This window comes from Phymastichus coffea, unplaced genomic scaffold (genome assembly GCF_024137745.1).
Source record: "Phymastichus coffea isolate CEN01 unplaced genomic scaffold, Cenicafe_Pcof_1.1 PCOF00050, whole genome shotgun sequence".
Taxonomy (NCBI): Eukaryota; Metazoa; Arthropoda; class Insecta; order Hymenoptera; family Eulophidae; genus Phymastichus; species Phymastichus coffea.
This window is the reverse complement of record NW_026706861.1, coordinates 168,881-300,867: the sequence shown is the minus strand read 5'-3', so window position 1 is coordinate 300,867 and position 131,987 is coordinate 168,881. Positions and strand designations below refer to the sequence as shown.

Below are 131,987 nucleotides of genomic sequence, written 5' to 3'. Positions count from 1 at the left end.
ATTTTGTGTGTGAGATCAGCGCTGTTGCATCGTAAATATCCTCCTACCCGCGCGACGACGCTCGCGAATACATTATTTCGAGCGCATTATTGTCTAGGTAAGATAACCGCCAGGTGGAGAAATTTCGAGTTTGTTGATTTTTGTTTTTATTCGTGGAGAATGAAATGACGAGAATCGTGTGAAAGTTGAGGAATTTGGCTAGGATCGTTTGTAAGCTTGTGCAATGGGCGCGAATGATAAATCGCGGTGATTAAAATGAAGCTGCAAGCAACTTTGTGCACCGATGGTTGCTAGTTTAATGGGTCGATGAAAAAAGAGAGCGTTTGGGTTATCGCAGCTCTGGTATTAAATGAGAATCGTTCTGCTAGAGTAAACCGCAGCGGACTGAGCGATGTAGTTCCATTTGCGATATTCAAAAATGGCGTTATGGTAAATCTTGAACTGTATTTCTACAAGTAGATCTGCTATAATGAAAATGGTTCGTGTAGATTACTGATTAGGCCAGTACAACAACTCAAATTAATTCAATTTGTGGCAATATATCACTCTCAGCTAAACAGAATTAAGAAATCGTTTGAGGCACAAGTTCTGCAAAATGAAATAAACAGGCCATAAATTGATCGGGAACATATTTCCAATCGACAAGCGTCCGAAAACAATCAACGTTTCAATGGACCCCACAAATAAATCCGCTTAATAAAGTTATGATCTAATCGCGACAGGCTGCGGCGATAGAGTAATTTGACTTTAAGCCGAATCACAGCTACGGCGCGTACGTATCTATATGTACACGTTTACGAGTGCATAAAATCGTCCACTATTTCGCAAGTGCGCGCGCCAGTCGTTATTCTTGAAAACAACACAGGCAGCGCCGTGCGTGTGTCTAACAGAAAAACGGTAGGCAATAAAACAAACATTTATCTTTGCCTCGGCGGTGATTTACCGGAAACTTTTGCCCACTTTGCATTGCGCCGAGGCGGCCGCGGAGCGTACACCGGTTTTATTCACGAGATGCACTTTCGCGCGCGCGCGCGCGCACACACACACACACACACACACACACACACACACACACACACACACACACACACACACTCAACCACCGGCGAATGAAATTATTTCACTCGAGTCGGACGTAGTGGGAGTGACGAGGTTGCCCAGAGAACTGACAATTTATTATTCTAGATCATGCCACGGTCCCAGCTGCATAGCCTGTAATCTCACTTTTACAATAAGACTTTTTTCATTCGTTCTACGCAACTTACTGCACGAACGATTCTTGAAGTAAGGACAATTTATTTCGCAGACGGGACGTGTACGCAGCACAAGTATTAAGCGTACTGAAATTAACAAGCCTAAAAATTTTCCAAAAATAAGTGACAAACTGCCTTACGAACGAAAAACATAAGATTTTCTTATAATGAATGAGAAATACAGTTTGATATATTTAGTCAAAGTTTTTTTTTTGTTTTGAGAAGGTTTACGTTCAATTTGTACTAAATGTGAGCAAGAGCTTCTCAATTATATTGTAATCAGGTATGTATTTGTTGAAACCAATTTTTTAAGAATTTTGGTTACTTCAGAATGTTTACTTATTTATTTCTTAAGTGAAAAGTATCAACGATTAAGAATGCAACGCAAAAGTAAGAAATTTTTCTTTTTATGTCGATGGATCAAAATTTTGAAGAAAAAATCGATCTCCAGAGACGGGAAAATTAATAGTGCAACTGTAAAGAAAAACCCTCACGTAAAGAAGTATAGTCAGGTAAAAAAATAAATAAATAAGAAAACGGCAAACTAGAGAAGATAACCAAGGAAGCGATTAGGTAGTCTCCCCTCGTATGGCGACACACACAGCAAGCGGCCAGCGCGATAAATCTTTGCTGGAGAAAGAGAGAGAGAGAGAGAGTCAGGTGGACGACGACGATGGTCATCAGGCTGCTGCGACTCTTTCTCTCTTATCTGCAGTAAGCAGGAGCAGTGCACAACGTGACACGACCTATAGAGTCGACCTCGCGCATACGTTGTGGCTCGTGACCTGTGGGCAGCATGCACGCAATGGCTCTTTTTCGATGCTAGCCGTGGAGTCGTGCCGCGATAACGAGAATCGAGTTAGGCGGTAGCCGATTGCCCTTTTTTTGTGGATCCTCCGATTTTATCTGATACTTTTACCCGGACGATTCTATTGTTATGAACATTGTACCATCTATCGATGAATAGTTATTGGATGAGATTGGGAAAGCAAGACGGAATTGACGAAGGCAACATGAGGTTATTCCAGTTTTTCAAAGTAACACATCCTCGAGCAAATTACATTACTGTAACTTGGAAGAGCGCACATCAGTGGCGGGCTTATTAAAAATTTCACGATCGATTAACTAGATAAAGAAAAAAAATTACACGGATGCTGGGTAAAGGCAGTTTTGGCGTAAATTATATCACGGGTGGTCCAGAAATGATCTCGAAACTCGTTAGTTGAACGAGTCGCAGTTTTTTGCGTAATTACACGCATCGTTTCTCGCTTAAAATCGTGAGCTTTGATTCGAAAAGTAGAGGCTATTTCTAAGTTGAGCATAGAGTATCATACGCGAGTGCGGCAGGCTTCTCGTCTAACAGAAGCGCTTTCTTATGTGCACGACACTACATTCCCACTGATACGGCACCGCGTGCTGCCAGTCGTCAGCGTGAAAGTAGTATTTTCCTGCGTATCTCTCGACTCTGGCTACACCGTGAGAAGATCGTAATGGTCCTGGTTTAGCAAAAGAATTTAGTCGATCGAGTGCTCTCCAAGCGTTTGCGAACAAAATAGTCATTCGGAAAGTCGGTCCCCCGCCGGAAAGAGTGCTCGATTGCCAGCGACACTTGAGACGGCCTTCAAGCAAGCAATCTCTCGCCCAAACGTTCTTCGCCGAGCAAATGCCCGTCCAATATTTGCGCGCGACAATATGTCGCGTGGGCGCGCGCAGAGAGCAAAGATAGCTGAGGCACTCGCGTAAATCGGTGGGCGTCTTCAATGACGCCGGGGTGAGCGACGCTAGCGTTTATTCGACATTGTCGTCCCCTCGAAAACGGCCACGCGGCGTCGCGACGTCACGAGCGAAGACGTCGAGCGGTCGAAAAAAAAAAAAAAAAGGCGCGCGCCTCGATTTATGGCTTCATTTTGCGCGCATATAGCGCGCGTCGCTGTTAGCCGCGCGAGAGTTGCGCAAAAGCCGTATACGCGCGCCTGTGTAATACTCGATAACGACCAGTTGCCAATAGGCCATCGCGTTCGCGCGCTCTTGATATTTATTTTTGCCATTACCAAATAGCCGGCCTTTGATATTTCATTAGCATTCTTCGCGGTACGTGGTCATATGCGTAGCGAGATGTAATAATGTCAACCGCCAGATTTCGCGTGTACGCGGCAGCTCTTTTTTCACAGCGAATTTCGCGCGAATAAACTTTCGATTAACAAACTCGCTGGCCGTGCTTTTTTTTTGCGTATTCGATATATTTTCAATGTATTTTGGTTAAGCCTGACCGCATTCGCATTTTTCTACTGATATAACCTATCGGATGCTTTCTACACCCAAACTATCTCCAAATTCAGTCGTCTTTTCCTTGTCAATGTGCACGTCCATTTTCTTTCTCGTTTCTAATTCGTACAGCGCACGCGGTAGCGCGAGAAACTCTCTTATCTCGCCAAAGAGAGAAAGAGAGTATTTACGAGCCGAATCGGGAAACCATCGCGATTAAAGCCCTGTTTCTTGCTGGACCGCACAAGACAAAATTAAGACTCACGCTGTATGTGGAAAGCTGCGTTTTGTTTGCGAGGGAAAGTTTTTCCTTCCTTTTACTAAGTCTTTAAATAATTTATCGCGGCGACGACACACGCATCAATGTTATCTTCAGTTTCCATTAATCTAACATTTATATTTTTCAACAACACGCCAAGTCGTTTATAAAAAGTGACAGTTACCTGTTTAACCATTGAAATTCGCGGCGTATCTTTGGCCAAATGTATTATGCAAATCGCGGGGGGGAAAAAAAATTGCACCTAATTTTTCTCGAGTGCCGGCGCGCACCTGCAGAAGCCCTCGTCGGAACGATAAATAAGCGCTAATACGGAGTCAAGCGCGAGCGCGTCGCTTTGCAAAACGGAGAGGAGGGAAGGAGAACAAATGACGCGTTAATTGTTGCAAATCGCCGTAAGGAGTTTTTCAGTCGACAATGGAGCCCACAAACCGATTTATGGGCGCAATCTTCTTTCTCTCTTGAGAAAGATTTCTTCCCCCTCCCCCCTCCCGCCCTTCTTGACATTAGCGCGTGGGCAGCAGTAGGTAGCGACAGAGTCCATTGTCCGCGGCAACTTTGTGTATTATTCGTAGCTAAAAGTCAAAATGCCCTTGCGCGCGTTGCAGGACAATGGGCATTGATGTCGCGTTAGCCGCGGTTACTGCTGCTGGCCGCTGCCCGATACCATTGTTGTGTCAACTAGTCAGAGCTGCATTTTGAGAAGTCGTAAGGAGGAAAAGAGAGTTTTCACTTGCTATTGGATAATTAAGCCTTGCGATTAATTTCGATGAAAGGAACGCTTTCCATTTTTACAACGATATAATTGTGATTGCAATTGGCTTGAGAAGACCATATCTGATTGTTAATTGACATTTCGCCAAGTAAAGCGCGCAGCTATTGCAATTTTGAACAATTAAATTGGACAGAATAAATGATTTCAATCGGCCATTGTCATTCCAACAAATAGCACTCAACGATAACTAAGCCAATAGAGCGCGACAATATCGCGCATAGCGTCAGTTTAAATCAAAATCAGCCATTCCCAATAGCAAACTTTCCTCGCGACGATTTTGCAATCGGCGCTGCACGCGACGTTGGCGTTCGTCGCTTTAAATCAAGCGACACCCACGCGCCCTTGATAAAGATATAGTAAAAGCTCGCACTCTTGTAATCGTGGCGAGTGGGGAAAGAAAAAAAACATGGCATCGAGTAACGACCTACACGAGAACAATGCCAGATAATGCGCGCACTCATAGCCAGATTAGCGGGCTCGCGGCACGCACTTTTGCTCTCGTCGTCGTCGTCGTCGTCGTCGTGGGCTTTGCTTTACGAGCTCGCGAGCGAGTTCCCAGTCAGGATTTCGACTCTTCGAACATTATTTTTATAGTGTTGAAGGCGGAATTGGTTTTTTTTTGTCATCAGAACATTTTTATTAAATCCATTTTGGACGCCACTGCTTTATGCTGACTTTATTAATTTTTAGGCTAATAAAATGTCTTTTGCAGAGACGAAAATTTTATTTTTATTTTTACGAATTTTCTGTAGCTTAAAGGAACATTGTCGATGTTACGACAATTTAGGTTATAGTTGTCTACCGAAATCTTCGTAAATCATAAATGTTTATTAATAAACCCTATAAAATAATTGTTTTTAAAGGATATAAAAAAATAAATAATTGATTATAAGCAATACATTCAGCGGAAAGTTCAAGCGTGAACATATGATAATTCCAAGTTTATAATTATTTTTTTCTAGTGTCTTTGATGAGTTACAGCTTAGTTAACAGAACAAAATCACAAGCTAAAATAATACCACATTTGAGATGTTTACGCATAATTCTACAGTGAAATATTAGGAGAAAAAATGAGCGAGAGAGAGAGAGCCTCACGTCGCCTAACTGTTATCTGCCGTCAGCAAGATCCGTGGATTTGATACGAGGTTGCGGACGCGCGAAATATGGTTATTGTTGCGAGGGAGAAAGAACGCGATAAGACATTCTCTTTTTTTTCGTTTCGTGAGAGTCAAGTGCGAAATGTGACGCGTGAACCTTTGCTAGTATGCTTGATAAAAGGTTTGAGGGAGATGAAAATGCGATGCGCTCGGGAGCTGCTGAAACCTTTAGTTTGTTATTTTGAGTTATTTTTTTTCGCTATCAAAATATCAATAAGTCTAGTGGCTTTTTTCATACTAAAGTCTCAATTATTTTAAATCAATATTTTGATTAACCAATAACATGGCAAAGAGACAAATTGGTATTGGCTCAGTGTAAGTTCTTCAAACTATCGCCGTTTCTTCGATACTTTCCTTACAGAGCCAGCTAACGTGAAGCCAAAAGCCAAAAAAAAAGAGAAGAACTCCGCAATACGCGTGAGCCGAAATACACTTTCGCATGCGAGTCGCGCAGTGTCCAAACGCAATACGCGTCGCTTAATCATCCTTAATTGCAGGCGGCAGTATAGCGGCTACAATCGATGACTAATTGATTTCCAACACGCCATCCAACCTGGCGGCTCGGATAAAAGTCGAACGATTCAATGCTCTCTCCCTCTCTCTCTCTCTCTCTCACTCTCTCGCGGCGTCTTTCTTCTCTCTTCTTTTATTTCGATTGAAATTGCAAAGGTGGAGCGAGTGTAAACAAGATGGAATGCTGAAAATTGATTTTGATCGCGTCGCACTTTTTAAAATACTTTCTAAAGCGTGATTGATTTTGAATTAAAAAATTAATATTTTGAAGTTAAATGAAAAACTATAATGGTAAATTCAACTGTGTATTATTTTTTTATATTTTACTTATTCATTAATTTATTTAGGCTTTTTGAATAATGATAGTGATGTTTTTATTGTATGGTGAGCTTAAATTTCGGTAATTGTTTTTCAACGAAAATTTTTTATAAGAACGAATAGTTTCCGTTAGTTATTTTTCACTAATTGATAAAAAATAGTTTTTTTTTCTCTAATCTTCGATTAAAACGTAATGGATAGCGCGTTCGTTCTATTTTTCAAAATATCGCAATAGTAACTAGATCTGGATAGTAATACACGCAATTCGAATGGTAAAGTAAAATCTATGAAATTCATAAATTTTCTGAGAATGACTTTCATACGAAATGAAATCGAAGAAATATGCGAAAGGCGTGGGTGTGCGATCAAATGTAAAAATACAATCGTGGCTGTCGTAGAATCGTCGAAACTGATGCCAGTGCGCGGCCTTCCGCGAAAAGAATCGCCATAGAGTGTGGGAACGGCGGAACAATGCACTTTCTTACAGAGCGGCTGTGGTGGCGGCGTCGGCCGTCCTCTCAGCGGCATTGGAAAGAATGCGCGCGTGCGGACACTGGAGATGCTGAAATTACAGCTATAGGCTTTCGAGAACCAAGCTGGTGTATGTGTCGCAGGTGGCGATTTTAGGGAGACGACACGACATTTAGCTCCGGTTCACTTGTTACGGAATTACCAGTCTGCGGTTGAACGACCCTTTGATCACATTCCGCAAACTTTGTACAGACTTCCATAAAGTTTGAGATTGTTTCCCAACACTTATTATGGATTAAAAAATGGCTAAGGTAATGAATAATAAAAATTTTCAAGTTATTTTATTATATATTTCCCTTGAAAATAATAAGAGAAACTGCAAAATAATAAAGTTAAAGACACTTGACGAAGGATTCATAAAAAAACATAAAAATCTAAGATTTTTATATGATTATATAGTATCTTAATACGAGAGTTAGGATGTTCCTTTCATTTAAAGTCAGTAGTATTTAATTTAGAAAAAGTCAATTTATAAATCGAGAAGTTAATGCATTCAATGCTTGACTTATTATCGTTCAAATATGGCGCATACTGTTGGAATGCTAAATGTTAAATAAATTTAATTCAGAAGCGGATTAAAAAATGTTATAAATGCATCACAATGTCTTAAATACTCCAGTGACCCCAATTAAAAAATGTTTGCCGTAAATAAAACATTAACCAGTAGAAGTCAAATATATGTTTCTACCAAAATTTATCAGAAATTTAGCAGCGGTATAAAAGATCTGAAAAATTACAATTAATAAAAAGAAAAAACCAAATTGTCAAAAGCTGGATAAAAAAATACACATAATCTACTGGAAATGAATGTACTCAACATCACAGAGCCACAAATACTGGCATAAATTTAGTTATTATACATTGTTATTTTTGAATCTCATTTACTTATTTGGTTTTAGTTTTATTTTCTTTTATACCTATTTACATATAGGTACATGCGTGTACCTCTGCAAGACTTTATAATATACTTGTAGCAAAGTTGGTTAATAACTGAAAATAGATCAAAATTCTTCTCAACTAGTTTAAATTCTAAATGATTTGCTACTTAAAGATTAATTAAGTAAATAAAATTAAAAAATGTATAACAAATAACATCTTTTTTGAAGTTTTTCCTTTTATTATGATTGAAGCACAAGCTGAAAAGTATTTTAAACGTAATGAAATTGAAGAAAGAAGCGTGGATGTGCAATCAAATGTAAAAATATCCTTTGACAATGTCTATGTATAATTGCTATCGATACTTGGTATTAGACAATTCGACAACAAGTAGCTCGCATTATAATATGCCTAAGAAATGTTTGTGCCTATGTGTACCGTAAGGATCCGTGCAAAGTAGCCTGCCCAAGGTATATCCAATTATAATCTTGCGGGGCAATTAGACGAAAACGCCCGCGAATCTCAAGACTTTCATTAAGCTTCCAGGTTGCGTATGTGCCTCTTATTAACAGTCCAATGTCCAGGTGTATGTACGCGAAAGAGTCTTCTAATTAAAGCCTCAGTCAGCTATTCTACTGAAAAGATTAGGTGGCGCGATTCACACGATCGTAGCCCGGACGACGACACGTCTGCATTCCACTTTTCTACCTGTCCTCCTTCGAGTCTTTTACTTTGTTTTTACTTTCGAAAGCTCCATTGCGTGCTGACAGTTGCAGAACGCTTTTCGTTTCATTGTTGTTTTATAACTACTTCTAGCTCACCGTTTTAGCTAATTGGTTTCTGCTTCATCAATCATTCTTTTACTCCAACTTACAGTAGCATAGTGCACTGGCTAACAAATTTGCTTTTCTCATCTTTAATATTATTCATTCTTTTATGCAGCAAATACAAGTTTTCGGATAACTATAAGATATTAATTACAGGTAATATATCGCATTCATAAATTATTATATCGCTCGATATTGATCGAAAAAAATTATAATTTTCATCTTTAACTCTTTTACAGTTTCAATTGTTCAATGTCAATACTAAATTTATATTATCAACATGTCGCAGTTTCGTAATTTCTACTTGACCGACATCATTTAATCCTTTAAGACTTCAAATTTTTACTTCAAAAATTAGCACGAAAGGTCCGTGTCCGAAGTATCACGTTGAAGAACAAATCTCTCTACGCCACCCATGAAGCCAACAAAATCTAAAATCATGATATCAAAGTGAACTCAACAAAAAATTTGCTGCTGCAGCATGGTGTCAACCGTGAGTTCTCACGTGAAGAGAGAAAAGGGAATGGGAAGATAATGCTGGCGATATCATTAAGGAGGATTTATGTCGCGCGAGCAAGCATGGAAAAAAGGTTGCGCGATTTTTTTGAATATGCCGTACTTACGATTGGACTTTCGGTTTTATATCTATCGATGATACTTTGTCGAACAAATTGGCCGCGCATGTTGTACGCTCTGAATGTTTTGAGAGATAGACATATGACACCAACCTTAATCTTTAGTTTTGTTTCTGTTTAGTTGGTTACATTTTTATTATTGCGATTGCGGAGTTTTAATGCCCAAATCGACTCGGTTATATAAGAGGACACGAACGAACTTATCAGAAGAGCAGCTTTTTCTCTAATCCAGTTTCTCGAATATTCAATTTAACAATAAAATAATGAAAGCAATCGCGCCCATTACGAAAGTCGCAGTGTCAGAGCAGCAGCAACAGCAACAGCAGCAGCAGCAGCAGCAGCAGCAGCAGCAGCAGCAGCAGCAGCAGTAATCCAGCGGAAAACTCTCACGCCGCAATAAGAGCACCCGGAGAGAAGAAAGAAAAAACATCGGTTCTCTTTTGCATACTTTTGATAACGCGGACATTACAGCAAGCTCACCGTTATCCGGCAAAGTGTGTGCGACGCGGTCGGCGCACTCGTCGCGTCAAGATATACCAAACACTTTTGCTCGTCGTCTTTTGATTGTCTTTTCCTTGTTTCTTCTTTCTTTTCGTCGCTCTCGCGGAGAGCGATAATCGCGCGCTCAATTACTTAATTAAACGAACGAGCCCTGGTTATTTTTAAACGACCTACCTTCCTCGCGATACTTGCAATCCTGTTCGCGTGTTCAAACTTATCGCTCTATTCGATGTGAATTACAGTCTCGAATCGAGAGAAACCAACGATTTATACATCAGATCTATTTTTATTAGCGCGGGCAAAATAAAACTAGAGCGACATTTATCACTGTACTTCTCAGGCGAAGAGTGTGCAGCATCGCGATCATTAAATTTAATCGTTTTGCGCGTGCGGAAGCTTGCCGCTGTCAAAAGACCCGAACGATCGACACAGCAGAGAGAAAAAGAGAGAAAGCAAAGACGAGACCGTTATTATTATTAATATCAAAACACATTCGATGCATTTAATGGGCCTTGAATTTCGCGGTCGACATCGACGTGCACTTTTGCGGTTGAGGGTAGTTTTACTTTATTATAAGAAGTCATTTTCTAATTGGTGATCATGTGATCGTCAAGGAAATTGTTGAATACTACAAGGGGAGATAACGCATTTTTAAGTGATTACATGGATAAGTTAGTACCGAATTATTTGTTGACACTTCGAATTACTCTTGACAGTTCATAAGCTCTTGCAATTTAATAAAAGATGTATCATATTTGAAATATTTATTAATAGTGACAAAAACTAGTTGGAGTTGCCGCGATGTTTGCATATTGAAAATGCTGATAAATAATAGATTCAAGCAGACACATTTAAAACGAGTACAGAAAATTTATTAAGAGCATCGATAAGACTATCCCAAAAATTTTATCAGCCCCGCCAGACGAAAGTAAAAGAAAGCACACGTACAAATTTGCTCGAAAAGAAATCCAAAAGACGGGTAGATAGGCTGACAGCAATAACAACGTTATAGTAGCCCCGGACTTGAAGACATTTTGATGAATCACAATTCGTCATCCAGCTCGTCGCTATCGACCAGACTTTGACTCCTCGACCTTGCGCCACCGTCGTTCCTGCCGCGACTGTTGCTTCGGCTGCGCGTTGGCGCTTTGCTAGTCTCGGAATTAATGTGCTGCTGTGGTGTCATGGCATCGCCAATCTCCTCGTCTTCGTCGTCGTTGGCAGCCATGTTCGGACTGCCTTCGCGACTTGCCGGCAGATTGACCGGCTCAGCACCACAATCGCCGCGACGCCCACGAGCCGCGCACATGCCGCAGGGATTCTTCTTCTTGCGGCGACGAGGGCACGAGCTGCGCTTGCGCTTCTTAGGGCACGATCGCTTCTTCGGTACGCAACCACGACGCTTCGGCTTGCAGCTGCGTTCTGATGGGCGAATGATTTTCTTGGTTAGCGAGTGGAACATTTTGAAAACTTGAAAACATTTTTTTTGTTTGTTTTTTTTAATTGTAAATCTGCAAAATTCATTTGCAATTCAATATTAATAGCAAACAAGCGTCAAGGTTAACCAACCGTTCGAGAGACGAAGAATACGTTAATGTTTAATTGAATCGCTAAAAGCTGTTAAAATTTTAGCATGAAATAAAAATAAGGAAAAACTCACTTTTTCGTTTGCCGCAAGCATCCATTTGAGCTAAATCGAACGGCCCGATGACTTCAGCATCGGTGTTGAGGCTATAACCGGCGGTTGTCTTTTTCAGAATTCCGTATTCAACACCGCGCTTCAGGGCTGTTTTCAGCTGCAAATGGAAAAATTTTTTTATCAATGGAATGCATATAAATATGTATATTATTTGAAGTCGGAAATGAAAATTATTTCATGAATCTTAATTGATAAACGTGATATATTGTGACAGAAAAGACAGCTTGAAAATAAAAGCTTCGAAAGATAAAATCATCTTCGTATATTTGCGTGCCAAAATGAAGCAAATAATTGTACAGGACTCAAATTTGTTATCGCTGACCTGGCGTTGAACGACAGCTTCGGAGGCATTGTATTCGGCCATGATGTACTTCATGATCTCTTTGGCTGTGGAACCATGTGCAGCGCGGAGGTTCCTAAGAGCCGCGACGACCAATCCGGACATTTTCGGAGACGTTTTCTTGACCTTCATCCTGAGCTCAACTTTTTTCCTTATTCAGTCCACTGATGTTTGTCGATGACGATTACTGCTAATTTATCATGTTTCGCCCGGCGAGACTTAAATTTGAGCAACCGAAAAATGTAAAGGAAGGAAAAGGGTTTGTTAACGATGATTATGACGACGATGTTATTACGTCGGCGGAGCTTGCGCGACTGACGCTCGTTGCTTAGTTGCTAGTATACAGCGACAACGCCGTTGTCATGGCAGAATTAAGTTGGCGTTTTCTTGTTTTTCATTCGGCAAAATTCGAAGTTACGAGGATTTGTTTATTTTTTTTTCCTTCGAAATGTTCAAACTAGGACACTTGATCAAAAATATTTATATCGACACTTATGCACATGACATAGCTATCTTAACGTTCCACTCAAGTGTAACAATGGCTTCTTATATTACGTAGAAATATCTAAATAAAATACTATTTTGGCTTAAAAATGGGGAATAATAATTAATGAAACCAAGTCAATCCAAGTAACTTAGATCTTAAAAAAAGATACTTGACCTTCAGTACACATAAGCAATTCACCAATTCCATAAAGATTCCAAAGTAAAGCCTTAAGATCCATTATAAATGCACCGTGGTGTGTTAGTGTATAATACGATTTTCTTATTATTGTTAGACAGATTGTAAATGTAGTTGAAAACACTGCACATCAGACTATTTAAGTGGAAAACGTACAATTATTGTTTTAATCAACTAAAAAAAATGAATCTAATCACATGGTAGCAGCGTACAATAGAATCAAGTAGCGTAAGCACGAAAAATCCTCGTAGCAGATATCAAAGAGACGTCAAGCAGCGCGGAGGAGTAATCAGGAGGGCCTCGGATAAAACGTGCAAGAAGAAAGGTTGGACAATGGTTAAGGACTCGGCGATGATTGAGCCTTGGCTCCTCGCAGGTATAAAAGGAATACAAAGGCTGGCGCGCGAAGGTCGTGTAAGATTTTTATCGAAGCCTCGTAATAACAGCAGCCGCTGATGAGGCTCATTTTTTAACAATGTACGCGCCACAATGTGCGCAACGCGATAACAAACGATCCCGTCCGCTCGCCGTAGGAATATAGGTATCATTTTTTTTTGCTCAAATGCAACGCCTACCTGTCTTTTTGCCACTGCGCCACGCCGCCAGTATAGGAGGCTTTGTGTTGTCTTCTCAATCGCTAAGTGTCAACGTAATTGACTTTCTCTCGCAGGTGCGCATAACTTTTTCACTATTTTTAAAGTTTCTTGTGAAATTTCATTCAATGCATAACGGTGCTGATGCATATATATTTAATTGTGCTTTATATATTTATTATAGTTATTATAGAAGCCACTTTTTTTTATCGATTTCATCGCTAAATTTTTACCTTGACTTTATCGAATAAATAAAAAGATGAAAACAGTAGTTATTATTGCAGTTATAGATGAAGAAATATAGTGTTCAGTGATCCCAATCCCTTAACATTAGCATCGCTAGTATTTTTGAAAACGATTTGGTCAAAAGCTAACAATCTGAGTTTCATTGGAATTTTCTTTATGGCAATAGTCACATTGATATTATTAATCTTACTGATATTGAGTGTCGCAAACCTGGCGTCTGTTTTTGGTATAGTTATATTTCTATACTTATCGAATATTATAGCGTTCATTTATATATATCTTCCAACATCTAAAATATTTTCTAGTATAAAATTGTAGAATGGAAAGCTATTTAGACGAGAGAACTAACAAATCTGGTGTAGAGTTGCACGAGCATCTGATGTGGAATATTCGTGAGGGTGTCGTCGATGTGGGCACATTCTAACCGAAGCATGCGATGATTGTCACGCGAAAGAACACTTCGTTCGCAAGTGGTATCGACATATCCTTCGGCAGGACTGTCTTCCAAAAGGTATTGACTTCGGATGAAGTCTACGAAATTTTGAAAAACACTCAACATACAGTGGCCCAGCCATACCGAACCTGATAATCACACCGTTAATGAGGAGGATAATGTATCAGCTTAGGTTAAATAAATTAAATTTATTTAATTCTCTATGATCTATATATTTTTTTACGTTGCATTTTATTTAGATCTGGTTCAATACTGGAAACAATATTGTACTCGTATTAATTTCAAACTTGCTGTAGGGTGAATGGTAATTTTGACAGACGCATTTTCCGCACACACCACACACATCGACGAAAAAATTATGTCAGGTAATAACGAGGTTTATTTTGTTGCGTAAACTTTATTCATATGACAACTTCTTTCCAGATACATCATTAAATTTATATTTTTAAGCAAATATTTTTCAAGCTTTCCTATGCATTTTCTTAAACAACTTACTTCGATTTCAAAATATTCGATGTATATAGTATATCTATTGTAGATCTAAAGAAAAATGCCATGTAAAGATATTTGATTTATATTATATCTAAAAGAAGACTTTTATATATTATTTGAGTTGCATTATTTTTGCAATAATTTCAATAGTTACTATTAAAATAATTATCGAAATTTTTCCTTATAGAAAGTGGCATTTACGATTAAATCAACATCAATTTTTCAGCAAATGGATAACAATAATAAGCAAGTAATTTCCAGTAAAATCTTTCTATTCTTAGTTATTGTATAACCGGTCTCAATCAGCGATGACAATCAAGCCGGTCCCAGAGAAGCAGAGAATCTTAAATTAACTTTTTATAATATAATTATTGAAAACAATTTATGATTATTGAATGTAAATTCCCGACCAATTTTTCTTGTCAATAATGATGCTTGGAAATGAATTACATCTTGCGAAAATGTTTCAACATCTACACTCGAGCACAATTAATAACACGCTTACATCGCCGACCACCTGTAAAATAATGCCAATATAACATCAATCAAACTTTCAATATCTTATCAACTCATAAAATACCTATACACTTGAAACGTGTACATCTTGCTTGTCAAAATATTTGCACAAGACCTGCTGCATACAGCGCAGGAGCGAGGCTTTCGAAAGTAACGAGTCTTTCCGCGTGCGAAGCCGAAGCGATGAATTGCGAGGCAGAAAAGCCTGGCGTGGGCGGTGCATAGTGTGTAGTCGCGAGAATTCCAAGAGATCGCCGGGGGTGGATCGCAAATCTCGACGAGTGCATGGATTAGGAGGCGTAATCTCCGAGTTATGAAGACATTCGAGGAGGCGATTTTCAATGCGTGTGGATTTTTGCAACTGCAAAGAGGTTACGAAGATGATAAATTCAATATGGTATTTTCTGAAGAGGTGTAGATTATTTTCTTGTAATCTACATTGTACACTAACCATTTAAGGAAAACGGTGGGTGGTCATTTAATTATTTGATTTTATAAAACCCAATCTAATGTGCAATGCTGCAATTACATGAATAAATGAAAAATTCAATCTGACCTATTGGGTATGTAGGTGAAGATTAGAATTACAAATACATTAAAAAACGATGTTTCGAATATACGTATAACAGAAATTTTTATTTCTAAGGTAGTATAGCGAAGTATATCAATTTCTTCGACTCTTATAATCATAGAATCAATCAATATGAAATCCAAACAAGGATTAGCAAAATATTATGAACTTCTCAACGAATATCTTGGCATTATTCAGCGCCAACTCTCACTACATACGCTGTAACTCCGCGTACCGAACAAAACAAAACAATAAGGCTCCCATCAATATACCTTCCGATTGGCAAATGATTGACGAAAACAAAAAATCTCATTGAGGTAGAAAAAAAAATGAAAACATGGGCATTTCAATGCCCGCATGGTCTATGTAAGTTACGTTTGGATGGGCGATCAATCCGCGTCGTAAACAGCATAGCTTGCGTCCCGAGAAATGCTCGATCCCCGTCCCTTGCTATAGAGATTGTTTTAAGTGAGATGACAGATGAGCACGCAGACTCATTAAATGATCGCATTTAGGCGGAGAGTTGACGCCCGCGAGATTAATTGCTGCATCGCTGCCATTATGTCTTCACTATAAATGTACGCCTGAAATCACGCAACCTAAACATCTACCTACTGAATGTAAAAGAGCAAACAGCCTATTTTTTTTTGTCCCGAGTTGGCTGATTTTGTATCTTTAAATCTTCACGTATTTACGTTTTTAGTGGTAGAAAATTAGTGTTATTTATGCACAGAGAAAAATAAACTAACAATCAATATTAAATGTAAAAAGGTATGAAGCATTGATGGTATAATGGTCGTCTGAATCACGGAGTATTTCATCGAAAGAGCCGAGCACACGTAAAATTATAGCACATCGAAGGAAAAAAAACAATAGACCACGAATTATAGTTGGTGTGCGTGGATCTACGCGAGTGTGTGTGTGTGTGTGTGTGTGTAGATGAGGCGCGTCAGTGATTTAGCGCAACACAACTCTCTACTCCCGTTAAGCTCGCTTGGCGCGCTCTGCTTTATTATTAGAATAGTAAATAACAAATTTAGAATCGGTTTTAGCCCGAAGGAATCCCCCTCTCGCTCTGCGGAAATTCGCGCGAAACTTGATGCGGTGAGCGCTAGTAAGCCTATATACACGGGGGAATGCGATGAAATCGTGGGCGCGCGCGCGAGCGAAAGAGAGAACGACATCGCGCCAGGTGGACTGAGACTGACAGCTATCACGAATGCTCTATTGGGGCACGCGAGGTTAAGGCGCGCTTGGACGACGAGAGTAGCTTGTATGTGTTGCCGGTAGTGCATTGCTCGTTATATGCGCGAGTGCTCGGTTTCTTTTATTTGCGTTCGCACTTTTCGGAAGTTCGTTAGATGAAATTGATGTTAAGCGGGCTATCGACAAAGTTTACTCGACAAAGTTATCGGCTAAAATTGATCGGGGAATATTTCTAAATTAAATTTTTCTCAACATATATGTTGTAAAGATTATCACAAATGAATTTTCTTCTACGAATTGCATGTAATTTTCCCACTGAGAGGAAATACATAAATGGGGCCGAATATTCAATTCCAATTGACCCTTTTTAATAAAGTACACAAAAATGCATGAAGTAGATATTTCGTAATTTTGGAAGGCCAATTGTATCAACGAATATTTACTCGCGTGAAAATAATTGCAGCAGTAATGATCTCTCACGCAAGCATGCTCGCAGCAGCTATGAATAGTAGATAAATAAAGAGCTTACCAGAAATCTACCAGAGCGCATAAGTAACGAAGTAACCACCCGCATTCAGAACACGAAAAAAAGAGATGAAGATAGACGAGAAAGCGCTACGTAGGCACCGCGTCAAATGTTTATAAATAGTGCATCAACGAAATGCAACGTCCACTGTAAGTTGAACGACGAGATTGAGATTCGCGAATGAAGAGAAGACATCAAGCATAGAATGCTATTCACGCGAGGTGAATGAGGTGAGCTCAGTTCCATTAATACCGAAATATTGCGCGAACTTTTCAATTTAAAGTTTTAGTTTTACAAGATTTTAGTACAGTCCAATATAATACTTTTCTCTTGGTAATTGAATCCGTAAGATTAAGATTTTTTTGTTTCGCCACTTCCGATAAAATCCGAATGCAATACTAAAAATATTGCTGTAATTGTATCCGCGATTTTGATGGTTGTTGTTCAAAGCTGACGAATTGTAAAGAAAATCTCTGAAGCATGGAAGAGTTTGATATTTTAGAAATAGAGCGATAAAAAGCACACGAGTCCTTCACTACTGCACGAAATTTTTCAAACGAAAGCAATCCCCTACTGAAAAATAGTTTCGGTTTACGGATTTTGAGGAATATTCTAGAAGGAACGAGCGATAGCTTACCAGTTGTGTTTAAACATTCATAAATGTGTACGGACTATGAATACGTTGCTCGATATTTTAATCGTATAGTTCATTATAAGTGCTTGGCTACTTTCATTGCACTGGAAATTTAATTTATTTCCGGCAAATCCTTTCGGCCAGTTCGTAGTATCAAACCGGAAAAGCTTACAAATTCCAAAAGCGCAGCACACTCAATCATGCCTATGCGAAAATGAAGCATGATAGAGTCGCAGCTTGTTCCTCCTAGAAATTCATAACGTACATCCGCGTTGAGGAGGATGTGTTCGCTGCAGTATGTACACGGGTATGATGATGGCGAGGGCGGACAGGCAACGTAAATAATCTTGCGACAGCTTTCGGAAATGCCGAGTTATCAAACTAACAAAACTATTGCTCGCCAATTTACATTGCACGGCAAATTATTATTTATTAGCAAACGGTAATCATTGCGGACCATTTCTCAATAGCTGTCAAAAATACTCCTTACAATCTTTTACGAATATCTTTAAATTGCAATTCTACGTTCAATCTCACTTAACAATGACGCGAGTACACAAACGGTTGCTTCGTAAATAAAAAAAAAATATCCAAGTTTTTCTACGTGTTCTCGCAAAGCGAGTGTACCGAAGCTTCGCATAGGATTTTTTTTTCGTCTGAACACGAGTGATTAACGGCGCGCCACTTTCGGCACATCCTCCCGAAAAAGAAATATACGCACGCGCGTGTGTGTGCACTTTATCTCGTATCGTCGTCGGCACTGCACACGCATGCACACATCTCTCTGAATCACTCGCGTCAGTACGCTAAGAATTCGCAAATGCCTCTCCCACGCCCTTTCCAACGGAGCTTGATGCACTCGCTGCTGCATCCGTTCCTCCTTTTTCTTCTCTTGCTCTCCCTCTCGAACAGCGCCCGCACTTTTTAGGCGTCTTTTGGCCAACTGCTTTTTGTTGTCTACAGTTGCGCCAAGTAATTTTACCGAGTTAAAAATAAATTAAACTGCCATTGTTACACAGTTGACCGATAAAGATTTTCAGTTTGTTTTTTAGAAAAATAAATGTCGATTTTTAACGGACGCTTGTAAAATAAATATGTGACTTGACCAAATAAAAAAAAAATGTATGAATCGATTTTAAAACCTTCATCCTTAAACAGAGAAAAAATAGTTATTGCAAATTCTCAATTTCAATGCTAATCTAAAATGTAAGAAATCCGTTTAACTGAAAGTGCAAAGAAAAAAATGGAGGGACAAAGTAATTCGTTACGCTCAGCACCTCTCAAAAATGATACACAGGCGAAAGCGCTCTCGCGGGGCAGCGTCGAGCCGACTGTAGCAATTCATTATTCACGCAAGCGCGCGTCACTGGTATAAGCAAAAACGCAAACAGGCGCCTCGCTGAAAACGCAAGAAAAAAGAAGCACGCATACGCGATCGTCCTCCACGCGGCAGAAGAGGCGTCATGTAGTTTAACCTCGGCGATTTTCCGCGTCCGACTTAATTGCTTCTCTGTCTACTGCCTGGGTAGGGCAGCAAACACACAACAACGCCGCGGCCACGATACAAGGGCCAGTGCTGTTTGGAAATAGCCTCATTAATGGGCTAAAGAGAAACCGCAACGACGAAACGGGATGCACGCGTCGGTAATAATAATTTTGCACACGAGAATAGCCGAAAACGTAGCGCGCGCGCAAACTAACAATGCGCGAAGTCAGATATATGCGTGGATTTAGTGAATGTAGCTTCTCTTCACTCTAAAGCGTGTAGCTTTATTTATGAAGAAAGGCAGTGTCACGACTACTCTCGGTCACTGAGAAGAGCTTGCAGCCGAGCTTGCGTTGATTCATGATTCTGCGAGCTGCTCTTCATTGATTATACGGTCAACATTACCATTGCTTTTACTATTTTTATAGAGTTTTTTCGTCTCTATAAACGTTTTTTCTGATTTTTTATAAGTCGAGCTTGAGAAATCGTCATTCACAATTGAAAAGGAACTTCTCCGAAGCCGAATTCCTTCATTCATTTATGAAAATTTCTGCTTCGGAAATTCATGTTGTAATAAAAATATCAATTTTTATTAATATCAATTTATGTACTCTTCCTTTGTAATTGAATCGGATACACTTATTAAAATCGATTAACTTGAATTAACCATTGGATTACAATATAATTGATCGGTATATTTCGTTCGATTGGAAAAAAAATTGCTCACTGCTGTGAAGCACACGGTGATACATTCGAACCTTTCGAGTACAGCAACTGTCGGCCAAAAGTGAAAGACCCTAAAAACCCATGTCTCGCAACCGGAAAACATTCTGGCAATTTTCATTCATCAGCTTGACGAACAAGCAGCGACTCTCGCAAAATTTCGACAAAAACACGACTATGAGCTGCTTGCGCTGCTCGGTGCGCGCGTGCTCTGCGATGGGTATACTATTTATTTATAAACAGAGTCGAGCAACTCGCTGTATAACTGGTGAAAAAGGAACAATGTTTCGCAGAGAGTGATTATAACGATGCTGCAGCTTACGAGGATTGTCGCGATTATTCATAGAGAAGTGTGAGTTTTGCGAAGAATGGCCCTCTTGTGTGACCGCGAGAGAGAGAGAGAGAGAGAGAGAGAGAGAGATGCGCGGCTGAGGCGGTGGGTGTGTGACGAATTGGAAAATGCATGCATGCGTGGCAAGCTCGCTGCACTATTTTCGCAGACTACTACTCTGGCCGAGATGAGCTTTCTCTCTCGGGCGAGCGTGTTAGTTGGGATTCTTGGCAATTTTTCGAACATTCTCGTGAAAATTAATTCGCTCACTTTTTCGGTTCGAAAATACAAAGTCTGGATTGTTGCTTTTCATTTTGATTTCTCCAATATTTTCAGGTGTGCAATAAAACAAGCCAACGAGTGAGCCAAGAAAGACACGTCTATGTGAGTTTGAAAAGGTTTGATTATCACAAGCACAGATTTACATAGATGAAGTTGTTAGCCACGTCGTCACTGGGCTTCTACTGTTACAACGTCGTGAGAAGTTGCGCTGTGATGTTGAATAGTCGGGGGACGTTAATACCCCGCATTTCTTCGATTTATCATTCTTTAGCCAGCGCTCTGACAATTATTCGCACTTTGTGCCGATCATTTGTCAATAGCCAAGACATGCGTATGTGCGCGGCGTGGGATCCTCATTGTGCTGCTCCCGAGAAACGTATCAATTGTCTGTAGAGCGCGCGCAGTAGTAGCTCTCGAGCGCGTCGAAAATTTTACCTCCGAACCGCCGTCAATTCTGTCGCGCGGCCAGTCAAACGAATAATTCTCGAAATTTATTTCCCGTATTTGATTGCACTCATCTACGCTTCAAACAAACATATAAATATACTAGCAAATTGATGGAGTGTATTTGTCACGTAGCAATAAAAGCTGCAGAAGAAAGCAAAACAAGCAGATATACCAATTAGCGTGACCGTGTTAAGACGTAGTACAGCGTGCGTGTCGCATAAATTAATCATCGCCGCAATTTTCCGCTTTACACCCTCGCCTTCGTCCTCTTTATCTCTGCCAGCTAAGAAGTATATTCGCGAAACAAGGGCACTCCGGTCGAGATTCTGGCAAGCGAGCCACCCGCGCCGCATCGCACTTCCGAAAGCGCTTCTCGTTTGCCTTTCGCGCGCGCGCCGAGTGGGTGTCTCTCGAGGCGCGCAACGAGCCGTTAATGTTCAGCCTCGGCCAGCGTGGCTCGCTCTCGCGATCGTAATTTTGCGAAATGAGTCGGCGCTTCTTCCTCGCGCGGCACTTTTATTTAATGCGAGTCCCTTTCGATGACATCGCTTGAACGTCGCTTTGCGCGCTCAACGTGGTGATGGCTTTTTTAATTCTTCTGCTGCGCCTGGTAATGAGAGGCAGATTAATTTGGGCACTTAGCTGTTGAACGCTCGCTGATAACCGGCTGCCAACCACTTTTAATGTCGATGCACTCAATCTGTGAAAGTGAAATATTTGAATTGTAAAGCGTGGCGATAAAAAAAAATTCATTATTCAGTGAAGTAATAACTACTTTTACTATAAAAGGCTTGTGCGGTACAATCACGGCAACAATCAGCTCTGCAGGCTTTTTAACGTTCATCCAAGCCGATAATCCGAATAGAAAATAACGTTGTTGACTGTTACTTTCTTCTTGTATAATTGGTGCTACATCATTGTCATTTGGCTCTGATGTGAATCTCTGATCGTAATGCTAAATTGTAAAATACAAATGCACTGCAAGCAATGCGATATGAAAAAAGTCTGGATATAAATCTAGGTAGTTAGTATCATCTATTGCGCAACGTCTACATTCCAGGCGTCATCTACTCGACGAGTCGCTGTCACCCGTAAATATCCGAGAGAAAATCGTACTACACGAGGAAATATGCCTGAGCTTTTGATTTTTGAGTGACAGCCTCTTCGTGTTTGTACCTTAGCAGTCATTTGAATTTTGCATGCAATTGCTGTCAATGCTATAAATTACATTGACTACGGTCACCGATGCGTTTTTAATGAAGCTGTAATATCTCGGTCGCGCACAGCAGACGATCTTCGTATAGCGTGTTCGCGATAAGAGAGGAGAATCGCCGAAGCAAGTCCCAAACTAAAAATTAACGAGCGCCCCGCGCAAAACTTATTTAGCCGCGCTGTCAACGAAAAAGCTTGAAGAAGAGCGTCTAGACTGGGTTGACCTTGGAGCCGTCGGCGTCGCTCGGGGGCGGAACCGCGCGGGCGCTCGCACGCTAAAGTATACGGGCGAGCGCAACGACACACCGCGCAGCTTTTACGCGTGCAAACCAACAAAGCCAGACAGACGCAATAAATAAGGGCCTTCCGTCTTCCTCGCCTTTTGACAGCTCTCGCGGCGGCGACGCCGACGACTCCCCCGCGCACGCCTGCTGTATGCGCCGCTCTCGCTTTATCTCAGCCACGGCTGAGACTTTCTTTGAGCCGCTTTGTTTTCCGTTGCTACTTCCTCCGCTCTTATATGCACCGCTGGCATTCGCTACCTTTTTTTCGCAGTTTCCTTGTGGTTTTGGCTCGATGGAAATGATTGCCGAAATTAAGCCTTTCTCAAGATTTTCGGCGTGCCGCGTATTTTTAAATATGCACCCGGTCTTGCTACGAAAATCATGCAGCTGACATTCCCACTGTAATATTTCAAATTTCTTCTTTATTTCATGAAAATCATAATATTTTGACATGTGCCGTGAGCAATGCAGAAGCAAACAATATAAAAATAAACATAATGTGAATGGTTTCCAAGCAAAAATTTTAGAATGAAATTACGCACAAAAAGATAATAGTGAATATCTAAAATGTACGCGGGTACCTATATTTGAAATTGTCTCAATTCGCATATTGTCTGAAACATTTGTCTCTTCTTATTTTCGCAGAGCGTCGCCGCCTTAGAAGTCGGTCCTTTACCCCGAGCGCACTGCGAAGTGGCTAAAATGTTTAGTCTGTGTTGCGTAGGACTTGGTATCTCGGTGACGCCGAATCTTAGAAAATCACTCTTTCAACGCCAACACGAAGGAGAAAGCATTCTTCACTCGTCTCGGTAAAGTTGCTATTCATTTTCGAATGTACGTCAGTGTCACGGGTGCGTGCAATGCGAGCACGCGAGATATTATAATGTTGTTGCTAATCGTTTTGTCGTTTTACCTTTTGTCGTATTTATATAGCTAGATATTAGAAAGGTAAAGTTTACATAAAGTTTAACCATCATTCTTTCATTCTCATTTTTAGATTTGACAATTTCAAATTGCTTCCTGCTTTACTTTAAATATTAGATTTTGTATATGTTCTATTACAAATATGTAGATTTTTGAGATAGCCTCGATGCAAGATAAAACTTTTCTCGTGTTGGAGTTCCTTGATTTTGATAAAAAATTAAGCCTCATTTTATTAATTACTTTTAATTTATTTTACAACAATAATTGATTTATATATTCCCAACGCGAAACCTATAATCAATACGAGTACAAATACAGTTGCTTAATAAATTTATAGTCAATAATAAATAGATAGAGAACATAGAATCTATGATATGAATTTCGCTGTAGATATAATTTAAATGTAGCTACAGACCTGCTTATTCCAATTTCGGAAAGGATTTTTTATTGTATTTGCATAATGATGTGGATGATTCGTGTGATGAAATGAAATAAAGCCAAGATTTAATAATTATTATAATTTTCAATAGATATATTTAAAGAACAAATATTGCAACATAAAGTCAAATTCAATGAAGAATTAAATTATTTTATTAAATCGTCATCGGTAAAGCATTTAGTATGGATATCTACTTTTTTGAAGTAATACAAATCAACTGCTCCCAGAGACAATTGTGCTCTAGTAAGACAATAAAATTGATCATTTTCATAGAATGATAAATCTTCAAGTACACCAGGAAGTGGCAAGCTCAAGCTAATCGACCCAACTTCCTTTCCATTGGCGTTGATTTTTTTTATTAAATATTTATTCTCATCGTCGCTGCAATGATAACGATCACATTCACTAGCAACTAGGTAAACACCACGATTGGGTGCATTGAGAATTCTGGCTGTACGAACGAAATAACCGTATTCTATAGCAGTTTGGAATTGTAAATGTCCTTCTAAACTAAACTGCATAACAACCAAACTTGTAAAGTTCATTCTGTAAGCAATGCTTATGAAATTGTGAGATGTTGATATATCTGGAGTTAAGTCTCTATTGCCTGTGGGTAAATGTGATTCTGGACCTATTTCCGTCAGAACATTCAACACTGAAAACATAATGATAATTTGAAGATAGGCGAGAAAAATAGCTTTTTAATTGAAATATTATTATTTAAATCATAGCCGTGGTCTCAAACAAATAATATTAAAAAGCATTATCATATACACTATAAAATATCTATAATGAAAATATAGTTACTTACTGTTATCTTTAACTAGATTAACAATCTTTCTTTTCTTCATCGTTGTAACTGCTACATGACTGCTCGACCGTAGATCAGCTCCAACGGGCTGAACAAGTAGAACGTCTGAAGGAAACGTAGCAAACGGTATTGAGAGTAAATTTCCTTGGAAATCGTAACTTCTCCTGCAATATTTGTTGTCACAAAGGGATGAATCTTTGAAATAAATGTCAAAGCTGTCACTGTATCTTGTAATTTTCAAATCAGTCAATTCTCTCTTGGTCGGTATTTCAATTTTGCTTTTTTGACACGAAGAAAGATTAACTATTTGAATTTTCACTTGATAACCTGACATAGGCCTGTGCCCAAAAATCAATAATAAAATGTTTTCTTGGTTCAATGGTATAATACGAAAATCATTGTGAAAGGTAACATTTTTATCCATTTCCAATTTGCTAGAGCCGCATGAGTTAGAATCACTGATGAGGTAGTAATCAATTTCTGTTTTATTTTCATTCACCTCATATAAGGCATGAACAAAATTCGTATGATTAAGAGTGCCTTGAATTATGCGCGCATCCAAAGGGTATCTGTAGTCTACTGAGTGTTGTTTGATTGCAAAAACATGTGCAATACAAATTGCAAATAATGTTATAATTGCTCTCTTCATTGTGCTATTTCGGACTATTGTATAGAATTGTGCCTAAAAAATATATATAAAAAAATGACAAATCTTACTCTGTATAAAAAGAACTAAGCATACTCGTAAAATACTATGACAATTCGAGTCATTCAATTTTATACTTACGTACACTTAAGGATCCACGTTCCAATTTGCGTACTTACTGAATCTGAACTGATTTAATTTTACGAATTCACTTGTATTTATACTGCTAGCGCAACAATAAAACTATCAGTGAGTTGAATTATCCCAAAAGTCGTTTCTTAGTCTTCGTGATTGATAAAACAAGCCTACAAATGAAGAAGACAAATTTTGTATTTGATCTACTGACACGTGTTTCATGAATGTTTGATTTTCGATTGTTAGATAAAGAGAGGAGAGTTATTATTAATTTTAATGCTCATCGTACACGTATATCAATCGTTTAAGATAATAATGTCTTGTACCACGAGTGATTTTACATAAACATCTTATACCGACGAAAAAAATTCCTAAATCAATTTTACAGTAATATATAAACATTAATTATATGAATATGATTTGAGTTTTCTGAAAATTTTTTTTATTCAACACGTTACTTTTTCAACCCCTATAATTCATAAACAGTTGAAAATCTTATCAAGATTTTCATCGAACTCAATCAAGTTCGAAAATATGTATTTAATAGGTCAAAGCCCCTAAAATTTTAAAAGGAGTATTCAACTGATCAAATTTGCACGTGACTGAACAAATAAAAATTTCAAAAATTAAAAATCTTTACTGATTATGGAGGATTTACGAAACTGAGTAAATTTATATATACCCTGCTATAAATTAATAGATGTTAATGAACATACTTAAGTAATAAGCATGTGCGCACACATTAGTAGTTTTTGAGTATATCCACTGATTAAATATGTTGGAAATTTTTGATTTAATGTATTTAAATGTCATTATCAATAAATTTACAGACTCAAAGATATATATATCTGTTTTCTGTAGTATAGTTATTTACGTAATCACCATCCCACGCTGTTATTATTAATGAAAGGAGATTGTATGTACAACATTAAGTTATTAAAAAGCAGTCTCTGAAAATAGCATTCCCGTCCTAATACAAATAAATTACAAATTATTGATTTGATTTGATTTATTTTTTCTACGTGATTTATTAAATCGAAGAATCGATGATTCTTTAGGCAAGATACATGAAAAATATTGATTTTGTAATGCTAATCTCGTAAGTCAAGGATTATGAGAACTGTCTATATTCGTCGGTATTTGAGAGAAACGAGACTGATAATCTTATAATTTATGAAGTAGTATCCTCATACTAATAAAGTTTCCTAAAAAAATCGATAAAAAAATATGTGACATGTATCATGTAGTAAATTGTAGCAAATTAGCCATTCAGTTCCAGCCCACTTCATAGTACTTCTAAGGAAATATCGTCATTAATAAAGCGCATCACTTAGCTCGAAGACAAATGCACTGAGGGTTTGCCAGCAGCACGCGCTACAACAAAAAGGCAATCAGTCATAAATCTCGGACAACACGAAAACACAAGCGTTAGACTTTGAAAATTAACACGGTCTTTGTCGATAGAATGAGGAAGCATAATCATCATTTCAACGCTTAACTGACGACGAACACGTGTCCCATTGTACGTCCACCCGCGTGTTTCATCTTCAAGCGGATTAAAAGCATCCAGAAAACGAGGATTTTCACGCGGGACATATATCATCGGCGCTATTATTACGCCACCCGCACGCAAGACGATTTTCGCGCGACAGAAAGCCTTCGCTCTCTCGCTGTTTCTGTTTAGCGGCGTCTTTGTTTTCACACTGGAACGTATGCGCTTAATTTTGAGGCATGGAATTGCTTGTTTTTGACTTTACCTACTGTTGATGACTGTAATAATTTTGTGCCACTTGGCTGCTACGCTTATGAGCTATTCACACGTTGTAACTCATCTCACTTGTTTCACTCGTGAGTTACTTATTAATTTCGACTAATGGTCTTCCTAACCGAAGCTATGTTATATAGCTTTCATCTTAGCAGATTAGGCAGTTGAGAAAACCCGAATTCAGAGGAACGTTGATTATTGCCATCGTTATAGTACCACCCGCACGCGATAGTCTCACGAGTTGTTTCCATTTAATGTCGCAATTATATTGAAGCATAATTCTGGTCCGGGACCTACTTGTTATCAGTTTGTTTTGTGATTATAAAAATTTAGTACCATTTTGTGGCAGTTTCCATCTGTTTTTTCTCATTACTCACCATGTTATACATTTTTATTTCAGTTTTTTAATTTTAGAATAATTAATAATTATTGTAATAGATTTTGAAAAAAGATATTTCATAGAATTTCCCATGTTTCCAATATGAAATTTTACTTATATAAAAAAGATTAAATCAGTGCGTAAACTATGATTATCAAATAAGTTTTTTGAATCCGAGCTATTCAATGGAAAAGTTTATTACAAAAATCCTTATTTGTACATTTATTTACTGAAAATAGGACTAACTTAATTTTATTTATGAATTCTTATATAGTATATCGTTGTAGTACGGTTGGTATACAAAACTGGCTTATTCAAAATAAATTTGACAAAACAGTCACTTTATCTGACCATAAAAACTCAACATTCGCAACTTACTGTCAAAATATAAATTTGGATTAACCCATTAATAGGCAGTTCCATAATAATGCTATTCTAGGTCAACGATAAAAATTTATCTTCTGAGAATAATATTTGTGATCCTAGCGTGATCGTCTGATTTTTTGAAAGTCTTCGGACTTTCCGAATATTGCATAATAATGATTTATAACTAAACACTCTTATCAATTTTGAAAGTCTTCGGACTTTCCGACTATGGCATAATAATGATTTTTAATTAAACATACTTATCAATTTTGATAGCAGTAATTGAAAGCATATATTATTTACAGACTGTCTGCAATAGACCGACCAGTGCTACTTCGAATGACGTTACATTTGTACATTTTATAATTGAAATGTCAATAAAGATCATCATGGTAAAAGTAACTGATACACTAATATCCGTTCTTTTTATAGCGACCTTCATGAACGAGAAAAATTCAGAATATTATCGGTTAACTAAAAATAGTGGAAAAAAATTTGTAGTATCTTTGGTTAATAACAAAAATGTGAGTTTTGTAATTTACCATAACAGTAGTAATTATACAAGCACATACTAGTCAATCGCTAATCCACGACGTAGTTGTGGACCTTCTAAAAAAAATATGATATTTTAAAAGGTAACAATAGTTACTTTGTTAATATCGTACCGCTCTTCGCAGATAAAATGTTAGTAACACCAATTAGCCTCACTAAGCATGGAAATCAAATATTTATTAACGATATTGAAATAGTTGATCTTTCTTCTTGTATAGCATCTTAAGTATTATTATCAAACAAAGCGAGCAAACCAATCTTTGAGAAAGTAAGAGTAACAGTATGTGCTAATAGCTTCGATATTTACTTTGAAGATTCAGAATTATGTGAAAGTAGCATTTGAAAACAAAGTTGTGATTTCCAAGGCAAGAAAATATCGACTCCAACCATTGAATACAGTCCTTTCACCACAATCCCACGAGTCTATGCCATTGGATCTCAGTCACACTCAAATAGGAAAATAGCAATACGACAAATTCACGGATAAGTTACCGGGATAAGTTACCGATTTTTTGATAAAAGATGGTAAGTCAATGAAACTTCATTTTTTTGTATGTTCTCCATCTAGTGTAACTAAAATCTCTCATTTTTAAGTGGTTTCTTTTTTAAATCGGAAAATTTTGTTAAATTCAACGCTTTTAAATGTTATATTATTAATGAACTTATTGCTTCTAGCTTTCAAAAGATTGTACAAATCTAAAAAAAATAGTAAGAAGTCTTTCTAATAGTAGCAACAAAAAATAATTTAATTACTTTCATTGATCTGCTACACAATCAAATACCTATGAATGTTACCCAATATGACTTGGACGGACAATTGAAATTTGAAACTATTGTAAACTTTGATAGTTCAATTGCAAAATCACATTTACACAACGCACCAAATGGTTATGTATATATCGTGGCTATCCAATATAATAATGAAGCGTATAACAAGAACTCGCATTCTGATCATAATGTCCGTGCGTTATTACAACAGAGTGAGAAAAGTTGACGCGAATGGAAAGGTTGTCAGATGGCTTATCATGAAATTATCAGTATCTGCGAATATTATAGAATCCAAATTCTACCACAACGCAGAATCTTATGGTTTTCAATATTAGAATATTCCGAAGAAATCTTCACAGAGTTTCAAAAAATTAACAAGTATTTTAATGACTCCGACTTCTCATAAATGAATCTTCATTTTAACAATTATCATTGGTTAATCTATTATAAATGTATATAATATATATTTTTTATTGGTTATTACAATACATATTTTTAATGATAATAAATATTGATTTTATATGATTGTATAAATCATTTGTAGAATAATCGAATACATATCACTGATATTAATATTATTAACATAAACAAACCTATATACTCTTTATAAACATATTATTTATACAATTTTTATCATTTTTTAACACTTAATTACGTTGTTTAGAAAAACTAAACCATTTGTTAATAATTATTTTCCCAAAAGCAATTATAGTTTTTCCAATTAAATTTTATCCAAGTAAATTACCATCACTAGTTTCCAATATTCTTATGTACCACACAACTTATTATCAGCTTATCAGCGCAAGATTACTGAAGCATATGTTGATATTGTTTCCGGGAAACAGCTCATAAATGCGTAATATAAGCGATTGTTTATTAAAATAATATTGTAATTTAACTGAATAATTTTATTGAAGCAACCGCTGAATGAAAAAATTCATAATGTTTTCATTTACTCTCACATACATATATTGATATTGCCATGTAGGTAGTTATAAAGGTGTCCACATTTAATTTGATCACAACTAAAATACTTAAAAATAAATATACCAATATAAAAACTATAAAAATCTAATTTACTTCACTTTGATGAAATTATCATTGTATAAGTTGTAGTAACAAGTCTCAATCCTCTTAAGTCTCATCTACCCCTAACTTTACGCAAGATTGCATCACACGCACCCCCGCACTTGCCGAGACAATTAAAGCAGTTTGCGTCAGAAGTGACTTGTATTTCTACATATATAGTACACGTATAAGTTCCCTTTGGCGGTTTTCCAAAATTATTCTAAAATAAACAAAATCGTAAGGCTTCGCGTTATATGCTTATATTACTTCAGTACGTATTTGTGATCGCCGACATTTCTAAATATTAAAATTTGTGATGTATAAAGCAAATGCGTCATTACATATTGAAAACAACATAAGATACAAAAGTTAAATATTCTTGTAATTTTCACATTAAGCTTTCAAAATTGATCATATGGCAAAGTAAACTTTCTAAAACAAAATGTTTGTATTTTAGCACTTTCTGAACGTTAATTTCTGTTGTTCATTCTGTTATTCAGTAACCATCGCAAATGCAACAAAGCAAAATAGAATACCAGAAAACAAAAAAAACAAGTCAAAGCGAAATAAAAAAGAAATAAGCCTAACGACGTCAGAAGCGCAAGCGCAACAACGTCACGCGGGGGTGCAAACGCATAGTTCGTTTTTCTCCATCTAATATTAGGTGTATACGACCCCATAGATAGCCTTTGATCTGACGTCCAGCGTTTGACGAGTGTCCACTTTCAAAAGCTCTGTGTACGAGAGAAGCGTCGTGCACGCACATCTGATTCGATTTTTACGACAGAATAGACATTCTACAGCGTCTATACGTCGTGCAATGGCGCTTGATTAACGTCCACTCGACATAATCATTGTCGACGATGAATCTATGGTAAATTCAAACTTTTCACGAACAAATTTTTGATTTCGCTAATCACTTAGTAACAGTTTTATACATTTTTTTTAACAAAATGAAGGAAACTGATAATAGAATTAAAATTTATGACTGAAACTGCTAATTCAAAAATTATAAAAGATCACCTTCATATCCCGCTGAAGATCTGATTCATCTCTGAAATATGACTCCATTAAAGAGATGCATCAGTTTAATAAACTCGCCAATGTCTGGCTGTTCGTTGGCAATTACGTATATTCATCGACGAGCAGAAGTAGACTTGATCGAACGACATTTTCCTTGCACGTATTTAGTGATCGACTGGGAAGATTTTAAATTAAAACCATCTTCAACGATATTAATGAAACCTCTTAATACAAGCGCGTCTCTCGTGTCGCTCTTGACGACGCTTTTCCAACACGTGGAATGCCATCACAGCCGGAAGTCCAGCACTTTGGGTGCGTGCGCTTTATCGATCGATCGATCCCGGCTACGGAAGCCAGTTTTCTCACCGACGACTAACAGTTAGATGATGTTAGTCAATTATTTTTTTCTGTTTCTGCATACCACAGACCAGTTTAGTGGGAGTTATCGACAAATAACTTTACGCATGTGGTGGTATTTTAATGAACGTATTTGAGGGATCGCTCTAGATATATAGAGTCGAACTGGAGAGGAAAATTTAATACTTTTTTCGACATTAGTAAACCTCGTAATCATTCCTTCCTGCAAAAAGTCGATTTTTGTAAAACACATAGTTTGATCGACGTTTAATCAGAGATAGAAAGAGAGAGAGAGAGAGAGAGAGCTGACAAGTCGCCACCGCGCGCAGTACATATACATCACGAACAAACCGTAACACACATAAGAAAATTGGCGATCGATCACGACAGGTTTCGCGAGTTCGACGAAATGATCGAGGCCCGACTCCACTCTCGTCAAGCGATTAATAACACTGTGTATACAAGCCGAGTGCAAAACTCGCGCGTTACAGAAGCTATTAATCTATTTCAAGAAGCGAATACCTCGGGTGTATCTATGTGTTTGTGCGCGCGTGTGTGACCGCAGCACACACCACTTGCTTCGGGTATTATTATTAGCAGTCACGATGCAGTGGATCGCGCGCGCGCCAATTGCGTCAGCAGCGTTGTAACGAGATTCATAATGATTCGCTATACAACATATGCCGTTTCGCTGCTTGTCGCTAGACCATGGCAGTGCGCGGCCCGCTGGTGAAGCGTTCGATAACGGAGCGTTTAGTCATGCGCGGTTTATATTTTTCACGGCAACTTTGTTGATCTGGACGATTGCCAATAGATGAATGTGTTTTGTGACATAAGAATTCTTGATACATTTAATAATAAAATATATTGATTATTAAAACGATAAAGTTCTATACGGTTATCTAGAAAAAAACCAAAGCACAATTGGAATATGCAATTTTCAATTAAAATCGAAAGCCTACAATAACCGGATTTTATTCGCTTTTAATGATGAAACGTATGCGTCTTAGAAGCTCGTAACAAAATTCAAAGAAAATCAAGCCAAGCACGAAAATTACAACGGCATAGTGCAGATTATCCTACTAATCCCCCGGCTCCTCGACTCTCCTTCTTAATTTACTCTTACGACCACCTTCGCATTTTTTTTTCTTAAGGCTTAATCAAAAGCTTCACCTGCGCGCGCGCTCATCTCTATCTCGAGGAGAAGAGAAGAAGAATGTCGTAAACCCGAACTTTTATAGCGGCATTTCCGAGGCCGATTACGGGGAATCGAAAATCATATAAACGAAAGGAGAATAAAACTAACGATGCTCCCGCGGGTGGTGTGTCGGCATACTGAACGGACAGATGGATAAAACGGAATATACGAGATATCGTGTAGGAGGTTATATAATGAGCTGCGAGATAAGTATTTATTGAGACATTTATCGTCTGCTCATACTATTACCAAAATACTATCAGAAAGAAGATTCAAGATAAAAGGTCGGGAAAGATTTTTTCCCCTAGAAGTCATAGCTTTAATTAAAAAACAAAATAAGGACAAAAGAAAAAAGGATAGAAGAGAAATTAAGTATTAATTGATTAGAGAACGGAGGTGACGATAGAAAAAGGAATGATAAATCATTATATTTTAGCAGATTTACAAACCTAAATGATAAAATAAGAGCTCTCTTTATCACAATCTCGCGTGTACATACACTTCTCAACAATGCGCGAACCATAAATAACACGAATCTTTCTCTCGGCGGCAATCCATCTAGAATCAATTTTTTTTCCCTTGCCGATCGAAAACCGATCAATATCCCAGAAAGCTCCGCAATTACGTATGGCGCTGATCGTCGCTTTTTAAAATTCCGCAAAAGCAGAGCACGTGCGCGCTTATCGAATCTCTGCCTCTCTCCGGCGGAAAAATTACGGCACGCGAAATCAATCGCGCTCTAATTAACGAGTTCTCGAGGCGAACATAAAGGCAGGCTTCTTCTTTTTGTCGTCGCACCTCGCGCGCGGCCGTCACAATTGTCACGCGCGATAAACGCGGAGAGATTTTAATTAATGATTCTGCAGTGGCGGCGCACCACCAGTGTAAGAAGGGGAGCGGCTTATTAAGCAGCCGGAGATAAATTAGCGAGTCTCGGGCCCTAATTTTTTACCACGCGCCGCGCACTTTGAAGCAAAAGCCCCATTCGTCTTGGTTTTTTCGGGCACAGCCCCTTTCGACAACGCTGGATTATCTGTTGGGTAATTACCTGCGAATCGTGTAGGCGTTTATTAACGGCGTGATTAGCCGTACGCGGCTAGCCTTAAATTCTTGAATATGAATTTTCATGGAAAATATACTAATTTATTGCAAACGATGCTTTTTCAATTTTTTTCCAATGATATAATTGTAAGAGAATTTCTTAGATACTTTGAATTTTTTCTTCCATTTTCCAATCAAATTCAATTAGCAACGAACTTGTTGAATTCAATTTCTTCAATCTAATTGGATGAAAAATTGTGAATAATATCCGCTTCTTGGTATAACCGTTTAAATTCATAATACTATAAAAGCAATATTCGGGTTATGAGATCATTAAAATTTATAGTATTAAAATCAATCGGAATCAAATAACGATTTATTCAGTTGACAACCTGCACAACTATTTGCTAAAATAATAATAATAATAATAATAATAATAATAATAATAATAATAATAATAATAATAATAATAAATATCACAGAAAAAAGAGGAAGTCGGTCTATTTCAATCACCTCGGCCACTCCATTATAATCCTCATTCGGAGCCAACTCCCACAATTCGGTGCGCGCGCAGGCTTTCACGATGACGCGCGATAAAAAAATCTTATTTTCGCGTAGCACCTTGCGTTCGCGTCTGCGTAGCCACGCCCGCGCCGAATCGTGTTTTTCATCTCCACGCCCACTCTCTGACAAGTGACCCTTTTTTTCTCTCCTTTACAATAGCTAATAAATCACACACATATTTCTTGTAACGCCATTGGCTTTCGAATTTTCACGTGTGGAGTTTGTTTAGGCTTGATAATTGATGGGCATAATATTATGGATATTATAATGAGATATTGCTAATTAAACGACGGTAATTCAAGTGCAAAATCGAGGAAATCAGTCATTTTAATTTACGTGGAAGTTTTCTCGTAAAATAATGTTAAACGCAAAATATCGAATATCGGATATTTGTCAAGTAAACTATTTATGAGATACCTATCGACAGTAAATAATTATCTTAATAAATTATTCAAACGTATAATGAAATATCATATTTCTTAATGGAGATTAAATGCACGCATCGATTAAAATGCGTCAAACATTTGCAAACGGTGATGAGAGGAAATACTTTTTATCAAAAAATGTTTTAAAATAAATGAAACACTCATCGTGTAATGATCGTGAACTACGACACGTATCACACTACGCGCGGGTAAATACACTTACCCATTGTTCAATTTGGTTAAAAGCATTATGTCGGCCATTATTCTTAATTACTCGTTGCAGATAATAAATACCGTATACTGCTCATGCCTGACGCTTCCCTCTGCTTGTTATTTCATTAATGGGTGAAGTCCAGCGACTTATTTATAGAAATCGTAGATTCACTTGCTCGCACTTAAATCGCTATACATGTCAGGAGAAAAATATTGCATTCCTCGCGAATTCAGTGAAAATATTTTGCAATAAAATATATTATTTACTCGTTGGCGGAGCCTTGTTTTGACGACAATCGTGCAAATAACAATATCAAAAAGCGAAATAACGCTCGACGATAGCAAACATTCAGCATTTCAGTGTTTTGGCCTAGCAAAAACGATGTCACATCTCAATAGAAAACAATATACAATTCTTTTTGATCTTCGATGAATTACTTTGTCAATGCTATTGGCAGCGTTCTTTCACCGATTATGCGGCATAACGCCGAAGCTTCGCGTGTCTACATCGTCTGCCCGTAGGACAGCAGACAGCTTTTACAACTCGTCTTCCTGCTCCAGTCTACTCTTGGCGTTGTTGTTTGCCTTTTGGCTGCATCTTTTTATGTTAGCTGCATCCTCGCCAACAAATATTTTTCTTGATTATACTTCGCAGAAGCTTCTACTCTCGCTGCTTTGGGGCTGGAAATTTAACGGACGAAAGCTATTGTCTCACGACGTACTCGCCGGACTGCAGTGAGTTACTTTTAATTATTTTAGTACGCGAGCATAATGCCCTCTTTAATTTTATTTCTTGTTTCAAAGTACTTTAGTTTTATCCTGTTACTGTTACGGGTGATGATGTTTTATTGTCAGCGTTATCGGTTCAATTTGTAATCAATAAATGAGGCGCAATAAAGAAAAATGGGGACCAAGACCAGATTTTTTCCATTTTGTTGATTTTTTGCGAAGTTAATTGGAAAAACGTATTTGTAATTTCACCTACCGCCGATCCACAAAAACATAGCAAGCTCATCCATTATGATTCATCGCAGCAGCTACCCTTCGTCTTCTTTTGTCTACCCGACTTGCTCCTTGCTCCTCCTTTTTTCCAAAATCAAAAGAGCAGTTATTGACAACAGAGCCGCCGGCAGTGCACGCGTATATGCAAATGTCTTGGCAGCACGGCTATGGTGGATATTTGCGCTGTCCACTCGAAAATTTGGCAGCGCACGCGCGTTTCTCTCTGTCTCGAAGCCTTCGGCCATGCTAATGCTTTTATGAACACGCGGAAATTAGCGTTGTTTGCGGCGAAAAATCCTCAGAGCCGCGAGATATCTACTTCCCGTGTTTTTTTTAATCGCGCGGTCCTTTATTGCTTATTATAAAATCAGGCTTATTTGCACGTACTGCGATTTGAGCAGTTGGAATGGTGTCGCAAAATATTCAAATCGTGCCAGAGAGTGAATAATGATATCACACACGCGTCAGTGTTTTCGAAACGAGCTGAAAAAGTTAAACTATGCCTTGCGGGATTTGCAAAAGTCGAATGAAACTCTCCATCGCTCTCGTTACGAAAACGATATTCTTCGTAGAATTAGGACGCAATCAAAACAATTGTAACTATTATAATACATGGAATATTATACGTGATATACAAGATCCAATTCATACGTCCATGATTAATGTCCGCGCCAGCGATCAGCACTTACACTCCAAAAGGAGGAGATATAGGCCCCGCCAACGTATCATTGGAGAATCCCCCGCCTGATAATGGTAATCGCGGTGGGAGCTTTAGCCGCTACATGTTTCACGCGCACGCTATCATTAAAAGGAGCGTGTGCAGCGGCAGCGCAGAATACAAGTGCGCGGCGCGACGCCGATGTATAGATGGACGGCGTCGACCTCGTTTTCTCGAAAAAGCCCGAGAAAATGTAGGATGGGTGTGGCAGTAGCCGATTCAGATGCGCCAATTCGCCCTTGGTGCCTTGCACGCCTTGCTGCAGATCAGCCGCGGTGCGCGCTGCGTGTCGCGCGTCCGCACCTGCGGCTTTTTCAAAAGCTCCTTTGTTGCGTGCTGCGCCGGATAAAGTGCACGATTTTTGCGAAATGCTCGTTTTCTTCTCCCTCGCGTTCGTAGCGTTGGATTATTGCAGGTAGCCAATGCGACGATAATACTCCGAGGTTGTTTGAGAATGTCGATCAACGACTTTTTTCAATTCTATGTAGTCCATTTTCGTGAAAAAACACAGAGCAACGTTTATGTTATTTATTAATGTTACTGCCATGAAATTAATTATCACGGCTAACAGTACTTGCGATTAGAACTTATTGAAGCTTATACAGAACATAAACTAGTTAAAATATGAACGAGAAGTGAATTAGTTTTAAAATCAATATTATACCGCCAGCCATCTGGCGGCTTTACGTCACATCGCACAGTCTGTATTACGAAAGGTGTACTAGAAATCATACATGCTTAACACACATGATAAAGATCCATTCGATTGTCATCTTCGAATGTTTACTGGTAATGCAAAGGCATCTTAAAAGCAAAAATGGCAATTAATGATCCCAGGAGAAATCGAAGCTTAACCGAGCATACGCGAAACGAAAATCGCTATACGTACCGAGACTTAAAAACCTTGACGAACCGAACGCCTTCGCCGAAGCTATTACGCCTCGCGCGCAAGCGAGAGGGAGCAATACACAGCCTTAAGTGTTATCCTCGAGGCGCAGCCTCTTTCTTTCTTACTCTCTTTTTATATACGTTCGTTCTTTGGGAGCAGCTCCTTGTAATCTGCCTTTACCCCCGCGGGGCCTATGTGATTACCGCGTTTGAGGGTGGAATTCATTACCGAAGCCGAGCAGGATGACGCGAGGGAGGTAAAAGACTTGCCATATACGCTCGCCAAGATGATAGCGTCTGCAATTCACTATAAAAGTGAATGCTCCGACGGTAGGTGCATACCGGTACACCCACAAAGTGTTGTTTTTCAGTTGCGAAAGCTTCATACATCTCTGGTGGACGTTTACGATTATTTCACAATGGCGACATTTTTAGAAACGAATAATTTATCCCGAAATGATTTTGTTTTTTCAATTTTCGGTATGAATTAGCGTTCACTTGTTACGTCGAGTATTTATTAAATCATTCAATGAATTCCCTTAGAATGGATTACCAATCCTATTTTTTACTGTGTTATATACATTTACGATTTTCAAGCTACCGCTTGAATTATATATTGCACTTAGTATCGCGTACAGCCACCATTATAAGGAAAAGTTATTCACGAACGTGTAGAAAAGCTTCTACAATTTAACATAATTCTAATCTGATGGTAAATATAGCCATTCATGTATTATGTTCAAGACATGAAAGGTTCTTCCTTCACCAACAAAGTTAGACACTAAGCGTCTATCATGGTTGCTTTATGAACATCATTATAACTACACATACCAACAGTATATCTTATAATTTACATTCAAATTAAACCATAATAAAGACATATATATAAAACCAAATAAAATCCTTACAGTCCATCCATCCATCATCGTCGCAAAAGAACCGTTCTCGGCAGATCACGAACGCGCGAGCGCAAGCTGCCACATTTAAAAAAAAAACTCGCGCAACTCCCTCGAGACTTTATCAGGGCTCCTCTCTGCAGCTGCGCGCACGCGTAGCACTCTTTTTGCTTTTGTCGTCGCACGTGACAACGATAATCGGCCACTTAAGTGCGGCTTAATTTCCGTGTGTGGCGCGGGCGAACGAGAACCGCACATTTATCCAGGTGCACATACTCTGCACTCTCTCTCTCTCTCTCTCGCTCTCATGTATGTATGGAAAGTCTTGAAGGGTAGTGGATTAAGAAAATAAATTAAAAAATGACTTTTACGGAATATACTTGATATCTGTATATTTTATGAATAATATAGCATTATAGCATTGCTATGTTTGGAATATTTCAGAATAGGAGGAAAGGTTTCAAATTTTTCTTATCGTTAAATAAATAACAAATTTTTGTTTCAAGCTAAAATTTTTAGTATTCTAGTTTTTCGGAATTGCTGAAGCACATTTATAATGGAATTTACAGTTGTAATTTTATGAAGTGTTTACAAATTTTAACTTACAAAGCTCAAAAAGCTTTTATAATGAAAATTAAAATATAAGAAACGAGCAACACATGAAATTAAGAAACAATAAAACTCAAATGACCATCGTAAAGACAAAAATAAAAGCAATTCAAACGAGTATGTCTCGTGTGGTCCACCTGCATGTAACTTGTACTCACATCATGTGCAGGCAACCTGCTCTTTGTCGGGGACGCGCCCGTGCCACCTGTAATTGGGCGTCCAATCGAGTCCTCAATTACTCGACGATTATCAAGGACATTCCCTCGAGGCTTGACGAACGTCGGTGTGGGCGAGAAAATAGTTTTGATGGCTTTTTCAAGTTAATGGTCAATTTGAAATTATCTTTAAAATAACGAAAAACACTTTAATAGGGAAACATATTTTGAAAGATCGACTTTATGAAATCATACAAATGATAAAAATATAAGATAGAAAATGGTCTCATTTGATCTGAACGCTGAAGTTATACCTTAAACAAAATTGTATCTTATACTTACAGTAGTAAGTAAATTTTTCTTGGTCTGATTGGTTTTTTTTACAACACAATGAAGTTATAACGTTTTTCTAAATCAACTATAGTAGTAATACGTAGTAGACCTACTGGTAAACAACTTTCTGGAGGTTTCCGTTTATCATGACTAATGCACGATAACAAATCATTTACATAAGTGCATGCAATAAAAGTGGTAGTTAATTTTTTTCCCAGTAGTTTTAACCTTATTCAAGCGCAATTACATAGCGTCTAAAAAGAAGGATTAACAAATTATCTTAATTGGTACAGATGGCGATAAAGATTTTTTTGTGCATGATAATCAGGTAGCATAAAAATGAGTTTATCGCTCCATGTACTGTTATCGTTGATATTTCTTCGCTAGAAAATTTTTAGCTTGAAATGAATCTTGTAATCTTACTGATTGGACTAATATTTGTCGCTTCAGAAACGGTATGTAAAAAAAACCTAATCAGAATGAATTCAAAATACTAATGACTAATGCCAACTCCATCGAGCAAAATTTTTAGATACAAGTTCCATTAGAAACATAGATTTATCGAAATTGTCCTAGAAAATCTTGGAAATTTCCGAATCAAACAATTTGATTATTCAAACGAAAGTAAAGTGCTAATTTTTTACCGTTATATTAGAGTTTATTCCTAACACTTCGCGTTAGGAAAATATCACATTTTAGAATCAATTAAAGAAATATGGATGAAAAGGTACGCTGCGAAAAATTGCCAAGCACTTTTCAACGCAAACGATTTTTCAGTAATAGATAAGCTTTATGTACAAATAAATGATTTTATAACTGCTTACTTAACTGCGATTATTGAGGGTTTTCTGAAAATTATAGATATTGTAAGTTGGTTGATAAGTAAAAAATTAATTGATAAATATTCAATTTATTGACGTAATATTTTTAAAAACTTGATGAACTGACAAAGCAAATCCAGAACTGGGACTAAACGTCACCTGAAGATAAAGATAAAATCATCAAGGGAATAAATCAAATTTCCATAATTGTTGACGGTTGTAAAGGCAGTGAATTTATATTGATTCATTATACACTTAAGAATATTGAAAAAAATTTATTGCCAAATGTATCGTAAGAAAAACGTCTGCAGGCGAATTACTGAGTGCTTATGGAAAATCAAAAGTCAGCAAAACTATTTGACTGGAAACTGAATTAGCAAATAAAACTACGTTATTTTATCAGCTATAAATTGATGTTTCAGGAATAAAAATCTTTTAGCTATATTTTATTTTGAATATTTTATGTAATTTTTTATAATAACAAAATTCCTACTGATAAGTATTGAATACGTATTAAATATACAGGAGAGAATTTACATTTCGTTGGACAGTTATGTATTTTCCTTTATATCTATGTAACAGCAAAGACTTGTAAATAAAACATTTACGGATAACTGCTCCGAAACCGTGAGGACGTGACTAAAATTAACTTGGATGGAGCGTAGGTTTGATAGGCTGTTGACAAGTTGTGGGAGCCAGAGCTCGCGTCATTTTCTCCGCAGTCCCGATAGATTTGAGGCATTTTATAGGTAGGCGAGGCCATATTTGACGATTTACCAGGATACTTCGCTTCTTGCTCGCATGAAATGTACTCACGTGCTGACAGTCTTCCGTAAAGACCGAAGATCGTGAGAGAATGCACAGTGTGCAGTCTAAAGCTCGCGTTTTTTTCCTCATTATACCAAGGTGACGTATATCTGACGGTACAGTTACTTATAATCGAATGATTCTTTACATGAAAATAAGCGTTGTCCTTATTGGAAAAAACGGTTGCAAGTGTTCGAATACTCGCGGAAAGCAACGTTGAAATCAGCGTCGTTCAATCTAGTCGTCCGACGGCTAGGAGCTTTATGTATGTATACATACAGCCGAATCCAAAAAGTCTACCGGTACTAAATTTTCATTAAGCTTTATTTCTATATCAGCAGAGGCGCTTGCATTTCCCACGTTCGAAGTTGCGCGAGCGGTCTCCCCGTGCAAGTACACGTGTGTATATATATCTCGCAGCACATTGAAGATTCTAATGAAGCCTGTGTTCGACTTTGTGCAGGCGCGCGCATTAAGTCTTATGTCGCGAAGAGGGGCTTTTGCCTATGGTGTACCGGCACAAATCTACACAGCCACTTGATAAGATCCCACTGTATACAGAGCTGAAAAGCAATAGATTGAACGCCAGGGTGATCAATTTTTTTGAATGCAAGAAGATACCACTGCAGCTCTCGCTGTTGTCTCTGCTGTGAGAAAGATAAAAATGCCATTCTTTTTTCTAACATTAATTTCAATATTTTTAATGTTATAGTAGTAAGTATTTGTTTGGAGTATTAATTCAAATAATTGTATTTCACGCACAAAAATGACTGATAACTACTATATTTGTTATTTAAAAAAATGAGTTTTTATTGCACCTCTTGTGGGTTATTATTTGAAAAAAATAATGTATTTTTGTAAATAAAAAGTAAATAAATTTATGATTACTTTCTGTGAAAGAAAATGAGAAAGAAGACTCGAAAATTCTATGCCTAATATGTTGACGAGAAAAATTGAAAATTTAATCAAAATACCACCGTTAATGGCTATAAGCACTGCTGACACTTTATAAACACTTTATACCTCGTTATGCAGATGGCGTATTAATTTATGCTTGAGATTAGTACAAGATATTGACATAATATACCAATAAATCGCCATAGAAATTAACAAGCAAGAATTAAGCTTTGACAATAGCTACTTTTTGCTATGTGTGACAAAAAGCGCTTAATTACTGACTGAAATTTGTACCACGTAAAATATCTTGCATAAATACTCGAAATGTCAACGGTATTGTGAAACAAACAATTGAAGTAAAAAATAAAAAATGGAAAGCTGTCGAATCTAGAATCTAATTATAATTCCTAACGTATAGTATATTGTATGATTCGTTCGCCGATCAGAAATGTCGAAAGTGCTCGTCTATTGTTCTTTCCGTTGTCGAAGAGGCGCCATTACGCGGACGGCCCCCTTATCTAGATCGCATTGTCCAGCTGTCCGGATCTATCACCTCCCACAATGGAAAGATATGTATTTCGAGGGGAAAAAACGCGAAAGAGAAATGTAGTTGCAGGAGCAAAGAAAAAAGTTGCAAGGAGTAACGAGAACGGTGAACAGGTGAAGCGGTTTCGAATTATACGAGCATTCAATTCAATTTTAAAAGGTAAGCTTTGTGATCCGATGTACATTTTTTTCACCGGTAATATAGCAAATAAACCTTTCCACAATTTATCGCAAGATTTTTCACTCTGTAGCTCCTCGAATATTTTATTCGCGAAAAGTACTTTGATATTTACTGGCAAAGTTAGTGCCAACTCAGGCGTATAAACGCTTTCAAAATTACCGTGATCTTTCAAACTCGACTTTACGAAAATAAAATCATAGAATTTTCATGAAAACAAAAAACGTAGTTGACGTAACCATACGTTGAACTTTTTCACACTGAGAAAATCAGTTTAAAGTCGCGCTCGCGCGTAATATCAAGCGTTTATCTTATAAATGCATCTAACGAACGCCGCTGTATGGCATAGGCGTAATTATAAATGAAAACACGAGCATATTTCCAAAGTCGGCGATCAAGAAATATCTCATTTACTTGTAATGATAAAAGTGAGAAGGGAAAAAAAGGCAGCGGACGTTAATGTCACCTCTACATCCATCAAGTAGCATTAAAAAGTTAATAAACTGCAAAAGGAAAAAATGAAGAAGCCATTACAACTGGATTTTCCAAGCTGCTCGGGCAAATTAGTTACTTCATAAACAATTTCAAAATGTCGTCTATACCTCATTACTCACGCGCAGCAATATGCATAGACCGAGGCGAAGTCGCTCGATTGTTTTGCTCGTCGTTAGGCGCTTGCATGTAAAGCGTTCTCGCTTGCCGGAAAAAAAAGAACAAAAAGTCACGATATCGCGAATAAAGAAAGAAAATCGAAGGATTAGGCGACATTATCTAAATTACTGATACGTTGTTGCTCGTGCACGAAGCGACGTATATCTAATGGAAAATCTAATGACACTCGTGTTGGCTTTCCGCAGTTAGGTACGCGGCTGCGACAGATTTACTGCTATTAGTTTACCGCAGTTAATTGCCAGGATACAATGCTTTCTCGGTTCGGAATATTACTTGAGGTATTTACGACGCGACGATGGCACCTCGATGTTGACAAAATAATTGGATAATTCCGAAGATGATGCCTTTACGATCGACTTTCTCATCGACAGCAATCGACAGTCAAAATATGCTGGCTCTTGATAAATCCGCAAAAGTCCGGAGGTGTCGTTTCGCACGAGTTAACTTTCAGCTGAAAGATACGAGAAAGCGAGCGAGTGTATAGCTGACCTGTTGGACTACCGCGTGCTTTATCTGGCCACGAGATCGAGCTGCATTCTCGCACTGCGGCTAAAGGGCGACAAGTTTACGGCAGGTGCTTGCGTATACGCCGTGCGAGCGGCCCAACAGCACAATGACATCGGTAACGAGAAGGCCCGCGCAGGCGTAGCCGTACAGAGCGGCCGCTAAGGGCTGAGCCTTTTAGAGGGTCATTGACTACGCGAGTTCGCTCTTTTCACCGAGAGTGTCAGCGCTCCGACGGGCGCGATCCGCCAAATAGTACTGAAAGTCTACGAGAAATACGACAGCGAGTCCGAGATTAGTTCGCGAGCGGACGAAAAAACCAAGAGCTCAGGTCTAATCAACACCTGCGTAGCAAAAACGATTTCTGGAAATATCACTCCTCGTTATAGACGAAACGCGCTCGTTAATTCAGGTGTAACAGTGGAGAAAGAAAGAGAGCTAGAGCTCATTAGGGTGAACTCCCACAAAACGAGAGGAGAAGTAGGAGGAGGAGGAGGAGGAGGAGAGATGAAGGAAAGGCGAAGGAGCACTGTGCAGTTAATATTGTCTCCCGAGGGCATATTTTACCCGTTAGCCAGATACCATCGCGCGGCTGCCATGCTTAAAAGCTACACGTGTTTATCAGCTTCCTTTGGCCGCTCGCAGCTTTCTGCCTTTGCTACCGTCGCGTCGTTTCTGCGCTCTCTCCTTGAAAGCATGAGATTACGGGAAGAGCGTTTTTTTCTCATCTTCGTTGTTGTAATTAGGAAGCGAACGGGTTTTGCCAGCCGAGTTTTCTTATTTTTGCGCGGTTCGCACTGCTGCGCTCTAGTTTCCAATCGGTGGCTTTTGCTGTTTCTCACCGATTCGTAATTCCTCTGCCGATGCCATTATGTATTTCGACTCCGAGATCAAAAATAAGCTTATGGCGAAAAACAAGCAGCGGAGATTTCGCTTCTTTAAAGAATCCTAAGGAATTCACTCAAGTTCAGAGCAAGCGAGCAAAAGAAAAAAACATATATACACCCAACCGAGCCGATCACCCACGTCGCAGAGCGATGCAAATGACGCGTGGGTGAGCAACATGCCAGTTTTAAAAGGATCCCTCGGCGTCGGATGCGCGCCTCTAAGCCGCGCCGGCCGTTCTTAATTGATTCCTAAAATGACGGGATAGCGATCTCTCTCTCTCTCTCTCCCTCTGCCTCGATTTAATGCTCGGCAATCTTAATCTTCTTTTCGCACACTTGTTGCTCCCTGCATTCGGACGTTGGCGCTGATCGGCGCGCCAATTGCGCGTTCGGGAAATGCTCGCGCGCGCAACAAGTACAGACATTAAGCTGGCGGCCGCGATAAATCAGCCGCGGCGATAATAAAGCAACGACGCGTTGGGCGCGCGCGTGCCAGCCGCCCACGCGGCGCGCGAGCGCTCGACATTGCAAGGACACCCGGGCAAAAATCTAGGAATGCGGCGCTATTCGCAGCCGGGCCCGCGCGCGAGCTCGATCTCGCGGCGAATTTATAAGCGCGTGCAGGCATTAGTGCTCTCGATAAGGCGGCCTGGCCGTTTTTATTGTGCTCGTAATGCTGCGCGCCGCTTGGCTTGGCTCCCTGCTCCACGACGACGCCGAGGGGCCGTTGCCGCCGCGCCTCGGCCTGCTTTCCAGCCTTCTTTCTTTCGCGCCGCGCGCAAAGCAGCCGAGCATTTCGAAAAGTTGCACGGCGCGGTCGCGGCTCGTTAAAAGGACGATCGCGAGTGCGAGCGAGAGAGGAAGTCAAGAAAAAAACGACAATTACGCAATCGGGCGCAACTTCAACGGAATTGGAAATGCCAAATGCATCCATTGCCAACTAGGTGTGAAATGCGCAGGAAACCTAAAACATGAAAGCTGCTAACGACCCGCATACGTCCACCAGCAAGGGGAAACGCATTAATAATTTATCCATATCTGTCTCGTGCCGTGAAGCCTTTGAAGCGACCGGATCGGAGCCTAGCGTGAGAAAAAGTCGCGCGGCGGCTAAGGCGACGACGAAATCGCGATGGATTGGGAGAAAACTTGGCCGACTGAATGGGACTTGCGCTTGAATGGGTTTTCGGCGAGAGCCGCACGGATACAGCTACATAAATCGAGTACAGGGCATATGCGGACGCGTCGTGCTATTTCGCGCGAGCTTGTTTGACTTGGAGTGTTTTCGGCAGCGCCGGCATTGTCCCGTTGGGCCGCGCAATTCATTCGATCCAATTTATAAATAGGTGTCTTCATTCAAGCCAAAGGCCGACTACGTGTGACGTATAATGAGATTAATTGCGGCGTAAGAAAAACGTCAGCGGAAAGAGAGAACGATCCATTAAAACGCTTCTATTCCCGTATTGATACTCCGATTCGATAAACGCCGAGTCAGAAAAAAATTATTGTTTTCGTAAATTACAGTCTTGCTTGCATAATAATAACAATTCCATGACGTCAGATCTTGTTTTATGCTCAAAGAACGCTCGAATACTTTTTTCAGTTTTACCAACGGCAGCCTGGCATTTTGAGATTTTTCGAAAATAAATATACTTCTCTCTCCGCGTTCTCTGTCATTTGGTGTCCGCCCGCGCTCGGCGCGGAAAGCAACGAGGAGAATACACCCTCCGGCAAGTCATACACGCCGAATTAATGCCTGCACCGCTAGCTCTCTCGCGAAAAAACACCGGAGTTTTACATACTTTTTAGCGCGGCGAAGACAGATTATTCGTTGTGAAGAGGTGGTTCCTTCGGTGAACGTTTATTTGCCTTCTTTTTTTTTGTTGCAGATTCGATGAGATGAGAAAAGTGTTACTCTGACAATGCGAACGACGATTTTTCATATCACATACCGCCTGAATAATAGAAAACGGAAAGAATAAAAACGATCGACGACGCGTGAACAAACTGAAAATATTTTATTGCTTTATTCTCGAAACAAGCGCGCGATAAGCAGATAAATAACCGAAAAAATATAATTAAACGGGACATGCACCATCTTCACGCGTGAAATTCCGTATATACTTAGTATGTTACTTTCGATGGCGCTCGGTGCCAAAATTAACCGGACGCGCGCGCGAATCGTTCAAAGAAGGTTACGCAAATGAGGTGGCATTAATCAGCTGATAATCACTCGAGCGCGTGCGAGCAGATTTGTTTTCGTTCGTTTTGTACTTTTTACAAAAAAAATTAGCGTATAGCAACCGCAGCTCGTTTACTCCTTGACAAATGGCCTTCAACGTACACCGATTTCTTATATATACTGGGGTGGTATAAAAATCCATTCTTATCCTGTTCTTCCTTTCGAGTGCTCGCGAGAAGAAATCCGTTGGAAAATCCGTGTGGGTTATCATTGTGCTGGATACTCGCGCGATGAAAATTTGCTTTTAAATCCTTCGGCAACATTATAAGATAATCAAGCTACAAAGCACGTCGATGGTCTTTTCACCGAATCTGGAGTGTCATCAAGGTAATCGACGTGCTTTCGAGGAAAAAATATTGATTGTTCACAATTTTAATGCGGAATGTAAGGTTTTGATATTTTGTCAATGATTTCGGTTGATTAAAAAAGATGAAATTAAAATCCATTTTTTCCACTGTCCATTAAGAGCTCATCGAGCGATAATTACGTGATAAGTATTATTATCTTTCGAGCAAATTTTCGGCTTGGAAATAATTGAAAATTAAAAGTGCGCGAGGATCGATGACTTTAATATTTCCAATAATCGAGGAGATTATTAAAGCTCTCTCTCTCTCTTTCTCTCTCACTTTGATCGTTGCTAAATGATCGAATATTTATCAAATTTTGCTTTGAATTTCCTTCTCGCGTACGAACGACGTGTCCTGATTTTAAAAAAATATATGTTATTTGCCGCGTTATACGTAAATTAAAGGTGAATTCCAACGCCACCTGCATTACAAGTCGAAAAGAAACATTCCTCAATACATCAAAAAGTCTAGGAGAACAATATCGCGTGAAGGATCCTAATGACAATAATCCAGACGAAAAGCTATATCGCAAATGCTACGTTCGCAGAGTAGCCATTTACAAACTTAGGCGCGCGCAATTTACTCCTGTGTGCGTATCGCGGCCCAGAGGCCAAATGAAAGGCGCGCGCAACCTGTTGCGTGTGTGATTTGCCCCGAGATGAATGTCTGTCGGAGGGAGCAGGCTTCGCTCGAGGGAGTTTAATGCCGCTGCGGGTCATGAACGCGTGGGTTGCGTGAGTTATTGATTATTGGGCGGTACTTAGCTCAATTTTTTTCGTCAGCTTGGAATTCCTGTTGTTGTTTGTTGACAGCATATCAATTCCTCGCTCATGCTGACGTTGTTTTTAGTTATTACTTTGATCAAAGTTGTTTATCAACTTGAAATGTATTTACTAAGTAGTAATAGATGACTTCGGTCGGTCGTCCAATTACAATATCAACATTGATCTGAATCGCTGATTGAGTAAATTTATTTACCCAAAAGTACCAAATCAATAATAACCGATGCACTCGAATAATATCAAATGGATCGCAATATCTTAAGTAGTCCCGGCGAAGTGAATATTTCTAATTTCAGTAATTTCTCTTTCGAAAGCTTTCAACTACCAATCGAGTCTCTTAACATTAGTTTTTCTCCACTAAAAGCGTGCACCTTTCCTCGCATATGCGTGTGCGATTAGATGCTACCTTGACAAATTATCACGATTAAGTTTGCACTCATCTGACTAATCGTCACTGATATACAAATTTTTATTGCGGCAACCATCTCCCTCGTATGTGGAAAAGTGTTTCCTAGTGATGGCTCGCATAAACGCATATTTACCGGTGTCGCGAATAACAAGAACGGGAAAAACATGAATCAACCGAGATTGGTTGTTTTTTTTTGCGTATACACGAGCGAAATTTTGCGTTCTCCCACGCTCGAGGGGACGCGCAACAAATTGTCCCCTGGACCGCGTGCTCATTCATAAATCAACCGATAAGATCAAGCCGGCAACACCGTTCGCGATTATGGATGTTATCTTTTGCGCACCCGCTCTCTCTCTCTCTCTCTCTCTCTCTCTCTCTCTCTCTCACTCTTTTTCTCGATGCTTCAACCCGACTCGCTTTTTTTTCTTCAATTCATATCGTGGATACGATTAATGCTAATTAGATGGAATTAGAGGATAGCCGGTGGATCACGGTGATAAGTCAGGCAAGCAAAGGATTCCTCACGTCGTCGATTACAGATTAGCCTTTTTGAAGAATCGATCGCAGATCGAGATTTTATCAATTCCAATCTCCATCTCTCTATCTCGGCGGTTAATTGATTAACGCTAACGAGGAGGAATCGAAAATTTTGATTGTTAACGAATTATGTTGACGATCTTCTTATTAATATCGGTGTATCGATTGAAGCCCCTTATGATTTTTCTGCGATTTTAAATTGGAAAATTTCATGCGAGAAGGTCGGCAGCTTCCCCTTGCGCGCTCAGTCATTCGCTTTTCGCCACCGCAGCGCGCATCGCGAATAGAATAAAGGTTTAAGACGCAAGATAAGCCGACGTAATCAATTTCGTCCTAATTGGGGATTACACTGCGGAGGCCCGGCGTTAATAGATTAATTTATTTGGCGAAAGCCCTCAAAGGCACCGCGCGTGGATTCCTTTGGACTATATATCCCCGGAGAATTTTAATACCTACCGACGCTCTCCCTGACAGAAAGAAACCCACTTTAATGTCCGTAGTCACTTTGGCCTCGCTGCAAGCTTACTGACGCGCAGATTTATGCTGACGCGCTACGCAAGCTTTCTTTGACTGATGTTTCCACAGTTGAGTTTCGGGAAATGCGCTATACTTGTATTTCTGCTCACTCCGCTATCTCGTTTCTCAAGGCAATACGGAAAGATTAATACGCTCAATAACAATTATAGATTGACTAAAAAAGCTACTGAAAAACTCTCGATCGAAAAAAACTCGTATATGAATGAACGTGGCCGATGTCTCAGAAGCCATGAGTCGCGCTGTTAATCCAGTGACGCACACCTATTCCAAGTATAGCGAAAATCTTGGAAGGTTATAAGTTCGCAATCAAAACCCATGTCGTCCAATCACGGTAAAACGCGCTCTCGTGCATCGTGCAGAGTCTCTCGCGTTCTCGCGTACAATGTGCAAGCAACAACTACATCTGTGGCACCTCGCTCGCGCTCGCGGTTCCCGCGGAGATAAGGCCCCGATGTTTTACAACCCGAGGGAAGCTTGTAGTCGAGCGATAAGCTGAGCGCAGATCTAATCTTTGCGAGACCTCTCTTTTCTACCCGTTCAACTGCTCCCAAATCTTATGACGAATACTCGCGTAAATTTCGTTAGGCAAGTGCCGTTATTAATAGCTGCAACCACGAACCTTGCGAAAGAATATTATACCTAGCGCTTGAAAATACCGCGTGAACAATCGTATTACCTAATACGTTGATTTTCTCGGAATCTAGATGTACTTATTCGCAAAACAGTTGCATTATTTTACTTGCTAGCTTCGAAGTAAACGTGTCTAGAACATTTTTAAATGTTAGAACTTATTTACGTATTGAACTAAAACTGAATGCGAGCTAATTAAAAGTATCTATTATGTAAATTATTTCTGATTTCTAATCCATTCGAAGATTAAATAAAATGCAAATATAGAATGACGCTTTCATATAATCAGATCATAAAACCCGAGTATTCCCATTTCTCTGAAATCCTCCTTTAGCAGTTCCACATGTGCAAGGAAAAAAAAGTGAAACTCCTCTGACGCAATTACTCGGCAATTAACTTCTCATAAAAGCTCGACAACTCCAGGGGCTTTTAGAAATTCAGGCAGCTCTCTCTCTGTCTCTCTCTCTCTCTCTCTCTCTCTCTCTCTCTCTCTCTGATTCCGTTGAAAAGTTCTGCATAAATGAATCATAAATATACGTATGATGTTCGCGCGCATATACAATAAGCGTATGTGAATAATACTGCCCTGGACTGACATTATTTACTGCTATATGCGAGAATGAGAAGACATGAATGAGAGAGACAGCGACGCTTTTTTGGCTGGCTGAACGGCATCTTCGCGTCGCCCCCGGCTTTACTGTTCTCCTTTTTTACGCGACACCAAAGGAAGATATCGTATAGCTTTTATTGCTGGTGATTTTCAGTGACTTCATGATCGATGCTTCCTGAAGATTTGCGAGATTATTGTCGCTCGTGATACTTTGATCATCGAGTATCATATTGATTTTCTCACGTGCTGGACTGGAGTTCGCACGATTTCCAAAATTGCCAGGCAGAAATTAAATTGTAATTACAATCGCAAAAAGAAACTTCACGGGCAATCAACGCGATACGAACTTCAACGGCAGGCGTTCACTTTCTCACACAACTCAATTTTTCGTCGTCGCAACTTGCGTCACACTTCAGCTGCTCTCCGCGCGCATATAAATTAACGCGGATTTTTGCAACGCAAGGCAGCGCGCGCTTTTTGCGAAACGCGTCTCATTGATTCGCTCCTTCTGCGCTGGCGCGTATACGCTCTTCCTCGGTCATCATTCATCATTTGCGCGGGTGATGCATTGTTAAACAGCAACACAGGTGGTCTCCGTGTGACCCATTCGAAGTCGTGAAATATCGCATGACTCGCGCGACCCTAGGTCGCCAATTAATTTTCGGCCCAGCGGTTCATTGGGCCTTGACTATTGTATTGTACAACGGCATTATGAAGGATTTTCCATCACCCGTTAGAGTAACGTTGAAAGAATGTCGGGGTCTCGGTCGCGGATTTCATTGGCGTGGGTGGTTTTTCATCATTGCATTATAAAGCAACGAGCGTAACATGAAATTGTTTCGGTCGTAAATGAGCAATCGAAGGTTTTTCTCGCTATTACCGATAATTGATGAGCAATTACTTCAACCTTGTCGTTGAGTAGGCTTATTTTCAAAATTGATGCTACAAATTTTAAACTGAATAATTGATGAGGTTGCCTTCAATTTACCATCGTCATCTTATACGACGATAAGCATAAGGTTTATTTAATTATCATTAACATTTTCAATAATTATAAATTATTATTATAAATAATAAATAAATAATTCTAAAATTATAAATAAATTTGTATCCCTCTTACAAAAGTGATGAATACAATGATCAAGCATTTTATCCGTGATTTGATTAGATGGTCGTATAGTATACTACTCTTATGTGGCGACAAATAAGTGTATATATGGTTTCGAGTTGAGATTTTATGGTAAAAATTCAATTTATCATAATTTATACGGATTATTTGAAAGATAATTCAAGTAAAAAAAGGCTATTGCTTTAAAGCTCATTTTTATAAAACTAGCAGCGAGTAAATTGTTTCGTAATACTTTAAAATTGTTATGATTATCTTCTGTTACTAATCGCTAATTTAATATTTAAATGTGTAAGATTCAAATAAATTTTGTAATGTAGAAAATTTCATACAAAAGAGTGGGATACATGTTTAACTATAATTTGAACCGTACAGTCGAAAAAAACTAAAAGATTATTGATAGCAGTTTTCCATATGATGATTCATAATTTAAGAATATGCGGAACTGTTTTACTAATACGTATTTTTTCCGCAACGATATGCGTTTTGTAAAAATTCATCTTTAAAATAAGTATTTCATGCCAAATATGTTAATCAATATAACGAGAAAGGAAAAGGGAGATAAGAGCGCGTCTGACGTCATTAGTAATGGTAAAATATTATAAAGAGACTGTGAAAATCAATTCTCTCAGACGTTATCAATTTTTTCACGTGTCATTTTGTTTCTCGGATAGCTTTTTATCGTTATTTCTTCTTCCCTATATATAACTTGGATAAAACAAGCAGAAGTTTTATTGGCACTAGGCTTATCGTATATACATCGGCAGTAGTTCAACATTCAATATCAATAACTCACGTGGAATAACTGAAATTTCACTTTCCAAGTATGTACACGCACGAGAGCAAAAAAAATACATAAACCGCGCGAAGGTTGCAGCGCGCGTATGTGTATATGAAATTTATTACGCCTATTCGCTAATTACCCACACTATTTCTTCATACTACTCGACTTCATACCTCATCGAGCCGCCTCGTATAATACATTAGCAAAACCCCGAAAAAAGAATTTTGCGGCGGCGGCGTCTCGCAATCAAAGCCACATAAATCGTGTGTATGCCCCGTGCCCGAAACTTTATCGCGCGAATTATGAATTCAATTTCCTTCAATTGCGGCGACGACCTCCTCTTCCCTCCCCCGCCACGTAAATTAGCTTGACTTTATACAACACCACGAGCAGCTTTTTCCTTCGTTTATTTATACGTCTCTTCTTGTATTTATGCGTATATACATGTATTTATTGGCTAAGCGAGATACACGAAGATGCGGGAGGTCGCGACGTAAATCAGTGCCATAATCTTGCAATGATTGAAACGATTTATTATCGAATTTTTATTAACGCAAAATTTTCGTTCTACCTATGGAAAATTAATATGTATCGTATAAAAGAAAATACTCTTTTCATTGCCCAAAAAAATTCTAGATACATATTTTAACGAGCAAAAATGTTATACACGATGAACAACATGGAAAACAATTTGATATCTAGAATCCTTATCTACCGCAAACTAGCTCAACATTTTTAATGTAAATGAGTTTCAAAATTTACTTTCAATTAATTGTTCTGACAAGAGAAATGTGAAAAAGTTATCTATCGAAAAAACTTTGCACGGGTTGAGTAAATACCTCCTTTTTATTTATTGAAGGGGATATCACATTAACCCAGGTGTTTAAATGAAAGCATTTAATCGATCATACTCACTCAGTCTAATTTTAGTTGCTGTAAAGAAGTTCTTCGGTTAGGTAACTCAATCATTTAATGGCAATTAGAAAGTTTTCCGTTCCAAGTAATAAATAATAATGGGAGTAACGAGTGCAATTTTGCTAATCATATTTATACATCATTGTAATGTAAGTCTGTTTTTTAAATATTCGTACTAAGCAAATCAGATGATCTTTTGTATTAACTGTTCAGGCGCAACTATTATGTGCAAAGTCAAGTCCATTTTTAGCTGGAACAAATACACCAGTGTGGTTTTTGGAATCAAACCCGAAAAATTCTAAAAATCCCACCCTAAAACATATACCAAACGTACGTACTACATTTTTTAATACATAAAACCGTATGTTAATAATGAATCTACAAATACATTTCAGGCTCTTAAAGAAGCCGGTCTTATCAATATTAATAATAATAATAGTTCAAACGAGAATTCGACAAATGCAAGCAGTGGAATTAAAAAAAGAACACTTTATTTAGAGATATTAGTTGCAGTTGACTATAATTTATACAAGTAGAACTTTAATCCAACTTATTTAAGCTTATTTATAATATGCATGATATAACTACATTTTCAATTTTAGGAAATTGGGAGAAAATATTGACGATGCCTTAGAATACATCATCAGTTTTTGGTCTAGTGTTGATTTACGATTTCGTCCATTGCGTTCTCCAAGAATTTACATAAATCTTGCTGGAATCGTAATAGCAAAGGTATTTGAAAAAAACTTTCGTTTTCTAAAATACATTACAAACACGATTCATCTTTACGCATCAAGGATGACAACGCGATGTATTACATACAAGAAAATAAAGATGTTTGGGGACGTGTCGACGGAAATGCAGTTATATTTGAACAAGGAAAATATTTTAAGAATAAAAATCAAACCGCAAATCATGACATTTTAGTGACATTAACTGGGTAATTATTTTCCTGCAATATATAAATCTTTGAAAAAAACACTATATTTATTACTTATTATTGGTATATTATAGAGAAGACGTATGTATAGTCGATACTGTACGCGATGTATGTAAATCTGAAACTATCGGTACGAAGAAAAATTATTTCAACAAATTATTTTTGATTTACAACTGAATTCAATATTTACTCACAGGTGCTTCTTTGATTGGAGCATCGTGTCTTTCGCACCTGAGTACGGCTATCGTTGAAGATAACGGAGCTTTCAATGGTGTTGTTGCAACTACTCATGAAATCGCACATCTGTAATTCATTGATTTTATCCAATTTCAAAAGTAAATGAACTAATTATTATTTTCATTATAATTTTTGTCTAGGTTGGGTATCCCTCACGATGGTACTGATGAGGCAGCGCCTTGCATGACTTGCGAAAGTTATATCATGGCCCCCTCGATATTTAAATATGCCGTAAATAACTTTAGATGGTCAAGTTGCAGTAAGGAAATTTTCAATCAAGTGCCAGCGTACTGATTAATTTTATTATAGATGAAAAATCATAAGTAGTTCGTATCTTAAAGTGTAAAACTACTTTCTTTTAGGAAACGAACAGCAGAATGTTTGAAAAATATACCAAACCCAGGTTCATTGGTTCAATTTCTTCTACCAGGACAGGTATTAAGTGCGAATCAACTATGTCAAAGAACCGGTAATGACGTCGCTTGTTATGTGAGTATTTAATCGATAGGAATCTTATTCTATTACCTTACAAAATTGTCAATTAAATTTTTCTTTTCAGAATCCCAAGAGAATGTGTAATAAGCTTATTTGTTTTAGTACAAAAAGATCTAATTGTAAAAAAATAGGTATTACACCCGATGGAACGATCTGTGGAGAAAATAAGGTTCGTGTTGTATTTGAATTGAACTATTACAATTTTAATTAGATCCATATTGTATTTGAAAAATTTAATTTGCAGTTCTGCTTTTCTGGGGAATGCATTCCTGATAACTGAAAGAACAAAGTAGATGACTTAAAGAATTAATTTAATATCCTCTATTTCTTTGGTTATTAAATAATTATCATTGTAGGCAATTTATATTATATATATATACATATATATATATGTATGTATATACGTATATACGTTCCGTTTACAACAATGACTTTTATAAAAATTTCACGTTGAAATATATAGCATTAGATGGTGATAAAAAGAGAATTTTTATATGATTTTAGAATGAAAATAAAAATATTTATAATTCACTCCACTCCCAAATACCGAAAACTCCATAAATAATTAGGCTAGTAATCTCAACAACCTGGAGCTAGGTTGACAACGTGATGCAAAATGGAAGCATGTATTCACCGTTAAGACGTTATATACGTGCTATCTGTCAACGTCACCTCCACAGTCTAGCTCATCATCGCTGCACAAACTGTCGACATTTGCGTCATATGGCAACTACCATATAATTAAAAAAAAATTATTTGAATTATTTATATTTTTCTCTTAATTAATAAATAATGACTATAAAGTAGTTTTTATCTTATTATATTTATATTATATCCTCACACATTGATGAGACTAATAACGGAAAAATACATAATAGTGGATGAAGGTTTAATAAAGCGAACTGTTAATAGTAACACAAAATTCTAATATAGAATCTACTTTAAATAGCGCACTATCGAAAATGTTACTCATAGTAAGAAGAGTTTATTTACTGTAAAATGAATCCATAAATAATTCATAAAATTAATTCAATTTCTGCATGTAACCTGAGAAAATGTTTCGATGCTGTTTTATCAAAAGAAATACAAGTAAAAAATTGAAGATAACGAAATGCCAGTGCTGGCTTAAAAAAAACTTGATTACTTTAGATTGTAAGACAATCTGCTGAAGATGGTTAACAAACTATAAAAGTCACATGTACGTAAAATGTCAATTTTAAATATTTATTCAGCTACAAGTTTAAATATACGTCAATAAAGATTTTCTTAAATCTTAGCAACCATGCTTTACGAAATGGAAGGTGGATCATCATCGTCCAGGGGCACCGCATTAACGTTTACTCCTCTTTTAATTACAGTAACAAATAAATTGAACAAATTATCCATCTTCCTTAATAATTATATGTTACATCATTATTCTATAAAGTTATTCCGTAAAATTTTAGAAAAATTTATATTAGTATATCGTGAGTATTTCATCCCAATTCCAAATTAGTGCGTGTAAGTAACACGTGAAAAGCCTATAAATGTTAGATTTAGTTTTTTTGTTTTCTTAAAATATGATTTATTTTGAGGAAAATTTTTATTTACTTTATAATAATACATTTGTAAATGTTTAATTATCAGAATTTATACATGTACATATCGGGAAAGCGTAAAACACTTGTAATCGAAAGTAAATTGGAATATACAGATTTGAGCATAAGTAATCCATAAAAAAAAATAAAATAATCGCAAAACATGAACAATAAGCTATACAATATTTTGTATGCAAATAATGTTAGAAATATTAAAGATCAATAAATTTCAATTGCAGCCCACCGATCGGTCTCGGGATTACTCCTCTCGCTTGAACACGATAGGGAATGCAAGTTTTATCGCAGGTATCCACTTTGAATTTACAGATTAATGTAGCTATTCCAATCTTCATTTGTAGGGTAGAAAAACGTATTCCTTGAAAGATAACGAAAATGTATATGAGGAATACATAAATAAAAATCTAAATATAAATCTAAATATCAATTTCAGTTTTCATTTAAATTTAAATATAAATAAAATTACCAATGCAATTTCGAGGTCCCCCACCAAATGTTAAATAACTCATGGGATGTCTGACTTTTTCATTTTCTTCGTTGAATCTTTCAGGATCAAATACATCGGGATCTGGCCAAATATTTGGATCACGTTGAATCCCCCACACTGGAATGACTAACCTAGTACCTTTAGGAATAGTTACTTTTGTACCTTCAAATGTGTAATCAACGGCTGATCTTCTTTGTAAATTAAAAGGAGGATATTTTCGTAGAGTTTCTGTAAAATACATCATACATTGTTATTCTTTTGAATTACTTTTATGAGTATATTGTAATACATATTTTAATGAACAATTTTAAAAATCCATTTTTTTTCTATATTTTTGTGAAAAGAAAACTACATTCTTTCTATATATTTATGTCTTTAAAAAAATAACTCCAATTACAAATAATATAAACTTGTTTATAAATGTAAAATCTAATGTTGAAGTCAATAAATCTTATTTATAATTTTAGCCACACCTTTTATTATTTTATCGAAATATTTCATCTCTTTAATATTGTCGTATGTTAATTTTCCGTCTCTGACTATTGCTCCTCTTATCTCTTCTCTTAACTTATCCTGAATTAATGGATGAAGTGCTAACTCATACAGCACGTGACTTATTATTGTCGATGTTGAATGAAAACCAGCAAAAAAGAAAACAAATGCTTGTGCTCTCAATAATTCATCTGTTAATCCTACAGTAGACGATATAATTTTATTTGTAATGCCTATAAAGCATTGAAAAAACAATCTATCTAATAAAAAAATGTATACCTAAATTTTTAAGTTTTCCATTTCGTTGTTCTTGTAAATCTACTAATATATCAACAAAGTCTTTTCTTCTGATTTTATTTTTTTTTCTATAATTCATTGTTTCTTTTATTGAATTTATGAAAAAATCTTCAGCTCTGTTATATACTAAAGGTCTAATAAACGCATAAAAACGAGGAAATACATCACGACATACGTGTCTAGCAACATTTCTCCAATTCATATCTGTTAAGCATTTGCCAAACATTCGAAAGCCACTGTTTTCATCCCCTAAAGAATTGATGTTTAATCCAAAAGCACACACACCAATAGCGTCCGTCGTATATTTAGCTGCTAGATCACCACATTCTACCGGTTCACCTTTTCTTGCAATTTTTGCCACATGCTTTTCGAAGTTTTGAGCACACTCGGTAATCAAATGAAACATATCCTTTAATTTACCAGAAGTAAAAGAAGGTGATAAATTTGATCTCAAAACCCGCCATTGATCATACTCTACGTTAACGAGATTTTCTTCAAAAGGATCTCGATTTTCCTTGTTCAGAATACCTCGGTCGGGAAATAGATGGAAATCCTTGATCAGAATATCTTTTATAAGATCTAGATCTCTCATAATTAACTTTGGTGTGCTTCCTTCGTAAACGCCGACGTATGGCTCGTTTTGATATTCATCATAGAACTTTTTCGAAAGTATAGCAACATTCAACCGACCTAAAATAACAATCTTAAAGTTGTATCATTATAGTTAATTTAAATATTCGAATCACATTGCACTGACCTAAGATAAAATCTTGAGAATTACCAAAAAATGGAATAGGATCGGGTCCTATAATTTTCAGATTTTTCCAAAAATTGTAATTTGCTGTAAAGCGATAATACAAAAACATAACTAACACCCCTATTCCTGCTATAATTTCAATAATACTGATTTCCATATTTGAATATTAAGATTTTCAATTACGTTTAACTTGTATTTATTATTTTTGTATGTCTTCAACACAGGTATAAAATCTTCAGTTTTTCAGTTGCAAATGATGGGACTTTCATATTAGCTATTTAAAATTATTCTGAATAGAAAAATAGAAATTAAGATATTTTGGGTTATCGTAGTCTTTAGTAACTGCATAAAATTTCCTAATTGCTACGTAAACTAGAAAATAAATGCGATATTTAAACTCATTATATTTTCAATAACATTATCAAAATTACCACTGTTTCCACTGTTTGTACACTACTTACCTGTTAAGCACTTTCCTAAGAATATTACAACTTAATTACGTTTTTCCTATACCCCGAGCCATATTGGATAATTACACTTTGAAAAATATTAAATAAAAAATGTTTCGAATATATTGTGATTATATTAAGAAATACCAGTGACTGTATAACTGTAAATACGAATATTTAAAAAAAAAATTAAAGGAGTTTATTTGCCATAGTGTGTTATTTCATTAAATATGACGTAAAAAAAGTTTTAAAAACTGAATAAAAGACGCTTATATATTAATCAAGATTTACTTTCAAATGGTACTAGTTAAAAATAAAAGAACAATGTACTGTCAATTAAAAACAATAAGTTATTTATTAAAAAAAACTGATTATTCTTAGAGAAAAACCATTTGCATAATGAAAATATTTTGAATATAAGACTATATTTTTCATTCATATAAATGTGTAAAATGTTTTTCTAATTTAAAAATACAAATATCAGATTTATATATGATTTAGTTTTATTCATTTTTTTGTAATGTTGCACACTTAAAACCCTTTACTAACTTATTTATAATTAATAATAAATTTCCAACACATAGATTTTTATAATATAATCTGCAATAAATACAAAATATTTGATAATTAAAAATATAAGCTTTATAAAAACTATTTTGTAATATAAATATCATATTTTTGAAATGCGTATGTATATACCATCTTTAGTCATTGGAATGACAGACCTTGGATGTATTTCATATGTTTTACAAGTTTTATCACAAAGTTCAAACTTAAACTTGCTGAGCAGCATAGCTATTCCTAATTTTATTTGTATATCAGCAAAACGTAATCCTAAAAAAATCAAATTTTTTCTAAACTAAGAACATAAGACTAAATGAAGAAAGAAATTAAAAATAAACCTATACCTATACAATTATGCGGTCCGTGGCTGAATGGTATGTAATGCATAGGATGCCTACTTTCTTCATTCTCTTCATTAAATCTTTCTGGGTCAAAAACTTCAGGATCAGGGTATATAGCGGGATCGCGGTGAATGGCCCATACGGGAACAATGACTTTGGTATTTTCGGGAATTGTTAAATTTGTACTGGCGAAAGTATATGGAGCAACTGAAATTCTCCGATTATGAGTTCCTGGAGGATATTTCCTAAGTGATTCTAAAAATAATAAAATAAAGCACTTACATATTTCAAATTATAATATTTTTCCATGTCTTAGTATTGTATATATAAAGGAATTTACAAATCAATCATGTTAGATTAACTATGAATTTCCTATCCTATATACATCAGTAGTAAGTTTTTATATTCACCTTTATTTAATTTATCTAAATACTTCATTGACTTAAGGTTATCGTAAGTAAATTCTCCATCAGTTGCTAGAGTTTTAGTAATTTCTTGTCGTAATTTTGATTGATACTGTGGATTCAACGCTAACTCATACATTAGATTACTCATCGATGCAGCAGACGTTTCATATCCAGCAATAAAAAATATAAACGCTTGAGACGTCAATAGCAAATCACTTATTTCTAAAATAAAAATATAAAATTTGTGTAATTTAATTAGATAATGTGAATTATCTAATGAATATGCGTACCAATATCATTTAGTTTTTCCGGATGATTTCTCAAATCAATAAGTAAATCGACAAAATCGTTTCTTTTAATATTCATTTTACTTCTGTATTCTATTGTTTCTTGTAGAGAATTCATCAAAAATTTTGTATTATCGCTACGTATTAAAGGTTCTAGAAGAAAATAAAATCCAGGAAAGTATTCGCGCATTAATCGCCTTGTCGCGTTTTTAAAGTCACAATCAAGATACTCTTGTCCAAATTGCTGAAACCGATTAGTTTCGTTTTCCGATGTAGTAGTATCCAATCCAAACGCACACACACTGATTGTATTAGTTGTGTATATGGAAGAAAATTTTCGACATTCTATCGGTTCACCTTTCTTGACAACATTTTCTGCATATATTTCAAAATTTTTTGCACTCTCGGAAAGTAAATAAAACATATTTTTCAACTTGACATCAGTAAAGGCAGAAGAAAGGTATTTCCTAAGTGGTCGCCAGTTTTTATATTCTAAATTGAGTAGATTGAGTGCCCATGGGTCTTTTTCATGATTAGTATAAATAGCACGATTAGGAAAATAATTAAAATCTTTGATAAGTACATCTTTAATTATTTCTGGATCTCTTAAGATAAGCAAAGGAGAATCTCCTTCATAAACTCCGATATAAGGTTCATTGCTATAATCATCGTAGTATCTTTTTAATAGAAGACCGATGTGTGATTTACCCAGAAAAACATCTTTAAAGTTACCACAAATCGGTAGAGGTTTTGGTCCCTTCACTTTGTATGTTTCCCAGAAGTTGAAGTGCTTTGTCAAATAAAAATAAAATAAAATAAATAAAGTACCTAACGCTAATATAATCTGAATGAAACCAATCACGAAGTACACCATTTTTGACTGAAATTATAAAAGAAGGAATTGCAGTATCACTATTTTATTATTTGAATTAAAAACTGCAATATATATATTATTTAAATGTAAAAATTAACTGAAACATACCTACTTATTTCATTGAAGAAGAGCTTATATATTATTATTTCACAATATAATGTTAACAGTAGAAAGAGAAAAAGAGTTTGCACAAAAATGAAGCGTCATATTTTAAAAACGCTTTATGTAACATCTCATATCGCAAGTATTTAACTTTTTAAACAATGATAAACTATAGTTATTAATGCGTCATTTAGAGTAATATTCGCCTAGTCTAGCTCAATCGTTTATTCTTTAAGAAGAGTAGTTTAACAAAATAAAAAGAAAACTTTTGAAGTGAGTGCTCAATTTAGAAATTTTTCATAAAAAATAAGGAAAACTTATGTTTAGAAAGCATAATTTTCCAGTACCATTTTTATCAACACATTTACAAAGTAGCACAAGGTAACAATATGTGAACAATTATTGCCAAGAATAAATTTAGTAAAACAACCAAACTTTAATATTCTATATCTCTCAATAAAAGTATACATATTATCATCTTAGCTGCGTCTAGATAAATTATTACTAAAAATAATCCTTAAATTTCTCTTTCATTCTTTGGATATTACGATAAGCTTAAAAATCATTAGATTAAGATTGTCTTTGTTCACAACTGTTATTCTGCTGAACGGTTAATTTGCACTACAAAGAAATCATCGAGAACAGAAATTCGTATTCGATAAGGAAAATTAAAGCAACTTTCCAACAACGAAATATAAAACATTTATAAATTTATATGTTTCTAATTTGTGGACGAGTTATATACAAAAGTAATTACATAAACGTCTAATATATATTATAAAGGTTGATATTAAAAATAAATCTAATTTATGTAAGTAATTGATTGATCTTTCTTAACAATAAAGATGACGTAGCAATAAATAATAAAACCTTATGTTCATTTCTAACATGTAGTGATTTTTAAGTGTATTCCACCAACTGGCGTTGGAATGAATGCTCTTGGATGAACAATGTAAGGAATGCAAGTTTTATCACAAACGTTTACTTTGAATTTATTAATCAATGTAGCTATTCCTATTTTTGTTTGGTAATTCGCAAAACGTAAGCCTGTTGAAATGAAAAAACTATAATAGTATTTTTTGATAAATAATTGAAGGTCTTAAAAAAACTATTACCAATGCAGTTGTGAGGTCCGTCGCCAAATGGCAAATAGTTCATAGGGTGTCTAGTTGTTGCATTTACATCATTGAATCTTTCTGGATCAAAAGCATCAGGATCTGACCAAATATCTGGATCGCGATGAATTGCCCATACAGGAATAATAATTTTGGTATGTTTTGGTATTGTTAAATTATTACCCGCAAAAGTATATGGAGTTACTGAGATCCTTCTTAACAAACTACCCGGGGGATACTTGCGAAGAGTTTCTAAAAAATATGAAAATAATTAAATATTAGAATTTACTTATTTTTATTGATTATATCAAACGTTAATTTCCATGTAACTATCAAAGATCATTTTTTGATCCAGAAAGATATATGGTAAGAAGAAAATTTTTAATCTTATAATCGTAGAAGAAGGAATTTTTCTCGAGTGTCAAGATAGTTTAATATAAATTAAACTTATTTTATGCTCTATGAGGACTTTTTTAATGCTGCATTTTTGAAATAAATTATTAGCATCTAATGCGGTGATAAACGCAAGTAAAATTTCATATTATTCTGATTTACTCACCTTTAACTACCTTGTCTAAGTATTTTAACGTTTTTATATTATCATAAGTGAATTTTCCATCTTTCGCTAGAACCTCTCTTATCTCTTGACGCAACTTATCTTGATAAAGTGGATGAAGTGCTAACTCATATAAAGCGTTGCTTATTGTTGTCGATGATGTTTCAAAGCCAGCCAGAAAAAAAATAAAAGCTTGTGATGTCACTAACAAGTCCGTCATTTCTACAATAAAGAATACCATTAAAATTAAAACAATATAACAAATGCATGAATTGGTAAACAAAATATCTATATTCCAATTCATACCAATATTGTTGAGCTTCTCTTTTGGTTGTTCTTTCAAATCCATTAATAGATCAACAAAATCATTTCTTCTAACATTATTTTTCTTCCGGTATTCCATTGTTTCTTTCAAAGAATCTACAAAAAAATCTACAGCTTTGTTGTACACTAAAGGCCTTATGAGAGCATAAAGTCTTGGAAACCATTCTCGAAACATGCGCCTGGCGATATTTTTAAAATTATTGTCCATCAAATCTCTTCCCGATTTTCGAAATCCGCTGTTTTCATCTCCTAGTGCATTCATGTTTAATCCAAAAGCACACACACCAATAGCATCAGTCGTATATTTAGCCGTTAGTTCACGACATTCCACTGGTTCACCCTTAATTATAATTTCTGATATATAATTTTCAAAGTTTTGAGCACACTCGGCAATCAAATAAAACATATCCTTCAATTTTCCAGAACTGAAAACGGGAGATAAATTTGTTCGTAAAGGTCGCCATCGTGCGTATTCCAAATTTAGTAAATTCTGTGAAAAGGGATCTTGACTTTCTTTGCCTAAAAGACCTCGATCGGGAAAGTGGTTGAAATCTTTTATCAATACATCTTTTATCAAATCTGCATCTTTTAAAATCAATATTGGCGAGCTTCTATCATAAATTCCGACATATGGTTCGGATTTGTAGTCGTCATAATACTTTTTCAAAAGCAGTGCAATATTAATTCTGCCTAAAATGAAATCCTTGAAGTTTCCAAATATTAGCATAGGTTTTGGACCCTTAACATTATATTTTTCCCAAAAATGGAAATTTGCAGTCAACCGGTAGTATAAATATAGAAACAAAATTCCTAATCCTGCTAATAATTCACTAATACCGATGTCCATGGTTGACTCCGTTTATTATCAAAAGACCCTAAAAATACAATGTCGTTATATTGTAGATTGCATAAAATTAATTTTCTATTGAGATCACAGCAGTCTCTCAATCGATTAGACTTTTTTATTAATTTTTATCGTATTTTATTAAATTTAAGAAAAACTGAATAACACCTAAAATTGGTGATATTCCTTCATCCATTAACGACAAATTAAAATTATCATTGGACATTCTGTAAAGTTTAGTTTAATTTATTGCAATTAATGTTTGAAGAATGATTTGATAATTTTATAGATGATTTAAATTTTTATGTGATATGTCACGAATGAAGCCTTGTGCGAATCACTCGATTTTGTTCTCCACTTTTACTCGGGCTCGTCACGTTCTCACAGCTTGGAGAATATATTCATTAACTTTTTCAAACCGCGCATGTAAGTGCATCTGTACAGCTTGCACGAGGGCACTTAAATGGGGACGATTGGACGAATTACGCACTGAGATAGATTTGGCGCGGCCAGGAGACATTTAAGCTCCTAGACTAAGAAAGTTGACGTGTGCACACCACACAATCTCTCTTTTTCCACCTAAACCTATCTTCAAAGATCGGTCAACGACAAGAAAGAACCTTCAACCAATCTGTCATACATGTATGTTTTTGGTTACACGTCAAAGTTAATTGCTTATTAATTAGTTTCATTTCTTTTGTTTCATAATCATGAGAAAGAAAACATTTTATTCGCAAGTGTTTCGTAGTTTGTTCTGACATACATATAAGAAGATAAAGTGATGTCACTGAATTTTTATCCATTAACGTTATATTATAAATATTGTAAATGTTAATTAAGAATACATAATTATCTAATTACTTTATAACTTACTTATCATCCAGAAAAAATACTTAAATTCTTCATTACTATAACCTCAAAATATGTATTCTTATTGAATCGGAATAAAACAACTACGTACGTCGAAAGCATGGTTGATACTAGACGTAGCAGAGAAACATCTGACTCTGCTGAGCCCAAGTAACACTCAATCTAGCGACGTCATTTGAGGAAGTAATTAGCGTCATTCAATGATAACGAAACAACAATGACACAGCACACTGGATAGTCCATATATGTTTGATATTGAAGATATCGTCGATAATGTTATAAAAATATAATTTATTGAATATTATGAGTGATAATACGATAATTTTTATTGACAGTATATAAATTCTAAGGCAATTTCCTAATCGTAGTTGTATCTACATAGAGCTAAGATTATTTTTTATTAAGAGATATTAATAATCTGATAAAACTATTATTTTGAAATGGAATACATATTGAAAAGAGTTATAAAAAATATATCTTAATGCTTTTGATTAAATATACAATGGCTTTATGAATTTCACTAAGAAACTTTATATTTCGCCAATAGAATGATATCCAGTTTTTACGAAAAGTCTAAGATCGTAATTCTTTCATTTAATCATTCGAAACATACAAAATGACGATTTATAAAAATGACGTTGCTTCCGCAACCACAACGAACGCCCGTGTAACGCGTTTTATCTACTTCCAGGCGCTACCTTAAAGTATAAAAAGGAAGGGAAGGAATGGTTTCAATTGATTTTTTATATCCTCATAAGATCTTATTATTATTATAAAATTATTATTAAGAATACATAAAAAATCTATTTAGTCTTATGTATGTCGTTCTTGCCGCAGCATAATTTAGTGGAACAAAACAATCAAATCAAGTTCATGCGTAACAGAATTAGTATCTTTACTTCTTGATGTGACCTATGAATTAAGAATTAAATACAAAAAATATATAAATATATAAATAATCTTTTTACAATAAAAAATATATCACCAGCGACAAAAGTGCATTAAATAAACATATTACGATTTCGCTATTGTACGATAGAGTAGATTCAGTTATAAAATACTAAAAATTAACTTGTATCTATCACTCAATTCGATATTTTTGATAAATTAAGATATATTCCATTGACCGGAGTCGGCACAATCGATCGTGCTGAAATAACGTAGGGTATACACGTTTTCTCACAAACATCCACTTTAAATTTGTTAATAACGGCAATAATACCCAGCTTTGTTTGGTAATTAGCGAATCGTGCACCTAGAAATTGAAATTACATTAATTACAAAAGTGTTCATTCAAATTTATGCCTTAAGACTTTTATTGGCGTAATATATTGTAAGTAGATAAGTACATACCTATACAATTATGAGGACCATCTCCAAAAGGTAAGTAATTCATTGGATGCCTACTTTTTTCAAATTCTTCATCAAACCGTTCTGGATCGAATTTATCCGGATCTGGATAAATTTGCGGATCGCGGTGTATTGCCCATACGGGAATCAAAACTTTCATGTCTTTTGGTATTGTTACATTGGTTCCACTAAAAGTATATGTATCGCCAGCTTTCCTTTGTAAAACGCTTCCAGGAGGATATTTTCTCAATGTCTCTGGAAAAAATTACGAAAATCTTCAGACTAGTTTTTTTTTTTTTTTGACTAAGCCAAGAAATATACAAAATTTTAGTTACCTTTAAATACTTTGTCCAAATATTTCATTCTTTTGATGTTATCATAAGTCACTTTTCCTTTATCTTTCTCCATTTCTGCTCTTATTTCTTTTCGAAGTTTTCCTTGAATATCTTGCTGGATTGCTAATTCGTACAAAGCATTACTGATTGTAGTTGATGACGTTTCAAAACCAGCAGCGAAAAATACTAAAGCTTGACTTATTAAAAATAAGTCGGTAAATTCTATAAGAGGAAATCATTATTAACTACAAATCATCGAATACGATAGAAAGCACATTTTTTACCAATATTTTTAACTTTCTCTGGATCATTTTGCAAGTCCATTAGTAAATCCACAAAATCATTTCTTCGAATGCTATTTTGCTTTCTATAATCCATAGTTTCCTTCATTGAAGATACCACAAATCTTATGGCTTTAGTATATTTAAAAGGCCCTAATAAGCTTAAAAATTTAGGAGCTATCTCTCGAAGTAAGTGTCGAACCACATTCGAAATATTAGTTGCGAATAAATCTCGTCCATGTTTTTGAAATTCACTGTGTTCGTCCAAAGCATTCGTATTAATTCCAAATGCACAAGCCCCAATAGAATCTATTGTGAATTTCGCAGTTAAATCTCGAAATTCTGTTGGTTCTCCTGTCTTCGCTACTTGTTCTAGATACTTTTCGAAATGATCCAAGCAACCAGCCATTAAATAAAACATGTCACGTAGTTTTCCTGATGTAAAAACTGGCGACAAGTTGTTCCTGAGTGGACGCCACTTTTCGTACGGTAGGTTAATTAAGTGTTGAGTGAGTTCATCGTGTTCATCAACGTACATTCCGCGATCACAGAATACGTTGAAATCTTTGATCATTACATCTTTTATCAAATCTGGATCTTTTACCATCACCAAAGGCGCATTTTTGAAATTAAAAAGTCCGACTATTGGTTCAGATTTTAATTCATCGTAGTATTTTTTCACCGCTAAACACATATTAATCCGTCCAAGTATAACATCCTTAAAGTTTCCGCAGAATAATGATGGAGTAGGCCCCTGTACGTTTTTCTCTTTCCAAAAATTAAAACTCAACGTTAGATAGTAATACGCGCAAAGGCTCAACAAACCAAATCCTACTAAAACTTCTGCTATTCCAATTTCCATTATGTTTATCTGGAAAATAAAGTTAAATTATAAGTTACACAAATTATTACCTTTTTGTTCTTTTTTCAGCATTAGAAAATATCAATTTTCTTTATATAAAGTCATAATCCTGCATTCATGCTCATCATGGATTAAAAGGTTTTCATTCATATCGTTGTATTCATATAATTATATGAATGAATAATATAAAAGTTTTTATTCAAAATTGAAAGATTATATTTTAACCAGTACAGTTTTCTTTGATTACGAGGATTTCAATTGAAATTACTTAAAACGCTCTCATGGGACAATCTTTTATCATAATCTTCAATATAATATACTAGTGATGACATACTCACGTCTTAGCAGCAGTGGGAAAAAGTCTTAATCGAAGAAAGTGAAAATGGAGACTACGCGATGAAACAGCTCAATAATCTAAGTAAACTGAACGAGTGTAGGAGCACAACTGTTGATGCCGTATGTAAGAGCGCGTGACCCATCTCCCCCTGCTTCCCATCCTCGCCACTCCTCATAGTCAAGGACAAATTCATCTACCATTACGCAGCACAGTAAGGTAAGCACAGTTCAAACCACATCACTCAATTTTTCTGATACCGAAGTTTTTCTAATATTCATGAAACGTACACGTGCGATCAAACTGTATCGTCATGATGATAAAGCTCTAACGTTCACATTAAAAATGCAAAAAAATCAATGAGCTTGGTTTATATTTCTAATAAAATTAACTAATTTCATTCATCGATATATTTATGAAAATATAAAAATCATTTAATATTTCGCAATGGTTATTAATATATGATAAGCACTTGGTTATGTATGCAACGTAAAATACTGAAAATATTTTATCAGATGAATTTATTTTGGAAGACAAATGAATTAATTTAAAGTTAACTGCTGTTTAGATTTTTATTAAAATATTTATTTAAAAGTTTCATTTGTATTGGCAATAAAATAATGTTTGAAATATTATATTCTTATAAGTTAAGTAAGAGGGAAAGTCCTGAATAATAAATGCACTGGTTCAATTAAAACAATAACAAATACATATATTTTTCGAAATGTGATACAGTTAAGTTCCTTTGTGTTGTTGGTCGCTCATGTGTTTTATTTTAAAATCCAATTATTCAATAAAATGGTTATTTTACAGGTTGCGTCTCACATCCATTTCAAATTACTTTTATGTCATTCACTTAATAATTTATTCACTTAAATTATGCAACATATGTACTTTATTCAATATTAAAAAAAAAAATATTATTGGATCGGAAGATATCGTAACGAGATATGATAACATTCTCTCGATTACAAATGATTTGTTGTGTGTATTTGTATTCACTTCACTCATTTCATAATAATTTAAATAACTCAAGTATTCCTTTGACGTACAGTTTTCAACTACGTAAAATAATTACTTTTAGTTTGGTTTTTTAAAAGCTTCGCTAAAGTTTATAAAGACATCCTTTGAAAATTCTTGTTTGATAAATTGTTATTTTTGATAATATACCACTGTTCGCTTTGTTTTACATATTGTATTTTATTGGTATGAAGCACTGCCTCTACAATTATTATGATTATTTCATCTTCTATTATTTACTGATTTTTTTGCAGTAAGTTATCACTTTTGCTATTAGTACAATTAATTATAATTAATAAGATATTTTTGTTTAGTGCTTATTTTGTAAATCCTGCTTTTTTGTATTTTTAACTTCTACATACTTTTAACATAGAAAAAAGAATAAAAAACCAACCAATCTTGAAAACGTATAACCTTAGTAAAATATTTGCTTGAATATTAAATTTTCCTTACGATTTCACACGAACTATCCAACCATACTACACTGTGAAACTTTTGTTTCTTTCATTGAAAATACGACATGCATATCTCGCATTCAACAATTTTTATTTATTTTTTGTTATTTGTTTTTGAAAATATCTCGACATCAAAAACGTCCATCTTCCTCCTTATTCTTTGCCTTAAATTGACTAACACTGTGTCTTCTATACAAAATGTGGTACAAAAAATGTATTAATCTTTGAACGGAAAAAAATCAAATGATACTAATATGTAAACTCGTGGAAAAAGCAGTGACGTAAAAGTTTAGAGATTGTATTGTGCTGATTCGTCCTTGCATTTACATGGCATGAGACAAATTTCAGCACAAATGCTGTACAAGAGGAAATATGAAAATATACACAACTGATGAGATTTGGCCATGAAAAAACTCGTCCTTTTATTAGGAACATTGCTTAGCTAATAAAATCTTGTAAACAAAAAAGTTTAATAAAATCTTTAAAAAAACAAATCGAAATTCTTAAGTAAAAGAATGAAAAGGAAGAAGAAAAACTAAAAGAGTAGAGCAGTGCTAGCACCAAACGTCGTTTATTTCGATCGTGGTGCTCGTCACTTGAAAATACATCTAAGCATATATAAATTGCAATCGCGTACACAGAACAAAAATGTGATTTTGATTTAAATGTAATACTTGCGGAAAACATCCAAACTTGTTATTCAATAGTATCTTTAAATAAAAGCTAATTAAAAAAGATACATAAGTATATCAATCGACATGAAAAAAACCACCATAGAGAACTTTCTCATATTCAAATAATAATATGCATCCTCTAATACTTTGTAATAATTTTTTAATTAGCTAATATTAAAATAACAACTAACAGGCTATATATATATATATGTATATATATATATATGAATACGCTCAAGCATAGGCATTTTACGCATATATATTTTTCATTTACAAAGATTTTTTTTATTTTCTAACTCGACTTGTACATAATTTTTACAAAATGAAAGATTTTCATATTTGTTTGATAAGTAGCTAGTTTTATCAAGATCGATTATCCGGTGTAACTCTAACAGTACACTTTACTTAACTTTTGCAGCTATACACCTTAAAATAATTAGTAATTGTTCATTTCATAACAATTACATTTTCAAATAAAGTACATTGTATTTTCATAAAAAAAAATAACTTTAAAAATATGTCCCAGAGTAATTCTGTTATATTTTATCTAGTTATCGTATTCTCAAATACAAAAAAAACTTGTTAATTAGTCAAGTTAATTTTATATTAATTTATTTGATTTTTATTCCATTATGTTGAGCATGTACCTCTTTTTTATAAAGCATGTAAAAAGTTATCCATTATTAATTATGTGTCAATAAAGTGTGTTGTCATTTTCGTCTCTCGGGAGTCAATGCTGATGATTATAGAAAATAACAACTTTTATTTTTTTGAAATAAAATAAATTTGAGTATGCAGTGGAGTTTGAAAAAAAATTAAAAATCCTTTTTTTACGTAAAGTTTATTACGTATTGCATTGATTTCTTACAAAACCTTGTGTAGGCCCTAAGTGCATAAGTACACTGTAAATTTTATCGAATTTAAAAAAGAAAAGTTTGATGCATAATTTCAGTCAGACTGGATGAATCAAGTATTTCAATTGACAAAAATATCTGTCAAAATAATATAAACCTCTAATTTAAGAGAGTCTATTACGACTTTTAATGTCAAAGAATTAAAAAATTAAATAAATTTTCCAGTGTACTATAGACCATGTAAGCTGATATATTAATTTACGGTAATATTGTTACAATATCCTACATGGATTAAGAGTCTAAACATAGGTTCCCATTATTAGAGCACGTGTACGAACCTACACTAATATTCCTAAAACAATTTTTTTACTATGCGTTTAGCACATGAAATATCATTTTTTAGTCCAAAATTCATTAGAAATAACATTTTTTATTCATCATTAATAAAAACACTTAATGTACTTATATAATATATGCCAACAAAAAAGAAGACACCGGTATAAGGAAAAAATATATAAATTTACAAATCGCTCTCTTCGAGCCTCGCAGCAAATATATAATTGTCAACAATGATAATAGTAATTCCATCTTTTGTTTTGTATCTTTGAACATTGTCTTATAATCCTGTCCAGCATTCACAAAGCGTAGTACCTTCGATAAGACATATATGCGTTACAATTAAACAATATATATCTCTCTGTTGCATTTCTCAATGCTCTCAGCATAAACATAGTTGTTTTTTTGTTCTTGTCCGTACTATCATTATACATAATGTATCGATATCATTAAATTAACTTTTCTCATGTGTGTGTGTGTGTGTGTGTGTATATATATATACATACATACATACATACATACATACATGTATATATATACATGTATATATATATATATATATATATACATGTATACATACACTCTTCTCATGTAATCTAGCTATACATATAACTATGTACAATTGCAAGGTTAGCAAACAATAAAGGGATAGAAGATACATTTTTGTATTTTGCAGATGAATGAAAAGAAAATATAGGCAAAATACTCAACAGGTATTTGCTTGGGAAAAAATTTTCTTCTCGTCTCTTATTTCAAATTATTAAAAATGAAAAAATTGCGAAGTAATTTCACTCATAATATCTCATTCCGGAGTGAAAATTAAATCAAGCATACCTAAAAATTGTAGTTCAAATAAATTTAACGCTATCAGCAATGATTAAATGTGTAGAGCTCATTTTTTCTTTCTTCAACAAGTTATTGCACTATGTAGTGTATTAAAGCTTCTCTAGATTAGGTAAGTTACTTTCGTATTTATAAAAATATTCTTAGGCATCTAAACTTTTTTCCAGCAGAAAATCACAATTTCAATTGTGGAACACCATTGAATAGAGACCATTTTTTGTTGTTGTTTGTTGTTGTTATAATCTTAAATATATATTCCTTCACTCCGGGAAAAATGTGTAAGACTCATCGTCGTATTTTTGTATAATTAGTTCTCAACCATTAAAATCTTGTAAGTTTGAAAGTAAAATTATTGCAAATTGTATTGTGAACAACAAAAAAGTATTTCTATCAAATCACCGTATACACAATTCGATAGCAATACTTTTTCCTTTTGTTTTCTCAATCTGCATAATAATATACATTATTTTTAATCTTGATATATTTCTCTATTACGCTCATCGAAATTGTCATCCCGAGCGAAATTTTACTCTGACAGAGTGTTTTTTGTGTCTTAAGTGGTGTGTATATAAAAGAATGATTACAAATTGACATGATCGAACACTTAATAAAAATACAAGTATTATTATAGTCATAACAAAGTACAAATGTTCTCGGCTCAGCACGTCACTAAAAAGCGCATACTCTATAAGAGTAAAATTTCACTCCAAATTAATCAGAGAATGAGAGATGAAGAGAGTAGAAGCGGAGGAGCGGGGAATTGTTGGAATCACACGAAGGGGGTAAGGATAGTAAAAGTAAAATTGGGTACGATGAAGGAAATTCGCGACAGATGATGTACTCTATGGATTCTTAATCCATTGCAAGCTCACCGTCCAAAGTGTCAACTCGCATGTCTATAACGCGCGAAATCTTCGTCGCCGAGAGAGGTGCGTGCAGAGTTAGCATGACGATGTATGTGTAACGTGTATATATGCAACTTTATATTGTTTGTCAGTGTGAGTGTATGTGTGTGATGCGCGTGCGGCGGGCCGACTCTCCTCTTCAAGAAGGTGAAGTTGTAGCTCGAACGTGTCGTCTCGCATTCAAAAATGTTTTATTGTAAGAAATTCATCACTCGGGTGTCGACGACGACGACGACGACGACGACGATGACAATGACGCCGCCGACGACGACGACGACGACGACGACGACGACGACGACGACGACGACGACGACGACGACGACGACGACGACGACGAGACAGGACTTTTTAGTGGTATCTTTTTGCTTGCTGTTGTTTCTTCATTGTTGTAAGTGACGCGACGGCGACGGCGACGAAGACGAGCTGCTGCTGATGTGCCAATCTTTGCACGTTACACGTCCGTGTACTTGCTCAGCTTATCACGCAGCAGCATGTTTTCGTTCTTTAGCCGATCGAGCTCCTGTCGTAGGCCCATGTTCTGTAATCACGTTATTATTTGACGTTATTGTTTGATAATTTTTCTGAAGAAGTCTGTAAAGAACGTAAGAACTGAGGGTCAGAAGGAAATTACGAGTTGTAACTGTACCTCTTTCTCGAGGAATCCGGCCCTGAGGGCGATTTGGTTCTCCTTCATGCGACGCGCATCCCTCGAGCGTTTCGCCGCCATATTGTTCTTTCTGCGACGCGCCCAGTATTTGTCATCCTTGAGGTCGTCTGGTACAAACTGCAACAATCGCGCATGCTTCGATTAAAAGAAAAAATGTTACGATTGTCGGTGGCGATGGTGCATTAACGTAAAGGAATGAAAGTCGGAGGCTATACCTGTTTTCTGGACTTCTTGATCATGGGCTGGGGTTTGAGTTCCTCGTCAGAGAAGGCTCTAGTTCGTGGGTCGAAGTCCCGCCCCGATGATGCCATCGAGAGCGCTACAAGAGACAAGCCATATTGTATTCTCGACGAGTCCCCTGAATCTGCTCTCAGCACCATACAATTCGTAACGACTCAACGTTAATTTTGCGCGATATTTTCGCTCTTCTGGATCCCCCCTTTGTTTATTTGTTTGTTTTCTTTCATAACAACAAGTTCGACAAAGTTCGTGCTACTGTACATTGACTGTCTAGTGTTTTTGACAAGCTCGTTAATGAACTTCATGACTTTAAGACAATGATATTTCTAGAAATGGATTTCCATTGATCAAGAATATTTTAAAAGCTATTATTCAGATGTGTCGCTTTCATGTTTAGAAAAATTTTCAATTTAAGATTCTTATGTTAATTTTCTTTCACGATTGTATATACGTTACGTTGGTGCTGATTTTTATCACATTTCAGTCAGTCCAAATTATTATTGTATGCTTGATAATGCAAAAATGTCAAGATTTCACTTATGACAGCCCTCAAAACAAAACAAAACTCGCATGCAACAATAATTTGATAATAAATGAAAAACGTAATAGTTGGCAAACAAAACTTTCTCAAAGCAGACTCGTTACGTTAATGTCAAGACATCTTTTTATTTTCAATATTTTATAAATACGTGCACGCTTTTAATCTCGTTCTATGTCAATGTCATTCTCACTCGAGCAAAAGGAAAAAAAAATAAGGAAGATTGAACTCACTGGAGTCGGCAGGCGAAGGTGGATTAATAGTGTCGGGCGAGCAGCATTCGCTTGGCGACGGCGATCGTTCGCGTTTAGTGACAGGTTCGAGATGAAGACCCGCAGGCCCTTGATGTCCACCAGCGGCACTCGGCCCATTACCGTTATCCGTGCCATTGCCAAGTTTGTGCAATTGTGCTGCACTTTGCATGGCACCAGCCTGTCCACCGCCACCACCGGCAACACCGTCCACTGGAATTCCGTTCTCTGACAGGAACTCGTCCAAGTCCACGTACTGTCAAAAAGTCACACATCAATCAATCCAACATTTCTCAATTACTACCAATTCATCACAGGCATATATAAAGGCTTTCAAGTTTGATGTTATGGGGTTAGTTCGTGTGAGTGGTTAGTTTGATTTAAACCTCGAAGTAGATCATATATAGCTTAAGATCAAAGTTATTCGGGCCGTGGGGGTTGTGATTTCATTTTTTTCTTATTGCGCAACGTATGTTGTACTTCGATCCCATGGTGGACAGGTTACATAATGGGATATATTGTTGGTTTTATCGGGTACGTACGTTTTGGTGATCCTTTATTATATTTTCTGTGGATCCTTCCTACTTACAATGACGTGTTTTTTCCACTATATTGGAAAATTGTTTTTTTTTTGTATCGCAAGTGATTCGGTTGATAATGTGTCGTGAATATGGTGATTTTTTAATTTTTTTTATTGTAACACTGACTCATTCGTCATTTAAATTTTCATTAATTTTTTGTTTATGATATACTTAAGACCGCTACACGTTCTATTGGATCCACGCTGTAATTAGCGATACATTCGAAAGGAAAAAATATTAAAAAAATTCAATACACCCGACTGCATTAATAAGAAAAAAAAGAAAAGAAAATAACGCTCTCATTGAAAATACCAGGATCTCGCATGTGCGTGCGTCCACGTGGAAAAGTTCTCATGATAGGCTGGCGTTACTGGGTGAAGGTTCGCTATAGCTGCAACAACAACGACCAACGAACGAACGAACGAACGAACGAACGAACGAACGACGACGACGACGACGACGACGACAGGCAAATCGCGTTCTCTTTCTCTCTGTCTCTCTTACCGAAGGATGTGGAATAGAATACTAGAATGCAATTATGCACGAGAGCGGACGATGAATGAAAAAAAAAATGGCTGTCGGCTTTTAATTGCCGGCAATTTTCCTGAACGCGCGGGATTTTCGAAAATGCTCCCGCGAAGGACACCGCGGTGTCGAGTGCTAGAGAGGCGGTGTTTCCGTTTGTCATTGTGTCCGAGAAAAACCTCGTTTATGTTTCTATCTATACATCGCTTCTCTTCTTCCAGCTATACTTTATACTATTTTTCTCGGAATGGATAATGTCGCATGCTTTTCCTTTTTGCCTAGCGCGAGCCTGCATAGCGGTACAAGTACAGTTTTTCTTTTGCGCCGAGCTTGACGATGAGGTATAAAAGTACAGGCCGCACGACAACGTTGAACTTATTCCATTGAATCACGATATATATCGAGCTTAGAAAGAAACTTTTTTTCGAGCAATCGAAGCTTTCGTTCGGGAAAAACGTCAATAATTTCTGGCAAAAGAGCTTAAATAAGTATTTGTCCTCTTTTCATTCATTCCGCGCAGAAGCCATCCCTGACAGCATAAATGAGCTCGGCGACCGATACAAACGCCATCAGCGAGGATGAAGAAGCGGAAAAAAACTATCGCGCGCGCGAGCCTATCAATTATTATTGCCTTGTCCTTCGAAAAACCTCTCGATGGAAGAAAAAATCTCTCACTCTTTCTCCGTCTATTTCTGCGCACGCGCCTAGCGGAAGAAGTCAAGGTCGAGGAAGTCTGTGCGAATGTTAGGAGGAAAAAGCGCAAATCTCTGCTCGGCGCGCGGTAATACCGATTGCGCGCGCCTTTTTTTTCTATCCTCGTCGTCGCTTCGTCGGCTCTCGCGCGGCCAACGAAAAAAACAAATTATTGTTTCTTTATTTTCCAGGATTACGATAAAAATGTCGCGTGGAATGTGCATTGCGTTACACTTACAGCCAAGTACGTACGGGAATGAGTTATTGTTAGTTTGGTCGTATCGCTCAGAAGCGTAGCTCTTTTTTTTTGCTTCGCTCGGGAAAAAAATGAAAATTCGTTTACTGACTAATGAACTTGCGCTGGAAATAATTTACATGCATAAATAACTGGACGCTTGTGTTACGGTTCTTTTCGCGCGGAAAAGATACACTGTTGACTGCGACTTTGTCAGTTTCATTTTTGAAGCCTTACCTTCCCTCAATAATCATATCAAATTATTATATCAATAAAATATGTAATGGAACTCCCATGAACACACATCACGATAGACACTATCATGCAAAAACAGACAAAACTTCAATCCCATGCCACAGGACCACAATCTCTTTCAATCTTTGCACATGCAGCAACTATTATTTTGTTTTTTGCAACCTATCATATGTACAATTTGCATGGCTTATATAAATGACACGTGACATCAGCAAAAAATACTTTAATTGTTTGCTCGTTCAAATGAAAATAATAGGAATTCCACTCACTCGCGGAAAAAAACTGACTCGATCCACCGATTCATAATAAAAATTATACGGAATTCCATTGAGGATGCGAACAAGACAATCAAAAAGTATGTGAAAGTTTCGAAAAGGAAATATTTAGCCAATAAAAATCCGTATATACACTTCCATCTCTGATCCAACTGTATAAAGACACACCTATAGGCAAAAAAAATCTCACCCTCTAATCGGAAACAAATGAAAAAAAAGCCGGTTCGTGGTCCTCGAACATGCATGTCTACATAAAAGCTCGGAAAGAATGTAATCGTACAGAGTGCAAAGCAATGTGGCTCTGGCGGCGAAGCCAAGAGAAAGTCGTTGGTTACCTCGGCCTGCTCGCGGAGGTAAAGAGAGAGAGAGAGAGAGAAAGAGAGAGAGAGAAAGGTGGCAAGCCAAGATTATCGCCAGATTTACGCGTCACGCTCGCGACGAGGTAAGACAGAGGAAGAACGCGGCGCAGCCGAGAGCGAGAGAGAGAAAGAGGGAAAAATCGGAGAACCGAAAACCTTCCGCAAAGTTCCTCGGCGAGCCGTGACGCCGCTTGCCGCCGCCGACGGAGAAAGTGACCGTAAGATACGAAAATATATATATATATATATACATATATACATGTGTGTATATTCATACAAATATACATATGTGTGTGTGTATATATATATATATATGTATATGTGTATGACAGGATCGAATCATTTTCCGCTTTCGTTCGGCTCCTTCGTTCTTTCTTATTTCTATACGCGCGATTCGTTTCTTGTCTTTTTTGCCTTATCAGGTATTTATTTAATATAGTATGACATATAAGTTGATTTATCGGTTTCTATAAGCTTGGAGCTTTTCATCAAGCTATGGCAAAATGATTTTCCGTTCATTTATATAATTGAAAATTAACAAGTTATAATGTGCATCGGAATTCTAAACGCCAGTGAAATGTGTGTGATTCGATCTGACTTGATAAATATATAAATATATTCAATTCATTAAGAAAAAAACACGATGGTGTACACAATCGAATTGATCTTCGCTGAACAAAGATCCACAGAGCGCGAGGCGTATTTTAAAGTCTATGAACCAATTTATAGCTCATAGATATATATCAGAAAGTCCGTAGGTCAATGTACTCTCTCTTTCCTCAAGACATTACAAACGCTCGGCAAAGCGAATTTATTTAAGTAATACATTTCATACTATCAAATAACATATTAATTGTTCTTGCGGAGATCGTTCAACAGATAAATTGAATTTTGGGCCTGCCTAGAAATTCCCGATGCTTTCTTTCACTCATTCATGTTTTATGCTAAGTATATATGTATGACAATGTTTGTTAGCGAAAGTTTATGGATGTAGAGTGGATTTCATAGGCAACTCGCGAGAAAGGTTTGCAAAATGTATCATGCTATTAAACTCAAACACAGGCACGCGAGCACACACACGCACACACACACGCGCGCGTGCGTATTGTTTTTGCGTTCAAATCGATGTTCCTTTGAAATTCAAAAATAAGCATTGAAAACCCTATTGAATAACTGATACAACCATGCACAGATCAAATCTTGGTATGGATGCAGTCAAATTGAAATGTATTTAGAGATGAACGGACAATGATGGGAGTATGAGTAAAAAATAATATAAAAGCACTGGATTTTTTGTCATCTCGGAAAACCAATGAAAATTTTCAATAATACACTGACAAAAGGTTAGCAAAAATCACTATTTACACAAAAAATCATCAACTTGTTATGTACATCATATAAAAACGACGCAAGTCAAGTAAATACTTTCATCTAGAAAAACTTGAAACAATTAGTAATAAAAATTCATAATGATAAATATACATACAGTATATCAGAATATACATACAGCAAGCCATATTTTATTTATTTGAAAAAGTCATTCAACAGAAAAAACAAAACAAAAATTTTTTCACTAGACTCTTTTATTAGTATATCAATGAAAGAGAGAAAAAAACAAAACAGAAAAAACAATGTTTCGCAACCAGAGATGCAGATGTCTCGAGATGTCATACAAAACGAGAAAAGTTACCCAAAACAGAAGAAAAAAAAAGTAAATATAAAAAAAATTCTGCAAGCATCTCTTTCGAGGCTTACCGTCTCGCGTCTGTGTACATACATGGTTCAATACCTTCAGGTCGGCATCATACGGCAATGTTTTGTCCCAAAGGTTGGGCCCAAGAAACGCTGCTTGGGCCTCAACGTTGCCCCACAGCTCTCCGTCGGCGTCTTTCTTTTCATCTGGACCATCTTTTCCTTGTTTTCCTGCAACATCCAAATTATTTCTGTCGTTAATAATATATCGTTGATGCTTTCTTATCATATAAGATTTATGGTAAGTTTCTCTGATGGCATTCATTGTAATATGAATAAGTCACTTTGATAACGCGAAGATATTCAACATTTGAACATTGTGAATAAACTTACAAAAGGATTTACTCATTTTCTCAACCGACTAAAATCATAAAAATTTGTTTGGAAGCAATAAATATGTCTAATTTTGATTTTACATATCCCACAAAAGTTTGACACATATAAATAACACTAGCGACATTTTTCATATATAAATATTCGCGTAGATTTCAATAAAATTCACCGTACAATTGTTCAAACTATTTAATTTTTTTTCAATAGAACGCCTTCTCGTTTTCCAAATAATAGCCATGTTTTTTTCTTTCGAGAAGTAATGAAGTTTTTACACATGCGCACACACAGAAGTGCTAGTGCAGGTATAGCAATTTGTTTTCTTCTACAGATGACTCGTATATACGTAGTTTTTAAGCTGACTTTAATGAATACTCCGTACACTAACACTTATACTTTTTACTTGCTAATTAGGACTTGCAGTGTTGGTTTGACGAACCATTGAAAAAACGCTATCTGCATTACTCAGAATTCTTAACATCTTCGGCATTGAAACAAATTTGAAATGAATATTCACTCTTGCTATTTCACCCGACTATGTAGAATTGATTATCCACTTTCATCGTAGATCCATTAGGCCCTGAATGCCTAATGCAGCGAGAAAAAAGAAACTATAACTCTAGCTGGTATAAAATAAGGCAAAAAGGGCCTATGGAGAACCGCTATTTTCGAATGATCCAAAAGCAAGGTCACAGAAATCTTAAAGCTCTTGCCGATCTCTCACAACGGTTCCTCTATATCTCCTTTGTTGCCTCGAGAGAAAGATGTAGCTATAATTTAAAAGAGCTGCTTGACCTCGAATCTCACTCGAATTTTTGGTGAGACAACGCTCTCTTTTTGCTCTCTCTCTCTCTCTCTCTCTCAAACATTTATGGTTTCATTTTCGGATGGGTACGTATGTAATCTTGTCTGTCATTTTAGAAATAATTTTTTGCTTTTGTCGACCTTTCCGTATATAGTACTACAAATAAATAGAAACGTTTATTGTGAAAACAATGATTTGTAATTTGTATCTCGTGAATAGTATAGATTATCGAAATAAATTAATTTCACAAACAAGATTCGCGATTCATAGATGAGTGTTTATCGAAGCTATTAATTGACAATCAATTTTCGCTTTTATTCTTCCCGAGTACTTCCATGAATCACTCTTCGAAATTCCCATGCAATCATCATCATCGTGAAGGCGCCATATGTCTATCTATCCTAGGGTAAAGAAAGATCATCAACCGCTTTGCACGTGCACACCTGTTTCCAAGAAGCCGTCGGTTCGCCGAAAGAGGTTTCGGTCCATCGCGGAAGACCACTTTATTCTTTTTATTTCTTAACCCAAGTCAAGGCTGCCACGTGCGTATTTGCTAAGGGTTTCGAGGTTATAGGGAGAGATGCTTGAAGCACTTCCTCAAATTTTTTGTGCAGCTGGTTCTAAAAGACTGAGTACTGATTGTCCAAAACGCGGAAGTGCGAATTTTTAAATACTTCTTTTTTGGTAAACAGAAAACGTAGCAGAAAATTTTAGTGTGCAGTGAAGCAAATAAAAAAATAATACATGCAATCTAGTTAAAAACGTCGAGTATAGTTTGAATCCTTTACGTACAAAATAATACAATTTCGCAATTACTTTGATCATCATTCCGTGTACACAAGTGCACACTGAATCATTCGCAACTTCCTCTCGTAAATTACCTATATTTCTTCGCATTTTTTTGCAGCGCAGTGCGCTAAAGCAATAAATAATTGATTATTCTACAAAAGTTTTGCAGGATACTATCTGCGGTGTATATGCGTATATATATATATATAAGTGAAAGAGGAGAAAAAAGTACAAAGTATAGCGAGAGTCGAACATTATTAGCGGTAATGATGATCGTTAGAATACGCCTTTGAATCCTTTGTCAACGATATCGTAGTTTGCGTACAGAGTAATTTTCGAAGATCTTGGAAAAATATATTGAAATCGTGAAGAATCTCGTTTTCATCTAATGATCTGCTCAACTGCAGCAAGAAAAATTATTTTTATGTAAATTGGTTATTAAAAGAAACTGGAACAAACAAAAAGCGGTTCGTTTGTTATTTTTCAACACTGTATACGTATACTTTAATAACCAAAGCAAGAGAGACAATGAAAAGAATGTCGTGCTATAGAAAAATAGCTCGGATGTTTGTTTTTATTGAACGGCAAAAACGTAGGAGAAGGTAGAAAAAAAGGCGCGCTGTGCGATCTTGAACGTGAATCACGCAGTAGCTAGACTTCAAAGTCAAGGCCGCGGTTCGTTAGAAACTTTTCGATTTTTCTCAACAACGCGAGCTCAGAAGGCCTTGAGATATGGAAAAAGTGTTCGTCGGATCGAATCGACAAAGAGAGACTTTGGTCCTGACTTTTTCGTGGAAAGAACTAACGGGACTTTCGCACGCAAAAAATATAAAAACACGAGGAGATCCTTGGGAGGCAACTCTCTTTCTTCCTAGTTTAGTGATTGACTTTTTTTCGCCCTTCTTTGTGTTCGCCCTTTCGAACATTCTCGACTAATTTATGGTCTTCGATGATCGGTATGGCTTACTTTTTTTTCAGAAAGAAGATATCGTTTACATGAATTAACACGTTACTTTGTAATTGAAGCTGTTGCTAGAAGCTGTAATTTTGAATATGGGTAGGTTTGCTGAAAAATTATTTTAAATGATAGACATTTACTTTAAACATTTATAAGTTAAAATATATACGTAATAAGAGTCTTTTTCTGAACAAAAAAATATAATCTTTTCCTTATACAATCGGTTTTTGAGTGTTTTACCAAGGTTGACAGCCATTAGCAATTGTACAAACTTTTTTAACAACAAAAAACATTGTGATTTCATAATCAGAATGAATTTGTGCCTAACTGAACATTTATTTTAACATCAAAATTATAGTCTGATGAATCTTTATAACTTCTAACAATTTTTTTTTTAAACCACAGACTATGTAAAAAATTCTATTTGCTCTCTCCATGGACGGCGATTGGTTAAAATCTATCCTGTAAAAAAGCACAAAATTCATTCGGTCTTCAATGAAATGTTACATGAAAAATTTTCTAATTTTGTTCACCACAAACTTAAGATAGGCGAACATTGCTCAAATAATACCATCATCAGATCACAATAAGAATCCGATAAAAGACACATCCTCTCTAATATAAACCCGAGGAAATAATAACAATGATTGCGCCCAGTTACAACAAGGTCATCGCAACTAAGAATCAAATCGCCATCCACATCCTTGTCGTATTATAATAGCCACGTTCGTACACATAGGTGAGAAAGTACGTAAACGCCTGAGAAAACTGTCAACGTGTAGCAGCAACTTGTAGTACCGCCTATAAATACGCACCTAATGAAAAATGACTCAACGTCGGGAAAATTAATCTCTCTCTCTCTCTCTCTTTCACAGTACTACTCTCGTTGGCGCACAACCTTGGGCGCCTAGCGGCAATTGAGCGACACATGCGATGGGCGTGGGATGACCATGCCGCGCGCTATAGAATCGCTTTTGTTGCGCGCGAGCTTTTGGGACCTTTTATTGTGAAGTCGCTGTCGACGATTAGCAAAGTCGCGCAGTTTAATCAAAGCGGACCGTGGAGCTTTCTATATTCCCGAGGAACGATCAATAAGCCGCTGCTGACAATTAATGACACACCCGCCGGTGATTTGTTACTTATAACGGATACACGTCGAATGTCCTTTCATACAGCCGCGCGGGCTAATTAATCTCGATAGCTTTCACCTATTGGATTATTGATATCAATTTTGGTTCCATTTTTTTTATTCCATCTATTATAAAATAGCGAGAGAGAGAGAGAGAGAGATAGAGAGAGAAAAAGAGAAAAAGAGAGACTGCGCCCTAGAGTATACCACGGTACGACAGACAAGCGAAAAATAGAGCGGATGCACGATGATGAGGCGGCGGCAGCGGAGATACCTATTCGCACACACAGAGACACGCGAACTACTAGCTCAAGCGTGGTGTGCCATTGTATTATTGTGGCTTGGGCATACGCACACAGGCGCGCACGCGCATGAACAGTCGCGCTGGCTAAACATCTAAACAACTGACAACAGCTATACGTATATGTGCCGGCTATTGTAATTTAGTTCAAGGCCGCTGGCGCACACATGCGACACACAAAACTCGTGCGTATTGCATTTGACACGCGAGGAGTGTCGATGACCACACGCAGCAATTGAACGAATTCTCCGCTTGTTTCGACAAAATAGGTTTGGAAATTTGTTTTTTTTTTGTTTCGGCGTGCAGAATATATATATTTTTTTCAGTAGATAATATCCGAACCAGGTCAGACGCTCATTGAAGCAAGCGCGTGGTATATTATTTAGCGCGATACATTTTCGTTTGCCAATCCTTTGAAGACTATTATTCCGAAGCTATTTGAAATGTACCATCGAGTGATCGGAAAAACCGCGTTCTCCGATCGCAAGCTCGAGCGTTACTCGTTCACCGGAAACAAAAGCACGTACACGGTAAAAAAAAAATCTCGCAAACTTGTGGCAAAGAAAAAACAAAAAAAAAAGAAAAACTAGGGAACCAGCTCGACTGGAGTTACATAAGCAACGTCAGCAACAGCACGCGAGTCCATGTGTGCAACCTGGCGCCTCTCAGCCACGTGAATCGCGATGACTAAGAGAGACTTGACTTTTGCAGCAGGCAGCCAAGTATTATACAGGTATCATTCTTAATCATTACAGCCGAATCCGCCTTCGCAGCCGCCTTCATAATGCGCATTCATTTGTTCACGTACGCAGGCGAGGGTTGGATTGTTGAAGTCGAGAAAAAAAAATTTGTTTTTCCAAGAGCAATTACACTCGACAGCTGCTGCTACGTTTGCTATTGTTACGAGCTTGAACGAGAGACAAAGTGTTATAGCGGTACATCTGCGAGAGTGAAAATTTCCATCGCGTAAAAATAGCAAAACTAAGCTGCTCAAGGCCAGGGGAAGCGGATCGCCAAACAAACGGAATATCGGCGCGAGCTCAGCGGGAAAAGACAGAGCAAGAGAGAGAGAGAGAGAGAGAGAGAGAGAGAGAGAGAGAGATTGACATATCCGAGGGCAATTGCAAATTTTCTCGATAAAATCAACAATCCCACTAACTACAAATGAGCAATGGTATATTACGGACATCGATATCGACACCAAAGCTTGTTGCCCCTCCCCGCCCGTCTCCCGCCCTTCGCCTTACGGATTAACACTTCGACGAGTAAAAGGCTGGCCGTAGTGCGGCGTTCGACGACTAGATATCGAGTTCTCGCATTCTCTCACACGTATACGTACGAGCGCGTACGTAGGCACGCGCAAGATAGAGATTCACTTTCGTCTCGCGTTCGCACGAGCAACCCAACACCATCGCGGGAGGACAGCTCGCGGTCGTGCGTTCGCTCGGCCGCTCGCTCGCGCGCACCGCACCACCTCAAGCTCGTTAGTGCAACGATTGAAGGGATAATCCAATGGCGCGAGCGTCGGGCAAACAAGTCAAACGACGAAAGTTGCTTTCGGCGTTGAGTTTCTTCCATTACGACTCCTGCCGCGCAATTGGCAAACTCGGCTCTGCACTAGCTTTTCCCGCTTTCGAAGCTTGCGTTCGCTCTCTCGCTTTATGCCCCGCCCGATCGAAATATAGTTATCCGCGTGCAACGCGCTTTCAGCAATACGACACTCGTGACATTTGCATTTTTACGAGCGTCAATTTATATTTTTATTCCGTTACGTAAGCTTGCAAAATTCTGAATTGCCGGCAGTTGTGGGGTACTTAGAAGCGACACGTGATTAAAAGAAGAAATAACGAAAAATCGTTAAAAAAAATAGGATTTTTATTGAACTGCCTGACAGCATCGCGCGTGTGTTTATGTTAAACGTACCGATTAGCGGACGCATAAATCATATTTACAACCGACGCGTTTTCTGTCGTATGAAAATATGCTTCGATAATCTGAACGACGCGGGGTAATTTGAAAAAAAATGGTCTGCACAGCACAGGCACGTAATATGATTAAATGCGGTTGAATGTAATTATTCATTCAATGGAAAAATCAAGAGATATTGGAAAGCCGCACGGTTAAGTGAAATATTAAAAGATTTGAAAAGCGCGTGGATCAGACGTCGAGCGGAGAGAAAAAAATCTATGTCGCCGACGCGACGTGGAAAGAAAAAAAATAATTAGTATCATAGAGGATGCGTCCTCATGGAAGTTTCGAAACACAATGCGAAGTTGTCAACCTACATCATGACACGCAAAGCTCGTTTTGCAAAGCTACACAAAGTCTTTTGCAACAACCTTGCGAACGAAGAAAATTAAACGAGAACCCGCGCGACACATTATTTGTATATTATTATTGCTACGACGGCACTCGACGCGGTTAACCGCACACAGTCAGCGTATATGAATTGTGCAGACCGCAATAAGGAGCTTGCAGGTGAAACGAAAAAAATAAACTGCACGACAGGCGGGAGAATTAGGCGGCAGGAAAAATGATGCATCGAGGCTAGTGCCTTCTTTTTTGAATTAGATGTATTTCTTGACTTTACTGCCAGGTGGTAATTCAATGTATTTGCACGCGCAGCAAGCTTCCGCGCTAGTATTTTGAAAAAACCATCACACGAATTCCATACAAATCATCGTCGTTAGGGCATCCCTGAAAATGGAATATCATTAATCCTCTTACTCAATAAATCAAGAAAATTATCAACAAATCCGATAGCGGATGATGCGCGTTTAATTATTTATGTTACTTATTTGCAAATAAAAAAAAAAGAATCTGAAGATGTCAAGAATATTTAATTATATCGTAAACAGATTTATCTTAATGATATACGAAACCCCTGCACGCATGAGAAAATAAGTCTCACGATATATTTAGATGAATCGCAATAAACGGCCACGCACAAGGAAAAAGTCGTAGTGATTGATAAGTTATTACGAATAACGTCTAATTGCGTTTCGATAGACAAACACACGCAGTATCGAACGCAGAATTACGCTCGCCAAATCATCGCCTTCATAAATTTCAATATTCTTTTGTTGAACGAAACGGGCGCACGTGATAAATCAATTCTTCTCAATGAATCCATTCACCACGACGCATTGTGCTACGGGAAAAAAAAAAGAAAAAAAGGCACCTCAATTAAACACACGGCCATGTAGACTAAACCAAGTAAGTAACCGAAGATTAGACAAGGGGGGACGAACCACCGCACTGATGTCCTTGGCCGCTCCTCGGTTTGTTTCGCCATTCGCTCGTCCTTTTTTTTCGCGCGCGGCACGTGCGTTGTGCAAAGGATTCGAGATCGAAATTGATACATTTGATGAGCAACTCCCATTTTTTCCCCAACTAATTACGCCGCCAGCTGCACAATTGGATGATCTATTCATAAATCAATTGCGTACGTGCAGCTTTTACAATCGCCGAGTCGAATTACCGCGCGCGTGCGGGGTATAACCTTTCGGATTTTAATACGATGCATCGCAATGAATTTCTACAATTGACGATTAAACATTCATGGCTAGTTGCTTGATGACACCTACACGGCATTTCCATCGAAGTAACTTTTAACGTTTTTTTTCTTTACTCGCGTAAACAATGGGTCGATTAGTAACCGAATGCTTTTTTTTCGAATTCTTAATGCGAGTACTGCCAATTAAGCAATGCGCATTATCAAACCAAACACATCTAATTAGTTAAATCGTAAAAGTAGAGAAAAATTATAATTTATAAACGATGATTGCAGATTTATCGCAAAAATAACGAGCTTTCGCACGAAATTCATCCGTTCAATAATAAAATTGTCGTAAAAGAGAAGAAGGCTACGCAACCGTCAATATTCATACGTTCATTTTATAAATTGACTTTGACGAATAAAATACCATTCGTCGTCGTCTTATGAAAATGATAAAATGCACTCCGAAGCAAATTAGCATACCCCATAAGTTAAATCACGCGAGAGCATTACATAAAGAAGTGCACGTATAAATATAAAAGATGCGTCTCCTTTTTCTAATTTATTCAGAAGACACGCAAGTCGGCCAAGTGCGAGAAAAAATTTTCCATCGACGGTGTTTTCGAAAAATCGCCAAAGTAAGCGAGTGTTAAGTCTAAAAATAGATACGTATATCAGTGGTAGACGATCGCAGCGGCGTACGAGCGAGCAAACGATAGTGAAAAGCGCGAGCGCGCGAGGATTTCGCTTTCGTCGGCGGCCACTTTTACTCTAAGTCCACGAGAGGTGAATGATCTCTTGGGCTCGCCACGGGAAAAGCGTTCACTTGCACTCTTCCTCGAGAGCTCTCCCGTTGTATCTCTGGCTCCCATGCCCATGTCTACTCCTCTCTCCGAGCCCCGAGCCCCTCTCTCTCTCCCTCTCTCCTTCTCTCTCTCGCTTCCCTGGTTACCCGATGACCCAGTCAGCATCGTTGTGTGTACAGACAATACGCCAATTTTTGCTTTTTCACATTTCCACTTTTTTTCGTCTTTTGGCTTTTTACAGAATTTACGTATACAATAGTTTTTAATTTATTTTTCCTGCGTTTGAGAGACGTCGAATTTTTTCCGATCGATTAATCGCTCTCGAACGTATATTCCAATGACCGATTTTTAATTCTCCTTTTCAATTTTACAACTACATATTATATTCACGCATCCCAACAATTACTAAAATAAGAAAGAAAAAAGAAAAAGGAGCGTTGCAATCCATGATAAAGTCCTCGATTTATTCATCGTAACGAGGTGAAAAAGCTATCGCACCGTACGTGAGAAAAGTACTATGAAGTCATTTAAATTAATGTCTTAATAAACACGCTTGGCTATAATTGAGAAATTTGTATGCCGCGCAAAGTGAAATCCCCCGTAAAGCATCGCATGCAGAAACCTGGTGTCGCGCGTTTGACGAGAGCTTCATACAAATGATCCTGTTTAACGTTCATTTGATAAACTAATGCATGCCATTAAGCCGGAAAATGAAGCTGCTCACATTATAAATAACAATGATTGTACAATTCTTTCTGGCTGTCCGTCTGAGATTCGAGGGCAAAATTCAATCGCACGCTCTGATTCATGTATATATGTATATACATTACCAGTGGATTTTAATTCGCCCGTTCCACGGTCACATTCGCGTGGTAATAGCATTACGCCACGCGAATGAAAGAGAGTACGAGAGAGTGGACAAGAGAGGGATTAGCGATGCAAATCCTGTACAACGTAAAGGGCTTCGGGTTTTTAAAGTGACGCCGAACGATTGACTTTTCGCGCTGATCTTTTTCAAGTGGACGTAGAGCCGTCTGACTAATTTCGACCGTAACCACTGAAAGTCTTAATTGACGTGGGTAAACGTCGATTAACCTCAATAAAGAGCACTGGCGATAGCATCGCCCCGCCGCAATTTTCCGCAAGTGCATTAAAGATATTAAAATGTGCCCTGCAGACTCGCCAGATCAAGATATTAACGATAACTTGAAGTTCTAACACGCTACAACGTCCATATTTCCTATCGGAACGGCAAACTTGTTAAATCCCACGTACATGATATTTACAGCAACGTTCCACATTACGAGCGATATCAGCGAAAAGGCTTTTTGAGATATCGAACACACCGAGAGCTGGGCCTTAATGAAGAGTCAGAGAAAGTTGATGTTAATTGAAGGCCCCCAGGAGAGAGAGAGAGAGAGAGAGAGAGATAGAGGGAGAGAATGTATGTACGAGGAATCGAATGAAATTACTAAAAATTTTCGGAACATAATTCACCTTGAGAAAGTCCTGTGCACGTAGGCTGCTGCGCGAAAAAAAAGAAGTAAAAAAAAATGATGAGAGTATCGAAAGATTAAAAATATAGGCTTAACAATAAGCTTTGGAGGCAAGCTACAAATTATCGAAACTCTTTGTGGCTTTGCTAACGTAAAGCTGTTTGCTTGTTCATAATTCATCTCTTTTCATTATCTCTTCTAAACCTGTATATTCATCGTTGTGTATGTTAGTATACGTGGTGTCTTGAATTTTCAAAGAGATATGCGATGTCTTTTATGGCTGTAGCGTTCTCGATCTTGTGGAAAAATTGTTTTATCTTTTTGTTGTCTTCTGAAGGAGGAAAATAGCCGACCGAGTTTTTTTTCTGACAGTAAAAAATATGTGTCCGAGGAAGTTTGCGAAACAAAAAATTCAAAATGTAATTTGCCGCGGATTGTCCTGCTTCAAGGGTTAATATAAGTAAGCTACTTCACGTCCGCAAACGCCTAGCCGCGCTGTAAAACAAACAGCTAAAAATGAAGTCGGCGAACAATGAAGACGTCAAAAAAGCACGAAGCAGAAGAAAGAAAAGGACTCGTACGGTCTTCCGCGGTCGTGCGTCTCGCGTGCAACGATGAGAAAGAATAATGAAAAAAGAAGCAGTCACCTTGTTCTTCCTCATTTGCCGTACGAGGAAGTCTTTCTCTCGTCGTACGATTGTAGTAACGAGATCAGTTCGACAAATATTTATGCTGCCGCGGTTGAGTAATTATTTGATTGCGAAGAGAAAGTTTTCTGCGGGACGGTCAGTGTAACGCAGAAAATTTGCCCAAGTAGTCGTAACGTTGCGGAAAATGGAACTTTTCACGTAACGCGCGTGTCAGAGTAATATGGGAACTTATTTTGCCGCGGAAAGAGAGGAAACCGGCCGCGATGTTAGTACCCTAGCTGGGGAAAAATTCACGTGATCACTGATAGTTGGGGGGGGGGGGGGGGGGGGGTTCTAGTTTTACATGAAAAGTGTTTTTTCTCTCTTTTCTTTCTTTTTGAAATAGTAATCGCTCAGGATGCGATTATGGGTTTGACGGGCAATACATTTTACTTCATAATGAATTTAGATTTGTCGTTCACGCGCCGTCGTCAATCCAAACAACAAAATTTTCGTTTAAACGTGAATTTCTGCATACGTTTACCGGTATGTATTCGCACCCACTCGAGCCCAAATTACTTCGAAGCCATCGCATCGGAGAAGCGAGCCACAATAGCTTGCACCCTCATAGCAAAATATGTATCACGCATCTTTCGTCCCACGCTTTCCCGGGCGCGCGTACCCTCGTCATCGAAAAAAACCAGGATGCTCGTGTGTGTGTGGGTCGCAACAAAGAAAACATTTGGTTGCATACATGCGCGCAGCATCGCGTGCTGTAGCAGCAGCAACTGCGAGTTCATCGAACCCTCGCTTCGCTTCGCTCGAGACGAACCAAAACAAAGGAGTGCGATCCTTTTGCCGCGAGGAAAGTGCACAGCGCTGTCTATGTGGTGGGAGGGAAAGAGAGGAGATAGTTAAGGCGTGTCGCGGTTTTCCTTTTCGCGCTCGTTAGACCAGGTGAGTTTGCTCGTTGTTTTTTGCTGCCTTTGTTGTCCCGTTCGCTTACAGCTGCACGGGTACGAGGATAATTTGGCCGAGATTTGTAAGTTGTGCGTGGAATAGAGATGCACGTTGGTGATAATTTTGAAGAAAGGTTCATTGAACCGCGCGGCAAGTGAATGGCTCGGGGAGATAATCTAGCTGAATGAATTTGCTGAATTTGCGGCGCGCTCGATGACTCTTTGATATAGCCATGGTGTGCTCGGCTTTTCCGATCGATGCTACGTTTTTGCAAAATAAATGACACGCGGCTTGTTGCTTCGCTGGATAACTGCACACATTTTCAACAATTCAATAGCTTTGAACTCCTTGTCAAAATATAGCGGCCACCTTTACCAGTTAACAGCCAAGTGCCGATTCGGGAATACCCGAATAGCATGCCAATCCACAGTACGTATCTCGAATCTGCGCGATCACATACACGTATAAATGCGCAGACCGAGTACACGGCTGCGGCGGTGGCGGCGGTGGGCTCGTACACCGTACACCGGCAGTGAAAGTTGCATGCCCAGGCCACTTTCCCTGGCGGCGGCGGCGGCGTCGCTCGGCGCGCAGCTGGTTTCCGGGCTGCCAGCGCGCGCGCCGAGCAAAAGCGCGCACGAGCGATTATCAATTTTCCGCTGTGGGATCGCGCGCGCACGCGCGCGCGCTTTGCCCGCGGTGTTAACGGCCTCGCCGCCGAGATACCTTTTTCGCGTCTGCCGCGGCGCAGATGCTGTTTTTTCTCTCTCTATCTCTCTCTCCGCGCCTTTTTCGGCCTTACGGGCGATCCGAGTGGACGCCAAACCCGCGGGTACACTTGCAAACTTCTTCCACGAGGAGAATAACGCAGCGACATGAAACTCCGAGGGGGAGGCATACGCGCGCCCGACATTTTCGTGATTTTACTCGGCGCGAGCAGCAATGATCGAACGTCTCGCGAGAGCGAGACACAATGAAATTGTCCGAGAGTCGAGGGAAAAAAGGCAAAGAAAATTCGCGTATCGAACTCGCGCGAGCGCGCAGACGTAACACGCGGAAGGGAAAAACGCGTGCGAGCGTGACAGAAAGCGTATCGGCGCTCTTCGCCTCCCCCACCCCTAGATGGTACTATATTGCATTATAACATTGTTACGTCTCAATTTTCGTTCATCTTCGTCGACGAACTTTCTACTATTCTTCTCTGAATGGAAAAAGTACAAGCCTGGCCTCGCTTTGGCAAATGCACGCGGATCTGCATGTGTCTAAATGTGGGTCTTCGTTCTCAAAGTGACTTACTGTGATTTAGCGCTTTAATGGAAAAAAAGTAACAGGGAAGTGACAATTAAGACTGCGCAGCGAGGCAGTAATAGTCTTACCTACAACAGAAAGAAAAGGAAGAAAAGAAAGGCTTTCATTAATATTACGCAAAACGCCAAAATGAGTTTTGCGACGTGCACACACGCGCCGGCATAATCAACGGTTAACGTCGGTGAATCCGCGAAAAAGAGACGAGTGAAAACGTCGCCTGTCGTCGATGGGTCAGTTCGAGCATTATTACCGTCGCCGCGCGCGCCTCGTTATTTTCGCATTGTCCATTACGCAAGGAATTTCAATCGCACGTGAAAAGCAACGGTCGCCTAAAAAGTTACGCAACGATAAACGAGCAAAGACGCCGTTGCTCCAAATCCGCACGAGAGAGGCTCTATTATACAGGAAAAGGAGTGCGAGCACGCGCGGACTGCGGAAGCACTTGCACTTTTACTCTCTCGGTCTCTTTCTCTTTCTGGGGCGTGCACGCTATACGTCGACTTTTTTTCCTATGCACGCGGTATGTTGATTAGACGCTTTTCGCGTGTATCGACCGAGTGGTTTTTCATTCAATTGTAAGCTTTAACGGCTTGATAATCGTTAGATGTTACGCTTCCTACTTCTTCTTTTTCCTCTTTTTTTTTTTAATTGAAATTCTTGTAATGGAGCTTTAACCAACTTCAGAGCATAACTTCATGATCATTAGTATGCAAAGTACGATTGAGTAGAAAGAAAAAAAAACAGTTTATTTGCACATTAGCCGCGACAAGATTAGAATATTTAGTCGTAAAGTGTCGCGCGCGCGAATAGTTTATTTACTTTTGCATAAATTGTAAATAAGAACTATTAATTAACTCGATTTATTAGTCACAACGGTCGTATAGTTATGAATTTAGTTCCTATTTGAAAAAAAAAAAAAAAAGAAACAAGTGATTCTAGAAAGCGAAAAAAGCGAATTTATCGAAGTGTAATTTTTTGATAAAGCATTCATCGTAAATAACCAAATGAAACTGACTGCCAATCAGTATAATTATTCATGTATAAGTTCGCGAGCTCGGTTTTCCTCATCAGAAACTCATAAAAAGCCCCCACACGCTCGCAGAACCGGCTCTGGGCGCGACGATGAAGAAAAAAAAAAGGTTGTCTTTTTCGGAAGTAAACACGCCGCTTTCGTTTCGCGTTCGCGAGTTACGCAATAATCGCGAGCGCTAAGGCTTTTCTCTTATTTATCCGCGTGTCTCTTTCACCACATGCGCCGACGCCGCGTGGCTTGAGAAAGTTTGAAAGCGAGAACCCGGCGCAAGCCGCGCCGCTCCAGCGTATAAATTATATCCGAATCGAAAAAAAGTAAAAGTACCCGAAAGAAATTCGAATAGCCCCTCCGCTCTCGTTTCTGTCTTCCTTCTCCTTCGACACTTAATGAGCCACCGCCGTGCACGGCAGATATATGTGCTCGTTGTTTACTGAGCCTTGGATTAATTGCGAGGGCTTATTTTACTTCTCTTGTACGCTGGTTTCTGCAATCGAAGATTTACAATGATCCCTTCATTTTCTGCACTGCATAGTTTGTTGAGCAGTTTTCTGTACTATCTGAAACTATAATTCTCGTAGGAATAATCTAAGCTCGATGAAATGGGCTTTGATAAGTCATTTATGTGTATCCTATTAACGTTCAATTTCTAGACTATAATTTCGATTTCTTATAGTGATTCCAATTATCGATTTACACGAATTTCATTTTCCAAACTACTCAAACGTTGATTGCCTACAAGTTTATTAAGACTGTCTCCCCAAACAAAGCATCGTAATTCAATTATATTCAAATCCAAGCTCAAGCGCACTAAAAAGCGCAAAATTCAATTTTCTCTCTCAACACTATCTATAGCAAAGATCAAATCGCAAAAACAAAAACCGAAAAAAAAAGCAAGAAGACCGCACGCGTGTTAGAGCGTACGAGTGAAATTTCACGATATAAGCGCATCGCCGCCGACTTCTTTATTTTTTTTACGATCCTTTGTAATCATTTCAAAAAGGTCTCCACGTCTGTTTCACTTTCGGGACGCACGCGCGCGCGCTTTCGCCTTTGTCAATGTGAGAATTACTCCGATGCGCTTCCTCGAGCCACTCCGGCGCTGGGACCCAGTCTTGCGCCTCCGAACGTTTTAGTTAGAGGGGAAATTCCGCGTGTATTAATGCGCTTGGAAAGCTATTCGAGCAACGCTTCGCTGTTTCCCTGGAAACTGCCATTTGACTCGGCCGCAATAAAAATCTAGCAGGCTTGCAAGCACTCGCAAAGAGAAAGCTGTCAGCAACACGTGTTCAAGCCGGAGGGTCACAGCGTTTTGACCTAGTGGCGGCTGCGCGATCTACAATTAAGTCCCTTTTGACTCGCGCACGCGTGAGCGCGCTTGCACTATTGACCCTGCAGACGAGTCGCCGGCGTCGAGTCCTTGTACGAGGTCGTCTAACGACTGGCTTAATGTACTTTCGTGTTGATCTTTTACACAACTGATTCGATCATTTCATGCACAAATGTCGTGGCTGAGATGGCAAGAGAAATATCTGTGCGTTCGCAGTGTTAACGAATGTAACAGATACGTATATAGAATGAAGTCGGACAAACGAAATATACCGAAACGACAGTAGCGGAAAGCTTCGATTTTACAAGACCATGAAACTCGAATCCCGAACGTCCAGAGAGCAAAGCGTTTAAAATTGTCATCCTTAGAGTGAAGCGCGTGTCAAGGACTCGAAAGCTTTGTAAAGCTCCAACGACGAGCACGTTCCTCGGAAGCCAGCCAATTTCTCTCTCGCCGCCGACCTTCGGCTCGTGTAACGTGCGTACCCGTGTGCGAAGAGTACTCGACAAAAGCTGGAAATCAACCGTACTTGATGTGTACTTTCACGCTTATTAACTTATTAACGAGATAAGTGATTCGACAGCAATGGACAACAATCAAAAGCTATCAATTGAGCTTTCGTGATTGCGCTCGCTCGATCGTGAAAGTCCTGTCATATACATAAAAGAGCAACAATGAAGAGAGAAAAACCGATCGATTTTCACTTTCACGCTACGACTTTTGTGCGATGTATAATTGGGCGCACGAAGCGCCTGCGGGACCATTGAAGACTGATTGATGCGCAAGCAGCGTACGAAAGATTTTTTTTTGCCGATGCGGCTACGAAATTGCTTGCGATTTACGAGTGATTCGGTGAGAATGATCGTAAATTTGACTATTGACGGGCTCGCTTAAACAAGGAAGGGAAATTCATGCGCTATGTGAATTCCGTGTGAGAGTTTATGACGATTCCGTGACTCGGATTTCGATCTAATTCAATCTGCTTCTTTCTGTGAAGACTTTTTTTTTCGGCTTGTCAAATATTCCATTTAAGCTTCAAAGACTTACAACTTTGATTTTCAGTATAAAAATATATATATATATATATATCTTAATCATCCTCGAACCTTCAGAATCGTTCATCATCAAGCGTGTGACGATGAAAAAGCAAAGTCATCAACGGGTCCGAAATTTTTCACCGAGGAGAAAGAGAAAATTTATAGCGTTGTGCATACGAGCGAGAGAAAAAAAAAGAGAAACCCAAATTATACCTAACGTCCGTCAGGACCACTAGTTGACCTACTTACTTTTCGGTCGAGAGAGAGAAAGCTATAACCGACATTAGATGAGAAATTCCATCGACATCGGCTCCAATTCATTTGTCATAAAGCTGGATTGCGCAATGCAACTCTGTACGCTTTTTTTTCACGCAGTCGAAATTTTCGAAAGATAGAGAGAGAGAGATAGAGAGATGAAAGTCGTCTGGTGGCTTTCGCCGTTTCGGGAATGCGGTGCAGTACTTGCTACGCGCTTTTTTCGTCGCCTGCGAAGAATTATTACCGTTGCTGATACGCGAAGACGCTGATGATAACATTTTTTATGTTTGTTCTCACGCGTTAATATTCGATTTATTACGACAAAAATTACTTCATATTGGCGCATATACGAGCATTTTTTATCTCTCCACAAGTAAAAACTTCAAACGATTATCACCTTTTTCAAACTCTTTCGTTTACAAAAAAAACTCATCACGAAACACTCACGGTTAATTACGAAGTCTGATCGGATCTCACGAAAATCCGCCCATGATGCCTTAAAGATCTGAACTTTCACTGCCTCTCAATTGATTGGCCAAAAAAAAGCGTCAATAAGAAAAAAAATTTAAGCTTTCCATTGGTGAATGAAATTTTTCGAAGAGAATTGATAGCCTATCAAGATTTTCTATGACACACTCTCCTTCAGACTTTAAAAAGCAGAAGTCATACTCAATTGACAATAATTGAGCATAAAATTAAAAAAAAAACTTTCCAAACAAAATTTTCCGGCGATTGTTTAGAATACCTTCTCGTGGTCGGAGATACGTCATCCGTTGAACTTTGCCAATTCGCCGCACGTCATTTGGAATGTAAATCATTGGAGAGTGGGTGAAACTCATCGTATGTATGTGAATTGACAAGGTTCTTATGCTGTTTTTCTCTTTCTTTCGTCAGTGACCGCGATGTGTTTATGTGGAATCGCAATTATTCCAAAGCAATTTTTTACACATATATTGGTAATTGGCTGATATTCGAATTAGCGTTTAAAGCTTATCGGTACACGTTATAGAAAGAAACGACAAAGTGATTGATCAGCGAATGACATACTTTTTATTCATGAAAATAAACTTCATGCATAATTCGGATAAATATACAGTAGAGCTAATTGAATAATCAGATATATCTTTATGCCATTACCTGTATGATTGATTTATCTATGATCTTTAAAAAATTGTGCCGATTTCTCAAATTTAGTTAAGTCACATGCTTACTTATTTTTAAACTTACATTTTATCATTGCTACCTTCAATCACGTTTATGCAAAAAAAATTTAGCGTTGCGAAAGCTCAACCCTTCAGTAAATCACCTCTCTATTCCGTCCAATGTTTTGCGAATTATGTTCAGTCACTTTTAGGAACCAAATTTATCAAACAATAAAATTATTTAACTTTCGTGTTTGAGTGTAGCGTTTTAGTTTTCTTTTTTTTCAATTAGAACGTGCACATAAACCATTGATACTTAGGTGTAATTCAACATGAACTTTGTATTTCAATTTGTCGAAAAATATTTTACAAATATCTATATATGTCGTGAAAATGTAATGTTTCCTTCAAGTATAGTTTTGTCGAAGAATAAATTGGAAACTTTATTGCTGACAACAAAACGTGCCCACTTTATAATACTCAATTGCCATTCATCACGTATAATACCCAAGGTAGTTTAACTCCCACTCCCATCGAGCGAAGAAAGTAAAAGCCTACACACGATTAATCGAATGCACGGTTAGGAAAAAAGTCTTTCGCGCTATATATGATTATGAAAAGTTAGATGGCGATTATCGGCGAGAAAGGTAAATTCAGCGAGACATATAGATAGGCGCATTTATACTTCCTGCTTCGGGACGAGCGCTATATCTAGTTCTCGCGCCTTCCTGTTGCTGCTGCTGCTCCTGCACTTCCTTCAGTCGGTTGACACCAGAGACTTAGCACCTCTATCTATTACTTTATTTTCCCAGTGATTTTACTTTGAAACGAGTAGCTCGTTCAAACAAATAACAACAGAATTTCTTTCTTAACAGAAAAGATGTATCAAAGTCAAGTAGAGGTGAAAGGACAACGTTCGACGATCAGAAATAGAACTTTCAACACCTGTAAATAATTCACAACGTGCGAGAGAATCAGATGGTGATCTTATTCGAGAGGAAGAACATACATTGCAGATGTTGAAAGAACGGCGTGAAAATTTCAAGACGGTAATGCCATTCTAAGCAGCGCCAGGGATCAACTCACTCGTCCAAATAGCAAATCTAGCGCGCGCGCTTTCACTTTCGCCGCCGCCGAAAATTTATGGAGGGCATATGCATAGCTGAACACCTAGCACCAATTCTTTTATCGTTTGTCGGCCAACTGACCGATTGATTCGTTTAGATCCCGGTGGTACAAAGTGAAATTAAACTTGTTTTCGCGTGAGAGAGATTGACGTCAACAGATGATGTAAATCAATCATTCTTTCGATTCGTGAAAGAATATATTCGTTTTTATTGTATTGTTGTTTTTTTGTTTTTTTGTTTTTTATGGGCCGAATACGTTGGACTAGTTTGGTTTTCATTGTAAATTATGAATTCGACGAACGATTTTGTTCGGCAATTAATATTTATTGTTAGGTTTCAAGGTGCACAACCAAACGATATTCATAGATATTTCCCATTGAAATGTCACAGATTCACGAAGCTTGAAAATCCATAGGAACATCCATTCAGCATCATTTCATGCGGTAGTCCCATTGAATTCGAAGACAAGTATCATCGTTCAATAAAGTCGCCGTACAATTAACGTCGCAATTGACGCTTCAATAATGAGCCCCGCGGGAGCTTAGAAAACTGTCAAACACGTGGCTTTCGTGTCCATAGTACAGTGCTTACAATATGATTTATACGCACCGCGAATGAAAGTCGGAAACAATTACGCACTTCCAATATAAGCGATATTAATCATACGCGCAAGGGAACAATCGCGCGAACATTTACGCGATCGATCCTGCTCTTTCATTTATCAGAAAATTACCAGCCTTCGTTGACTAACATACTTCGAGTTAATTATCCGCAATCAAACAATAGAATAAACATTAATGCGATCCGTCGATAGTAAACTATAGATTCTCGAATCAGGGCGTGTCCGCGAGCGAGCAACGTATATCTTACGGTCGGCGAGGAGAAACGAAACCTTCGAATTATACCTCGCGAGGGAGCACTGAAATCTGAAAACGCGCAACGAGCGCAAAAGTTTCCTTCGAAGACAAAAGCTCGCGCGCGCAGCCGCGTACGATTAATGAGAAGAGAAAAAAAAACTAAGCAGCTAGCGATCGCTACACGTCTTGACTTCTCTAAGTGTGGGGTATATGTATATGCATATGCGAGCGAGAGACCTTGCGCAGAGATGCATCGATACGTATAAGAGAGTGGCCGCTAATGGCTTGGCGATAATTTCGCGTCGCGCGCGCGCGCATAGCTCTACTAAGGAGCCTTGAAGCTGATTCGAAACGCTAGAACCATATTATAGCTTAAAAGTCTTTTTTTTTTCGATGCTTATATTTACATTTTTTTTTTCTTTTTTTATAAAAATATATACCATTCAGTTTGCTTATATTAGCTTTTTATGCGAACGAGTGAAAAGATGCTGACTTTAGTTGGATAAAAATAAATAACTGAGAATAATCGTAATGGAATCTGCGAAGGCAAGTTTGTTGAACCTACCCGAAATTTTTCCTAATATTTTCAGTTATTTGAGTTTCAATAGTATAGCTAATTTGTGTCCAGTAAGTGTATCATATAGTAAAAATAAATCGAAAAAAAATATTAACAGTAAATTTGAATTCGTACATTAGGTGCGGATACATATTAAACAAAATATTTAAAAAAATGATGGTCGAGCATCGCAGAATTATTGCAACCTTAAAGCAGTCTTCCAAACACATTTTCAAATATAATTTTGCGACATTAAAAAAATTACAAAAGACCTTGGGGCTCTATGTTAAGCAGAAAATACGCGTATTCGGTTCTGATCTAGCAAGTTCACAATCAAAAATATCGAACTATCACAATCAATCACACAATGAAAAATATCGAATAGGGAAATATGGACTCATTAATTGATAATTTTACAGATCTTGCATTTAACGCGAGCGTATTTAAAGGTATGTACAGGAAGTATTACCTTCATCCAAAAAACTGGGTCTCCCGTTTCTCAAAAACGGATACACGAGGCTTCGAAGCATTTTAGTGACTAAATCCAACCCAGATACAAGCAGACGCAACGAAACCTGCGAAACTCGAAAAATCATGCATAAAAAGAAACGCTCGCGCGCGCATTATCTTGATCTCGCTTCCGCGTCTAAAGTCGAGGCCGCGCGCATGCGTTGACCGGTTACGAGGCGTGGATACACACGTGCGGCGACTGAGGCGCAGTTTGAAAAAAAAGGAAAAGCTTTTATCGACTTACTGTTCAAGATGCGATGTGTGAAAGTGTCGGGCTTACCTGGAACAAATAAAAAAATGGTAAAGATGAATTACGACCACTCTTTTATTATACGCGGATAACGATGATGTCTAGCAATTAGTTGGAGAATTTTGCCATACGGATATATAATGTAGTACAAATAAGCTAGTAAAAATACGAATATCACAAGCAGTTAAATACATTTACGTCGTTTTCATCGAACTGTTTATATTCGCAATTTAGTTGCATGATTTTTCGTACTTTCGCGCCTGCCTTTCACCTGACTGACTTGCTAACCGACGAGAGCTGTTTTTTTTTCGTCACCGCGGACTATATTTAATGTGTCTACGATGAGTCGAGTGTTAGTGCATACGCGTGCGTTCCTTATTCTACGAACGTCATTTCCTAGAAGTTACATTAACATAAAAAGTTTTGCAAAAAACATTGCGACACGACGAAGAAAATAAAAGCAATGAAAGTATGACAAATTGACACGAAAAGAAAAACAAAAAATGAACGAGCAAGCGAACACTTCATTCATTTTCCATTACGTCGACGATGGTCAAACAATGGGTAACAAGCCGCTCGTTTGCCTTGCTGATGCGAAAGCAAAACGAGAAATACGAGCAAAAAAAAAAAAAAAATTCGTTTTTCCTTTGGAATTTTAGCTAGGAAATCGTAAATTAGATGGAGGCATGAGGTGTTGAGTACGATAAAATAATTTATAGGCTCAGTCGCACAAACAATCGCGAACGCGTGTTAGACGATTCAAAGCGACGGATATGAAAACTCAAATTCATTATTGATGTATGCGCATCTATAACGCACCTCTAGCAAACCATGCGTAAAGATTGCTCTTATTTCTGTGACCCGTTAAAAGAAAACGTACGTTTAGATTTCCTTGAATGAAACCGGTAAGTCAGCTACATTTAAGCTTCCCGGGGCTTGAATTAATTTGAAAAAAAAATAGCATACGAATGAGCCACCGTCATCGAGAATTTCACACCGAAAGGCCACAACTGAAGAAACCACCCATGCACGTTCCGTACACTGATTTCCCTTTCAAAAAATGCAACCTCAGCGTATAAATAAAAGCGCTAATCGGATGAGCACTTTATGGAAGACATATATGCCCCCCTACCAGCGAGAAATAAAGCCCCTTCCACTCGCGCACTGCAGTTATATATCAAGTCGAGGACGAGATAGCAGCGCTTGGTGGGGATAGAAAGGAGACCCGGAAGAGAGCACAGCAGCAGCAGCAGCAGCAGCAGCAGCAGCAGCAGCGGGGCCAGTGTACGAGCGCGGAGAAAGTAATCGCGCGAGCCGCGCCGCACTGACACTGCTTCGGGTGCCACTGGTTCACTTGGCCTTTTCGAATCGAGCTTCGCTTTTTCGGGGTAATCTCGACGGTGGGAACGATCGACGACGCGATTGGCGATCGAGAAGCAAGGTAATTATGGCGAAAAACAAGGCGTTCTCGAAGAGCTTTCGGTACGTGCGAAAAGCAAGAGAATACGCATTCGCCACTGTATTAATAAAGAAATTGTAATGGCACGGCTGTGCTCCCACGGCAGATTAAAACTGTCGAGTTGAATTTACAGGTGGGAGCGCTGACGGAGAGGGGGAGGCGGGCGAACATTATATACTCCTGTCTGGCGACTCGGTTTTTTCGGTGAAAGTTGCTCGCTGCTGCGCCTCTTTTTACTTTTTGTATTTTCTTCGTTTCTTCTTGTATCCGCTGGCTCCGAGACACTTTTAATTGATTTGCAGGCGCGCACGGCGACGCACACGATGGTATCGCCGATGTAAATACGTCCGCGAGAGACTTTCATCGAGTGGCGCGCGAAGACGTGGGCTGTAAAACACAAAAGTGAAATTGTTCGCGAATAGGCAATTATCGCCTCTCATAAAGATTCGCCCTGCGATTCAAATTCAAGCTGACAAACGGAGGCAATTAACCTTTTCCTCTCGTCGCTCGCTCGCGAGTGAAAGAAAAGCTCGAGGCGGCCCATTCAGCTGTCAAGCCTCGAACGATAGTACAGTAAGCGAGCGCACAAAGGCAAGTATATACAAGCCCGCGATGAAAGTGAAAACTGCGCTTTGCTATTAGATTACCGGCTTCTTCGCGCGCACGGGTCATCGGACCCTCGTGCGGCCATTTTTCCAAGATGGGTGTTGATTTCGTTGACATTAAAAACTTGCCGATTACCAGACAGTTTTGAAAGTTTGATCAGCTGGTGCAATATTACGACGGTTATTATGCTGATTACTTTGTGATTCAAATTCGAAATGCTCCTTAAACTATATTCAATTTTAAAGAAAGTACGCATTATTATCGCGCACAAGAATCACGGATTCGTATCGTTTATGATTTATCATAATAAATACATTCGAAAATTCTGGCAAAATTTTCAATGGCTTTCGGGACTATTCCACGAGAACAGCTGAAAAGAAGTGCCAGCCTGAAGCTTCATTTACATACGAGACTGTCAGCTTCGCTCAAGATTCTCTCTCTTCTACGCGTAATTCAATTTCACTTTCACAAAGAACGTTAGACGGCCTTCTTTTCAGGACACACACAGCCAACGGGCAGTAGGTCAAGCGGTTTGCGGCCGTCTGTTATTCTTTTGAACGCCAGGTGATGGACGCGGCTTGAATACTCGTCGATGGATAGCCAGCGGCAATTGCGACTAATTGCAAGTCGATAAAGGCAGTGGTCTTCGCTTGAAACCAGCTCGGAAGTAGCCGCATCGTGCCGAATCAGCGCTGTCGACGACCGATCGGACGTCGAGCGGCCCGCAGGCGAGAGAAAGGCGCGAAAACGGCGCGTCCTGTCTCCCCGGCGTTCCGACGACACACCCGCGCGTCCCACGTCCGGCGAGTCTGCTCGCGAGGAAGACCGACCTCGCTCAAGTTCGCTATATTTCCCGCGGCGCCGCACACGCTGCACGCCCACGCCGCTGGTCGCTCGCCTTCTTGAGGCTTCGCGCGCGCGATCACCGGATTAAAAGCGTCGACCTTAGCCAGGGTCGCGCGGCGGCTATGGTCAGCGGGCCACGACTGCGCCACGGCTGAGCTTTGAGCTTCGTTGGCCGGCCAAGGGGACGTCGAGGCGATGGCGTTTTCGAGCAAGAGCCGGCGAGTCAAGGGCGCGCTACCTTTCGGTAGTCGCACGCCTATGCCGGAGGCCTCAATTTAATGTACACCTGTTTACCGGTTCTACCGATCACGGCTAAAAAAAAAAAAAAAGATTGATTTTTATTCATAATACTGCGTCACGTAGCTCACACGTGTGTTTACAGTCGTTGAAGATAATCGTCAATGAAATTAACAAAGGTGCTCGAGCTGGCGTTCGACTTCCTGGCTCGAAAGTAAAAAAGCAAACCCAATTTTTTCATTGCTCTCTTGATTAAACATTCAAGTTTGATCGACATCTTCAGACAGTTGTGCCGTTAAAAAGAAACGCACGAGGAAAGAAAACGAAACGATTCGTATGTTATTCGATGGCTCGAAAAAACTTGCACATTAATGGAACATTTAGGCGAACCGAACAGGACCGAAAAAGAGGAAAAGGACGAGGCTTTCGATCAAGCATTGACACGGTAATAGTTCGTTTCATCATTCTACGCGCTATCATAGCTTGAATAACTGTCGCGCGACGAAAACGGAGCGCCAGATGTATGCGTGGGTGTTCGCAATTATAAAACGCTGCTGCTCTCTCGCGGACCGATGAATAATTGATGAGCCTCTTGTTTATCGCGCGCGTGCGACACATTGTACATTGTTTCGCGATTGAAACAAGACCCTCGCGGCTCACTGGCAAATATCTAACCGGAGTGAAATGTAAGAAAGTAATTTTTTTTCGTGACGTAGGCGCAAAAGGATGAGAAAAAAAAACAAAATTGGCTCGTCATCCCGCGGTGTCAAAGAAAAATTTTACCGGCGCGGCGCGGCCGAGTGTAATTTACGTTTTCTGCGTTGCAGTCACGCGGCAATGCCTCGGACCGGTGGATAATGCGATCGCCACGCGAGCCACGTGACTTTTAATAACCCCAGTCGTCTTCTTTTTTCTCCGGTAAACGTAGGTAACGATGGCAATTTTTTTTAATTCGGGCGTGATTTAGAGGAAAAATTGATTAAACGATAATAAGGTGTCTCAGGGCTAGTCTGTTCACGGCCCGATTGACAGACTTTCAACAGAGTAAATTATTCGAATGTTATCGCTTGAGCGAAAACACGCTGACATTAGCAGAAATAATTGTATCAGTTTTGAAATTATCTGCGTAATCGAAAACAATAGAGTTAAGTTAAAGAAGAGACAGGTAATCGCGAAAAGTGTGCAAAAATTTCGCTGAGCTTAGCTTTGTACTTGCTCCAGATACGCGCGAAACCCACGTGCACGCGCCGCCGCGAGTAAACACATGCACGCACTTGCGCGCGCGCCCGGTTATCAAGGAAAGGAGAGCGAACGGCGGGCGAGTTATCTTTTAATCGGGAGAAACGATTTATTCGAATCAGATGAGAGAGCAGAAGCGACCGAATGAAAAGTGGAATACGCTTCGGCGGCCTCGAGGAGACCGTGAAAACGTCGCTATATAAAGCGCTTTTTACACGTAGACACGCTAACGGGACAGAGGGAAAAGTCTCCGGTGTAAGAGGCGCACGAGCTCGTCGGCCGATTCACGTGCACGGCGTGATTCACCTTTTGGCCGCCACCGCCGTCGCCGCCGCCGCCGCCGGGTGAAAGTTAGCTGCATACGGGGTCTACGAACTTTCCACCGCTAGAAAAACCATTCGGCAGCAGGGGGCGCGCTTCGAGGCGAAGCTTTTTTTTTTTTGTTCCGGTCCAAAATGCACGATACCCACGCGCGGCTCTGCGCGTTTCGATATTGTCGTTACCGTTGTTGCTGTTTACAGTCTCGCGGGCGACCTTTGCCGTGGAATTCGAGAGATCGAGTTTCCAATCGTAGCCGACAATCGAGCGAAAGCGACAGCTTTACTGTGCACGCGGGTCGGCCGATCTCCGCGCTTATCAAAACATCGAAAATCCAAAACATCGCCGGATCGCGGCGAACGCGCGACCGATCCGGAGAGATGAACCTGCCGCGCGCGTACGTGAGATAGAACGCCGACAGATGGATCATTGGCCAGATAGACGCGTTAACGGGTGAAAAGCCCGAGAGATTATTACGTGTGCCATTGGCAAAACCATTGATAACGACGCAGCAGGCCATTCGCTAGCGTCCGTGTAATTGTGACTGCGAGATTCGAGCGGCAAACGAGAGAGACAAATTTTCTAAAAATACGCGCTTCGCGAAGCCTCCGCTTCTTTTTTCCTCGAGGACCTCGCACTTTTGCGCGTACGCACGGAATAAATTACGGGTTCGCAATATAATTATGCAAGCTCACACGTTGGCTCGAGACAACACGTGAAAGAGAAAAAAGGATTTTTTTTTACTTTGGTACACACATGTGCACACACCGAACTCTGTGTACATGTTCTATAGATATCAATAGAGTTGTTTACTTTCCATTGATAATGCCAGCATTTTTGCGTACGCGCCGCAAGTCTAGTGTATAACCTTAACTCGGTTGACCTTACGCAGCCTCAGCGCGGCGCAAGTTGCCTTTACGAAATAAACGGACAGATTGAATAAAAATAATTGGAGATTTTGGAAGCCCGCATACAATATCGATTGATTGAACCGGCACATTTTTTCTGTCGCTCTCTGACTGAAGTACGTATCCATAAAGATGTTACGCGATGTTCCAACATAGATGTTAAGTGCAAGCATATATAATAAACCTCGGGAAAGCTTTTTGGTGTGCGCATGTATGCTCCGAGTTAGATGATGAAACTAAAGTAAACTCATGCGCGAGACTTGACAACACGGGGTCACATATAAAACTTTCAGCGAGTGTACATGTAAGCGATTTGCATGTATAATGCCGAGGAGCTGCGCGATAAATTAGCTCGTTTTTTAAGACGACAGACGCGCGGCATACTTTTTCTAAAACGCGTCTGCGTTCGCGACTTGAAGCAGGCACGTGTATTTGCATTGCGCCGCCGCTAATTGAAGAGATATCGGGATGGCGTGCTCATTATCAGCTGAAATTGAGCGCGATCGGTACGAAAGGGTTCGAATAATAGGCGGCGGCGGCGTCGCCATCGTACCGTTCATATAGACGTGATGCTGCCGCCAAAGATGTTGGTACTGAGTCCAACGACTGCTAGCGCTGTCCTCGTGAATGGACGGCAAGGGATGAATAGCCGGATGGCCATTCGGTTGCATAGCTTGTGGCTGCTGCGGTCCAGGCGCTACCACGATGTGCGGGTGTGGAGCTTGCGGAGGTGGCGGTTGCTGCTGCGACTGCTGTTGCTGGGAGGCTTGTGGATGATGCAGTATCGCCGTGGGCACCGGCGGCGGCGCCAGCTGCTGGTACTCCATGGCGACGGCGTTGCTGCGGACGACTGACACGTTGATCACGCGAAGGGCTGGACTGGCGCTCTCAAGGGAGCAGCATTTGAGCGACCGAACAGAGGCTGTCTTTTCGAAAGGAAGTTCGCTCGCCGGCAATGCGCGTCGACTGGATATCACTCGGCGCGCACTCTGATTTTTCGCCACGAGCGCTCAAGTTTCTCCGTTCCTGCGCCGAGCAATAATCGCACTGTCACTCGCGTGCGCGCACACGTGCCCCGCGACGAAGAGAGCACCAGACTGTTTACTTGGATGCCTTGCACTTCCTCGATTCAATTCATGGTCACACAACAATAACAATCATCTCCGCGTGCGAAAGCTCGAGCAATATATTCCAGGGCGAGATACAACGAAACACCACCATGCGGGGAAACCCCCGCGTCGAGTGTATGTATGTGTGTGTGAGAGAGAGAGAGAGCTAGACAGAAAGAGAGACAGAGAGAGAGAGAGAGAGAAAGAGAGAGAAAGAGAGAGAGAGAGAGAGAGTCGGTGTTTATGTAGTTATAAAGTACAGCAGTTTGGCAGGCCAGCCACACAGCAGCAGAGCACATACACGTGCGACCGAGCACGCCGTCGCGACGACTACTGCTGGCTACTCGCGGCAAAAGTAAAACCCGCGCCTCGCTATTGGTATGAGTGTCGGGAGTGGGGAGAAGACTAAAAGGCTACGGGTGACGAGCGAACGCAAGCGCGCGGGGAGGGGGAGGCACCGCGAGAGAGAGAGAGAGCGCAGATACGCCTGGTGTCTGCTGCTGCAAAGAGAACGAGAGAGGCGGAAGTCCGAAGAGGAGGAGGCGCAGTAGAGCATATCGTTTCCCTTTCTATTCCCGACGCCCCCGCTTCTTCGCTCTCCTACGTGTGCCCCCACCCCCCTCTGCACACCGAGCTTTTTCACTACCTCGTGCTGTCTCGTTTTGCCAACCTGCTCTCTCGACTTCGATCTCAGCTTCTTGCCGGCATTTTCGTCGTTGTTGCTGCTTTTTTGACGTTCCGCGAGACCGAGAGACGAATATTCAGTTTGTCGGGAAATTGCACCGAGTGTACTTGCGTGACTGACGGAAGTATACCTCCCATCGAAAAGCTTCATTTTTCAATGTGAAAATCTTTTTCTCGTTGGAAAATCCACTTTAGGAAACCACGTAATCTACGATGATAGAATGATTTTTTATAATTTAATAACGATGTCATACGTAAAAATTATTTACCAAACACTTACTCTACAAGATTATCAATAATACCAGCAGTTTTTTCAAAAAAATTAAATAAATATAAAAAAAATTGCAATATCGCGGCAATGAGAAGCTGCAAATATTGATTGTACCTAAGGCAAAGCAACCGGATTCGTGTAGTCTCCAAAGCACTTCGTTTTGTGATTTGATTTTTAAGTCTAAACTGAAGAGCACTGTCAGTATTATTATGAAAAAGCCGAAGAATTCGATATCAATTTGAAGACCTTGAAAACTATCGATGCGGCGTAAGTTCATGCGCGAGAACAAATATTTGATTGAACTCGCGGTTACACGACAAAACGAGAAGTGTCACTCAAGTTTACTCCTCATACTTTTTGTATTATTCCAATAATTTCTGAACATATCTCACACGTTTCATACGATCAATTTTTCAAGAAAGCTTTCGTTTTCCTTTGTATGGAGACGAGCCATTTTTATCTGTTCTACCGAACGAGTCAAGCGATTAAATTACGAGCAATTCCAACGTTACTCCGGCATTTACTCTTATAATGGTACATACGCACTATCTTTTATGGCGAGTCATGAACGAAGCAGTTTTCTGTGACATTTTCGATCATTCGCGAAAGAAAAATACTATGACTTGACAGTGAAACATTTATAAGAAGCTAGAAAAGAAATTATATTTCGAAATGAGTGTACGCGTTAAGTGGGGAATGAATAATTTCTCTCTCTTTTTCACATCGCGTATCCTTCGATTAACTACATCCGACAGAAAAGTACGCGGCTGCGGTAACAGCTCGCGAGCCAAGAATATATATCTGTGGAAATCAGATATGAACCTACGAGAATAATCCGCAACCTGTAATTTTCATCTTATCGAAGGCTCGTTTTATTCAATGAAAATCGGTTTTCCAATAAATTTCTTATGAAATACATCAGCGTTATTGATCTAGTTTTCACAACGACGTTTGCTGACGACACTATAAAAATCGAAAGTCGTCGCACCTGTCGTTCAATTAAATCGAGCGAGAATAATGAAGCATTGATTTGTCTTGACACCCGTCGAGGCCCTTTCACTCGCACGCCGAAATCCAAAGCGACAACGATGAAACGCAACGGCGCTCCAGTAAAGTCTCTTCCCCATTTTCTACACGAACGTATAGCGACGTCTTTCAAAATTACTGCGACGACTTGGACGAAAGCGAGCTTATTCTCCGCTTTGAGCTTCGCCACGCAGAATAACGCACTTATCGTCGGAACGCACACAGGCGCGGCGTGCGTCAAGTGTAATAAAAGTGAAAGTCCAGGCACGCGTCGGAGCTCCCGGCGCTGCGGGGGGATCGATTAAACTCCATTCGAAAGTGACGAACGTACGCGACTTGATGCATGCGCGTATCGCGGCGCAGGGGATCGACAAAAATTTATCATCGACCATAAAAGCCGTTTACGAGCTTTGCAAAGACATTACGCGAAAAGTACGACGCGGCTTACCGGCAAGGCCGCATGATGTTTCGGTATCCGCGGATAAATTGGCGTGGATCGCTCGGCTCGTTACACGTAGAGCTCCCTTCGAATGATCAGCGTCGAATGTGACGATCGATCGACGACGTACGTCACGCTAGAAAAGTCTATGAAAAGCGACGCTCGAGAACTAACGGATTTATCGAGAAGGTGGCTGTAAAGATTGATGCGAAGCTGCGCACGATAAACTTATCATAATCATTCGGCGCGCGCTTTATCATTATTCTCCGCTCGACGACGAGGCGCTTAATCGTGTAAAATAACTGAATTAAGTACGGTTGTTTATTTACATTGATAACCGTACGATACTCGGAGTTACGCAACCGGCGTGAAAGAAAGCTATTCCAAGCGAATATAATTTGAAGTGGCAAGCGCGTGTGCACGCGCGCGCGCGCGAGAGAGAGAGAGAGAGAGAAACTGTTAATGGCAGGCTCAAACTAATTACTCTATGCGCAGTGATGCGCGCGTTACATAAATCAATGGAATACCTACTCAACTCATGAAAAATAACGTGTGAAAAGTAAAGGCAGCGAGCAGCTATATATACGCGGGAAAAAGAGGGAGAGAGACTTGAATGCACGTGGACAGCAGATGATGCGCGGCAACCTGTTGATCCTTGCCACGTTGCTGATGCAACTTGGATGTTATTTCTCGTACTTGCAGGGATCATCCACGACAATTCTCGCGTGCGATTTCATGTATGGAAATGCACTCGCGAGCTTTAACGCGCTTTATGAAAGTCGTGTAGAACAAAATGCCCTGGACAGATTTCCGTTTGCTTGCGAGTTTCTCTTTACCGTTCGTGAAAAGTGCGCCGCCTTTTATCGGCCTGTCGAGATCTAAACATTTGTCGGTCCCGATGATGGCAGTGTTCTAATGCGGCGTGAAATTAAATGTGCGTGATCGGCTTAGCAATACTAAATAAAATCGATCGTCTCTACAATCTGGCAGAAGAAAAAACTCAAGAGATTGGAAGTTAAAACGGTACATTAACGCGAAGCAACCCTCCCGCGAGCAAGATGACTCCGCGCGAAGACGATCGAAGATCTTGACCCCGATCTGGACGTCGTGTCTCTCCCCTTCCTTTTGTGGTATTAAAGGAGGCCGAGAGAATAAGAGCTGAAAGGATAAAAAGCACACGCAGCATTTCACGATAGCAAGCAAACGAACAAGAGAGAGAGAGAGGTGAAAGTCGTCATATAGGCCCGGGCCAGAAAGTGGTTCCTCGAGTTTCGGCTGTCCGAAAAAAAAAGCCTTTCTCTTTCTCCTTTGCGCTACTGCCTGCCGACGCGCCGGTTTTCGCGGTTGCCCAACTTCCGTGTATAAAGCCACACGGGCCGCAAAATCTCACTTTTTTTCTCTCCCACTCTCTACAGATGCAGCGCCGGAGAAATTTTTTTCCAGTCGCGATAAGTGGGTCAAACGCTCGGATTCTGGGCCTGGATCAAAAACGGGCTTTTGGGAGAATCGCGTATATTTCTTATTCTTTGTGCCTCGATGTGATGTTCAAGCTTCTTAAAGATAAGTATGGAACTGCAATCGATCAGTATGGGCATTTTAAAAAAGAATTACAATTATTCGGTTGAAAATTGAAGTCATGAGTAATAACAATACAACAATGCGACTGTTATCAATTAAATACTAATAAATGGATCGTTTCTTCAATATTACAGTTATAAAATATTTTGTTATCGTTTTATAATCAAATATGAATAATAACGAAAGGTCACATACCTTCAGGGTACATTAAAATTAATCGACAGCAATACATGGGTTTTAAATCTAATCCGAAATGTAAAAAATTGATTGCGAAACATGCATAAAATAAAATCCGCAGGATCGAGAATTTCGTTTTTGAAAATTCTGTCGCGCGAGTGGCCGAAAGGGAGAGGAAAGAGAAAGTTCTCTCCATGAGTGTAAGCTTCCTGATTTTATGGTAATTTAACTCGACTGATATTCACGAATAAAAACTCGTTCGATTTTTCGGCGTCGCGCGGAAAGGAAAAGAGAATTTTTCAGACATTGCTCGGCTTTGCCGGTGGTTTCCTGGCATATCCTTTTTACTGATCGCAGAAAGAGTTGCATCTGTGTTTTCAAGAGTTACACACCGGTAAATATATTAATAAATATATTTAAATACTACATTCTTAAGTCCATAAAAATTTCGTGTGATAACTTGTATAAACGATGTTTATTTATTCAATGCACGATACAAGAAATTCAATTAAGAAGTACCGGAACAAGAAGACATAAAATAACTGCTTTCAGTCGCAGATATTTACATTACACAAAGAAGCACCGAGTATATCGGTTTTCCGATTGCCCAAAAAGAATTTTACTTACATTTGAACGCTCTTACTACGATTGAAACCGTGAAGACGCAGAGAAGATTAACTTTCTATTTTGCTTCGGCGCGGTAACTTGAAAAGAAAAAAGAAACGCATTTTTTTTCTTTGCTTCCAAAAAGTTCAGTTTATCAAATTGAAGCAAGTACAGTATCATTATCCCTCGAAAACTCTGAAAGACCCGCTCGTGGCGGCGGAAATTCATGTCGAAAACGTCGCATTAAAGTAGTAATATTATTAGGAACCAGGAAAACGACGAAAGGTGCAATCAACGCCGGGGCATATAATCGACCTTCGTCCTTTCCGCGACGCCGGACATTTTTGCGCGGGCACGTTTACTCAAAAGTGTATTCGCGACGAAGCGTCGGTCGACCGAAGTACGAAGATCGTCTTTTTGAAATCAGTTTCATCCCGAAAACTAGGACAACAGGGACGCGAGATGACTTTCACCTTGATCATCCCTCCCATCTCGACGCGCACTTTCGATTTCGGCTGAACCGGACCAAAATGAAAAAAAAAAGATCAAGGAGAGCCCCCCCCCCCCCTCCCCATGCGTCTTTCAGATCTTTGTACAAGTGTTTTGTCTAGTATCAATATACTTATGCCAAATTTGAGTAACGATTGAACTAAAAACGTAGAAATGTGAAAGACACGTGAATGCTTAAAATAGATTTCGTCACTCGATTGGAAATAAATGATTTACGTTATCGGCAGTAAGCGCGTCTTTGAATGAAATAATGCGATATTACGCTCGCGAAGCAGCCGCCATAAATTTTTCTATCCGCCATTTTATCGAGAGAAAATGTGAGTTGATTCGCACGAATCGAACTGACTTAGATAATATATTCTTAGACACTATTAAATCTTATTCATCGTTCAGCGCGGCTTTTCATTAATACGCATCAACTGCGATTTTATGACTTTGCATCGATTAAATACACTTGTCGAAATAAATAACGTAGATTAGAACCATAAAACTGACAAATTACTTTTTAGGGTTTATTTGCTTGAAATTGAATCATAATTTTTACTAAAAAACGATTGTACGCGTACTGTATTTGGATGCGAAAGATTTGATAATGTGACGAGTTATAATGTTGAGTTATAATTTTGGACATTCAGGTACTTTCGATGTACCGTGAAAAAAAATACTATTAGCAAATTTTCAGGTCTCATAAAATGCAATAGCGTGTCAACACTATCTTACCATAAAATTGGAAAACAAAAATAAATACGATCGTAAAACACGACATCGTGCATTACATCCATCGCAAGCTCCTCCTCATAAGCGCAAATCATGCAAAATCACACGTATATTACAGTATATAGATATACTGAATATTCCACCAACGACGTGGACTCAATTATGATTCCGAGGACTTGTGAGAGAAAATTGTTAATCCAGCTCGGATTAATTAATTAAGTCATTAAAGTATGCGCGCCTAGTTAGCAATCGGCCACCTTGCAAAATGTCACGCGCGAGAGCTAGTAGGGCTTTACATAAGCGCGCGGTAAATAATCTATTCATATCGCATTATTTTCTCAACGCGTTTGTATAAACATGTTCGAATGTTTCGACGATTAGAAAAACGATGATGGTATCGATTATAGGCGCCTATTCCAGCCGATTTGTAATTATAACTTTTTTTCTATACGCTGAATTGTAGCGTTATTGATAATATATTTATCGGTGCAATATTTATTGGCGATCAATATAGCTGAAAAAACTGTGAGTGATAAAGTGATGATTCAATTAATTACGTCGTTGATAATATTTTGAATGAAAAATCGTATTGAAATTAAGTACACATTGAGATGACTACACGAGGTATAAGTACATAAAGAACTATCATCTGCAATTGGATTTTGTAAATCGCTATCGTATCTTTTTAAAGCTATACATTGAAAAATACAAACTTTATTATAATATGTACAGTTTTGTCGAATAAAAAAATAAATTTTAATTATTATAAAACAATCAATGCAAAACTTATAAAAAAATAACTGTATCAGAATTGAGCATCACCCATAAACGAAAGTATTTTATACACCCGAATCGTTCATACTGAGCAGCAATCAAAGGCCTCTTGTCCGAATCTTTAACAAACGATAATGCCAGTCTCGTTGAGCGTATCAATATAAAAGAGCACTCAATTGGCTGTTAAGAGTGTATATATACATATAGTCGGCAACGTTCCTTTTTTCTTTTTCAAAGTGTGCCACGAAACTTTCGATTAAGCACACGCGCTCGCTTGGGTTTTCGGCCTGAGAAAGCAAACGAGCTAGAAGTGCGTATGCGTATACAGTCGCGACGCGCGAAACAATTTGCAGCTGACGAGCAGATGCGCGAGGAATTTCATGTGCGTACATAAGACTACTGCTTTTTTTTTTCAACGCGCCTTTTACGAGCGAAAATAGTTCAACTTGCAGTCGCGCCAAGCGTTTAATAGGATCCAGTCGCACGATATACGTGTACAGCTATCGAATTAAAATCCGTCATTGATATGGATTACGAACTTGGATAATCTCGCGCTTTCTAAAAACTGAAAGGATGGAACATAACCTGCAACCCCGTAGCTCTATTACCGATAATCCAATGGAAATATGCAATAATAATACACGTTGTGTAGGCGATCAAAAGAAAAACGCTTAACCACTACAACTGTTTCTCATGGTGCAAACCACTGCATTACACGTGTCTCGCGTCGGTAAGGCAGGATAATCCCACGCGGTTTTTCTTTGCGGCGACCGGCCCTTGCGACGATAGATCCTATTTCCATCGACACACATATAATATACGTGTATGGGTTTCGCCGATGCACTTGGCGATCGACGTACACGTTTTGTTTTTGCGCGATGGAAAATTTATTCATTCGCGAAGATAAGCGTTGCTTTAAAACGTCGGTAAAAATGTTTTCAGCTTTTTGTTTTCCAAGAATTTGATAATATAATACGCGCGCGTTTTTCACTTAAACAAATAAATTGTAGAAATAAAATCATCATTTTAGATATTACAGTGTATTAAAGTAACTACATGAAATTTGTTTGATTTTAAAGCGATCAGCTGCACGTAAAGCTATAGTCGATCTACGAATTCAAAAAGCCACTACGAATAATATACTGTTTTGAATGAATGGCAGATTTATAGTTTTAATTCGCTACACTAGTCTAATCCAGTAAATAGCGTAGGAATAAATATCAATCAAACTAAAAAGAAAGCAATTAATAAAAGAGTATAACGAACGTCGGGATGTCAGTAGCAGAGGCACGTCTCAGCGAGGCTAAAATGAAATTTCAGTTTGCACAGCCGAGAAGCGTAAGTAAGAGGAATGGACAGCGAAAGGCCACAAGCAGGGGAAATCCGAGATTCACCCGCTATGCGCTAGGCTACATATTTTTTCTTATTATCAGCTATGTAGACTCCGATCAAATGCATGTTTCTAATATAAAAGGTAGATGAAAGAATTCGGTCAAACGAAAAATTCACATGCGAGTCAACACAGGGTGAAAGGGACGTGTATATTACCAACGAATTTGAAGCGTCTATCTTCGTTGCTATTACATACGGGCAAACAAAATTTGGACGATTGTCCATTGTACATGTATTTCGACGTAGTCGAAACCACCCTGTCAGTGGCAGCGAATTTCCAGGACGATGTATTATGTAAAACGAGAATGGGAACCAAGCTGAAGTTTGTTGGCTATACGTCTGCAATTTCTTTTGTTTTGTTTTTTTCCCTTGATTTGACTGAACTGAACATGCAATTACCTGTGGTTCAAAATCGAATTGAAAAACTGTCATGCTGGCCTAGTGAATTACATAAATTGAAACATACACATTGAAAACGGAAGTAACGCTCGATAGTTAATACTCTGGATATATAACACGCCTGGCGAGTTATACGTGAAAATTTATTTTATGGGACTGCAATATACTTGTTGGTGTTTTTAGAATTCATTAAAGGAAAAGGCGTTTCTTTTCGATCTTTTTATTATACAGCTTAATGATTTTGATACCGATATTTCCCATTGAACAACAGTTCCACATTAACGTATATCAAAAAGTTTATACGCGCATTAGGTGATATGTTGAGGTTATAAACTAACTTTTAAACCAAGTTAATGACAATATAAATATCTTAGATGTTGAATTATTATATATAACATATTATTTACAAATCGTTAATACTTCAGTGGTCAAAAGAAAAAGTTGTGAAAAAATGCCTTGAACTAAACAAAAAAATTAATAAATGAATGAAAAACTGTCTACAGTCACTTACCCTTCAAAGAGGACGTGATCATGGGGTCACCTGCAAAATGAAATAAATTCAATAACTCATTGTCCGTCAGTACAGTTATAAACAAAAATAAAATAACGATTGAATGAAACTAATACGCTAAGAAAATAATATTTCTGCTTTCCATCGTTCGTTTTTTCTTTCAGTCATTGATGTGGGCACATCAATTCGGAGTATCATCAAACGAATTGATGTTCTTGCACTATGGTCTATTCATAATTGTCTAGATTTTAGTCGTATCTGCAGTATTTAAAATGCACTCTTTCGTAGAACAGGCGATGGTTAACATCGCAGAAATCACAGACTAGTTCTTGAAGTAAAGTGCTATGCATCTTCTACGACAATGCCAAAGTACTACCTTCATATGTGAAAAATACAAACTGCTATCTTTTACGAATATTACATCGCAAACATATTTTATCATATGACAAATATCTGATTGTATTGTTTGCTAAAATAAGAAAGTCGGATTAAGGGCCAAGAGTGAGTAGGTGGTCCAAATGCAGCAAGGGCCTTTTGTCTGCTTGATTCCATGCACAAGAGACTTTCTCCACTTATTCTTGCATTATTTGTGAGCGGGCTTGTATGATACCCGAATAGAATGAAGAACACGAAGGCACGTGAACTGGATAATTCAAAAATGTTTGTTTTTAATGAAAATCGAAAATCGTATTGTTTTATTTTTCATTTGAATGCAACGGCAATTGTAATAAATTGTACTCGTTTTACGGCTGTTTCTTTTTGCGCGCATTAAAAAATCTTAACAGCGACGTTTACTTCGCAAGAAAATCTACGTCGCAACATCGCGGAGAAGAAAATGAAAAAAGAGAAAACAGATGAATTAGCGAAAAATATTTCGAAACCATCGGTAAAACATCTTAATAAGCAACAGTTGTTTACTCTTTGTAGTTTTTCCAGAAGGTTCGCGACAGATTAATTCTAGAAAAGAAGTTTGCTAACTCGACGTGTCGTCGGCAGTTTCAAACAAATGCGTCGAATATATTTTCGAACAACGTACGAAGCAAGGATGTATATCCGTTTGTATTTCTTTTTTACACAGGTAATCCGGCTAACACATGCAAAACAATTTGAAACAAGTCATTTGAGAAGAGAAAAAAAGGAGAAGCACAACGAGCGACTCGCATTGTCGATTTTCCACGCAACACACCGGATTCGTCATCAGAGTCACGATTTTTCACACAGCGGAACAGCCAAATGATCAACGACGACCAGTGTAGCGAGCGCAGTAGCTTCCTTTCTGCCTCCATGAGAAATAAACATGCTATAGCTTCTCTCGTCTTCGCAGTCGTAGTGTCCATGCATTATCCCCGTCAGCGAGATGGAACGCTTCTGTGTCCTTGGCTTTATACGTGTACAGGCCACTCGTTTGTGTGTGACTGTGCTGCGGACTTGGTATATCCTTCCGTTCCCTCCGTCCCACTGTCGTTAATGTAGCTACCAGATCAAACGCGATGACACGTGGTATGTACGCCAAACTAATTGAGCGCTTCTCTTTTTTTTCCTATCGTATACCTACATCTTAATTTCTCTCTTCTCGGAGTTCCGTTGTTCCATATTTCAGTCCAGCTTAACTAGCTTATTCGTAATAGAATAGTTTACGGTTTACATAGTCGTCAAAGCCAATAATATTTTCGATGAATTAATTTTTGCTCCTTCAATGTGATATATTCACTTGACAAGCATAACTATAGTAAGGTAAAATTTACCTGTTCAAGTGATAAATCTCGTGGATACGAGAATATTGATAGAAACCGGTAGCAAGCACACCTTGCTAGAAATTTAATGCATTCACGGCTATAATTCGCGTGTGGGAAATTCAAATCACTTAGACGTCTGGATTCAAGCGTTCAGGCATGGTGCGCCAAGCAAAAACAAAAACGTATGCGCGGTATGTAATTACTATAATTAGATAACGGACGTTCTCGCTAATATTGCAAAAATTATTTATCTTATTTTTCTAAAAGATCTAATCTTCAATTATTATACATAAACGCGTTCCATTTTCAATGCGGAGAATTAATTTTTTTAATTTTAGAACAACGTTACTAAGATAATCAATTGTCGAACATACGAATGTCCAAAATTTATGAGATGACTGCAATTAGCTGAAATACTTGACGCATTAAGGCTGCAATGTTTAATAACGTTAACAAGCGAATTTTATACTCAAGCTATTCATCCCTTTCCTATCACATCTATGCTTGTTTTCGTAAAAAAAGTACTCGACGTACCGCAAAAACATTAGACACGTTCATTTAGAACTATGTATTACGAATTTGCAACCACACGCAAGAGCACTATGATAATTTCCAAATCATCGTCATTCATTTCCTACTCGGTTTTCCAAGCACGTATCACTTTTATTTCGCGATTGCGTAACACGAAAATCCGTGCGGTGCCAGCGAGATGCGCGCGTCCAATTCGCCTTGCGAGTCGCGAGAAAACGATAAATTCGAAAACGGAGCTCTTTTTCCCGAGGCATGTATTTGCCGCTCGCGAGTGCATTTCCTTGATTAATACGTCTTGAAGCGCGCCTCACGAGAAATGAAAATTGTCATAACGTTTTCGCGCGCGCTGGCGACGGAGCTGCTTATGCATGCGCCAGCTCTTCATTTCGGTTGTTTATTTGAACGGTGCGTAGGCCCCAGGACCGCGTTGAATATCTACTCGCGCTAAAGTGCTGCGAAAATTTATAGTGTTTTTGGTCAGTGAGATCTCATGTGCATGATTCATCTTGCGCAGGCTAGATACAACTGATGTGTTAAAAGGATTGAATTCGTTTGAACGCGAGCGTTTCCACATGAAGTCCTTTCTATCGTTACAGAGCTTACATAATTACGAATATTTTTCGATTTTTCTGAAAGTCTTTTACGATTTTCTGCGATAACGTCAATGCGAATAAACCTTCGAATTTCGCAACGAGAATTTTTTCCAGGAGACTCGGTGAAAAATTGGTAGCGTTTCTCCGATGGGTCGGCTTTTTCTTTTTATCAAATCAAGACCAACTTGACGCTTCGCCTTATCAACATTATCAATCGACCTCGACTAAGGACATTACCTTGCAAAGGCAAATTCGTGCCGTCGGCTACGACAAATCCATGTATAAAATCTTACCGGGGAGAAACGGAGATTCCCACGTCGCAGACGTCTAGAGGACAATCCGAAAGAGAAAAACAGAAAGACGAAGCGGCGCGCAATTTCGCGCGAAAGCTGCTGCAGCATAGCAACGGATATTCGAGTGAGTTCTGCGCGCAACAGTTTAGAGAAACGCCATGAATAATTCAGGCACGCGACAAATCTGTTGCTTTGCGTCGGGAAAAATGATAGACTTCTTTATTTCCCTTCAGCTCACCTTTCCTTTTTTCATTATTGCAATTGCAACGACAACGCAAGCGGCTAATATGTACTTCAGGGAATTCGGCGAACACGCGACGGCCACTTTTGCTAATACGGTTATGGTCTATTATTTATTCGAGTTCCATCTGCGGAAGGCTGTTTATGTAATTCCCGAGAGACGCCTGAAGCGTCTTCTGGGGTGCAAAGTGATTTCGATTTTATTATAGGAAGATCGATTCTTGCGGACATCTTCATGACAAAAATATCTTCGACATTGCGATGGTTTCTGCTAATATTTTTAAATACTACGTTAGATATGATGGGAAATTTATTTATTAATCCTATCGTTGTCCACAATTATTTTGGAACCTTTAATACGTTGTGCAAAGAAGATTGACTCAACCATTGCCCGTTTAGTTAATTATGTAATATATCTGTTGTTAGTATAAATCAGCATACAAACGGTTAATTTATAACATGGTTCAAATTTTATTATTAATTACTTTGGCAGAAATTTTATTAGTTAGAAAAAGTATAAATTAACAATAAAGCGGAGTATATTTCCATAAAGCTTCGTCGGAAACAATTATATATAAAATAGAAATAAACAAGTCAGCCTTCAAATAGAAAAAGAACGCCCAATCAAACTAGGTCAACATTACCACACCCCCGACGCGCGAATCAACTCAGAGTGCGTGTAACATCATCACCCACCCCCGTTAGAAACCAGCCATACCTGGTACAGTCTCATAGTGTCGATTGCGCGGCCGATCTGCGCAGTGGGTGGCACCATTGCGATGTGGGTGGTACTGCATCTGGTGCTGCTGCTGTTGGGATGGGGGTGGTGCTTGCGAGCTATTTTGCAATTGGACTTGCTGCTGGTAATAGTGTTGCTGATTCGTCGACGACGAACTCAAAGAGGAGTATGATTGTATCTGAGGCAACTGCTGTTGCTGATAATGGTGGATATTATTGTTGTTGTTGTTGTTATTGTTATTGTTGCTGTTATTGTTATTAGTCCATATATAATGCGATTGATCCGGTTGCTGATAGTGATGAGGTGAAAGATGTGGCTGATGATGCTGATGATGATGTTGCTGCTGCTGCTGCGACTGAGGATGATGCCAATAGGCAGCAACGTCGTTCACCGATATCATGCCCTCGCTTTCCTCGTTGTTCATACAGCACAAATTTGTAGTTCGAGGAAGTTTTTGTCACTCTTTTCTATCGATTATAGCAAATACTTTGTTTAAACGTTTGATGAGTTATTTACAAATTGTGTACACTGTTGCTCTAGAGCACGAACTATACGGCACACGTTTGGTTTTACATGCTTACATATGCGATTAGACGGTTACCGACGTAGAAAACTCGACTATGGTCTGGGTTTAACGGCAAATGATTGAAGTATGAGTAGTTCTATGAACCATACCTAAACAGAAATTATGAGCAGGGCCGTAGGTGATTTCTATGCCGGTTGTAAACACATCTTCACAGTACACAAAAAGCTGCCGAAAACAGCTAAGTTACTTTTAGAAAAGACACTAAAAAGACAAACAGAAATACGCCAAAGGTTGAATATTGAATATAAGAGAGAAGTGTGAAGCAATGGTCATCGTTAATGTCATGAACTGCCCGAGAGATTCAAATGCTTAATTGCATGACAGAGAATATGTCTTACTGTTCAGGACGTGAAGTGTAGCGCTATCGTCTTTCGGATAATTCTGACAAATTTCAACGACAACCAATATTTTTTCGAAAGCCATTAATAGAAATTAGATAAGCGATAGTCGAGAGATTAAAAGCATTCAGAAATGACAAGAAAAGAAACAATCTTTTAGGAGAAGACGACGTAATGGAAAACCAGATTGATTTTTGGATACGTCCCCACGCCATTAAGAGTGTTCTAGCTCTCCTCTCGAAATTACGTTTGCGGCGCAACCAAAACTTGTTCGTTTCACGCCCACGGTGAAGGTAAAACAAATTAAAACAGATAGGAAATGAAAAAGGAAGGAGAATGATTCAGTAGAGAGCAAATCGCAAGGACGAGAAAAAATGTAGGTAAGTCGAATTTATAATACGAAAAAAGAAAGAAGGAATAAAAGAGGAATCGCGTTGTTATGTTTCGATGAAACCGGCGACGTAAACGCTGCGAGGGCGACTCGTGCGCGTTGCAGGTTCGCGGGTACTGACTGAGAGAGCTTCAGTTGCCGCCGTCCCCGCGGCTGCTCTCCCTGCGGGGGTAAGAGGGGGTGGGTAGACTCGTCGTCGTGTGTGCGAGAGAGGAGGGAAAGGAGGGTTGACGCTACGGCTGTTTCAGCCACGTGCAACCAAAGGCACGTTTTCCGATCACGTGTTTTGCAGAGAGAAAGAGAGAGAGAGAGAGAGAGGAACTCGCAGGGATGATCGCTATTTAATGACGATTATAAACAATCCAAGCGGACTGTCTATTTGTCCAGATTAATTATTTTCAGACTCGTGTATTTGCGAATTAACTAATCGATTTGCATGTACTTCCTTGTGTATTGTTCAATCACGGTTATTTTTGGGTTGAGCCCTTATTAGCTGGCAGCGCAGGGAACGTAATTTTTTTAATTAAACTTCATTGTTTATCAAGTTTTGTTAACGTTAAATAAAACTTCTCTTTTGAATTTTTCACGTATATTAGTTGACAATATCATGAATTTAACTTTGAATACATTTAAAAAAGTCTACTATTTTTAAAACAAATTATGCGAATATTCAGTTAGGTACGAATGGTTTAAACAATATTTGTTTGTAATTTTAGCTTATTTTAAATTCGACTCTAAAGGCTATAGTAAAAGAGAATCATACATTTAGACTCTATGAGGAAAATATATTCTTTCGAAACCCATTATACATTATCGAAAGATAGAACTTGACTAGCTTGTTGATCTACGGATTGCTTGCTATCCATACAAGATTATATTGTATAAAAGTTTTAGTTCAGCGTATTGATAATTCATTCTTAGTGACCATTTGAACTCGGAAAATAATTATATCATCGTAAATTTATCTTTTAGTTTTTTTTAATAGAAACGAATAATATTTATATGGATTTATAATAATTGTTGGTAAATTCTAATTTTTTATTCAGAGAAAAACTTTTTCAAAACGAGCTGATTGCTTTGCATGACTTGAACTTAAAAATAACTTTCTCTTCTTATACAAATGGAGTTTCATTGATTTAAGAATTAGTTTTACAGTAAAAGTATTTATCTTAAAAAAATCCTTGTTCAACCAAAATTGTATTTTTATTAGAACACCTGGAGATGTTTGATTTTGAAGTAATTACACTTTTTAAATACAAAAATGGTATCCTAAATGATGATCAATCACCAATTTAATTAAAGATAATAAATAAACGAGTATATTTTTCATACATCTTTTGACTTTATTTTAACAAACTGTTTTTATTACTAGACTAGTTTCGAAATAAGTTACTGAAAGGATTGATCAATTTTTTTTAATGAAAAGATGATACATATAAATAAATGTGTCACGATTCAGTAATTAAGGCGGACAGACAGCTTGACGTAAACAAATGTGCGACCGAAAGTAATGGGAGAAGAATCTTTAGATGTTATTAATTTCGTAAGAATAACCCTGTGTCAATTTTTGGAAATTTAATTTTCATTTCACAAACTGCTCATGAATAACTAAATCTGCATTTGAAAAGTACATTTGCATGTTCAAGCGTCTATTGCCAAACCCACTGAAAATTTCTTAACATGCGCCGTTTAATTCTTCTTTCATCATTAATATCTATTCACATTTAAGTTTATTTAATAAGTTTATAGTTGAAATTACTCGTTTGCGTTTACTCAATATTAAGAGCAACATTTTCTTATAATTTATTTATTATAATTTATTTATTATAATTTCAATCAACCGATTAAAAGTATATATACTCGATGTTTTTCATTGTTTGAAAGAAAACTCCTTTACGAGATACTCCAATCAGGAACAATTTACTATTTTTGACAATTTTTACAATTATTATATTTTCACGAATGCATAAATTCAGGTGACGGATTAGTACTGAAATTTGATTAATTTCAATGAACGTGACTAAATGTGAATAATTTTACAAATCTTACTTGCAATTAGTTTTCTAAACAAGTATATACGTAACAAGCAGAAGTTAGAATCAGCAGCAAGGTTAATTTGCATTCATCCCGCAGGGCTTCGCCATAAAAAAGCACTCGTCCTTTGACTAAGTAGCTCGTTAATTAGCACTCGTCAGAGAGAGAGAGAGAGAGAGAGAGAAAGAGAGAGAGAGAGAGGAGAGAGAGAGAAGAGGGAGAGAGAGGAGAGAGAGAAGAAGTCCTCGCGCTTAAAAATAAAAAGGAAAAAAACTCGAGACAGGCTTTATGTATATAGGTAAGTGTTTGAGTAAAGTTGAGAGAGAAAGAACGAGAGATGACTCGATATCGTCGGCTATTTATCTCGGGGTCAATATAGCGAGTGTGTATCGTAGTCGTTTCGTCACTGATAAAAACGATTTATTTATTTAATTTAATCGACTCTCTGACATTGCGCGAGCTCTCTCTCTCTCTCTCTCTCTTTCTCTCTCACTCCCCCATGTGTAATAGAATAATTTGTTGAGACTTTTCTCAAGATGATGCCAATTCGTAAATCATTTAATAGATGTTTGACTTTTTTCAAACACGCATTCTTTGCATATTTTACTACACTTCTTGCAAAATACGTACATTTGTCAATTTGTGCTAATTAATTGTAACATATTATACCGAAGATTTGCGTACAAAAAAAGGAAAAAAAGATAGACTGAATGTTTTACGTAAATAGTGTCTCTCGAATGGGTTATTCATATCGGAATTTCCCGAGAAACCCATCTCCAGTTAAGATAGAAACCACCAGTGTTCGCGGAGTCTCATACATGTTGCACCATATCACTAGCATTTTCATTGAAAATCAAGCAGCCTACGGCACGTTGTCGTAGGGTCGGGTCAATGTACGTTCAAAGCCAGACACTGACCAGACTTCCGTGTAGATTAATAGGCTCTCTTTCTCTTCTCTCTCTCTCTCTCTTTCTCGATCCGCATGTACGACTTATGCTGATTCTTCGTGAATAGTAGATCAAAGCGTTAGATTTACCTGACCTACTGTGTTATACTTGTTGCCTTTGTAATTCGCGCTGTAACATAGAGTTTCTTGGAATAACCATAGTAGAATTTGGTATATTCGGTACTTTTACAAATTTCTATAATAATGTTTTTGGACTATCTATAATCCTCTAAAACGATTATGAATAGCAACGTCTTAATGATCATCACGTTTCTCTTATTTACCCCCCCCCCCCCCCAGGCAAGAAACCACGTAAATTACAAAGTCGTCTGAAGGTAGAAGAAGAAGAAGAAACTAAGCAGCCAACCGAATCGATTCTGCATAGTTCGCGCTTCGTTCGATATCTTTGGTGAAAGTTGATATAGAGATGAATTGGGTTTTCGCACGGTGCCGACAACGTGACGCTCGCGATGCCAGGGGTTTCAATCTGTTTTATCGACCTTCTGCCTCCCTTTACATTGTTTCGCTAGCACGCAGGGGTAGCTTGGCATTACTCTCTTTTACTGGCGCGCGAAACAACTTTCTTTCTTTTGCATTCTTCCGAGCGATTATTACGTAAATTCGACGTGACAGACTCACGTTGGCACTTCGTTCTTGGAAGGAATTTCCTTTGGAAGAGTCAACATCATCGAAACGTAAAAAGAGAAAATTCTTCAACGAAGATCAATAAAAAGAAACGAAGCGAAAGCTTCAGTATCCGAAACTTGCAACGTTCATATGCACACATAGGAGAGCAGGGAGAGTCGGCGATGCGTGTGTGCTTCAATATTCGTTTTAACCGAGCCGCGCGCCCTTGGTTTTATCAGTCTCGCGACAGGCATCGCATCTTTGTCTTTCTTTTTAGCCCCGAACGTTTGCGTAAGCCACGTATACACGCACGCACACATACACAGACACACACTCGCTCCGATGGATTTGGTCATACGAGGGAAGAAGACGCGACGTACAACTCTTTTTTTCCTTCTACCGATTGTGCGCCACGCCGCTGCGAGTTTCAATTTTAATATATATGAATAGAACTCTGCTTTGTTTTCTCATTTTCATTGGGATACTGCTTGGTCGAACGAGCATCATGTTTTTCTCTATTTTTTGCCAAAGCCTTGCAAGTGTTAACTATAAATACGGTAATACTTTCGTTCTGAAATACAAAAATTAAAGGAATGTTTAGCAACAGGAAAAACCACGCTGGCGTAATCTGAAAGTAAACAGAACCGAACAAAAGTGTTTGAGAAGCCGACCATTTCAAAATCAATTTACAGCTCGATTGAATTCCCAGGTTCGATTATCAATCGCGAAGGCTAATCCATAAATATCAAGGGCAGACGCGTCCATCTAAATATAAGGGAAAAGTCCATCAACGGAGAAAACTCTTGAAAGCGCGCGCGGCTTGACTCACTCGGGGGAATATCGAGAGAGAGGGGCTCGATTTATTACGAAGGTCTGCACGAGACAGTAAGTATATACGCGCGCGCGTCCGAGTCGATGTAGACTAAAAAGAAGGGGTTACTAACACAGAAAATCCCCCTCGATAAACGACTGACTTGTATAGGTCCTATTCAGAGTTTTATTTGCTTCGTCTTCTTTCTTTTTCAGAGAGTCCGATAAAGGAGCATTACGCATTGTCATATCAATACTTCTTTTTTATAGAATGGGAAAGTGAATCGCGTACCTAATCTAATTTTTGTTGTAGTTCCGTAAAAATTTGCATAAATGCTCCGAAAAATGGTATTCGAATTTAAATTGACATTTCTTGGTACATTTCTTTTCGTCGCGTTCCAGTTAGAAGTGATTGTGTTTAACGAGGTCAATTATCGAAAGCAATTAATTCATTGAATTGTGAAGTAAAATATGGCTACGCAGATTAACGTCGTGAATAGACAAACAACGAAATAGTAACTGAAATATTGCATCGAAATAGCAGCAAAGCTTTTATTGAAAAATAAAAGGTCTACTGCTGTCTTTAATATTGAACTTAGCATTGTTTTTTCATCTCTCGCAAAAAGTCAATCTCGAAACACAGGACAGTTCATTATAGAGACAGCGAAACGAAATTGAAAGACGAGCTTTCCATTAACCTTCAGTCATCGTTTCTCTCAACGAGAATAAAAAAATTAAGTCAAGTGCGTTGCTCGCGATAAGATTGCAGTGCGCAGAAATGCTATTTGCGAAACAAAAACAAAAAGAAGAAGAAAAATTGCGTAACATTTGGCTATTAAAGTCCCAAGGAAAAAGCGTCATCGGAAACAAACTAGTGGGCGCTCCATATAATCCGAAATATCTCTCTCTCGCTGGCGTTCTGTGTCTGAATATCAAGGAAGAGCGCAAGCTCACGTGGCAACCCACGCGACAACTTCAAGTAACACGTGGCAGAGCTGCCGCCGCTGCCGACTGGCAGTAGGGAAGCCTATCGGACGGATCTCGTTGCCGATTTCAATTGCGCGTACCAAACTCACTCGAGTTTTCCGGTTTCGCGGTTAATAATGTTGATGGGCTTCTCTCTCCCTTTCTCTCACCTTTGCCTACGAATTCAGTTGTTTATTTGTTAGGTCAATTGTGCATTTGGTGTTTTGTACAAAAGAAAATTGAAAATTTTCTAAATTGTTTTAAATATAAACTAAAATTAGTAGACTAATATTGACTGACAACATTATATCTGATGTATTTAGATTGCGAAAATTAATCAAGAGTACCTAAATGAAAGGTATTATGAAGTATTGGAGATTCTTTTCGACAATGCAAACATGCTAATGTAATATATGTTAACAATTTTATGTATATTAACAATGTTAATTAATATTTTCAAGAAAATTAGCCTTTTCAATATTTTCCATTGAACTTCCAATTGAAAAAAGCACATTTATCATCGACTAATACTCATTTAATTTGACGTCTGAAAAATAAATTATTTATTGACACTTAGGTTCGCGGAAGATGTTCAGGAAATTCGTATATCAATGGAACAGACGGAAACTAACTAGACGCGCTGAGAGAGATGAATTATATGGAAATGAGGTTTGCGGTTCTCATGTCTATTTCTATTTTTTTGCATAATCGGTTGAAGGGATCATGAGTCGCGGGAACTGAGGTTTGTTTATCAAGGACAACGGATGCACTTTACGATTTAGAAATGAAACTGTTTATTATTGTTATTAGTACGATGATAAAAGTAATATGGTATAACTAATAAATATACATCCTACATTTTACATAAATAGCAAGCTAAAATTTAATCGCATTTTTTACAGGAATTCGATATCATTGGAATTAAAGGACAATTACATGTCAGTGTAAAACCTGATTTAAATTTCTACAAATTGAGTCTGGTGTTTATTAACTTTTATTTTAGCGAATTAAAAAATAACACGACGACAACGTTAATCTTTATTTTTCGACTGTTGAACAAATCGTTACAATTAGTGAAAAGCGTGAAAACGTGTTTATTGTTATCGGATAAAAAATAACGTGATGCTGTTAATACAAAAATTGTATTAGTTCGATGAAAAACTATATATGTAATGTTTAATTGAATTGGATTTTATTATGAAATGTTAGTGAGATGCAAATATCTCTAGTACCACAACAATCTAGAAATATATATTGTCATTGAGATAAAATTTGTTGATTTTTATTATTTTTATTATTCGTTATTTGTAATTGTAAAAGTGTTGTTTCTTTTTAAATGTAAATTATCGACAGTAGCATTCGTTGCAGTAATTTTGAAGTGAATTAAATATTAACGAATAACACTGGCATTAAATTTCAAACAATAATGAACTAGAGAAAAAACGTGGGAAAATCACAACGTTGATTGGACCCATGTTTCCGGCGTCCTTTACCGCAGCCGTACAACGAATTTTTCGTGCTGAAGATATAAACTCGTTTGTTAAATTAGCTTATTGACTGTTTATTACCCGTAAATCATTGTACGTTCGACAAAGTCTGATATTTACTGATTGATATTCTTGATATATGTAAATACTATAGCTTGCACGGCGCTAAAACTATCAATATGCTAATTTTCAGACGTGTAAACTTCAATGACATGAAGTCAATACGCCTTCTAATCTGCGCTACACTCTTGTCAAGATTGAAATAAAGTACTATACGAGTATAACCAAATCACCGCATGGAGTACGACATCGTTTTTAAAATCATCGATTTATACACACAAAGTTCTTAATGATGACAGCGTTTGTATTACTGGATTATCATCATGTGCACTGTGATTAGTTAAGATGATATGTATATATAATAGGTCAATGATGAAAACTAACTCTCGATATGCATGCCTATTAAAATATTTTTATAATATATACCACGTCAATTTCAAAATTCAAAACATCTGATCTGATTCTTTAGTTTCAATTGATGAATGTATACATACGCAATAATAAAGTATTATATATTCGTATTAGTCGTATATGCAAGAAAATTATCGAAATTTTTTGATGCAATTGTTTTTTTCTACGGATTTTTTAAGTGGGAAAACTTGAGTATGAATCTTAATTCATAAAATAACCGAAGTAAATCTCTGTTTACAGAAGATTTATGAGTCATTTTTCGATAAATATTTTCTTTGTTTTCATTTATCCATTCTAAACTTTTTCTTTTATACATGAACTAATAATATACTAATACAATTTGAATTTTATTTTTAGGGTAATTAAAAATTCTCTAATTTATTTATATACTAGAACATGTAAATTAATAAAATCTATAATCAAATTAAAAGAGTGGAATTAATATAGTTTATATTAATTAAAAAGATGTTAAAAAACACAAACCATTCATCTAACGCATGTGCGCAAAAATTGTATTAGTTCGATGAAAAACTATATATGTAATGTTTAATTGAATCGGATTTTATTATGAAATGTTAGTGAGATGCAAATATCTCTAGTACCACAACAATCTAGAAATATATATTGTCATTGAGATAAAATTTGTTGATTTTTATTATTCAACCTAATAATGACTGGTAATTTTTGGACACTCGAAAAAAATTGTCTTTTATTTAGAAAAAAATAATTTCGCATGATTTGAGAATATTTTTATTTTTAAAAAGAGCATTCCCCTTTTAAGCGAGAGAATCAGTTTGTACAAAAGTATTTTTCTTGGTTCAAGATAATTTTTTTCGGGGCACTTTGGAAAAAGGTCTCTTAGGCCAAAAAGAAATCAATTCTCGATGCGCCGTGTGCATAATACATTTTTCCCGCACGCTCGGTAAAAAGCGTACTTTGAAAATCTTACTTTTCACATGTGGTACCGACACATATTCAGGAAAAAGATTCTTTTCTCGGGTACCGTTCATATTTTAAATGCAAACGAGAATCTACTTTCATTTCAAATTTTATTAAAATTAAAAATTAAAAAACATTTTCTAGACAAGTCTCTACTTTCCCGCACTTGTATCATAATGTACTATTTTGTAAAATCCGGTTACTGTAGTATCCAGTTTGGTTCAAGAATATATTTCCCCTTGTAATGGAGATAAAATGATTTTTTAACGGGTACATTTTCTAACGGATGCGCAAAGGTTTCTCTGACGAAATGAGAAGCTTAGATGTAACAAGTTTCGTTAAAAAGCTTTTTCACATCAGTTAAGAGAGTCGAAGGTGCAATGTGGAGGTTAGAATGCGGGAAAATATTTTTTTCATCGGGTAGATCCTCTTTTAAATAAAAATAGTTTTCGAAGCGTGTAATGCCCACTGGTACTGCGCTCACAAAAACCACAGATCAAACTCTGTGATATTCAATGTTGATTTTTAAAAGAATTTGT

At 38.0% G+C, this 131,987-nt stretch overlaps 8 protein-coding genes and 1 long non-coding RNA gene across 23 annotated transcripts; 1 reads left to right on the top strand and 8 right to left on the bottom strand.

Annotated features, from left to right (window-relative positions):
• Positions 1-10,970: 10,970 nt before the first annotated feature.
• On the bottom strand, positions 10,971-12,099 carry LOC131665413 (uncharacterized). Its single transcript, XM_058937289.1, has 3 exons — positions 11,950-12,099; positions 11,589-11,724; positions 10,971-11,350 (listed from the first exon to the last, which is right to left on the bottom strand). Exons 1-3 carry the CDS (start codon positions 12,097-12,099, stop codon positions 10,971-10,973), a joined length of 666 nt encoding a protein of 221 aa, XP_058793272.1.
• A 2,669-nt stretch (positions 12,100-14,768) lies between these two features.
• On the bottom strand, positions 14,769-17,364 carry LOC131665326 (uncharacterized). 2 transcript variants are annotated; one of them, XR_009302020.1, is made up of 3 exons: positions 17,257-17,364; positions 15,015-15,311; positions 14,769-14,951 (listed from the first exon to the last, which is right to left on the bottom strand). It is a non-coding gene; the product is annotated as an uncharacterized LOC131665326 (long non-coding RNA). The 2 variants fall into 2 exon arrangements; XR_009302021.1 differs by lacking the exon at positions 17,257-17,364 and adding an exon at positions 15,402-15,470.
• Positions 17,365-23,840: 6,476 nt separating this feature from the next.
• On the bottom strand, positions 23,841-25,638 carry LOC131665345 (uncharacterized). Its single transcript, XM_058937194.1, has 3 exons — positions 25,618-25,638; positions 24,827-25,508; positions 23,841-24,670 (listed from the first exon to the last, which is right to left on the bottom strand). Exons 2-3 carry the CDS (start codon positions 25,473-25,475, stop codon positions 24,162-24,164), a joined length of 1,158 nt encoding a protein of 385 aa, XP_058793177.1. The 5' UTR covers positions 25,476-25,508; positions 25,618-25,638; the 3' UTR covers positions 23,841-24,161.
• Positions 25,639-54,253: 28,615 nt separating this feature from the next.
• LOC131665412 (A disintegrin and metalloproteinase with thrombospondin motifs like) lies at positions 54,254-56,107 on the top strand. Its single transcript, XM_058937288.1, has 11 exons — positions 54,254-54,304; positions 54,369-54,485; positions 54,551-54,687; positions 54,758-54,887; positions 54,953-55,095; positions 55,170-55,225; positions 55,292-55,400; positions 55,473-55,619; positions 55,695-55,821; positions 55,892-55,996; positions 56,072-56,107. The coding sequence occupies exons 1-11, from the start codon at positions 54,254-54,256 to the stop codon at positions 56,105-56,107; spliced, it is 1,158 nt and encodes a 385-aa protein (XP_058793271.1).
• A 1,293-nt stretch (positions 56,108-57,400) lies between these two features.
• Positions 57,401-60,120, bottom strand: LOC131665290 (cytochrome P450 6B1-like). Its single transcript, XM_058937100.1, has 5 exons — positions 59,456-60,120; positions 58,681-59,388; positions 58,383-58,601; positions 57,889-58,137; positions 57,401-57,780 (listed from the first exon to the last, which is right to left on the bottom strand). Exons 1-5 carry the CDS (start codon positions 59,610-59,612, stop codon positions 57,617-57,619), a joined length of 1,497 nt encoding a protein of 498 aa, XP_058793083.1. The 5' UTR covers positions 59,613-60,120; the 3' UTR covers positions 57,401-57,616.
• Positions 60,121-60,384: 264 nt separating this feature from the next.
• LOC131665437 (cytochrome P450 6B5-like) lies at positions 60,385-62,622 on the bottom strand. 2 transcript variants are annotated; one of them, XM_058937316.1, is made up of 6 exons: positions 62,486-62,622; positions 61,507-62,383; positions 61,220-61,438; positions 60,813-61,064; positions 60,604-60,738; positions 60,385-60,504 (listed from the first exon to the last, which is right to left on the bottom strand). In XM_058937316.1, exons 2-6 carry the CDS (start codon positions 62,375-62,377, stop codon positions 60,464-60,466), a joined length of 1,518 nt encoding a protein of 505 aa, XP_058793299.1. In that variant the 5' UTR covers positions 62,378-62,383; positions 62,486-62,622; the 3' UTR covers positions 60,385-60,463. The 2 variants fall into 2 exon arrangements, with proteins under 2 accessions (XP_058793299.1, XP_058793300.1); XM_058937317.1 differs by having other exon boundaries at positions 62,490-62,559.
• LOC131665436 (probable cytochrome P450 6a13) lies at positions 62,549-66,343 on the bottom strand. Of its 2 annotated transcripts, XM_058937314.1 has the most exons (5): positions 66,192-66,343; positions 64,457-65,349; positions 64,154-64,372; positions 63,595-63,846; positions 62,596-63,526 (listed from the first exon to the last, which is right to left on the bottom strand). In XM_058937314.1, exons 2-5 carry the CDS (start codon positions 65,319-65,321, stop codon positions 63,363-63,365), a joined length of 1,500 nt encoding a protein of 499 aa, XP_058793297.1. In that variant the 5' UTR covers positions 65,322-65,349; positions 66,192-66,343; the 3' UTR covers positions 62,596-63,362. The 2 variants fall into 2 exon arrangements, with proteins under 2 accessions (XP_058793296.1, XP_058793297.1); XM_058937313.1 differs by having other exon boundaries at positions 62,549-63,526; positions 64,154-65,349.
• A 584-nt stretch (positions 66,344-66,927) lies between these two features.
• LOC131665432 (cytochrome P450 6B1-like) lies at positions 66,928-69,453 on the bottom strand. The gene is made up of 5 exons (XM_058937308.1): positions 69,355-69,453; positions 68,158-69,025; positions 67,874-68,095; positions 67,542-67,793; positions 66,928-67,443 (listed from the first exon to the last, which is right to left on the bottom strand). Exons 2-5 carry the CDS (start codon positions 69,014-69,016, stop codon positions 67,274-67,276), a joined length of 1,503 nt encoding a protein of 500 aa, XP_058793291.1. The 5' UTR covers positions 69,017-69,025; positions 69,355-69,453; the 3' UTR covers positions 66,928-67,273.
• Positions 69,454-72,763: 3,310 nt separating this feature from the next.
• On the bottom strand, positions 72,764-123,259 carry LOC131665285 (hepatic leukemia factor-like). 12 transcript variants are annotated; one of them, XM_058937081.1, is made up of 9 exons: positions 122,435-123,259; positions 121,833-122,320; positions 117,722-117,751; positions 101,910-101,945; positions 80,834-80,979; positions 76,116-76,389; positions 75,320-75,468; positions 75,084-75,239; positions 72,764-74,975 (listed from the first exon to the last, which is right to left on the bottom strand). In XM_058937081.1, the coding sequence occupies exons 2-9, from the start codon at positions 122,275-122,277 to the stop codon at positions 74,889-74,891; spliced, it is 1,323 nt and encodes a 440-aa protein (XP_058793064.1). In that variant the 5' UTR covers positions 122,278-122,320; positions 122,435-123,259; the 3' UTR covers positions 72,764-74,888. The 12 variants fall into 12 exon arrangements, with proteins under 12 accessions (XP_058793064.1, XP_058793063.1, XP_058793065.1 ...); XM_058937080.1 differs by having other exon boundaries at positions 121,833-123,259; XM_058937082.1 differs by having other exon boundaries at positions 80,846-80,979; positions 121,833-123,259.
• Positions 123,260-131,987: the final 8,728 nt, after the last annotated feature.

Coding starts and splice junctions, on each gene's coding strand:
- LOC131665413 (XM_058937289.1), bottom strand. CDS start 12,099: ATGAAGGTCAAGAAAACGTCTCCGAAAATGTCCGGATTGGTCGTCGCG. Junction 11,725..11,949: donor AAGCTGTCGTTCAACGCCAG/GTCAGCGATAAC, acceptor TTCCATTTGCAG/CTGAAAACAGCCCTGAAGCG. Junction 11,351..11,588: donor TGCTTGCGGCAAACGAAAAA/GTGAGTTTTTCC, acceptor TTCGCCCATCAG/AACGCAGCTGCAAGCCGAAG.
- LOC131665345 (XM_058937194.1), bottom strand. CDS start 25,475: ATGAAGAGAGCAATTATAACATTATTTGCAATTTGTATTGCACATGTT. Junction 24,671..24,826: donor TAATCTAGTTAAAGATAACA/GTAAGTAACTAT, acceptor TTATGTTTTCAG/TGTTGAATGTTCTGACGGAA.
- LOC131665412 (XM_058937288.1), top strand. CDS start 54,254: ATGGGAGTAACGAGTGCAATTTTGCTAATCATATTTATACATCATTGT. Junction 54,888..54,952: donor CTGGAATCGTAATAGCAAAG/GTATTTGAAAAA, acceptor TTACGCATCAAG/GATGACAACGCGATGTATTA. Junction 55,997..56,071: donor CGATCTGTGGAGAAAATAAG/GTTCGTGTTGTA, acceptor TTTAATTTGCAG/TTCTGCTTTTCTGGGGAATG.
- LOC131665290 (XM_058937100.1), bottom strand. CDS start 59,612: ATGGAAATCAGTATTATTGAAATTATAGCAGGAATAGGGGTGTTAGTT. Junction 58,138..58,382: donor TTTCGATAAAATAATAAAAG/GTGTGGCTAAAA, acceptor TGTATTTTACAG/AAACTCTACGAAAATATCCT. Junction 57,781..57,888: donor GGGACCTCGAAATTGCATTG/GTAATTTTATTT, acceptor TTATCTTTCAAG/GAATACGTTTTTCTACCCTA.
- LOC131665437 (XM_058937316.1), bottom strand. CDS start 62,377: ATGGTGTACTTCGTGATTGGTTTCATTCAGATTATATTAGCGTTAGGT. Junction 61,439..61,506: donor GGAAAAACTAAATGATATTG/GTACGCATATTC, acceptor TTTTTATTTTAG/AAATAAGTGATTTGCTATTG. Junction 60,505..60,603: donor CATTCCAATGACTAAAGATG/GTATATACATAC, acceptor TATTTATTGCAG/ATTATATTATAAAAATCTAT.
- LOC131665436 (XM_058937313.1), bottom strand. CDS start 65,321: ATGGACATCGGTATTAGTGAATTATTAGCAGGATTAGGAATTTTGTTT. Junction 63,847..64,153: donor CTTAGACAAGGTAGTTAAAG/GTGAGTAAATCA, acceptor CATATTTTTTAG/AAACTCTTCGCAAGTATCCC. Junction 63,527..63,594: donor CGGACCTCACAACTGCATTG/GTAATAGTTTTT, acceptor TCATTTCAACAG/GCTTACGTTTTGCGAATTAC.
- LOC131665432 (XM_058937308.1), bottom strand. CDS start 69,016: ATGGAAATTGGAATAGCAGAAGTTTTAGTAGGATTTGGTTTGTTGAGC. Junction 68,096..68,157: donor AGAGAAAGTTAAAAATATTG/GTAAAAAATGTG, acceptor TTCCTCTTATAG/AATTTACCGACTTATTTTTA. Junction 67,794..67,873: donor TTTGGACAAAGTATTTAAAG/GTAACTAAAATT, acceptor AATTTTTTCCAG/AGACATTGAGAAAATATCCT.
- LOC131665285 (XM_058937080.1), bottom strand. CDS start 122,277: ATGAACAACGAGGAAAGCGAGGGCATGATATCGGTGAACGACGTTGCT. Junction 75,469..76,115: donor ACCTTCGCCTGCCGACTCCA/GTGAGTTCAATC, acceptor TGCTGAGAGCAG/ATTCAGGGGACTCGTCGAGA. Junction 74,976..75,083: donor CCGGATTCCTCGAGAAAGAG/GTACAGTTACAA, acceptor ACGTGATTACAG/AACATGGGCCTACGACAGGA.